Below are 144,179 nucleotides of genomic sequence, written 5' to 3'. Positions count from 1 at the left end.
TCTCCCTAAATTAAACTTTATTATAAATTTCAAAATTTTTATCTCATCACCCCCATTATATTCTTATTTTCTAGGTTAAAAGAATCTGATTTTGTTCTTATTGGGAGAAAAATTAAAAAATGCAACTATTCAATACCAGTAAATAAGAAAAAATACTTGTTTTTTAAATTTAAAACTAGTCATACTTTCAATTAACCACATTTTATAAAAATAATAATAATAATGAAAAATTTAAAAACAGGGTTACCAGATTGCAATTACATAGCAATTGATGGTATACATTGAAAAATTCTTGAAATTTACAATTAAATAAATTTAACACATACTCGTAGCCCGATTTTCTAATCTCAAACTGGAGCATGAATTAGAATTCAACTTTCTTTATAATTTTTGATCCTAATTACGAAGTCACGGAACCCGAACCGTAAACTTCGATCTAAAACTAACAACTTGAACTAATTCGATCTGAAATCTCATACTTCGGATTAATCTGGTATCAGAATTTATTTTATTTATTTAATTTTATTTTCTTACTTACCATTTAATTTAAAATATCCCTAAAAATATGCAATTTTTTAATTGAATTAACATTCTATTACTGTGTGTATTTTATAATAATTTTAATAGTTCTCTCACCAATCTGTTGCATTAAAACTTCTCTTATGTTTTCCACAATATTTGGCAGCCTTTGATGAATTTTTTAGTTATTAAGTAATTACACATACACACCAACACATGTAAAATGTGTGTAAGCCATGTAATTTTGTTTTTTTAACTTAAATTTTTATATAAAATTGCTGTTTAAACTTATTGATATTATAAACACACACAACACACAACCATATATCTTATATATTAAACATAAATACCACATAATTAAAAATAATAGAGAAAAAAAGAGAAGAAAAATTTTCTCTTCAAACAAAAAGTAAAAAAAAAATTATTTTTTAATTGTCCAAAAGCAAAGTTTGTTCTTTTCATAGAAAGTTAAAAACTATTATGGTAGTAAAAACAAAAAAAAAAAAAAAAAAACAAAGAAAAATTGTGTTTCTCTCAACTTTTCTCTTTTTTATTTTTTTTTTTCTCTTTTCTTTTTTATTTAATCCTTTTGGCCTCAAGTTGTTTAAACCAGTCGTTCGTTTTACTTTTTTATAAATTTCAAATATCTCTTTCCAATCACAACAATAATTTTTCAAAAAAAAAAAAAAACACAAAATAAAATAGAAGAATAAAAAATTTCAGTAGTTGATAACCGGATGGCAATGGTTACTAACCTGATGCAAAAAGAGAAAAAATAGGAAAACGACAGATCAATTGTCACTTTTTAAAAAAATATTTCAAGTGTAAAAAATGAACAAATTTTTGAAATTTTTTTCAAAAAATTATAAATGTAATTTTTTTTTTCATTCACACACTTTGACATTTTCAATCTTCTACAAAAATTCAGAGTTTTGTAACGCTGACATAGCACTATTAAGAGTCTTAGTGTGTAAAAGTGGAAAGATTGCAAAGACTGGAGTACTTTTGAGCGCATAACTGACTGGCGTAAAAATTTTTCAAATCGGCAAATACTAATTTTGTACTGTAATGTATTTTCGAATGGCGCATCACTTTTGGAGAGTAATTCCAAAAAAAATGGAGAGATTTCTCAGAAAATATATTCAGAAATGTGTCAGAAATTCTAGTGAAAAGATTCAACCTGGTATAACAATACCATTACAAAAAAATACGTAGTATATTGGCATTATTAAAAAAATATTATTAGGTTTCTGGGAAAGTGAGAATGGAAGGTGAGAATTAAAAGAAAATTAAATTTCTAGGGAATTTCAGTACACAAATGCAATCATTAAAACTTTTTTTCTTGAAATTTATTCTAAATCGGCTACCGAACGCAATGATGTTTTTGAAAATTGCTTATGAATCTCAAGAAAAGCAAAGGTGACCTATGCAGGTTTTATATGCCTGATGATCTAACAAGAATACGTGTACATATTTCAATCTCCAGATATTAGAAATATTTTTTAAAATTGCAATTAAAATAACTTTATTCCATATTAAATAGTTTTTCAAAAATGAAATTGACTAAAAAATTTTAACACTTCAAATTGATATTTTTAATTCCTTGATAGTTTTGTTACTGAATTTTAAATCCTCTTTTTTTATTTAAGTTTTAAACAAATGTGAATTTTCACTTTTTTGGGGAAACAACTTAAATTTTTATATTTATAAATTGAAAATTAATTTAAGTGAAAATTGTTTTTTAAAATTTTTTATTTTAAATTTAAATTTTAATATTAATTTTCATTAGAAATTTTTGTAATTAAATTTTGCTTATCAAGTCCTTTAATAATATTGAAAAAAGCAATTAATAAATTTTATGTGATCATATTTAAGTTGAATTTCAACGTTAGTAATTAACCAACTCAAATATTCATTGGCATGCATGAGTATTTCTAAGAAATGAATGAGAAATTAATTAAAATTTTCAAAATGATCAAAATCAATATTGAATGAAGCCCCTTATATGTGAACATCTCTAAATTCAAAACATTCATAATAATTTCCACATAAGACCCCACTAATCGCCGTGATGAGCCAAAGCTATTTCGTTCATTAATCATATTTGTTTAAGATTGTAAAAGCATACGAGTCGTTTTTAATTAATATCCTTTTTAAAAGGTTTTTCTTTTTCATTACCAGATAATACAAGAAATTTTCCTCGAAATTCCGTAGGTCATTCATAAAGAAACTTCTGTAAAAAGTTTCACTCCAATATATAAGATTAAAATTTTCAATGTAAACGATTAAATCACAAAATGAACTTTACAAAATCTTTTCAGTATAAAATCATTTTTTTGAAATCTTTATTGACTATTTACGATATTAACTAACATTTTTTATTACTATTTACATTCGCTCACACCCTTAAGATCAAAATATAAACCTAATAAATAATGCCTTAATAAATGAATGCCTTTTACTATGCAGATGAAATTTCATTCGAACCGAATGCCAAATTTTTAAAATTATGTATTATATTTGTATATGTAAGAACCCATAAAATATCTTTATAACGGTATAAAATTCAATATTTTAAACTATTTATGAGATTGCTCACATATACATATATATATACTTGAAAAGTATATAATAACAATAATAATTTGTTTTCACATTATATGACGTATAAATAGAATATTTTTTTTTTCGGATACGAGGGAAAACTTTAGAATATCAAGTAGGTACATAAATAAAATTAATAAATATGTGTATTAACTATATGTAATTTATTATTGCCGTGTAAAACATGTAAGTGAAAAAAAGACAAAAAAAAACAAAAACAAATTCTTAGTCTTTATCTTTGGATAATTTTCATTTTTCTTATTTATAATGTAGAAAAATTTATTCACAGTACCAGAAAAAATTTTTATGACAAAGCTACGAAAAAAATTGGAATTCGGGTAAGTCCATGAAACAAAAAAAAGAAAGATACAACGTGAATGAATGGGTAAATAACAAGTTCCAATTCCAACAAGTGATACCTAACCGGGCAATGGCCCGTGAAAAAATTCGCAATAGCGCGAACTCGGCTCCTGCTCATCCCTAACAGCTCCGCGGCGAACTACCCCGAGCATGTAGGAAGAAACATCTTCGCCTGACGGCACCTTTTCGTGTCCCGCCAGTGAAGGAGTTATTCTGCTGCGAGCAGGATGCACACCTAGTCCCCAAGGCGGAGGAAGGCAACCCACAGAAAGGCAGCGGCTGAACAAAGTCAGCTCCAAATCGCCTCCGTGCCAGCCCATTGGCAATTTCGTTGTCCGCATGTCCACTGTGGCCAGGTACGCAAGTAAGCGTTACTCTGTTTACCGATGCCAATTCCACAAGTGCAGCAAGGTAGCTCCAGATAACGGAGTAACAAATATATTTAACGGAGTAACAAAAAAAAACTTCTACTTTTTTCAATACCAACTGGAATAATTTCACCAGACCTTCTAAAGTTCAATAATTTTTAATTCTTAATAATATTGCGTATGCAAACTATATTTTCCCGTACTGTAGAAATGCATACATACGAACATATTATTACTTTTTATAACTGTAAACAAAATCTATTTTATCGGAACAAAAAAAAAATGATAATAAAAATATGTACGTACATAAAAATCTATCTATAAATATCTGAAGAGTCAGTTTGAGAGCTTTTCTCATTTTCATACCAAAGTTAGTCCTTTTAGTAACATTTACTTATTGTATACTTCATATACCCTATTATATATATACTATATTGAATTTACGCCATTTATAAGTGTACATTTAACGCGATACGTATAATAAGTGTGTGTATAAAAAACCAACGAAAAAACAAATCAAAATAAATATAGGGGGAAAAGTTATAGGCACATACACAGTGTTCAGTTTAAAACTCACCATGAAATTTGGTCTGATTTTTTGGTACCATACATCAACTGAGGGCTGAATTATGTGCTTGATCTTGTAAGGAAAAGAAAACTAAGACTTTGATGGAGTATAGCAGGGCTGATCTCAACACATTAATAGGGGTGCTGACACAGTGCATTGTCTTCGGAAAGATTTTCTGGAGACTGAAAGTTAATACAACGAATGTCTGTCAAGCGTGGCAGGATATTGTGGAAGTGGAGTTCTCGGAACATGTTCACTGTTCCCGCTCGTCTCTAATGTGGAAAAGGAAACGTATATTGAAACGGATCCCGAGATTCGGTAAGGAAGTTGATTGTTTGCGGTGGATAGTTTGGAAGATGGGCCATTTTGGTAGCCGACGGTTCCCTTATTACTACTCTTACTATTATCAATTCTTGCCATTTACTATGTTCCTATTACCCCAATTGAAACGAAGAATACCGGAAATTCTTTGAACTACAAGAGTTATGCATTCAACAATTATATACACCTACCTTTGTTAGCAGATTTACTCACGAAGGCAGGCGTAGGTGACACACTCTACATACCCATGTGTTTTTATTACTATTATTGTTATTGTTATTGTTGATGCCGTTTAAATGACATCCTCAAAATGACGAAAAAGTTTTAACACTTTTTTGTCGTACTTTAAAGGTTATTTATACAATGATACATTTTAATGTTATATTTTCCAATTTAAATAGCATAGATACTTACAGCATACTTATAAATATCATGAAAATGAGAAAAGTTTTGAAAAGAGAACAAAAATAAACAAAGAATTTTATATTTGTTCTAAAATATATTTAGTACATACATACATGCATGTGTATGTTTGTACATAGAACATTGAATGGGATACAGATGTGATTACATTTTGACTCCTTAAAAGTAATAGTCAAGATATTCATGATGCATATATAATGTATGTATTAATATATCTATATATATATGTTTGGCTACATATTTTTCTAACATATCGCACCCTCCATAAATAGACAAACCATGTAATGATTAAGTTTTTTTATGGTGGAATATCTCGTCTTAATATACAGCCCGCCTTTCCAAACAACGCAATAGATTTGAGTCATGGTCCAGGAGTCCACATGTTTCTGGATATGATGAGATTCAATTGATATCCATTTCCAATTAATACAAGTAAAACACTCCGCTACAATATATGGTATCATGCGTTTCTTTTGCTGACAGAGTAGACATGTTTATTTCCTGGGTAATTTCCAGGTTCCACGCGCATGATTTTTGACAAATTTTTAGTTTCCTGCCTTTTAACAGTGAAAGAAACTTCTGCATTTCAAAACTGTGCAGTATGAGTATGCAACTAGATTTGTTTCAACAGTTTTTAGTAAAAAGTTTCCAACAATTTCAAAATTTGATATTTCAGTCTTTTCTTAAAGATTTCTCATACTCTATTACATTAGGGGTGCAATACATGAACGCATATACACATAACACCATCATAAATATTTCACTTACAAGAATTTTAAAGTAGTTTTACTTCACTTACACCAAAAAAAAAAAAAACTGCTCCGCGGTAATAAAATCTCCACTTTAATACTTAATAGTCACGAGTACTTATGAAATCTAATATTTGTGTTCATATTCTTGTTTTTAAAGCATTCAAGCGAATATTATTATGTCGCAAAATAATTCTATTCATTTATGAATTTTTGAGAATTTTATATGTACAAGGTAAATAGAAGATATTGGTATAAATGAAAGTTTTATTTCAATTTTGGAATTGCTACCAAATTTCAAGTACTATTCAATTTATTTCAATTCCGAATGAAATACAAACGACAACACATAAATTCTTAGAAATTTTTTTGGCTAAATTTTACCTTGTATAATTCTAATTTATCCTCTTTTTACTTTTTTTTACTTTCATTCCTATTGTTGAAACATAGGGTTGAAGAAATAATCGACGAGAGAGAACACTAGCACGTATTAGCAAATTTTATGAATACAATTTCACGCCAAACGAACACACTTTCTGAAAAATCACTTCTAATTCATACAGGCCGCATTACATTGCGTATACAATAAGAATTGTGATTTGAATGAAAATTTCAATTGGAATGCTTTTCTCAGCTATTGAGAAATTTACATAAAATGTCATTATCGAGATCTCCGATTTGTAGACCGAAAAATGCAGGTTGGGGTCGGTTTTATGGAAATAACGACGCATTACACTGCTAATAACATATATTTATTTTTCCGGGGGTCACGTAAATATTTTAATAATTTGGACTTTTACGAATATTTCGAATTTTGAGCCATATGAGGTTCTCGAGCTCAAATTTTAATATAACGCTACTAATTAAAAAATGTTTGTGATAATTTCAATATATTCAAAATGATTTGTTATTTTTCAATTATTTTTAAAATCTTCATCCTTTAATTGTGCTTTAATGTACAAAATAAAATTTCCTAAAAATATAAAAAGGATGAAAAATTAGTCCAAAACAAAATGCATGTTTTTTTTTTTTAAATTGTACCATTGATATTTCATATTTTAAATTATTCCAAATAAAATTTCATCAGAAATTTTGTAAAACTATGGAAATCAGATAAATTACGGTATACACATATAGTTACACATATTATATACACATTAATGTTATCGCAGTGAAAATAAATTTTGTATAAAATTCTGTTTTCCGGTTTCCGTTGTCGTTTGTTTATATTGTACGAAAGCAAGGAAAAGCAGAAAACTCATTTAAGTTTTTAATGTCAAAAATATAAAATTGAGATAAAAATTAAATGCAATTATTATTCAATTTAGTTTGAAATTTTTCATATGCAAGAAATTTTCTCCCTTATATTTGTGTAATAAATGCATTTTTATATTGCCAATTTTTAGGAATGAAAATGCATATAGTCTATATTAAAATTCAGATTATATAAGACTACAGAATTTTGAATGAAATTTTATCACAAATAGAGTATCAAAAAATATTTTTATTTGAGAGAATTTAGGCGAGATTCTGGCAGTAAATAAATTAGAATGTATGCCAAGTTTCCTTCTATTTTAATTTTTATATTGGAAAGTTCAAAGATTTTACAATATTTTTTATACTTAAAATTTTAATTTTACAATGAAATTGTGAATTTTTCGAATTATTTGAAATTTACAATACAAACGTCGTATCTCTTTTGCTGCTTTTGTTTAAAAATTAACATAAAATAGAAATAAAATTAATTATTTTATAGTGGTAATTAAAATTAATATTGATCTTACATTAACATTTTGTCCTTAAATTACAATCTTACTTACTGACCATTTAGATTCACAACATACATCGCATTATAATATTCTAAATACTGGATGAATAGTTTGCCTAGTGGTAAAAAAATTATTACTGCAATTTTAATATTTTAACGATACTCCTACTAGAAAGAACACTTTTAAGGCTTAGTGTAAAATACTCTCTTAATTTTCTCTTTACAATTCTATTTCATTTTCTCTTTATAATCGTTAAAATAACAGAAACAAACTCTACAAAAAATAAAAACAAAATAAAAAAAGTTGCTCAATTTCAACATTATATTCTCTTAAAATTTTTTATTTTCTCTTTTGTAAAATATAGATCTTCGATTTCTCTTTAATCTTGTGTACGTCATTTTTTTTTTATTATTACTTCTTTTATACTCTCTCCCTATATAAATTATCAACCAAAGAGAAAACTTTTAACACCTACAATGCAATAACAATGCGATCATTTAAAAAAAACGTCATAAATTGTGTTTATATTTATGTAGGCATATACATAATATACACGTGAAAATTGCCGAACAAAAGCATACCGTTGGTAGAGTTATTTAAAATTATACAAAAAACATGAAAAATAAGATTTGACGAAACCAATTTGACATAAAATGAGTGAGTGAATATTAAAATAAACAAAACATGCTTCGAAATTTATTTTGTTTTTAAATTTTTTTTTTGTTTTCTTTTTGTTGCTCTGGTAGAATAAACGTCATTAAGTCAATAGCTTTTTTTTTATGAATATGTCAAATATTTGCTAAAAAAATTTTTATTCAACATTGTTCGTATGGTAATTATTTTCGGTATAAATTATGCAAAAAAATTAAATAAAATAAAAACATGAAAAACAATAATAACAAAAAAGTAAAGCTTTCTTAAGCTTTTTCGTTAAATTTCAGTGATCGCACACATTTATTATACTTTCGTTAAGTTTATTTTTCTGTTTTTGTTTTTCTTCTTTTTGTGTAGTATTTTTCACTATCAAACCGTTTGAGATTTTTTTTGTTATTTTTATGTTTTTATTTTTTCTTTTTTTGCGGTATTTTCTTATTATATACCTTTGCATATTTTTTTATAATTTCAGTCATATGAGTACTTTGAATAAGCGCAGTAATAAATTTTCAAAAAAATTGTTTGTGCATTTCGGTCGGGATCATCATTAATTGTTTTGTTCTTATTCTTTTAATGATTTTTTTTTGTTTTGTTCGAATTTCATTTAAAAATTTTTGCAAAACAAAAATTATTACGTGAATTTAATTTTTTTTTTTTTTTTCATATACATATAGTATTAAAAATAGAAGTGAGAAAGAAATATTATTTGCAAAATTAAAGAAAATCGTGTTAATATTTTTTGTTTAATTAATTTAATTAATTTAAAATAAATATTTAAATTTATTTTAACAATACTTAAAAAAAATTCGGCCTATTTAATAAAAGTTAAATGAATTAGAAAATTAATGAAACTCTAAAAAATATTTAAAAAAAAAAAAAATATTAATTAAATGGAAAAGAAATAGCATAAAAAAATCTAACAAAATTTTTTTTTGTGAAAAATTATTAAAAATTCTTTTTCCAAATTCGTTAACCAAAAAATAATTAATAAATTTTAAAATTAATAACATTTGAGCATTCGTATATCGTAAAATTTAGCGTAATATCGTAAAAAATTTTAAAATCAGAAAAAAAAGTAAAATTAAATTTACTTCAAGTAGAATTTGAAAAAATTAAACTTTTTTTTTAATAAGATTACAATTTTTTTTTTCTTAGAGATTAAAATAATAACAATTAACTATCTTGTATATTTCAATGATTTGTTGATTAAAAAAAGTATAAAAACAAAAATAAGAAAAAAATATACAAAAAAAAAATAATTTTCTGCTCGTATATTTTTTTTTTAAGAATGACATAATCGTTTACTTAACGATGTAGTGATAATTTTTGAAATATAAAAAGGCAAAAAAAACAAAAAGCGAAAACGAAATTTGAAAAACACGAAAAACAAAAAAAAAAAAAAATTATTTATTTTTTATTTTGAGTATTTAATGTTAAATTGTGCACACAATCCTACAATCATAATAAAAAAAAATTTTAACAAAAACTACGCAATTTTAATTTTTGGTGCTGCTGCTGACGCTTAACATTATCAATAGTTTTGTGATTTTTACTACAATTCTCTATTGTTGTTCTAATTTTTAAAGCGTAACCACCTTCATCGGTGATTTTATCGATTTATTATCGTTATACTGTTGTCGTAATAGTAAAACGAATTCGTATACGACAAAAATGTAAGTATACAAACAAAATATTAAAATGTAAATAAAAAAATTAGTGTTTTTTTATTTTTTTTTGATTTTTTTGGCGAAATAAAAAATAATTAAAAAAAAAAATTTAAAGAACTTGCAAAACAACGAGCAACAAAAAAACAAAATTTTATTTTTAATGTTTGCCAAAAAAAGAAAAAAAAAAACATGAGTAAGAGAAGAAAAAAAGAGCAAGCCGCACATACACAAACTTTAAATTTTTTTTTTTAGGAGAAAAAAATACATTTGTATATACATATAAATATGTATATACAAATGCGGGTACATATATTAATCATAATAATGAAAAAAACGAGTATACAGTAAATCTTCATTAATTCAAACAATATAAAAGTCAAGTGCCGCCCGATATAACGGCTTGTTTTCATTAATCGCGTTCTTTTTACATACATATATAAACCAATACAGTCAATAAATTAATTAAAAGTTATTGTGAATAAAAAATTATTGTGAATTAAGTGATTTTATAAATATGTTCATATATTTTTAGAAAAATTAATATTTTTTATAGTTCGTACCACTTTGTATATAATATTATTAGTACTATTTTGACATTATACATTTTAATGAAAGACAATATTCAAACTGACATTCTACTTTTGTTTTACCTACTTTCTTAAAAAATTTTACCATAAAATGTGCTTATTTCAACTGTTTTCATAGAACTTTGTCAGGAGTTAGAAAAACAGGATCATAGATAACAATACAGGAGTTAGGAATATCATAAATTTGATATTTCTAATTCCTGTATTGTTTTATGCTTCTTACAAAATTTAAAAGAACTATGGAAGCTCACTGTATATTCTAACATATGTTTTACATTATAGCATGTTGTCTACACAATATGACTGTATATTTTACCCTGTTCTGTATTCTATGACTGTATATTGTGTTTGTTGTTATGTACACCGTCTAATATTTTAATTCTTTTTGTTGTTTTTACAATAGGTGTATTTGGTATTGTAGAACGTTTTTGTTCTTCTTGTTGTTTTTGCTTTTTTGTTTTGTTAATTTTTCAATGTAGAAAAAAAAAAGCAACAAAATAAATATTAGTTCATTAATAATGTAAACTTTTTTTTTAGTGATAACAATCTTAAATATTTTGTATTTAAAAAAAAAAACTTTGATTAAGGTTTAAATTTTGGGTGAAAACTTTTGTAAATTTTTAAGTTTTTGGAAATATTTTAAGAATTTAAAATTGTTGTAAAATAAAAAATTTTTGTATAAATTTAGTTAAAAAACTAATAATTAAATGTCTACTGAAAAAACCTTAAATTATCCACAAAAAATAATTTACAATTCGAAAATTCATCAAATAACCTGCGTTCCTTCCCAAAATAAAAGCACAAATTAACAAAAAATCATTTAAGACACCGAAAATAAACTCATAAATAAAAATTTAGAAGAGTTTTTACGTAGTATTCCACATATGTGCTAAAAAAAACTTTCTGTTATACACTTTGTTATACTAAGTGCTATATATTTTGTTATATCGTATAAAAGCTCACTAAGTACATTTGCACTTAGTTTAATGTAAAGTAAAAAAGGTTTTATTTACATATTTGATTATTATTCCAGTTAAGTTCAATACAATTTTTACTAATTCTGTATTAAATATTTTAGAGTAAGGAATTGAGTGAGTGATTAACGAGTTTCTTCTAAATTATTTTTAATAAATAGCTATATTGAAGCTGTATACTTATTCAATAATTTTAGAAGACGGTCGAATTTCTAAAACTCTGAATTCAGAAATCTCCTTTATCTTCTGATCTTATTTCAGAATTTAAATCTACATATTTCGGGTGCTACTTGAATTGCTGGAGACAATAATTTTTTAGCAGTGTGCTTTTACACTGCACCTGTTAAAATTATTACTAACTTAAATTACAATAACTATATATTAAATGTTCTATTAGAAAACAATCAAATTCAATTATAATTGTTCGGTTGCGTGTTACAAAAATCCCTTAATTTCTAACCAGTTTGTTGTTATCAAGTACAATTACCCATATACACTTATTACTTATCTTTTTCTTATTCGGTCATAGACAAAAATTCTAAATATAATTTTAAAACTGTTTTGTTTTCTCATTTTTTTTTTAAATTTTTAAAATCTAATTCTACATTACATACAATTAAGAATTAACTGTATACAATATTTGAATGTTTATATTTACCAAATAAATATTAGAATTTTTGAAAACAATGACATTTTGACTTACAATTATAAAGTTTATTAATTTTATTTTATACTAAGTGTAGAATAATTTCATAATTTAAATCTTATGTACACACTATAATTCTAATCTATATTTAAAAAAATTTATTATAAACTGATAACAAAATAATTTTTATATACATATATATACTTATGATGACATCAATGTGTTTTGGGCAAAAAAAAAGAATTAATTAACAATAAGTACATTGTAAAAGTTCAAAAAGGAAATTAAAAATTTTCCCTTTCTTACCTCATCATCAATATTTTTAAAAAATTTGTGAAATTTTTAAATAAAATTATTCACAATAAATAAATTTTTTCAATAAATTGATCTTCAAAATAAAATTACAATTGAAATTTGACATATATGTATTAACAATGACAATTAAGTACCATCACAATTTACAATGACAATTATTATTACAACAAACATATTGATAACAATTCAGAGCAATTTCTGCTCAAATTCATCATATTTGTCATTTCAAACCGTTACATACTAATTTGACATAATATTTTTAGCACTGGAATACGAGTTACTTAACCTTTTTTTTGACAATCTTATTTAAATTAGTAGAAACTACTGTATTCATCACCTGAAATTCTTAAAATTATTTTATATTATTATTGTTGTTTCTTTTTCTTTTAAAGAAATTTTTTTAATTTGTATTTCATATACACTTACCATATACATACATATAAACGACAAACATATTGTAAATGATTATGGGGTCAAAGTTTCTTAACAAAATGTCACAGATGATCAATTTTTGAGTATTTTGAAATAAAATGAAACAAAACAAAAACCAAACAAACACTCATTTTATATTGAAAAATGAAGAAGAAGCAGGCAAGCAAATTGTATTTATTGATTCTGTTAAATAAAATGCCATTAATGGATGATATTTGAACTGCGACAGAAGAAGAAAAAAATTTCAAACTGGGAAATACTATGATAATTACAGTCAAATTACTTGTATATCTCAAATAAATAAAATTATCTAATGTGTACATAACTACATGCGCGTATGTTATAATGAGACCTTGAAGTTTTTTTTGTATATTTTGTGCTAAAAAATATTTTAAATTTTTTTTATATCATATTTATTTTTTTTCCTCTAAATATATATTTTTAGCAAAATGTAAAAATATTATAATGAACCTCCAAAAAACAAAAAAAAAACAAAAACGCCAAAGTCACTTAGCAAAAAATTTGTGTATGCCAAAGCATAATAAAAATATATATGTATGTATATTTTAGATATCCACACATACATGTGTAAATAAACAAGCATAACTCATATAAATTAAATTTTTGTATCCAATGATGACAGACTGTCTAATTTGCTCAGCTTTTCTACATCAGAAACTGTACATACATATGCCAAAAAGAGAACAAAATCTTGTTTCAGCATATTTTTAAATATTTACCTTAAGTATGTCTTTTCCAAAAAATACCTTACCTTCTAATTATATTGTCCGTACTTAATTGTGATGGGTGGTCTTTAAATCTCACAGTTTTGAAGTTAATGTATGTATGTATTAAATTCAATAATATTCATTGAAGTACATGATGACACAGGTCCGGCTGTAGTTAGTTTGCAAAGCATGTATTGAAACAAGTTCATAGTAATTTTTATGTTTCCTTTTTTGTCTTGTCATTTAATTTTATTGAATTAATACCTGAGCTCGTTTGCGTATTCTAGTTCAATATTGCCGGTCATAATGACAATATGGATTTAATCCTTAACGATGCTGGGTCTGAATAAATCAAAGTTTCCATTCCGGGTTTTAAAACTTTCAATGTACCATTCTCCATTCCAATGTAATGTAATGCGAATTTCGACATGATAGATTGAGTACTATGACGGTCATATTTTGTAGAATTATGAGGGCACTGCAAATGTCACAAATTCCTGAATGAAAATGCGATTCACATTATCTTTTTGGATACAATTCGTATTGTTTAAATATTTCTTTGTAAGTCGGAAATTATACCACAATAGAAACCCAAAATATTATTTTTATAGATATTAAGTATGATAAGATAGTGTTATTTTAATTAACTGCGGGCAGATCACATATCTTTAATACTTAATATAATTATAAATTGGCAATTTATAGCTGAAAAAGTTAAAAAAAACCAAATAAAAATTCAATAAAAATTTATGAATAATTTTTTGCAGAGACACCATCCAAAGCCAATAAACTAATGATCAGAAAACGCTTTTTTTCTATACAGTTTTCTTTTACTAAATTTAGAATTTAAAATTTTGAACTTTTCAGTGTGTATAAACTTATATAAACTTATAGGTACACGCTTTTTCACTTCTCATCAAGTCATCACTAATATCGAGAATTGATCTGCTGAACGTTTTATTATTTTCACAGGTATGTGCCATTGTTTTTATATAAATCTTTCTAAATTTACTACACATACTGTTGTATTCTGCTTTTATGGTATTTACGGTATACTTATGCGATGTCGATGTTTGATGTGATTTCCGTGCCTAAGTTAAGTTTAGTAAAAAAAAAATAACAAGAATAACACAAGCAGCACATCGTATAATGGTAAGCAGCACACGCTGAAATAAAAAACTTTGAATTTTTTTATTTTGTTGCTATAATTTATTCGCATTGACTATCGAAAGTTTTTGCTGACCACCGGCTGAAATTCTTCTTTTTTGATTTTTTTGTTGTTTAGCAAATTTGTTTTTATTGTTCGCTTTTATTCACAAAATCAAATTTTAAGTTTAGCTAGCGAATTTTTTTTTTGTTAGCGAATATTTTTAAATATTCCGCGTAATTATGTGAAGATGAATGTTCCAAAACGCGAAAAGATAAAGAAAAACAGAAAAAAAAACGCAATCATTAGCAAAATTAAAGACAAATCAAAAGCTAGTTTTAGTTTTGGTTTTTTTATTTTTGAATTTTTTTTTTATAAGTGTATAACTTTTTAAAGGTGTATTATGAGTATACTTATAGATATATGAGATTTAACACTGATAGTTAAGAATGATTATTTCAAAAAATACTTAATTTTTTAATATTAGGTTTAACGTACTTAAGTACTTATATAGTTTTTACAATAAAGGAACTTTTAATTACAAAAAAGACGTGAGTTACAAATTGTGAGACAATGAGAAACACACTGCGTATTTGTTTGTGTGAAATTTTTTGACAAAATGTCTTAGCTCAGTAAATTTGCATTCTGAAATGAATATATGAAGATTGTATGAAATATGAAAATCCTAATTACATAATTCTAAATATAACGAATAAAATTGACAAATTTGTTAATATTATGCAAAATTTTAAGTAACTAAGTAAAATATAGAATATTTTTTCTGTGTGTGTTAATTAAACATCATAATTTTTAACAATACTTTCAAAAACGTGGAATAGTTATAGAAGAAGGTGAAGAGAGATTATATTAAGAAAGTTAATTTAGCTTACTATAATGATCAATAATTTTCTGAATTAGTTACTAAACTCGGTTTAAAAATTTTTTACTTTAAATATACTTATACGAACAAATAAACACGTGACTTCAAAAACTGCGTATTCGATATACTTATGTACATATTTTAAAATAATGTGCAATGTCAAGAGCTTTTAGTATACGGTTAAGTTCATATTAGTACATCTTAAAACTTATTCTCTTTCTACTTCTGTCAGTGCTATTCTTAAGCACAAAATTAAAAAGCTGTAGAAAACAACTCTACTTTAAGAAACAGTTCATGCGTTCATAACTGACAATTGATGAAATAATAATAACACTGCGTTTTGCAGTGTTATCACAAAAACCGCTGCATTTTCAGATCGAGGTAAGATCTGTCAACACGAACCTAATCTACATTTCGGAATATGATACATTGTAAATTTTACGTTGTCACTGCGTTTTGGAAGTAACAGTATTTTAACAGATAAGTATACACAATTCTTAATAAAAGTACTTGAATCAATAAGAAGATCGTTTCATGTTTATTTTCTTGTTGAATTTATAATTAAATTTATAATTTTTCTGTAATTAAAAAAAATTATCATGGTATAATCGCGCCATGGCCGCTATAACTGTAGTCAATAGCGACGTTTGTTTTTTTTTAACTATAAGTATTTCATTTTTTCTTTTACATACTTAATTATACATGTTTACTTACTCAAATAAAAAGGTGGATTAAAATTAATTAAGTTGTATATAAAATAAAACTCTTCATATAAACAGGTACTTAACCGTTACCGTTAATATTTTATTTAATTTTTTATGATATTTACTTTATTATAGGTACTTACTTATGAATATATTTTTTTTTTTATTTTATTGTTAACATGTTAATTTGCACAATAACGCGAGCGATATTGGTGCAATGACCTAAAATTTTTTTTTTTTTTAAATTGTATGTAAGCATCAAAATCTAAAGAACACTTTCAACTCATTAATAAGCATACGTACATATGAACATACCTTTACGAAAAGGTATTTATTGTATAAAAATATAGTTTGTTTGTAATTGCTTCAAAATTGAAATGAAATTGAAAAAGCAATATCACTTCATATGGGTACATACTAGAGAGATAAGTAAGCTAAAAAATGCATTGCTTCATCGGACAATGGTCGTTAAGAGAGCACACAATCAGATTGAGATTACTTTTCAGCCAGTCTTGTACCAGTTACCTCTTCGGACAATGGTCGTTGAGAGAGCACACAATCAGATTGAAATTACCTTTCAGTCAGTCTTGTACCAGTTGCCTCTTCGGACAATGGCCGTTGAAAGCACTAAAATACAACATTGGGATATAAAACCACTCAAAAAATAACTTGAAAAAATCACTTAAAAAAGGCACTCAAAAAAGTTACTGAAATCTTCCCGGCGAAGAGTTGTGTCTAAAGGTCCAGACCCCGACTTTCTACGTTAAGTCATTTTTATGTTAGAGCCATTCAAAAATGTCATCACGAGTTTATAATAATAGACCCGTCAACAAACCTATGATCAATTGATTTTCACTCTTCTATCATTTTAATAATATTCCGGAATAACTTACCGCGCACATTCATTTGGATAATAGAATTTCAAATTTATATAGCATAATTAAACAAATTACAATAGAGCATATGAAAAATTTCCAAAACCTGATTTTTAATTTAATGAACTTAAATAAACGCTTACTTATACAAGATCAATCGTATAAAATTAACACAAACGTTCATATAGCCTCAATAATAAGACCATTTTATTTAGAGAAAGTTGAAAACTTTATCTTAATTTTATCCGTTTTATTATATCAAAATTCTCTTATACATTAAATACGATTACCGTTAAGACTTCCCTTTGTATTTGATTTTTTTTACTTATCGTTTTACCGGCAAAATGTAAATTTATATGCAAATCGAGATTACAAATAAGCCGATTATTGCAATTTTATATCATTTTACAATCATTTTCACTGTCGGATGCTTATTTTAATTTTTATATATTTTTTTTTGATTTAAATATAAAGCATTTATTTTCAATGGCAGGTGTTAACTTTAATGCTTGATTGTATCCTCCACGCATATAATTTTCTCATGTTATATATTATTGGTGTTAAGATGTGTACTGTATGTATACCTGTATATAAAATACTGTATATAAAATTCATTATTACATACTTTACTTGTACTTAAACACTCGTTTATTAAGTATATTGATACGCACTTTATAAGAAGCAAATAATGCAAGCACAAGCTTTAATATTAAAAATTAATTTTAGTGTATTTTCTTAGTAATGGTTATCATTAATTAAAATTATTTTGTGAATAAGCGCATTGTATGCACTTTTAGTTAATTTTCTGTTGTTTGGCACTTTCATTAGCTTTAAATTTCAAAAAAATCTGTGAGAATTTCTACATAATTATGCTTAACACTTTGAAAAACTTAACATGTATAATGTCATTCAATCACCACTTTTGTATGCACACACAGTATCTGCTGCTATAGCTTTAGAAAAATATTAATTAGGTCCACAATTTTAAAGAGAAACTTCCTCAGTCTACATAAATGATCTATTTCGAGTAATTTAACTTCAAAGTTTAAACATTTTGTCTAATTGTTTGTAAACTGTTACTGATTACATTTTAATACATAATTGCAGCAATCAAATTATAATAGAATGTAAATTAAACTATGTAGATTTTATACAATGGAACTAAGTATTAAGTTATTCAAAAAATATAACTATGCCCGTGATGACCTTGAACACACATATAAAATATAAACATAATATTCATATATTTCTATCATATTTATTTATAATTTTTTTTTGCTAATTTTATTCATATTTCTAATACCTCACAAATAAAATAAATATTTCATTCCTTAAAATTAAATAAATTTTTAATAAATTAATTTATAAATGCCGCCTTTTTAAATAATTAATTATACCGCCCTTTTCATACATAACACCAACACGGTCAATAAACTATTTTAATTAAAGTGTTGCCGCAGTTTTTTTTTATAAATATAAACATAAAAATTTATAGATAACTCTCTTTAACCCCTTTGCAACCGCACTGATATAACAATATAACAAAGGTCAAATTAATTTTTTTTTTTATAAATTTATTAATAAGATCAAAATAATATCATTAATTTCGCTATTTTCTCAAATAAAAGCTAGAAAAAAAAAGAGACAAAATTTTCCAACAAAATATGATTTGCTTAGTTCTTATCATTTTTGAAATAGAAAATTATTAAATTTTAAAGAAAATTATAAAACTTTTTTTTTTTTTTGTTATATTTTACCGCCCCTTGAGTCCATTTAGCTGTCAAAATAAATTTTCCCTTTTTATAAAAAAAAAAATTTCTTTCCATTTCATTTCATTTTTCATTCTTTTAAAATAAATCAAAAAAAAAAAATCATATTATTAAAAACATTGAATTTATAATATTATTTAGTGCAGAAAAAAAAAAAAACATAATTTTGTATTAAAAATAACTAAAGAACAGAAAAATTTTCGGAATAAATAAAATTTCTGAATAACTCCGTCATTTCTAAAAATAAAAATAATAAATAAAAATTAAATTTCCTTTCCGTTTGTTTAATATACGTTTTTCTTTCCCCCTTATTACTCTTTTCCATTCTATCTCTATATCTACCTTCTCTCTCTTCTATACGTTTACTATATATACACTTTCTTTTACTATAAATTATTACGATTGTTATTATTTTTCGGGTAACTATGTCAAAAAGTTAATTGGTTTGATTTTATACTTTCATACTATTCTAACATACGCGTACATAGATTGCTGCAAAACTATAATATAACATATAAAATTCATTATAAATGATTTAATTTCTAATTTTAATAAAATATTACTTTTGCACTACACACAACGACTACAATTTAATAATATTATAACAATATAATATACATAATATGTATATGATATAAAATTTGCGAAAGTTTACATATACTTATATATATTTATTAATGTATAAAATAAATATTAAAATATATTTACATAAGTACACACAATTTATATTTATTTATACATACAATTTGAACTTATAGCAAAAAAAAATTAGATCGTAAACCGAAAAATATCAATCGTTATCAATTTTTTTCATTAAAATGTTTTAATTTATTTGTATTTCAATTCATTTTTTTTTTTGTTTTTTTTTTTTTGTTCGGGAAAAACAAAGATGTTTTACCGAAACACTCAAATAAATTTGTGAATTCAATAAAAAAAAAAACAATAAAAAAAAGGGGGAATCAAAAAATCACAATAAGCTCAATAAATTATGAAGGTTTTGCAAGTGGATTTCGTGTGAGCTGTTGCAAGAGTGGTTCTGAAAAATTGCTGGAAAGTAAGGTATGATGCATGTCAGGTACAGAACAAATCAATCCCAAGATACTGTTGACTGTATAAAAAAATTTGTTACATGAAACTTATTGTGTGCTCCATGTGTTTGGAGCCGCAGGTAAACATTGGAGCCTCTCGATTTACAGAGTAAACGGTTAAGACAGAAAGACTGAATCAAACGTCAAAAGGATTGAGACAGCTTTTCTGTGCATTCTTTCACGGAATATAGAAACAAAAACATGCCAGAACAAAACTAGTGGTTAATCAGTTTCACTAATGGTTAATCAGTTTAGGAAGTTAAGACAAATCAGTTGCGTTTTAATTTGGGCCAAAGTTCCCCATTATTGGAAGGGGTATAGTCACTCCATCGTTGTCTCTTCGGGATATTTAATTCCTGGATTGAAAAAAGAAATTACCTACATATATATGTATATTTTATGTAAGCAATCCCAAAATCAAAATGTGGAATAGATCTTGAGCTGCAATTGGAACAGTAATTTTTCAGCAGTAATTTTTCGGACTAATTTTTTAGGAGAAAATAGACCCTTAATCGCCTTTCAAGGAAGAAGTTGAATTTGAAAAAAATTCGCAAATTTGATTTAGAACAAAATTTTAAAATTGTTTTCATACGCGATTCTATACTGTTATCAAGTAAAATATACAAAAAATAATTTTATAAATTTTTAATAAAAAAGAAATCAATTATTTATTCAAATAAACACGCTTATGATTTTCAATTTATAAAAATGAAAATAAAATGTAAATATGAATGTATGTACGTATGTATGTAGGTACAAGTACTGTGAATATGTTTGTGTTTTATTGAAAAATATTCCAAAGTTTCATCTTAATTGAATTTATATTTTGAATAACAAAAAAAATTGCTCTTTTTTTCGCGAAAATGAATATTAATAAATCAATGAACTTTTTTTTTTCCATTCTTTTTTGTGAAAATTGATTGATAAACTCAACCAAAAACCAAAAATATTGTTGATTATTTTTAAATAAGTAGATTGTCAATATTATGAAATATTATATTGTATTTTATTGTTATATGTACACAAGCAGTATAACATTTATGAAAATATGCTGTCTGGAAGTTCATTTTGTTTTTTATTTGCAAATCAATTATAAAAATATTTCTAAATCCTGTCAATTATAAGATCGTCAGTGAAAATATAATAAAACTAATTGATTGCACTCATATCGGTATATACTTGTAGTTTGTATACTTTTATGCGGTTTTATATGTAGAAAGTAGTTACTGTACAGCACAAGTATCCCAAAAAATATGTACATATGTATGCTGTGCTATACACAAGTCTTGCTGTATTATACGTAAGTATAGATAATTCGTTTTATGCGACGACGTCACCAACAAGAGAGCATTTTCAAGTTCCAGAGTGTTTATATTAATTGCTTGAAATAAAATCAGTTCTTCTAAGAATTAGTCTTTCTACCGCGAAATATTAAATTAATTGGTCACTGGAGACCGGAGAGAAACTTGTTTATTTAAATCCACATCAGTACTTATCATAAATAAGGAAAATCAGCCTATTTAAAAAGGGAGCTTGCCACATAAATGTGTAGAAGACGCCGGAGAAAACACAAAAGAAAATTTAGTAAATAAAAGGCGTTAGGTGATAGTCCTTAATAGATATACATTTAAGTATATAAATGTTGTGCAAAAACTTATTTGAACATTTGTTCTGCTGAGCCCCAAATTCCGAACAAATTCCTGATTGAGAAGAGTGTCAAATAAACACACTAATACGATCATGTAACATGTTGTTAAGGGTATCGAATTCTATATTGTTTATTCTTATTTAACACTTCAGTATTTAATATAAAAAACGGGACCACAATTATTACATAATATATTCTTTTCTCTTTTTCGTCTTGTTTTATGTGTAATATATTATATTCATATGTATGTATATACCTGTAATTACAATTAAATTAAAAAATTATCACAATCATTAGAAAATCAACCGCAATATTTCATTAATTTACAATGCATAACATTGATTAATGTCAACCAAAGATTTATTAACATGATGCCATTGTCAGTGAATTTCAAATTAATTAAAATTTTACCTACATATATAATTGTACTCGTATGGATGTATATTAACATATGCAATTGATAAAAAATTTGAATAAATTTAAAGATTTATACATAAAAATCATTTTGTTATTTAATTTGACGTATTCTCCTAATAATTATGTCTACATAGCGTTTTTTTATAATGTCATTATTATATTTTAATATTACTATTGTAATTTGACAATTTTGACATGACTTGACAGTTTTAATGCAAATTTGTAGTCAATTTAGGAATACATAATAATTCACCTTCACAAATATTTGGTAAATTTTTTAATCCGAAAATGTAATTTATCAATTCAATAAATAACTTTGTACATTTTTATTTAACATTTAAAATAAATTTTATTTTAAAAGCTTAAAAACAAAAATCTCTACAAAAACACTATTTCAATTATTTATTTTATTCACATTTTCATTAAAACAATATTCATTTTGCGTCGTTCAAATAATTTAAAAAAATTTTTCAAATATCTAGCAAAAATACTTTTATAAATTCTTTTATATAAAAGAAAATATTTGATTCCTGAAAAAATGTACGCAAAAACAACAAACTGTACTAAATTTTAGTTTTTTTTCAATTTCATATTTAATCACTTTTATTTATAAAAACGATATTATTTTTCTATTCTCCCGTAAAAGATAAGCGTCATATATGAAATTTAATTTTTTTTACGCAATATATCAAAATGATTTCCAGATGCCACTTTGAACGAACTCTATTAATCGATGCTGACATCATTTTTGTTTTGTAATTTAAGAAAAAAAAAAATTGTTATTATTGTTTATAGAATTTTTTCTATATAGCAAATAGATATTCTGCATAGGTTCGTGGTTGTTCCTCCATAATTACTTTTATAACGGAGGATGGAAACTATGTATGTATAAGAGAACCAAATATCGTAGGACACCAATAATTTTTAGAAATACTTTATAAGTAATAAGGCTTAAAAGTAATAAAATAATAAAAGTAAAATATAAGGCTAAAAATTAAGCCTAATAAGACAAAAAAGTCGAAACTTTTACATTTTATAGTAAAAATTCGAAATTTACAATAAAAAAAGTTCCAAAATCTTTTCTTTCAGAAAAATTGAAACGAAATTGGAATTTGCTGTTTTTGATTGCAAATGATAATATTTTCTATTTTGCGAAAAACTCTACAGTGCCATTTGTCATTTTCCGCGAGCTAAAACAAAAAGACTATATAATAATATTTCGCCAAACCGACGCCCAATTAAGTTGGTGCTACAAAATAAATTTGCTCTACTCCCAATGATTGCATCTGATAACATAAACATCAGGTATAACCATGTCGACATCAATTTTCCAGTCAAAATTTCGTTTGTTGTGACAAAAAGTGAGTAAGAGATCCAAATTTCGAACACATTTGATGCCAACACAATCGGGTTGATCTTTATTTCGGCTAAAACTAGTAAAATAACAAAATTAAATCTTACTCTAACCATTAAATTACTTTTTATTTACATTTTAATTTTATAAAAATTCTCTATGTGCTCATAAGACGACTGGTTAATTGAACCATAATGTTCTAATTTTTTTATTCGTAAGTATAACATACTTATTTTCCATCATATTCTGTTGCTGTAAAGCATATTCTGTCTGCCACGTTTTACTATTTTTAAAATATGCATAGTGTTTATATTTCCACTAGATAAAAAGTAACGATTAAAAAACAAATATATATAAAAATGATTTATGTCAAATTAGTACTTACTTCAAAATTTATCAAACTTTATTAACTAAATCGACAAATTTTATAATAGTATTGCTCATCAAAAAAACTTATTAATCGAAATTATATTGTTTAATTGGTTGTTATCCCGATTTTCTTTTTATTTTGAAGTTTCTTTGATTTATGTTTAATGGGAGTTTTATGTCGTTCAATTGTCAAACATATTTTACGCAAAATTCTAAACAGCTGATTTTTCCGTGCCGCTGTTGTTCTGTGGTAACAATGGAAATCGATCGTCGATTTCATTCATGGTTTCTATTTATACACTCATGTGGGAAGTATGTTAAGACTCTTAAAATCGCCATACCAAATATTGCGGAAAAATATGTTTCGTCTATTTAATTTTGCCATGTTAGATAATTTTCGGCAAATTCCTTCACAAACTATCAAACTATCAAATATTAATAATTTTAAAATTTTAAATTAAAAAATTCAAATTAGTTTTTTATTTATCTATACTTACATGCAAACGCACTCGCATAAATATAATATGTAGGTATACATATGTATATACATACATACTTAGTTCTTCTGCACTTACGGTACCCATGCCTTAAAAGTGTGTACAGTTCTCCCCGGTTAATTGAACCGAGAAAAGTTGCACACTTTTTGTATCAATTAAGCGGGTAAATCAATTAAAAAAATCCCGTTTAATTGAACAATTGGTGCAATAAAACGAATTTTTTTAACTGAATCGTTTACGCATGAAAACGAATACTCGCTATTGAAGATCAGGCGCAAAAACGAATTTGATCCTGCTACTGCATAAAATTAATAAAAACAATAGGAAGCATATCCTATTACATATACTTATCAAAATATCCTAGGTAAAAAGCTATATTTAAAATAGGGGATACACTAATGAAATACTAAAACTCAAATTTTTTTTTATTTCAAAATTTAAAAACTTAAATTTTTCATCATTTTAAATCCATCTAAGTAATGTAACTGTGAATTCAAATTCAAAATATGTAAACCATAATATTTTTATATCACATAACATAACAAAAATTAAAAATAAATATTTCATATCAAAAATAAAAACAAATTATTCCATATGTTAATTTTATAATTTTTCAATAAATTTAAAAACTTAAATGTTTCTTTACTTCAAAATTTTAAAACTTAAATTTTTCTTTATTTTAAATCCATCTAAGTAATGTAACTATGAATTCAAATTCAAAATATTTAAATCATAATATTTTTATATCACATAACATAACAAAAATTCAGGTCAATAAACAGGGGGATTTTTCACAGTTTTTATAAGGTAATACCAAAAAAAGAGATTCATTTAAGCGAGTTGTTCAATTAAACGGGACTCAATTAAACGATGTTATTCATGTATATTTTAATAGGGATTTAAAGTTGCCTTAGTTTTTCGTTCAATAAAAGGGGAAAATCAATTAAGCGTGGTGCATTTAACCGGGGAGAACTGTACATATAAGCGTCTACGCATAGTAATAAATTTTATTTAAATTAGAAAAACATTTTAGAATTTTAAAGAAAAATTCATTTTTAATTTATTTATTTGATTTTTCCTTAATATTTTTTATATTTTTTGTATTCTTATTCAACATTATTAGCCACATTATTAATAATTATTAGAGAAATGATATGAAAGAATCAAATTAATAACCTACGCTCGCTTTTGAAAACAAACACAAACGCTGTTACTAAAATGAGAAATTTTTAGAAATTTTGGCGACAAAATGTCTTCTACTAATTTAAAATACGAAAATAATTTATTAAAAATATAAAACCAAAAAAATACAAAAAAAAATAAAAAATACGATGAACTTGAAAAATTAATTTTACAATCTAAAAACAAGAAGAAAAAACCAAAAATTTTCAATAAAGAAAAATTCTATTAACAATAGCAACAACGAGTAATATACGTAAGACAAACAGAGAGAACTATATAGATACTCTCAAACATTTTAATTACATACATGATATTTACTCAATTTATTGGCATACTAATGACGTAAATACGTTAACATTAGATCATTTTATTATAAGCACAAACACCCACTCATACCTACATAATTAAATTGTACTAGAATAGTAAAGTTAGAAAAATATAAATAAAATAATTTTAATATCCAATACAATCATCTTCATATTTATGTTGTACAAGGAAACACTTACGTCATAAATTATATGCTCATTCTAGAGTATTTAGCGCTCATTTTTTTACGCTCACATAATGTATATAATACAATACGTAAGGTACGGTATTTTATTTATATTATAATCTTACAAAATATCATTCTTTAGCATTGAGAATCCAGTGTTGACAGAAATTTCAAATCAAAAATAATGCAAACAACTGAAAAGAGAAAACTAAATGAATGTCAAAATTTTAAAAAAAATGTCAAAAATTTTAACAAACTGCTATTTGCTTCTCGTATAATGTAAAAAATTAATAAAATATTTTTCACAAAATACATTCGGATAAATATTATAGTGAGATAATATTGTAGTAACCCCAAAAATTATTTAATTTTGAGTTTTTATTAATTAAAAGTTGTTATAAAAATGTTAATGTTAGAAGGTAGTTGGTTATTTAAAAACTGCAGACGTAAATATTAAGTAACTTTAGAGTAATTCGTTAAGTGTAGATACAGAAACAAAGCGTAAACGAAAACGGCTGACGGTTTTCTTTGTTAACGTAGAACAATAGCGAAGCAGCAAAGTCATCTGCTGAATTTTTGTATATAATCTTACACACATAAGCGAACAGATGATTTTAACTAAAATAAAATTTACACGCAAAAAACTTTTATTATAACACACTGCCTTCTGATATCTTTACGGCCTGGGCAACCTCCTTTAATTTGTATTTGCGGATAAGATGTTTTTATGGAATTTTTTTATGTTTTCTTCAGTAACTACCAAATTTGGGCGACCGGAGCGTTCAGCATTATCGGCGTTGGCGCGACCACGTTTAAAGTCAGCAAACCACTTTTAAACTATTTGCCTCGATGGAGCGGAGTCCGAAAATCAATTGTCAAGCCATTGGTCTGTACCGTGTTTTTCCCCATCAAAAAGCAATGCTTAATGAGCACACGAAATTCTAATTTTTCCCATTTTCATTTTACACTAACTTGGTAAATAATGGTCCGAATGTCATGAAACTTTGACAGATATCTTTTGAAGGTCGGTACTTTCTAAAAACCATACGAATTCGGTATTGGTATTGCCATCTATATGTCATCCTACGAACTTGTTGAGCGATGCGTCATGTGGGTATAACACACGAATACTGTTGGATTAATTATTTTTACATAATTTTTAGTATAAACAAATGTACTACAAAAGCATATATTCAGATCGGCAACACCAATTAAAAAATTATTTATGTTTTCTTTACCGAAACATTAAAAATTCTTCCATTAAATAAAACAAAACAGAAAAAAAATTTAAAAATTGAAAAAACAAAACCTATCGAATATTGGTTTTCATTATTTGCGAATAAATTTTTAATTTAGTTTAATAAAAACAATCACAAGAACGCACCATATAGGAGAACCCCTCTAAAAATTTCGAAATTTAATAAAAACTGTTTAATGTTACAAAAAAAAGCAAAATCGAGTAGAAAAGGCAAAATAATAAAAAGGAAAAAAGAGACAACATAAGAGAAAAGAAAATAAAATATTATTGAAATTTATGACATTTAAATTAAGTCATGTTATGTTACTATGCCCGCCCTGAAGCTAAAAGCGGAATATTATAAACAGAGAATATTTTCAATGTGAATTTCAATCAATGATGATAAGAAAAATGATAAAAATCATGAGAATATCAATTTCTAATAAAAACCATGACATGAAGTACTTTTTATTTTATAATACAAGCAATAATGTAGGGTAGTTTGTACCACCAAACTTTAAATTTAACAAATTTTCTGTCTAGTGTATCATTCAAATTGGTAGATGGTGTTCACAATTTTTATTATAGTGGAATAATTGATTTAAACGTAATCATGGATAAAAATTTATATTCATACTTAAGTAAGGGTATAATATGATATATTCCATTTGAGAGTGTATGCCATTCCAACTATGTCTAATAACACTCCGAACTAAGCTAGACTGTGTGATATGCGGTACACTATATGTTCTTTTAATGTAAACCATGATTAAATTTTCGCTCAGTACGCAATATTTCATTTAAAAATAAGATCCGCTTCTGTTTTTGAGGCAAAATAAATTGTTTAAGCATTAAATTAAAATTTATAACAATTTATATGAAAGCAAATCTTATTGATTTTCTTGTGGGTTGATTTTTTTTAATCAACATTTTTAAACAATTTATTCATGCTATATGCTCATGAGTATACGGATATTGATATTATATATACATTATGTATTCATAATTTAATTGCTGTAATAAAATTTTAGTCACCAAACCACTATAAATAATTTTCTGTTTTTTTTCTCATTAAATCCATAATTTATGAATTTAATTTTATGAACGTCTGTCTTGAAAATTGCATATTTATAGTAGTATAAAACGTCTGTCTACACGCAAATGTTTTATTCAAAAAATTTTCATAAATTTTTTTATTGTTAATGTAAATAGGTAATAAAACAATTCTAAGCAACATCAGTTTAAATTATCTAGTAAGTAGAAACTCAGTGTTTTAAATTCTTATAAAATTATGACGTAACAATAAATTTATTTTATGCAAAATTACTGAGACTATCACCCTATATTTTAACTCCTTTCATCGTCTTTAACGAAAAATATGAAAATTTTACTTTTATAAAATACTTAAAACTTAACTAAAAACTGTTTCACTCACCGTAGAATATCCCTACAAGCACAATAATTTTACTGAAATATCAACATTGACAATGTTTTAGCCTGTAAAAATTATAAATTAAAGCATATTAATTTAATATCAAATCACACGAATGTAATTTTTTGTAATTATAGTAAATCTTTTGTAAAATACACTCGTATATTATTATATATGTGTGTACATACCTTTAAAAATGCCCTAACAAACGTACCGCACCTCAGAACTATTATGCTAAACTCATAAATATTTTGCAACAATGTTTCACTAGGACAACAAAAGATGTCGTTATTCATACACATGCAATCTATTATCGCGTCAGTAATAATTTTTGTATAATAATATGTACATAGGTACTGAATATTCATAAACGTTGCAATTTAATAAAAAATACCGAAAAAAGCAGAAAAAAAAATTAAAAAGGAAAAAAAAAACATAACAAGTGAAAAGGGGGAGCTTTTTTTATGACCTTTTTTTTCTCTTTCTTTCTTTTTGTAAAAACAACAAAACAAAAAGTAATAGAAAAAAAATTAAAATATGGTTTTAATAATATGCAAATTAAAAAAAGTTGTTTTTTTTTTATTTTGAATATTACATAAAAAAAATTTCAATAGGGCATTCTAAAATTACAATTCAGTTTTCAACCGTTATTCAATTTTGAAATAAATATGTAAATGACTTTAATGACAGTTAAGGTTGCCTAAATGCCAGTTCCGATGCCAGTAAAAATGAAAACTGGTTATTGAACTGGATAACAGCGTATGGGAAATTAAATTTTTTGTAATTTCTAAGCAATATCGCAAAAATTTAAGCATGTTAATGAATTTTTGCAAGATTTGATGGATTCATTTAAATGAAGTTAAATCAGACTTGAAACAAATTAATTTAGATCATTAATCGTGTATTCCTAATCGCAGAAAAATTGTATATGCACTATTTACTCATTTAGATTTTATTTTGTTGATGTTGGACAGAAAATATGGTTTTTAAAATGTTTTGTGCTCCGAACAAAATTCTTCAATACTTTTTCTCTGCAGAATCTTACTCACGCTGGCACACTTTTGGTGTTTCCACCTCTTCTTTAATTGCAGTAGTTTTTTTTCAAATTTCAGTTTAGGAATAGAAATTGTGCACAACTTAATAAGTTTTTGGATTGGGAATAATCCTTAAATTCGTAATGGAAAAGACGACTCCATACAGTTTTTTATTATTACTAGCAAATGTTAGAAGCACACGTTCATTAATGTCCTAGTATTGCCTTCAGTAACCATTATTAAGGCAGTGCTTTTATTTAACGCTTCCTTATATTTTTTTAATGAAATTGAAATTTGAAGAATATGAAAACAAAAATTTTTAATTCTTTTAATTTTGATTTCCGCAAAAATGAAGAGTTCAGCGTTTTTTTTTTTTGCTTTATTATTATTCTACTTTATTTTTCATAATTTCAATTTTTTGCGCTTCTGAAAAGTTCTAGTTATTGTACAGAAACCTGCTTATTACGCAAAAGTATAATAATTAAGACAAAAAGAAAAAGCAATGGAGAAAAAAAAAATGCTGAAATAAAACTTTAACGGTATTTTTTTTTTATTGTTCATGCATTAGTTTTTTATTAGATAGCATTCCATTTTTTTTTGTTTTTGTTGTATTAATAAAAAAAAATTTATATGGATATTTAAGTAATTCTAGTTCCAGTTTCTATATAGTTGTCATTTTAATATTTTTGTAGCTTATCTTTGTGACAATAAAATTATTATATTTATTTGGAAGGTTAATGATTTTGCAACGATAATAAAAAATAATTGCTTTTGTTTTTTTCCTATAGCTTCCTTATTTAGGTCGGTTCAAGCATATGTAATTTTGGCAGTGACAATGATTCTTTTGAAACTGTGCTCTTTGGAAATAATTGTTAGTACTGGAGACTAAAAATCTTACAGTAACAATAAAGTATTGCAATATTGTTGTTACAATTTATTTCAACATCAAAATATTTTTGAATGTTTCATTAAGTACAAAATTATACTAAATAGAAAGAGAACATAAAAAGTAAAATCATAATAACAATGTAGCACATACATACATATGTATATAGATAGCATGTACAGACAAGTACAAGCATACAAATGTTTAAAATCTGACCTAAATATTGCAAAAATAAAATTTAAAAATAAATTTTGCTTGCAATATTTTTCTAAAAATTTACCTCCTTTTTTTTTAATTGGCCCCATTCTCTCTTTACATTCGAATTTTGAATTTGTTCATTTCTCATAGATTTATATTTTAAAAATGTTGAATACGAGTAAAAATAATTGTGAAATTTGAAGAGTATGTTCTCACTCAAGAAATAACCTATGACAGAAATAAAATTAAACTCATATTTCAAATAAATTTTGACATAATTTGCAATGCAAAGTACAAAAGGTTATAAAATAGTACAATTTCCACAAAAATAATCCTGCAAAATTCTCAAATATTACCGTTATTTTTTACTATTGTCACTATTTTGTCACTTATTACTAATTGTTACTCATTTCTTTAACTTATTTTTTATTTTAAAATCCAGTCGTATTTAATTAATCATTCAATCAAATCTTCTATTTTCAACGAGACCAGGATGTGTTTACACCTACTGTACTATAATAGGGTTCAAAAATTTAAAGACAGTGAATATTATCATTATTGGCAACTTTACTTTTAAGAAACATTTTATTTCGGTCATGACGTGATGTCTTATAAGCTTCATTCTTTTTAGCTGTCTAATTTAAATTTAAATGGTTTTTTTTTTGTTTTATTACAAGTTTTCCATTTTTACGATTTTTATTATTATTATTTTTTTTTCTTAATTTTTCTATTTTGCAAATTTATCTTTTTTATTTCTTTAATTTTTGTTTACTTTTGCAATAACATTTTTCTGTGACAATTTAATGATAATATCAAATTATAAAAGTTGTTTAATACTTTTGGCCCACTTTTGCTAAAAAAAAATTTTTTTAAAATTGAGTTCATTTTTGTTTCATTTTGGAGACAATTTATTCTCTTTGAATTTTTTAATTATTGCAAAATCTTAAATATGCTAATCGTGAATTGAATTCAAATAAAAAAAATGTAGTTTTTAAATTATTAATTTGTGTATGTGTGTGTTTAAATTTTGTTTTTCTTAATTTCTTGTTAACTGGCTCTCATTTGTATCCAAAATGTCTATTTTATTTTTTATTTTCATTATTTGATTTATGTACATAATACGTTTTAATTTTTTGAAATCTGAGCTCTAAAGTGAACTACATTTCTACAATATTTGTACTCGTATGTATGTATATATTTATGTAGCAAAACTTAAACACATTTTCACACCTACTTTAATACTAACAAAAATTGTGACAACATTCGTCGAGTCGTTCGTCGTTCAATTAAAAAACTTAATAAATGTAAACTTAAAAAGTTTTGTCAACCCTACTATCTGCATACTATATATACGGGATAATTAGATAATGGAAGCGGACGAGAAACCAGGTTCTAGACAAATTTATTTGAAAAATTTTTTTTTCAGGTCAACTCTGCAAAAAATATTTCCAAATTTGTTTTTTTTTTTCTATTTCATTTCATATTAGCGTACCAAAATTTTTCTCTTAAAAACAAAATTACACTTGATAGATCGAATGACATTTAAAAATGAAGAGGAAATAACTAGGTATAGGGAAGAATATTTAGGTTGGACGTCTTCAATACGCAATAGGCATTAAGTTGCCACTAGTATTGTTGACAAAATCAAAAAAAAACAAAATTAGAAACAATTGCCGCATTTGAAAAATTCACGGCAGACGAAATTTTAACTTTGACAATTTATATAGCAACAATAATAGTTGTGAGCCACCTCTAGTAAATTATTACTGTTATATAAAATTAATCAGCTTCATTTTTTTTTTATTCATTTTTTTTTTCGAATAATCAAAATAAACCTTGAAATTCCATATATGGAATTCAAATTGTTTCAAATTAAATTAGCTCATATTTAAAATATTTTATAATCAAATAAATTAAAATGAAAAATATTTAAAATTTTTTGCAATATTTAAATTAAAAAAAAAAAAACAAATAATGACAGGGAAAATAATAGTTTTATTTTTCTCTCTAACTTTTCAACACACATACCTACAATGAAAGTATTTGAACAGCTGCTGTCAAATGATCTTTTCTCTCTGCTATGCACTGTTTTTTTTAAATAATTCAAAATTTATTTAAAAAAGTTGACAAAAAACGTTCTTAAAATAACAATCTTTTATCTTTCTTTTCATAAACAAAGTAGTTTTTTTTTATTTAATAAAGAGAAAATATTTATTTATTTTTTTTTTTAAATTAAAAATTCAATATTTACGTTATAGAAAAGAAAACAAAATTCTTTCAACATTTTCAAAATATTTTCAAAAAATTTAAGTAAAAAAAAAACTAATTGAAAACATTGTTATATTGTGTACGTCAGAGCATATGGTCTCTAAATTCTTTTCTATTCTTTTTTTTTCATATAGAATATTATTAATATTATTTTTTAATCATTCTTTAATAATTTTTATTTCAGATTTCATCATTAAATCAACAAAAGGATCTACAATCAACAATACAATCTACAACTACAATATTTATTAGTGATCTTAGAGAGAAGAGAAGAGAAAAGAAATAGAATAATTCTCTTCTCTTATAAAAAGAGAAGAGAAAACAAAATTTAAATATTTTTTTATTTAAATATTAATGAATCACTTATAAAAATATTATATAAGAAGAAAATATGAAAATTATTTTCAAATAAAAAAAGTGAAAATAAAAATTAAATGAATATTTACGCAGCGCGCACAAAAAAGTATTAAATTCATTGATAAAAAATTTAAAGTGAAAAGAATTAATTAAAAAAAAAAGAAAATTATTACTAGTGCTTTAATTATAACAGAAAAATTTTAAAATAATCGAAAAAATTTTTGTCATTAATTATTTAGTTTTTTATTCAATAAAATCGATTTTTTTATTCAATAATTAAACGAATTTCTTATTATTATACTTAGAACTTTATCAATTTTATATTCTTTAATAATCCTCTTTTATTTTGTGTAATTTTTCAATTTTACAACAATTTAATTGTTATATTAATTGTATTACAAATTTTAATAATAATACTTTAATTATACATTTATTTAATTACATTTAATAATCACATATTTTTTGTTATACGATTAATAATTAATACTATCATAATCGCTTATTATATTATTAATGTTTTCATAAAAAAAAAATTTTCATTTTTCAAAAATTTAATTAGTTTTTTAATAATTTTATATACATATGTATACTTAATCAATATTATTTTACGATTAAAATTGATTCTAATCAAATATTGAATAATTATTTAAAAAAATAAATTGATAAAAATCATAATATATTAGTTTATAAATCACAATTCACAATCTCATTTAATTACAAAAAAAAAAATCTTAATAAAATATAACAATATATAGCTAAATAAAAATAAAATAATTTTACATACACATAAACATTTTAAAATTATCTCGTAAATTTACTGTAGTATAATAACATTATAATAACAGCACATTTTATAATAAATGTAAGCATTCTTATAATCTTGCTATTCGTAAATAATTATTATTATTATATAATCGTTCTCATATATCATAGATGAGCACAAAATACGCATATAAATGTATGCAATACATATATAACGCAAAATTGTACACACTAACTCACATCTATACATTTAATAATAACGAGCAAAATAATAAAAACAAAAAATAATAAGAAAACCGATTTTTATTTATTTTAACGGTTATTTAAATATTAATCGAAAATAAAAATATTGTTTTTTATATTTATTTTTATTATTCTTATGTATATTTTTTTTTATTGATAACAAATCAATATACAAATACAGTTGAACGTGGATAAAATAAACTCCATATAGGGATTTTAGTTCCATTTACATAATATATATAACAATTTTCATTTGAGGTATTAGGGTAATTCCGGGTTTTATCGGCGCGCCTTCACTATTTTATTTTAAAATTCAAGTTAAAGAGGTAATTCTAAGAATGTTGTGTGGATAAAAATTAACAAAATTCAAAACTTTATTTACATTTCTAGAGTAAAACAAAGTTGTACTCATATAGAAAATAAAATTTAAGGGATCAAAAAACTAATTTCAATAAAAGAGATATCCAGTTTTATGGAAGTACATTTTGTTCAGATTCGACTGTATACATTTAAGTTCATCATACTTCAACTTATATGTGTGAGCATACATACATATACATATATTTGTACGCAAAGGGTAATGTGAGTGCTTTCAAAAAAGCTGCTTCGAAATTTTGAATTTTATAAACTTTGTTTTCCGATCGATTAGAAAAGTTGGCATATAGTACTCGTATTTACATACATACTATATGCCAGCATATATTAACAAGTAAATTATTTAAAATTCTAATTCACCCTATGGATAAGTATGTTTTTCAATTTAATAAACATAAAAAAATTACCTTAAAATTTTCAATACACACATACATATTATATATATGTACATAATGTGCATACACATATAATAATTTTCTTAGATACTACTAGCGTTTATCATCGTTTTTCCCATTATGTTCTTCATTTTTATATGTTTATATATATATATGTTCTCAATTGTATAATAAAAATTTTACTATTCGTTTTCCGTTTTATTGATAATATGAAAGTACTATATTAAACAAGCGCACATATGTACATATATATCACATTGTACATATGTACATACAAAGATTTGTGAATACCAATATTCAATAAAGGTATATTATTGAAATTGCCATATTGTACGACCATATACCTGTTTTAATTTAAGATTTAATATATTTCAATTATAAAAAAAGTATTCAATATTTTCGATAATTTCCGTTGTATAATAAAAATTTCGATTAAAATTTTTCAATCAATTTTCACTTTCAAATTGTGTTTTATATAGTACTTAATACTCAAGTACATACATAGGTATGTACTTACTATATAGGAGCATATTATTGTTATACGTACTTATATGTAAGTATTATATAAGCGAAATGTTCCTAATAGAACGTTCGTAATTTTGATACGCAATAATATTGACAACAGTTTTTTTTTTGTTCACTGCTCTTTTCCGACGTTTAATAACGACCCGGCAACTCCGAATAACTATAACCCGGCAACTCCGAATATGTATGTTTGTAATTATAATGTATATAAATTTTTCTGCAAATTTAAATCTAATATTTCTTAATTAATTATAAAAATCAAAAAATTCAAAAAGAATTGATTCTCAAACAAAAGTAAGAGAAAAATTCCATATTTATTTTTTGTATTTAATCAACTGAATCGTCTATGTTATGCCGTTATTCTTAAATTCCAAAAATCATTTTTAAATTGAATTAAATTTAATTTTAATTTGTTTGCTTTTTTTGTTTTTAGTTTTCTCTTTATTTTAATGTTGGAATTTTCGGAATGTGAAAAATTCGCACATTCACAAAACAAAAACAAAACACAAAAGAATTCCTAAAAAAAATTTACACCATCATTCAAAATTTATAACAAAATTCTAATACAAAAATAAAGCAATTTAACAAAAAACAAAAAAATCATCATCACTCATAAGTCATCAGACCATTATTCTGTGCTTTATTATTTCATCAAAATTTAATTTTTAATCAAATAAAAAAAAAATAAAAATATTTTGCAAAAAATTTTCAGGATAGAAACAAGAATTTAAAAAAAAGAAGGGCTAAAATTTCAACAATTTTTTTTTTTTTTATTAAAATATCTTGAATAAATTAAATACAAACAAAATTTACATAAAATCAAACAAATAACGTTTATGCTATATTGAAACGCCATATTTTAAATTTTTAATGCAAGTGTATAAAAAATAATCCAGAATATAAATGTAATTAGTAAATATTTTAACACAAATACAAAATAAATAAAAATATACTACAATATAATTGGAAGACTTTATAAAATTTCGGAGCAAAATTGGAATTAAATTATTAATTATATAGTGATTTAATCATAAAATGTCTACAAAAATGGCAATGATAATAAAAACAACATCAATATTTCATATATTATTAGTTTTACCGTTATTATATTTAATATTAATCAACGGTAACAGTTTAGTGACTGCATCACGTAAGTAATATTTTTCTTGTTTTTATTTTGTACTAAAATTATGAAAATTAAATTTTATTTAGTATAAAAGAATTTAAGGAATTGTTTTATATAATTAAATGAAAAAATTATTCATAGTATGACAGAATGCAGTGTTACACTACAAATTATGACATTTCTGATAGTCAAATTGTCAAAATGTTGCTGGAATAATGCTAATGTCAAATATTTCTAATTTTTTTAAATCATATGTTTTTATGTATGGGAATTTAATATTATTAACACACCTTATTATATTCTTAATTTTTTATTAGAATTTGACGTTTTAAATGCTCCATTTTGGCAAGTGACATTATCGTCAACAGCTATCAATTAAAATTTTAGTGAAATTTCTTTAATTAATTGTAGTTTCTCACTATTTAGATTGAATTATAATTTTGTAATTTAAATATTAATGTATCATAAATTTCCGATTATAATTGTAGGTTACAATTAAGCGAATTAAGCGGCATCACTTTTCTTTTTATCTCACAGTCTCTTTGTATGAGTAGTTTCGATATCATTTTCAGATTAGATTTGGATTTTTTTTTTAGGGGGGATTTTAAAACATAATTTTCAAATATTTTTCTATTTATCATTCATAGTCAATCGAATTTAATTAACATGAATAATATTTAGACATTTTGTATAGTTATTGAAATCACCATATTAACATATGATTTAAAATCTGGTAACCCTTGAATTATAATAAAATACTCGTACATATGTATTTGTATTTAAATCGTCATACAATATATATTTAAATTTAGGGGGGATTAGCTTTTGATTTACAACAAAGATATTATTATATTTTATTTTAAATACGTCTGTGATATATGATACATACCATAATCATCATAAACTATTAATTAAATAAATGGACGCGTAATTTAAATATTTTTGAAAAAAAAATAAAAAAATGTAAATATTTCAAATTATAAATTTGTTGTAGCCATAAAAATCTCAAAACTATTAATTTTAATTAGAATGCATAAATTATTCGAAATTCCCTCCATTTTTTTTTTCCTCCATTAAACTTATGCTTAATCCAAATCTCCAGTAATATATATTTGAAATAAAAAAAAAAGTAAAATAAGAGAATTGTTATTAATTTTATTCTAATTTCTGAAATATTTTCTGGTATGTATTTGAAATTCATTGAATTTTTTTAAAAAATTATGCATATACTCACTAATATATATAAAAAATTTTTAATCGATTCAAACCAAGCTAAAAGTTCTATAATCTTATAATGAAAAAAAAATGTCATAAATCTTAATAAAAAATCATAAATTTACAATTTTTTTTGGAATAATTAAAATATTCGAAAACAGCAAGAAAATTTTGCTGCAAAATCTTTTTGGTGCTTAAACTATCAGGTCGTATTCAATTGGAACAGGTTGTTTATTAATTTATCAGACCGTATCCAAACATGGACTTCATTTCAAATTATATTTGCTTTTAAATACCATTAATTTTTGACATATTCATAAAAAAATTGCATAAAAGTTAGGCGTCTCAGGTGAACTACTCTCTGACGCTCAAGTGACGCTCTGAACGACCGCATAATACTTTCAAAATCTCTCGATCATTTTAATTATACGAAAAATTGACAGAAATTTCTAACTAGCTGAGTAGCTGAATATGTAAATTTTGGCAAATAAGAGTATCAAAAATATAAAATTTAATACTTTTTCTTGCTCCACTTTCTCTAACTTCAAAAATGCTCTCTCTTCAACTCATGTTTGACAGAAAGAATTATATTTTGTTCAATAGAATTAACGAAAACGAGGCAGCAAATTTCTTACATTCTCGAATTTTCACAATTTTTTTAAGAATTTCAAATAGCATCCGAGCATATTTTTTATACTAAACTGTGAAAGAAAATCTTCAAAACTTACAAAACAGGTAAAAATTTTTTTCGAAAATATGAAAAAATAAAAATTTATTTAAGAGATAAATTTTCAAGGTTCTTTCCGAGAATTTAGACCATTAATCGTAAAATAACCTTAAGCTCTTGAATATTTTAATAAGATAAAAAAAAATCTCTAAAATTATCACAAAAAAATTAAATTCATTTGGTCTATTTGCTTATATTAGAACACACAGAAAAAACAAAACAAGCGGTAAAGTCTTAAGTATTAAACAAAAAAATTGAGATAAGGTAAAAAACACTTCTACGTATTTTTGGTTGCTTTAAACTTAATGTTGTTCGTAATGTGTTACTAATTCCAACTAATTTAATTCTATACTTATACGAGGTATCACATTTATAAACGGGGTTTATTTAAATCCAAAATAAAACCTCTTTATCTTCTTTAAATAGATGTTAGAAGATAAACCATAAACGGGATCCGATGAAATTAAATCATTTATCAAAATGAAACTAACAAAATTAATTGGATTTTATTTAAGTAGAGAGGGTATAACCAATTTTGGATGACAAGAGTCAATAACTTAAGATTTTATTATTACAATATAAATTTGGGTATGCGTGTTTTGTTCTCTTTTTTTTAAACCAATTAAATTTAATATTTTTGATAAAAAAAAATATTATTTAGGCGGAATCATAAGTAGTTTTTTAGTAAGTATTTAGTTTTTTTGTTATTAAATTTATTTTACTATTTTTTTAAAAATGGTAGTTAAATTAAAAGGTGCTTTTAATATTGAAAAATTTCATATATGTATTTAATATATTGTTTATGGTTAATTAAAAATTTAATTATTCCTATATTCGATGACCAATTAAATTGTAATAAAATTTTTTAAATGGTTTTTATAACCGAGATTTTATAAGCTTTTGTAGTATAACAATTAAAAAAAGAATTTTTAATTTTATATTTCTTTTAAATGCTGGAATATTTTATCAAAATACTGCAAATATTTTGGCTTTAAAATTTAAAATTTATTTAATTAATTATTAATTAATGAAATAATAAATAGTTAAAAAAAAGTTATACAATTCAATTTTTAATATGTATACTATTTATACGAATTTAAATGGTATAACAGTAAATATACTTTTAGGTGCAAAAAGTATAATAGATAGGGCCCGCTACAATAACATAATTAACAAAATCAATAGCTAGTTATAATAAAAACCCTCTATAAATACAAATATTTTACAATTTCCGTGACTGATAGTTAATAAAATAGTTTAAACACCATTTTATTTTTAGAAGATACGTTCAAGATGTTTCACAATATTAACTGTAATACTGTTATACCAATATACATGTAATTTTACACGATAAAAGAATGTGCAAAATGTGTTATTCCTGAATTAATTGCAGCCTTGCCTTTTGAAAGCGCACTGTTATACTCATTTCTGATAAAAGCAATATAACACTTATTTAATAATAATTTTACGATAGCTATTGTACTATAACCTCTTGTAGTACAAAGATTTTGCAATTCCCGTTACTGAGAATTAATAAAGTAGTTTAAACACCATTTTATTTTTATAAGACACATTCAAGATGTTTAACGATAATAGCTGTAATACTGTTATACCAACACGTATAATTTTATACGATAACGGAATGTGCACAATGTGTTATTCCTGGATTCCTGGATTTTGCCTTGCTTTTTGAAATTATTGATAGCAGTAAATCACTTATTTAATAAGTGTTATATTGCTACTATTGATTAAAAAAATGAATAAGAGCAATATAACACTTATTTAACAATACTTTTACGATTACTATTATACATACATATATGAATTTTATTCAAAAACAAATCCAATATGTAATAAAAATGAACATTCTTAAAATATTATACAATTTTTGTCTTAAATCGATAATAAATTAAATACATTTATAGAAGTAAGTAGCTAATACAAGCTAATTTAAGTTACTATGTACATGCAAGTTTAAGCTACGCGTACTACATGCAACACTTATTGTATTTTTAAATTAAAATTTACGACAGTAATTAAACTAATTCCAAAAGTAATTTTCAATTACTTTTAAAATTGAAAATAATTGAAACGTGAAAATATTAAAATTATTTTTTTTTTTGTGCACGACATTGATATTACTTACAAATTAATGCTTGCATAATAACTACTGTTATAACATTAAAAATTATTATACCTAATATAAATATTGCCATAAAGGTTTAAACAAAAGAAACAGCAAAATTAAATTGAACATCTGGAAAATCAATTTTGTTTTAATAAATCTTTTGTTATTATTAAAATGATGTACGTTATATTAAATTTTTAAAAATAATTATTCAAAATAAAAATTTATATATTTTTTTTTTTATATTTTTATTTTCTATTATTATTTTCATAATATTTAATAATAATTAGAAGCAAGGTCAAAATATTGTAGGCGCATGACAGAAATTTTTAAAAAATTTGAAATTGGGGCACACGATCGCAATAATTATTATTGAAAGCAAATAAATAAAAGTTCAGAAAAAATATTGTATATATGTATATGAAATTGAAATAATAAAATGTAAATATAATGTCGATGGAAAAAAAAAATCTATATAACAATAAAACGTAAAAATAGAGAAAAATTAGTTTATTTTTTTCATGTTAGAATAGACAGAAAGACTTCAAAACACCTACACCTACATGCATCACCTAATTCAAGAAAAAAATTGTAAAAAATTTAAAAATGAACAGTGCTTTAAACAACAACGACAACGACGCGACATCAATATAAACTTATTAGATTTTTCTTATTCTGTTCTTATTCTTTTAATTTTTTTTTTTGGACATCTATTGTTAATTTTTAAAATGAAAAATTTTGTATAAAAATAACCCTAAAATTTGTTATAATTAAATTTTAAAAAAATATTTTTTTTTTAATTTTATATTTCATTCGAAATTTGGTCTAAGAACATTGTTTTGTCTCTTGAGAACTGCATGCGAACCGTTAACCGAAACATAATGTGATTCATTTTTATAATAATATTACAGTCTAAAAACAGCCTAAAGAAATTACCGTTTTTATACAAGAATATTAAAATTTTAGGATTTGCAGTCCATTTCACCTAAATTTTTTTATGATGCATGACTTTTGTATAACATATTATTATGAAAATAGAACAAGAATAAAATTGTAAATTTAACAATATATAAAAATATAAATTTTTTAAGAGACTAAATGTAAAACTAATCAAATTTTATAAAGCGTTTAAAATTCCATTTTTCACATTACATAAAAATGCAGCTGATCGAATTTTTTGTTTTTAAATACTCTTGATCGTATTAATCATGAATTTAAAGGAACGTATTATGAATGCTTTTAAACTAAAATTTTTCTTCATTGCAAAATATTAGATTAGGTATAGCGTATATTTATTTTGGATTATTTCTAATTCACCTCTGTATCTAACAAACAGAATATTAATTATAGAAAATTTTGAAGAAATATCAATAAAAACACAAAACTATTATAGCAAACACTGAAAAGTTAATGAACACTATTAATATTAAAATGAATTTCAGAATTGTTTTTGAAAAATTTTTCATATTTTTACGTTCAATTAAGAAACTCAGATGTAGATTTGTAGTTGAACTATTGAAATAATCACTATAAAAAATTTCCAGAACGGCAAATCTTAACATTTAAATTTTAAATGCTATCAAAATCACTATTGTAATCACTAGTAAGTGCTTGCCAACACATTACATACATACACACCTATTTTGACAACATTAAAATTCTAGATGTTGAATTAAAACATACGGCCATTAAATAATATTATGTTTTATTTGTGACATGAAATTCAATGTTAAAACATTAAAAGCATGGCATTCGAAAATTAAAAAAAAAAACAAAAATCTAAAAATGAATCTAATTTAATTTTTTTTTTTTGTATTATAAAATAAAATCATTTAAAATTTTTTTTTATTAGATATTAACAGAATTTTCTTCACTGCTGTGTTAATCTCCGTGATAAAAATTAAAATTCCATTTTAAAAATTTTTATTCACTCAGAAAAAATATATTGAAAATTCATATTGTATAACTAATGTATATATGTATGTGTTTGTATATAATTTTCTTAAATAATATTTTTTTTCCTCATTTTATGATACCATGACGCCGGTCATGATCACAAAATGCGATATAACAAAAATATTGCGACTTTTCAAAAATATTTTTTCCTATTTTATTTTTCTTCTTTCCATTTTTCCATTTATTTTTGGAAGTATTTTGAGATTTTCTTTTTCAAAATTATTATATTATAGTGGGAAAATACATATATAAAATTAATTTTCCTGAAATATTTACAAATTATAAATGTAGGTATATAAAAATTTAATGCAAAAATAAAAAAGAAAATTAGAAGAAAAAAAGAAAGCAATTTAGGTTTTTTCTTCTCTCAACGACTCGCCATATTAATTTATTGTGTTTTTATAAAGCCAATGTACATCCGAATAAATTCGGAATTAAATCACCCACGATAAAATTTGTTTGATATTTTCATTTCTATATGAAAAATAAAACTACATATACGTATATATTTTATATATGTATGTGTATATATACCGTATAATAATTTATAAGAGATGGCAAACTAGAAAAATTAAAAGGTAATAAATGTCATCAAAATAAAAGAAAAATCACGAGATTTAAAAACAGAGAAAAAAATTTATTCCATTTTTTTTTATTAAAAAAAAATTTTTTTTTTTAATTAGTAGTAGATGGGAAAATTTTTGCTTCAGGCTAATTTTCGTTTTCGTTTTAAATAGAATCCAAGTATAGTAAAAAGCAATAATAAAAATAATTTTTGACTTATACAACTCGAATAAATTAGAAAATAATATAAGAAAGCTCCGCGGATTTTATAAAATTGCATTAATGTAATTGTTAGTATTTTGCTTTATAGGAATAATGCTATAAGTCATGTGATGTATTAAATACAAATAACGTACATATAACAAATTTGGTCATCCCCTCAAATTTTCTAAATTAATTACACAAAATCCAAAAACAATTTCTTTAGGAAAACGAACAAAATCGCAAAAGAAAGAAATGGTATTTCGGTGATTAAATCGAAAATCACACTAAATATAGATGCTAAAGTGGCAGAATCTATGAATTCTCAGTAATCAGAAAAAACACTTAGAATCGCTCTTTGCTTCTAGTTTAACCAGAAAACGCGTTTAAATTTTTCTTATTGTTGAGGTCTCGGTAGAAAACTATTTAATTACAAAAACTATCCTACCTAAACTAGAACAGGGCCTATAGGATTTTTTGCTGTCTCTCCATATATGTAGACCAAATATTGCAGAGATCCCATATTCATAGAACAGAGCACTGTTATAGCTAACGAAAAACCGCTTCACCAAAAAATAAATTATTTGGAAGAATCTTTTAAATGTCCAAAAGCAATTTATTCTCTGTATGCAATATTATTAGGTCACCCTGTACAGTTTTATTGTTTTAAATTCTAATTATTTATACAAATTTTATTAAAAATATTCAAGAAAACACAATAATTTTCAAGAATATGATAATTAACTAATTTACTTATTTGTATTTTTAAGCATTTTTTGTCACTAATAAATACAAAAACACATTTACATATTAAGTTTAGCGTACCCAAGAAATTTTTAACAAAAATTTTATTTAATAAATTTTATAAACTTGTATAAACATTAAAAATAAGTGATATTTGTTTTTGAAACTTTCATACAATGTTAATTTATTTGTCATATGGGAATTTTTTTTCCCCGCTGTTGGGTTCAATAACCGCATTAATATTTTAATTTCATTTTTTTTTTTTTGCAAAAATTTCTTTCTCCTTGATTTTCAGTCTCAATTTTAATTGTATAAGAATGCATAATTTTAAAAATTTTTTGTCAATTAATCAACTTCTATTAAATTTGCAAGGCGAATAAATAAAGCAATGTGTGTATGTCCACTTGTATATAATTTAAACTCATGTATTCAATGTGGTAAATGCATTTTTAAAATTTTGAATACTTATTCTTAAAACGTTTATAAAAATAGAAATTATAAATTTATTTTAAATTGTTTCATTTTATCCAATAAAACAATTTTTCCCACTTAAATAACCTTAAAATACTTTAAGTGTTTCCGTTTTGGAAATTTTAAAATTTGTTTTTTTTTAAATATTTTTTCTCTTTTTACTCATGCCAAAATTTTTTTTTAGTGCTTATTTATTGATTTGTTTTTGTTTTTGCAAAAAATTTTTAAACTTATTTTAAGGAAAACGTAATTTTTTTGTAATTTATTTAAAATTTTTAAATGAAAATTATTTTTTAATGGGCAATATGAGTATATGAGTAATTAGTATTCATGTATAATTGCATATTTACAAATACTAATTTATACAGTGTAATTCATATATATATATAAATCTTTTGGATTTGGTTTGATGATTAAAAATGGGTAAAATTTTTTAATACAGAGATTTTACCAAGTTTTTTTTTACCGTCGTTGCTCTTTCTATGACCCTGTCCATATGAGTATTCCACGGCAGAGACGACCATCTAGTGTCACCTCGAAATATTTAACATAATGAGAACCAGTGCTTGCTGCTCCGTTTTGCGAAGGCAACCAATGTGCTCTTTTCAGGATTTATATTTAGTAGTACTTCTTTACACCTCCCTAAGATTCTGTTATAGAAGATCAGAGATCGTGCTCTTAAATTTTCCCCAGACGACAAAGGCTACGTCATCGTAGCACCCGTCCCCAGAAACCCTGATGACAACGATCAAGTCGTCCGTCACAATAGTCGACAGAATCGGCCAAAGAACTTAACCTAGACATTATCCTAGTGAGCGGATAACGAGCGGATCGTCAGCTATGGTAGACTTAATAATCCTATTCTGTAGCATACGATTAATCCGCTAACGCCTTTTCAAATCAACACCACATCGGCGCAGAGAGTCACAGATGTGACACCATATAGGGTATTGTCAATTGTTCCCTTAATATCAAAGAAACATCAAACTTCCACTTTCCTCGCATTCAGTGAATTCTCGATTACTCGCGCCAGACCCTGCAGGGAGGGTGCATATTTGTACAGCATCATTGAGAGCAATTAATGTTTTAGTATATATACGCATCTTGCACTGTAATTGATGTCCTTTCACTGCAAAAAATACTCATATAGAATTTATACAATAATATTAAAAAAAATAATATACCTTTAATAATATAGAAGCAAACAACGAACTTCTTGATTTCCACGATATTTTTCAACAAAAATTAACCAAATACCTAATTTGTGGTCAACCAACAAAATGAAAATAATTCAGTAAGTGGTCATATAAAAAACTTTCCTGTTTCCTTTTTTCTAAAGAAGAAGAAGTAAACACGTATACTCTTCTGATCGATTTAAAAAACTGTTCTAATGTACAACTATAGTGTTCAAAACAGATACTCCTGTACGTGAAGGTTACTTTCCTTGCGATATCCTTTCTCTTATTTAAAAATAAACACGTCATACACTCAGAAAAATAAGCAAGACTTTATTTATTTTTCTCTCTCTCTCTCTCTTAAGAGTGCAATTAAATTTTTCCGTTATAATTTTACTTTTATCACCTTTAGTTCATTTAGTATGTGACATTTTAAACACCGCGTTTAAATAATAGAACCAAAGTTGTAACATTTTGCGCAAATAAATACCATAATTACATTTTAAATAGTTAATTAAAAAATTTGCAAAGTAAAAAACAATTTTTTTTTATATTTTTAAGTAAATGTTTTAAATTAAGCAAAAACACAAGCCAAAAGCAAAAAGAGATTAATATTTAAATTTACCGCATAAATAACCATGTGTATAATTACTAAATAAATAATAAATGAAATTTCAACTTAATTTTTTATAATATTTTTTTTTTATTTGTTTTTTTTTACCAGTTTTGACTAATAGACTAGACTTATGCATAATTAGTTAACTGTCAGAATTTTTAATAATTTATTATTTCGAAAAATTTTTAAAAATATTAAATAAAATAGAGAGAAAAAAAGTAATGAGGAAAAAATAACAACTATAGAAAAGTTTTGACCCCATATATGGAGAACAACTTCGCATGCAGTGAATATCAATTTCAACAATTCCACACTTTTAAGCTATTTATCGTAAAATATACATGTACGTATATAAGTGTACATTCATAGCAAGTCTTAAAGATCTTAACGAGATTGAAAACATTGAAAATATTAAAAAAAATAAATTATACAAATTACTTATACTAAAACTGTTAAAGTCAACGCAGAGTTGAATCAAGTTACTGCAATAATTCATACAAACTACTTATTATTTAGGTCTGTAATTTAATCATACATTTTAAGTTTGTAACTACTGTTAAAATACAAGTATTTTAAATAAATATGATGATAATTGAAAATTCAATAGGTTTGGAGGGTCCGATGAAAATCTAGAAATAAAGTTATTAAACTCAAAAGATTTTTTTTTGTAAGTAAATGTTTCATTGATATTTTCGTATTTTTTGATTGTTACCACAAAGAGAGTTCACTACCAATTTGATTTCTTCCCTCATACTAATTAAATATCAGTGTTGTAACATAATGTATAATTTAGATCGTTCAATATCAAAAATTTTAAAATTTAGGCATGGAAATGGGACAGAGAGAGAGATAGCCAAATTAGAAAAAAGAAATGTTATATAATTTGTCGAACAGTTCAAAAACTTCATGACATTATTAAGTCCTTGAGAGCCGTTCTCTTCATTTAGAGCGATGGCTGCAAAACAGATAGTGGCTTGTTGAAATGGCGACTCTCTTCCCAAAAAATGCAATATAAATGCGCCGTTTTGATTTCGTACCTCTTTTAATTTGTCTTATATCTTAACTTTTATATTTTCCATTACCTTATAGTTGGCATTCTTAAAATAATATAAAATATTATTGAAATTGCTTATAGAAATTGCAATTTACGATTTGCGTCTAATTAATTATTATAAATTTGATTAACATATTTTTATAATCAACTTTTAACTTTTCCTCCACTAATCAGTTTTCACATAAAAAAAAATCAATGTACGCGTAAAATAAAGAGCGTGAGACGATTACAAGATTTTTTATAAAAAAAAAAAATAAAAAAATAATTAGATATGAATTGAAAATATAAGCAAAATAGACCTATATGGAGGTGTTAATTTAACATTTTTAATAATATCCATGAATTTTTAATTTATTCAATTTTACAATAAAATAAACATTAAAATTTATAGAAATCAAACAATGTTCGCATTAAAATTAGAAAAAAGAAATTTATTTTTTTCTATATTTTTGTCATAAAGAAAAAACTTCATCTAAATCTTAATGACATTAAACAAAAATACTCTAGAATGTGTGGGACAATCAGACAACATTTTAAATTCTACATTTTATGGATTTCTTTTACAAATTATTTATGATTTGTAGTATAATTTGTTAAAGATATTAAAATGCATTTATTAATCTTGACATTTTCTTCGTTTTAGCGCTGTTCTGCATTCACAAAAAAAACAGGAATTACGGATATTTTAATTAAATATTAAAGTATATAGATTATGTCAAAGTGACTAATATGGTTGTATTTACAGTTTTGTGTATGCACACATATAAAATATAAAATGATTTTGAAAACTGCATTTCAATATCCTACGCTTAAATTTAGCATTAATAATAAGTTAAAAGTTTGACCAAACTTTTAAATTAGTATTTTTATTATAATTTAAAAAAAAAAACTGAATAAATTATATTCGATCTTATCGACTTTTGCAATTAAGTTGTTGAATGAGTTTTTCGAATTGTATTCGCATTTCTTTACTATCTTGCATTTGTGGCATCCAAAGTCAATAAAATTTGAAATATTTTCCGGGTACACCTTAAAATTATTTGCATATGCCAAAGATATTTGTTTAATTGCCTACCACCTTATTTGTGATTTTTATTTAAGAATTTACATATTGAAAATTGTTCGCGAGCTATATGTTTGAGTTGAGCACAAGTTTGATACGAAAATGTTCGAAAATTTCGTTTAACAGAAAAAGTTAGACGGCTTTCAATTTTCATCAAACAACATCAAAGTTCAATTTTATTGATGCTTTAATCTTGTCCTACCATTAATGGTTTATTTTCCTGACAATATTTATTTAAGTATTACTGATAATTGATAAATTAAGATTAATTATTGTTTACGAACCGTTTGTTCGAATCGAACTTATTTGTAACTTCTGACAATCATACGTACGCCTTATATAACGGAAACATTTTACAATAACAGAATCTTTGAATTAATTTGAATAGAATTTTTTTAGTTTCAATGCTTTTTATGTTTAAGTTTTAAATGAATACGCTTAAAAAACAATTTTTCCAATAAATTTTTAATTTTAACTGTTCATTCTGATAAAAAATATTGTACACATAATTAAAACGTTGTTTTAAAAGGAAATAATTAAAATTATTTGAGTGGGAGAATTTTCTGATTAACAAGAAACATTATTTTTTAATTTCAATAATTTTAATATAGGCACTAAATGATTGAATTTATAACGAAAATTAAATTTTTTTTTTCAGTACAACCTATTCGTATTCATGGTTTTGCTCAATTAAATACAATAAGCAACCACTAATAATTATAATTCTACGAAGGTTAAATTATATTACGTTTTTATTTTGTAAACTATTATTACATTATGTATGTATGTACGTACACGAACAAAGATAAATTGACAGATTAATGGTGATTAGAAGCCAAGAGGAACAAGATTATTACTCTAATCGTAGCATAAAGATGCTAGAAATTAAAAGTTTATTCAATTCAAATTTTTGTAGAAAAACGCAATGCAGTCAAACTTCCGTATACAAGAACCTTTTGTTGTTTACAACTTGTAATATTTATGTATTAAGTCAAATCTAAATTTGACAATTCCATCAAACTCATTGATACAGAAATTCTATCAATTATTAGGTGTTACCAATTCCTAAATTTTATGGAAATTAATGGAAAATATTTTTCCCATAAGGTAAACAATATGAAAATACTTTTAACATTTAAGGTTTTTTTTCAGGAACAAATGTCTTAAGACTGAGATTGTCATACAAAATCTGTTGAGTAGAATGATGTACATAGTCAATTTTTTTTTGATGAACCTCACTCCAAATATAATTTTTTCATTCTATTTTCATTAGTTAAAATTTTATTAAATTAATTTCTAAATGAAATAATTTTAAAAGTGAGTACACATATTTTGTCAAAATGAAATATTCAGCATGTCATCTTCATTTCATGCAAAAAAAAAAAAATACTTATGGGTATTTAGCACAAATTTGTATGAATCAGAAAAATTCTAATGTTTCAAAAATATTTAAAGTATGTAATAAAATTACGTAAATTATTTTTAAATTTATTTTTTTCTTTGTCCTCTCTTACTCTCTCGTTACAATTAAATTCCATCTTGTTAAATCAAATTACAATTAAAATTTCATTGTATCATTAATTAGAATGACATGAGGAAAAAGCAAAAATAAAAACAAAAAAAATGTACGAAAAACGGTTTTTAATTAATTTTTTCTCCCAATTAGAAAAAAGAGAAAATTTTATTTTAAGAACTTTTAAAATTTTTGTCTCTTTCCTCTTTAGTTACACACTCGATTCAACGAAATTGAATAAATGTGAAAATCTGTTTTTTATTTAATTCATGTGCTAATTTTAGTCAATTTTAATTAATTCCCTGAAGTATAATATGACAATGAACACGTGCCAAATAAAAAGAGATAAAAACATGACAAGTAGTTAAAAAAAAACAAAAGCATAATAATTATTAAAATTTACTAGTTTTTTAAATTGAAATAACTTTTATATTTTAAAAAAATACACCATAACTATAAAATGGCAATATAAAAGCGAACAAATATTTATGCATGAATAACAAATGTGTAAGTATAGACAATTATTGTGATTTAAATTAACTCATTAATTCATTCAACACGATTATAAATTTTGTTTTTTATATAATTTTGTTAAATATAATTTTTAGTTTACTTTTAGTTTACGCACAACAATATTCTAAAATTAATGAAATTATTACAATAGAAAATCATTTAGAGGAATTATTCGTGGTTTTATTGCTTTTTTTAAATCGACGGTATACTTAACGCGCGCTACATAAAAGTAAAACTGCCAATACATGGAAAATGACCAAATATTCGGAATAGAAAATATTTTTTTCTCTTGTATTTTAAATTATTATTAAGTTTTTTGAGTTATTCGGTGGATAATCATTTAGTTTGGAAATTAATCGTCGAATCAACCGAGTTATTTTTCCTTAAACAGACTAAAAAGTAAAATTACCTCATATGAAGTCAATATAATCTGAACACTTTACGGACAGTAGACTACTCCCAAAATTAAAACCAGGTGAATTACTATTTAAAAATGCGAAAGTCGCGAATTTCGGTAAGTTGATTTGCGACTCGCACGCAAAATGTGAAGTGGCAGCATTTTTTAACATTTTTCCTATCCTGCAGTAATCTGCTTCCTTAGAGTATTAATAGGAAGGAGACGGAAAAGCACCTTGGGGGTATGTTAGGCACACCAAAGCCAACCTCTGGATTTTGCTCTTTAAATTAAGGTTAATGAACCTGCTTGAACCGCACCAGAGTACTTTACATAAGTACGGGTCCCACTACCGTAGTGTGAAGCCAATTAATCATTCGTATCTTGATGCCTCATCTCTTCCCGATGGCTCACCTGTACGAGTAAATCGTAGTGTTTGCTTTCCTCCTCCGCTTACCCAGCTTTAGCTTAAAGTACAAGTTTAATCACAAGACTCTAATCTCCGAAGAGACAGAAAGGAAATTAAGTTTGTTCAATTAAGTTTTTGTGGAACGATACTCGAGATTTTGCATTTTCCGCCGAAGATAATCAGCTCCGTCTTACGGTGGCTTATCTCCAACCCGCAGCCAGCGTTCCAGCCAGAGACGAAATTCACGTTCTCTAAAAGACATCAGGGACTAATGAACCGACGCATGTGCCAGCCTTACATCGATTGCTCGCGAAGTGACGTTATTAAAGACGCCTATTAAATATTCAATAATCCATCGTATATGCCTAACAACCTTTCCAGGATTATAAGCAGAAATTATGTTAGACTGATCAGTAGAAGATTCTTTGGGCAGCTATGAGAGTTTCTCCCAACATTAGATATTAGAGAACCACTTTTGCAACGTTCCCAGCTCTAGGAGTGTAAGTTAAGTCTATACAGCGCTCATAGATTTTTTTCAGCCAGAGAATTATAACCGCCGTTGGCTTTTGCAGTTCTACCAGCACTATGTCATCTGGGCCCGCCGACTTAAATGGCTGAAAACAGCGAATGGCCCAGACCATCCCATTTGCGAAATGAAGACACTCGAACATGATTCAGCTTGTAACATATAAACAACACAAATAATCTATTATAAAGTAAGCTTTCAAAACAAAACTATGAATCTTGTTTTATACTTATGTATACATAATACGATATTTAAAATTTATAGCACAAAACCGTAAATTTAGCATTGAAAATAAAGAATTCTAATTCTAAGTTTATTTACTCCATTATTTTTATACTGCCTACAATAAGATTTTCATTCAATTATTTCAATATTTTTCAATTCTATTGAATTTTTTGCTAAATAAATGTTCTTTATTACAGTGAGATACAAACGTTTTTCGTGTATACTTACTTATACATACATACATACATATATATGTACATATTCAAAATATTTTTAAATTTTCATAAATAATTCACAGTCTTATCTTAAATTTATTTCTTACAATATTATTATTTTTATTGCCACTTCACGCAAAACTATTATCTTTCAATACGAAAAGTAATAAAAATAAGTACGATTCTATAGACCTACCTACATAAAACATATTTTTCATACATGCTTGTATTCAGAAAAACTATGCTTATAAATAATATTTCAAGCTAAGCTGCTGGCGAACTTTGAACGTAAAACAAATTTATATTTTTTTACATATTTTTGTTTAACGTATGCATAATATTAAAATTTAACATTAACCGGTCGCTTATAATGAAACTATTATTCTCTCACCCTCTCTCATCTAAGCTTAAGATTTAAGTGTAAGATTTTGTGTTTTAATAGTAATAGTACAGTTTTTGGGCTTTATAAGACGCCACGTTTCATACACAACATAATAATAAATGTGTTCTTATCACATATTGTGAATATAGTTTTGTAGTAAGAGAAAATGTCAGTGTTTTAGTAAATAGCACGTGATATTTGATATTTTTTTTGTTTCTACTGTCTATACTCTATAGTGATGTGAAATGGAAACCCGTAACTTTATCAAGATAAAATTATTGTTAAATTTAAAATTATATTTTCGAAAAATAAAAATTTGTAAGCGTATTAAATTAATTATACATACGTATGCACATACATAATATACATGTATAAGATTTGCATGTAACTAAGTACAAAAAATCGCGAAATAGAAATGAAAAAAAATAAATAATAAAATAGTAAGCGAGATAGTAAATAAGTAGGGTTTGTTTTCATATTGTGGCGGGTGCTTTCAATTTCAATTTCAAGTAACGCGAGTTGTTGTTTTTTTATTACAAATTTTTTTTGTTCTTTTTCATATATAAAATCAATTGTAATTGCGCATATCTGTTCATTTTTTTTCAGATTTAAGACTGTCGCCAAAAGTCTATCGGTATTGATATGTAGATAAAGTGATTATGAAGGCAAAAAAAAATATTTCTTTCCTTTCATGTAGTAGGGAACATCTACTTTTCAATAACTGTTATATTTGTGCTATGTATTTAAAAAATCGAAAAAAATTTATAACCGTGACAACAACTGGACACAAAATTGGATCAAGTGAAAACTTCCGTATTAGTTTTTGAGTACTTCCCACAGGCGAATATTTCCCGCTGTTTTTGTCGATAAATTTATTTTACTTTCAAAGAAAAATTCTCCGAGTAAACTATGAATTAGTTTTGAACCAAATAAAACTTTTAAATATATCCACTTAAACATGATTCTTTCCTTTTCAATGCAGTTTTATTATAATCGGTTCAAATTGAAAGAAAAAATAAAACAGCGAGCTACTCCCCAACTAGTTTTTGAGCCCGAGATGCACGCCATTGAATTGTGCGTGCAATTCAGCCTTGAGAGGGATATCGGAGACAGGACATAGTATTGTGTCAGATACCCAAGCTGCCATCGGAGCACTGAATTCGTTTTCAGTATCCTTCGCGGAAGTATGCGGCTATCTTGAGAAACTCAATTAGTTGGGTAGGCACAACCGGGTTACTTTGTGCTGGGTGCCAGGCCATGTGGGAGTGGAAGAAGAAATGAGGAAGAAGATGCGCTGGCGAGAAGGGAGGCTAACACACTTCTCCTAGGACCGGAAGGGGGGGGGGTCCAATAGATTCTTTACGTGGTCGCAGTGCACCGTTACTTCATGTTTACAATCTACAATCTACTCCCAACCATATTTTTTGCAGAATGCAGACTTTTATCAGAAGAAGTGGTAATTACAGCCAATCACAATGATTTACGTAGTAGCACAATACTGAATGGAATTGTGAAAAGAGAGGTAAATTAGCGGGGTTTTGCATTCTGAATTCTGTAAACAGTATTTATAAAGACTAGTTTTAGCAGAATAATTCAAGTTCAGAGCTATAATTATATTGTAGTTTTTATTTAGGCAGCTTTGTTTCTGGATTTGTTTTTTTTTGAAAATCAAGATTATAACCGAGCCATTATGTTCGAAATTCCGCCACATTTTAATTTTTATACATTATCGAACTATGTTACGTATTTTCGAATTTTAAACAATCGCTTTGAATCAAAAATCCTTTCCTTGGAATATTTATAATGTATGTATGCATACGATAAGCAAGCTTGCCAAAATACATTACCCTCCATCAAACTCACAGTAGTTGTTTCCAATGATTCTCCTTTTAATATATTAACACTCAATATTTAAAAAAGAATAACCTTTTATATATTCGTACGAGTGTGTACGATTTAAAACCAGCCAATTCGTCGACAAGACGACTGACTAGACTTTTATTTTCTTTTCAATAAAAAGTTTAATTGTAACTAAGTTAAGTCATTGATTATCTTAAGCTTCGAACATACATGTAAGTATATGGGGACTTTATTAAATAAAAATCATCAAAATAAAATAAGAAAAATTCCAGTCGTTCGTTCATCAATTTCATCAGACCTCACAAAAAGTTTTTGGTTACGGTTTTAAATTTCAGTAATTTTTGCTTTTTGTTTTTGGTTTATTGCGAAGTAAAATGTCTGTTAAACTTAAAAAAGTCAAAAAAAGGAAAAAAATGAATTTAAGTCGCGATTTGACTTGCTATTTTGATTTTCTTTCGTTTCTTTCTTATTTTGATCGTTGTTTTACTTTTCATGAATATTTTATGAATTTCAAATTTTTAAGCTGTAACATACTCGTAACTCAATGTTAGTTTGATATTTTTTTTTTACCATAAATTTTGTTACCGGTTTTAAGTGCACCCGAGTGATTTACGAAGTTAAAAAAATAAAATCGATATTCAGTGTCTAAATAAGGAAAGGAGTCAATAATCAATTTGTATATGCTTATGTAGTAGGTATAGTTGTGGGATATATAACATATATATACGTAACATGTATTTTAAGGATGTGACGTTTTCGTATTTTTTGTGTAGCTTAATAAATGAGTAACAAAGTGGTATTATACTGTGAAAAACAGAATGTTCGAGTTCATTTAAAATATGAAATTTACATAGCTTCTTTAAAGTTTGAACAACATTGCACCGCATTCTCTATTCTGGTTTGTCGTGAATATGTATATATATTAGAGCAGAAGTGTTAACCTTCTAGAATTAAATGTTTGCCATATTACTATTATAGTCATAAAATTTTACTAGTGTTATTTTTGAATGTGTATATGTATAGCGAAGCTAGATGACTGGCTTTCTTGTCCGTATTGACATTCAAAAATTAGAATTCAATGAAGTAGTTCCTTGTGTTGAAAATGCAGAAGTATAAATGCGCTATTTAGGCAACTGCAATGGACACGAATGTAAGGTGTAGTTAAGACATCAAACTTGGGCAACAAGAATTGAGCAGCCTTTAAATATTCTTTTCTTTCTTAATCCAAATAAAAATCCTTGTTCCATAGAGGTTTACATACTAACTTTTCATTCAATTTTAATCAAATTAAGCATTATACATATTGTTTACCCGTAAATTCAAAAATCGAGCAGTTATTATAATAATCGAAATCTTCTAAGGCATGTAAGTCAGCAGAATGTGTGCAGTATAATTGTATGTAATTATTGTCTTGTGTCACCTCCTACTAAAAATACAATGAAAGTCACAACACTAATATTTTAAATTTTTACTACTTTTATAAATTTGTTTATACCATAAAGTTGAATGTTGACAGCAGTTATTCGAGATGGAATTTTTACACTCTTGCTCTTGTTTTCTTCCTTTTTTTCTCATTTTTTGGGTTAATGATTTCTGCACAAAGTTTCTTTTTTTTTTAAATGTTACAATTTTTTCGCTTTCTGTTCCATTATTTGTTATTTATTGAAAGAGGAGATTTTTTATTTATTTTCAATATGAAAATAATAACAAAACAAAAAGAAGAAAAAATAAAGAAAATCCGGCATTAAAAGCTACAGAAAAATTACCACATTTTGCACTGCAACATTTTGTAATTTGAGTTTTTTTTTTCAACTACTTGCTGTCTTTTGTTTTATTTTTTTTTTGTGTGTCTCTGCTCCGATTATAATTTAAAAAGGTCAGCATCAACAAGAGATATGAAAGTTCCTAAAAGCAACAATAAAATGAAAAATGGAAGTTATGTGGTGTATTAAATCGTAATTTTTACTGGACAATTTCAATGATACGCGCGATGATAATCGCGAAATGCATAAATTTTTTTATGATCGTTTACATTTCGTTTGTTATTTTTAACATTTTCTGTCACTCTTTTGAAATTGAAAAGTTTATTATTTCATGATTGGGTGAATTTTTTTTTTTTTATTTTTTGGTTTTTTCTTCTTTAAAATGATATGTGTGAAGTGGACTTTTCCTCTTTCAATTTTTTAATTTTTTTTTTCTTTTTGAAATTTATGAAGTTTATAAAGTGTTAAATTTATAACATTCATATTAGTTTTAACGCCAAATCGACACAACAATTTATTTCCAAAGAAAAAAAAAAAAAATTTTTTTTAAATAAAATGAATAAACAATGGAAAATCCGAGTACCTACCATACTCGTATAAATTTTGTAAAAGGAACTTTCGAAATTTTAAAAAAGTAAGTGTAATAAAACTTTTGATCACTGATATGTGTGAATTTTTACAATTGTGTATAAATGTACGTTATTTTCTTATGATGTGAAGGTGTGAATAATTTATATATTTTGTACATTAAAGGTGTAGAAAGATTGTAGCTACTTGATTCCAATGTCATTAAAATATTTCTTTTTTTTTAATGGAAATAAACATAAAATTCAGCGGGATATGCAATTAAAAATGAAATTAATTATTGTATGAATAACTTCAATTATTATCTGAAAATTACCATACATACATAATGTATAAATATAAATATATTTGCATGAACACATTATGAGAAAAGTATAATAGTACAATAAAATAAAATTTAAATTTTATTTTAAATTTTAAGCGATTTTTAACCATTTATTTTAAATAGGATTAAAGACTTTCTAAAATGAGTTCAGTTTTTATTAGATATTGTTTTTTAGATATTATGTATTACATGCATAATACAAACATACATGTATGATACTTATAGAGAACTGTTTGATTAGTAATTAAATAAGTTCAATTATTAAAAAAAGTTTAAAATAAAATTATTTTGGATAAATTCTACATAAGAATAAGAAATAGCAGATGATGTGAAGTAAAATACGAGAACAATATTTCAATACGTTTGTAATCAAACATGTTGTAATCATATTAAATCGTAATCAAACACGTTGTAAACAAACCCTTCCTATAAAGAAAGGCATAACAGTATTTTTTTATTTTACATATTTGTAAAACATTGAGATTGTTACCGCCATCTGATATGTGTTTGCAAAACCGGTAACTGATTATGGTTTTAAATGATACCTTTAATATTTTTCTCTACCATCTATAATAAATAATTTATAAAGCGACCCATTGGAATAAAGTATTTCTTACTGCTTCCGAAAATAATTTGGAATGTAAATTCACGAAAAATTAAAATAATTTTGTTTTTTTATTTATTTCAATTTTAACTTTACATTTTATTTATTTCTTTTTTTTGTAATATCTTCTCATTAAATTTTTATTTACCACTTAAACAAGTTCAACTTCTTTAACAATCGATGGTATTTGATTTTCTTATCGTTTTCTATATACATATAACAATTCTATTACCATTCCTATTATCTATTTTGTGAGTTCTTTCATAAGTCTTTTGTATAGTCTTTCATCATACATTGTTTTACTAAATTTCATGTCTTATTTACCTAAATAAATATGTATGTATGTAGTTTTATGTCTACAATTATAATTTAGGTATTATACATTATAACTAACTTTTTGTCTGTTATAACTAACCTTTTGTCCAAATATGAGAGATAGTGTGAAAGAAAATACAACACTAAAAATAATGTAAACAAAAAATGATGTTTCTGAAAGATTAAAAAAACACCATAGATACATAGAGAAATTATAAAATTGTTAAGTAAATGGCTACAAAGTCTAACCAGAATATGGTGACTTAATTAAAAATAAGAAAGAAATTTGAAAACTAAATGAAATATTTTGATTAATAGAAATACAAGAGTTCCAATTTTCTTAAAAGGTATAAACGAAAAGATTAGCCCTTGAACTCTAATTCAATTATTCAATACAGCGTCTTAAATTAATGTAAAAACTTAAAGTTCCTAAAAATATGAATAAGTGCACGTCTTATATTTTTTTAAAACGAAATTTGTTTGCACCGAAACAAACGATGTTAAAGCGCTCTCACACAAAGTGGATCTCTGTTTATTGAAGTTCATTTGTTCAATATTTTGATTTTATTACAAAATTTCTGATTAAATATTGAAAAATTAACAAGTAAAACAATTTACATTATAAGTACATATATACATATTTGTGTAGCTATATACTAATTAGGCTTGCCAGGTAACCTAATATAAATACAATCTAAAACCATCATAAACCTTTGTGGAAACCTTTTTTTCCAATGTGATAAACACTAAGCAAACATTCCAGTTGCTGATGAAGTTATTCGTTGAAGAAAATTAAATTACATACTCGGAATATTTGTAGTGCGACCCAATATGAAAACCTGTCCAAATTTGATATTGTAAACAGCTAAAAATTTTTCAAAGGTCAAAGCCCTATCAAAGGAATTATTTAAATTAATATTGAAATAATATATTTTTTTTTTTTTAATTTGAAAATTAAACTCAGAGATCCTATATCGGCAGTAAATCTATAGTAAATAGTAAACATACAAATTGATATCAAATTGTTAAATAAAAATCCAAACAATATAGACGGGAGAGCAGCAGAATAAAATGAACAAACATTAAAAATATTTCAAATCTGAAACCTTCTAAAAAAATAAAACGCTATCATATCAATTTTTAGTTAAACAAATAATTTTTTTTTTTATTTTGACACCGTATATTAAATGTCAATAACACTTAAAATAAATAAAAAAAAAACTTGATTATGCACGAAAAAGGAGAAATAATAGCCCTTGTATATGGCACTTATGCAATTTTCTATATAATTATTGCCTTATGCAGAAATTAAATACCAAATCAAAAATGCATAATCAGGAATTTAGAGTAAGTATAATTTGGTTTTTTTTTTTTTTGTATTAAATTTTTTTATGAGTGTAGTTAGAAATATTAAATAAGTAATAAATTAAAATTGACGTTACATAAAAAGCACTTTATAATAAAGAAACGATAGAATTTAGTTTTAAAATTTTATAGAAAATAAGAGATTTATTGAGAAATATTGAATTAAATTTTATTTCAATCAGAAATTTTATAGTGTTAAAGAAATAAATCATTGAAATTATGAAGGAGATATTGCCCTTTGACCTGGGAATATAGATTTATATACAAGTAAAAATGGCTGTATTTATATGAGCACTCCAAAACTACTGCTACAGTAGTACAATGTAGAGCAAAATGTAACCGTGTGAGGAAGAAAATAATACTATGTAAATGATATGGTTAAAACTAAACATGATAGAGATGGTGCGGTAGAGGATATAACATAACGCTTCCGTAACGCAGAATATACAAAGCAAATCGTAAACAGAGAAATGAAACAATGGGACTTATTCTGAGTATCGAATCATATCGATAGTGATATTTATCGATAAAGTTTCAAAAACTTATTATATAGACACGAATCATTTGTATAAATTGGTTTGTGTTTATAACAATAATATCGAATGAATTAGAATATTAGAACAGGATATTGGAAGAACAAAGAACAACATGGCCATCTTTAAGTTATGATCATCACTGTACAAACTTGATAAATAAACAACTAAGAAAACACAATATTCGGACATCGGAAACTTAGGAGTTTGTTAAATTCGGTTAAGGAGAAATTGAAGATGCATGAAAAATGCGGTGTGTACAAAATCAATTGTAATAATTGCGATAAATTTTACATAGGACAAACGAAGAGACCCGTTACAACAAGACTTAAGGAACATTTAAGTGAAATAAAACGTGCAAGGAGAGTAGGATTTAACCGGATTTGCGATTCTATGGTTGCAAAACACATTTATGAAACGGATCACACAATCACGGAAGATAACTTAAAGGTATTAAAAGAGGTAAAAGGAAAACACAGAAGAGAAGTTCATGAAAGCATGCAGATATATGTACAAATCAAACAAGTACTGCCTACTGAACACGGACGAAGGTAACGCGGCTACTTGGCTCTTTAAATTAATTATTTGACCAGCTTTAAGGTTTAAAACAGGTATAAATTTAGTTTGCAAATAATAACAAAAAAAAAATAAATAATCAAATTCTAGATTAAGTCAGGTAGATTATATTAAGTCAGGCATAATATTCCTAATTTTAATAGATTTAAATTTTTATTGTTCGTTGTCTTAATTAGAAGAAAATCAGCTTTGATAAAGTGCGTATGTAGCGCACGAAATATATTACCAAAAAATAAAAAAAAGTATTTTATTCCGAATAAAAGGAAGTTTTCTTTTCATACCAATAAAAAAAAAAGAATTATGTTTCGGGAAAATTATCAACCATTGAAAAAAAATTTTTTGAATAATATCGAACTTTTTTACGATATAATAATAAGCCGATTTTAATACGATCAGAATAAGCCTTAATATTAAACGTGACAAGAAAATTGTGGCTAACACTATATTTTAGTCATCCATGAAATATAATAACATCCCTCTGGTTGGGGAATATTGGTGATATTGTAGGGGTTATATATCATGATGTTGTAATTGAACTTCATTATGACTAAGTATGTGTTTGCTTTGCTTCATTAAGAAAAAATTTTATCTCAATTGAGCTTCCTTTAACAACTTAAAGCGTACTAATAAAATATCAATTTTATAAATCAAAATATAAATTATAATTGAATTTTAAATACTTTTCATTATTATAATTATTTTCGGCATATACTTTTTATAATTTGTTATACGTTAAGACAAAAAAAAAATGATTTTTATGTTATCATGCTCCAAAAATTAATTTAATTAAAAATATATTTTATATAATTGAATTTAAATTAGTTGTACTTGTAAATATATATATATATATATATATATATATAAAATTACAACTACAATATTTTTTAATAGATTTTTCATAATAATATGGAAATTGATTTTAATTTTTAATTAAAAATTCCAAACACGTCATAGTTCAAAAATATAATAGAATAAAATGAGTTGAATGGATCATGAACAAATATTACAAGAATAATAATAATCTATTATACATTTGATTATGCACACATACAGACGTACAATATGTTTGTATATCTACTTATAAAAAATTACTTCCCCAATTTTTTTTTTATTAATTTATTTAATGAGTTCAATTTTAATTAAATCTAATTTCAATAATTATAATTAATTTAAATAGACATATTGTTATTTAATTTAATATAATATTATGACAATATTATTACAAAATGAAATTCATTAAGTGACTTACTAATGAATTAAATCAATTAAACTTGATAAAATATATACTTATTACATATACGTATATAAATATAAGTGTTATACATATAACAATAATTGTATATAAAAGTTAAATTAATTTAATTTATTTTTAATTCTATTATATTTATTAAAATATTATATTTGATGGGTGAATATAATACGGAAATTAATTATTATTCTAAAGAAAAAAAATTTAATAACATTAAACATAGTGTGTGGGTATGAGTGTTAAATGTGACACTGGAATTTATTATGCTTAATACTTACTTGTGGTAGTTTTGTATTACACAATATTACATACTGTGCGAGTAATTGTTTTTGTATTAATCTAATTTTAAATGACAGCTTTTGATTTTGAAGCTATTGAAAATTCAGAATCATAATAGATTCTTAGTAAAATTTATGATTTAATATGACAATTCAATGCCTTTAAGTCTCTGAATTATAATAAAAATTATTCAAATCAAATTATCACTAGCAAAATTTTTTAATACTTTAGATTCTCAACTGACTCCTACTATCTCCTTTTCCCCCCTCCTCTCCCTAACACTGTCTTCCGTATCAAGAGTAATTTTAATAGAAATTTTGGTACATAAATTTCTTGTTGTGCCTCTTCTTGAATTCGAACTATAGCCGAGTAACGCACGCGGGAAAATCATAAATGAGACAAATGAGATTCCCTTAGTTAAAGAAGCTAATTTAGAGTTTAAAATAATTTACTTACATGTCACTACAAAATTCTTCTTTTCAATTTCATTAATTTTCTTTGCTGCCATGTTATTAAAATGGCAGTAAAAATATAACATTGTTTCTCTCGAATGACAAAATGCTCGCACAATGCTATATTCATTTAAAAAAGAGAAACGGGGTTTTCTGAAAGTAAAATAAAAAAAAAATTAATGTCGCACTTTTAACGCGCTTTTAACATTAGGTCAGTGTTGAAACAATTGTACTTTAATTTCACTCAATTCAATTACCCTTTATTATTTCCCCAATTTTTCTGTCTTTTCAACTGTTTGTACTCGTAATTAAAATTCAAGTCACGATATATGCAAAGTTTTTAAGTTTAAAACAAGACAACATCAATAACTTAAAATAAAATGAAAACGACAAATAAAATTAAAACTTAAAAAAAAAAAATCAACTTTTCTTTCATTTATTGTCTTTTGTTAATTTGGATTGTCAAATATTTGGCATTGCAGCAATTTTTTTCAAAAAGTTTTTAATTTGTAAACTTTTTGATTGTTTTAATTTTTCGCATTACTTTGATAATTTAAAAACAAAAGAAACTAAAATTAATTTCACGTTCTTCATATTGGGAAAAATTGAGGCTGTAATTTTTAGTCAGAGAATACAAAATAAGACACTATAATCTAGATTTTTAATGAAGAAATGAAAATAAAAATTTTTGTTTTTAACCAAAACTATTTATAAGAATTTCAAATATGAAATCTACTATGACCATTTTTGAGTATAATTTATATTATTAATAAAATAGGTAATTAAAGTGGAAGATGACTGTTTACAAACAAACCGATGAAGAAAAATATAATCCACATTTAATTCATACTTTAGAATTTGAACCCGTCCGCGCAACATAAACTTGAACCCGATTCAAGTACCCGGCCATCCCGATCTGTCACCTATCGATTAGAAAGCAGAATCCAATACCTGCAGTCGAAGTTGTACCGTGACAGATAAGACATGATTATTTGCAGAATCGGATCACTCTCAGTTAACATAAGTCTCTATGACTTGTGTTTCGGCAACTTTCTTTCTGCCATATACTCTTTTTTCACCATTATGAAGAATAATTGGTGACAGCCCAATAATCACTTCCATCATAGCGATAAGAGCAGTCCGCATTGCTCCGGCTACTTTCAGACAGGCCAACCTCAGAAGCAACTCAAAACGAGAAATACAGTTATTTTGCCATCTAAATCACTAATAATTTTAAGGAGGACTAAAATCCAAAAAAAATCAGTATTTTTTTCTAATTTTTTGTTTGAGTTATTTTATTTTTATATTGTACAAATTTTAAAATTTTCAAATCACACAATTAAAAATTGAAAACATTTCGTGCATTTCCCAATTAAGTACGGAAACTATTCATAAGTATTGCTCTTTTTTATTTTTCTTCTATTTTAGTTCACAGGCTTTCCCCCTCTGCAACCTTTTAAAATACAAAAAAAAAATAAATAAATAAATGCTGCCACGCTCCAAGATATTATTTTCATTTTGAATAAATTGCAATTTATACACCTTATCAGTTTCGTTTCAATTGAAAACTATTGCACAATAAAAATGAAAGAAAAAAAAACATTTCCCTATTTTGAAAAATTGTTTTCTTTTCACTTCAATGAATTTTTTTAATTAGAAAAGCTCAATTTACTCTCTATAAAAATAAAACAAAAAAAAAAACTTTTAGAACTAGATAAGCTATAAAATAGCTCATTGATCCACAAAAAAAAAATACTAAAAAATAAAATAAAGAAAAATTTAATTCGTAATCGAAAAGTAAATGAATCTCAATATTTCATGCATCATTTTTATTTAAGACCATACAAATCTTGGGCAGAGATTTGTAGAATTGGCATAAATATCATCGAGCCGAGATTGTAATAATATTTTCAGTGATTACGGATGGCTGGATGCTATGGAGTTCTAGACATTGTTATTATTGCAACAGTGAATATATGTAGTCTAATCAACTTGAAAAAATGCGAATGCTTTATGTGGCTCTTATTATAACAGCTCCCATGCCTTTTTTTGAGTACGCATTAGTCTAATATTTTTAAAATGAAGAGATTCAGCGTCAATTTAGGTGCAATACAATAATAAAGCAGAACAGACAAACCGACACTAATTTATTCATGGTTCGCTATATACTACGTTATAACGTTATTATATCTGAAAATATTATATAAACACGTTGTATAAGGAGGTTACGTATATTCATGAATAAATATTTTGTCAAAATAATTAAGCAAATTTAGTTCACTCTATGCAAATAATAAAATATAATATAAGAGATGGCAGTTGCAAATAATTTGATAGAAGAATTTTGCTTAAATTTTATTGGCATTATTATATTTGAAACAAAAAAAAATATAATTAAAAAGTTCATTGATTGTATTCAGCATGGCTAAATTATATAACAATTTGTTATTTAACAAGAAATCCACAATATTTTTTATCGATTTTATTTTGATATCATTAAACTGAAGCATATTAAACGGAATCTATTCAAAATATACAAAATATTAAAGAAATAATTCTAGAGAACGTTTTCGCAAAATGTCGTATTCATTACGATACACTCTCTATCGGCACTCATTTTCATAATTATTAAATAGTCCAGCAATTGTGGAATTAAAAAATTGGAAAAAAAAATTTAAGTACACACATACAAATGGGTAATGTAAATGTTAGTTGTTGACTAATGTTAGTTACACATTCAACATTTCATTATACACTGAAATTGTATTGTTCATATACAATACGACAAGATATCTGTGCATGATAAGTTATTATATTATGATTGTTGAAATTACAAACAAAATTTATTGAAGTAATTGAATTTACACTATATACTCTAAATGTAATATGTGTTTGTGTAGTGTATAATAATATATTTTATTCACAGAAATAATAATATCATAGGAATCATAACAAAAATCAAATTCTTGTTATAATCAAGTTTCAAAACAAAATTATTAACTTTACTAGAATATTTTTACACTCTTATGTGATCAGGCAAAATTATAATTAAATTCCAAATCAGTTCAGCTGAACTTCAGATAACATTAATTAAACCTACAGACATCTCGCCAAAAATAATTTTTCTGCACTGCTTTGGCACAGGTCAAAGCTTTCTTCGTGTAAAAAATCGTCTTAATTTCATTGTGCTGAGTAAAAGTGAAGTAATTTTCTTGTGCAAATAAAAATTTCAAGTTAAAAATACAAATTTTAAAATATAAAACTTATTATTGAAAATGATTTCATAATTTATCATGGAAGAAGAACAGCTTTCTGTATACTTACACCTAACAATTGCCATATAAAAACTTGAAGACTCTTTTAATACACAATTATTAAAAATTTTAAAATTTCAAAAACACAAAAACACAAATTCAATTTAAAATACAAAATTAAAATATATTGACACATACACACACACACAAGTACATCTATTTAAAATATCTTAACTTGAATCTTAAATCGTAAAGTAACAACTTATGACAAGATTTTTTTAAAAATATAAAAAATGATTTTTTTATTTTTTAAATTTTTTTGTATGAAAAAATATTCGCAAAATAATTTCCTTTCAAAATATTATGATATATTTGTCAAAATTTTTAACATCTTGTCCAATTTAAATGACATCTGAACAGCAAGACCTCAGAAACACAAGAAAATTATCAATTTCAAATATGATGAAATGAAAATAAAATATGATAAACAACAACAATAATAATAATAAAGACGAAAACAAAAAACAAATAACAAAAATGATTATTTCCTGTCAATTTAGTGTTATTTGTCATCGCACCTGTTTTATTACTTCAATGTTTTTGTTAATACCCTACACTTAAATATTGATGATAATTATGTGAATTGAAATTTTAATAGTATGTTGCCAGATGACGTTGAATGCGTTCATATATCAGTTGAAGTAAAATTCACATGAGTTCGAAAAATTTCAAAGTTTGGAAAGGATTAAGTTCAGTTAGATTATTGGAAGGTAGAGTTTACTAAATGAAGGACGTAGGACACATTTTCCGTTTCCCCGAACAGAAAACGTGAACTTGCGAACTAATATTCATAAGCTTGCTACCCTACTTATTCGAAATTTAACTTTTATAATCAAGTAAAAATGCAGAAATATTGATAAGAAGGCTTTTGTGAAAGATGTCGGATCCAGTCAAAATATCATTCTACTTTTTCATTTATTAACCTACTGCTCTTTTTTGCTTTGACAGTATGGTTTATGTAGAGTCTGGTAGGGTATAAATCAGTCAATAAAATCGATTAAAACGTTTTCGCTGTTTTATTTATTTTTCGTTGTCTTTCTCTTCCATAGACATATGTATGTATGTACGTACGCCATAGTACCATGTTCTTGAAGATATTAAAGAAAATTTCATTGTCTAAACACTTATTATATACTTACATACCAATATATCGTATTATTGTAGGTTTCATAATTCCGATATTTGTATATTAAATTAACGAAAAATTTCCGCTCAAATAATTTTTAGTAATAATTTAAATATTTAATTTTAAAAATTGTCCCAGCTTGACTTATAATATTGTGTCCATCTATGTACATAGATAATTTTACGTGATCTATTAAATAAATATTGAACAATTTTCATTATAATATTATTAGTCATTATTTACCTACTTCTATTAATTTTTGGAATAAATGTGTGTATATTGAAATTGAAATTGAAGATGAAAGTGGGAAAAATAACTTGAGGGTGTGAGCGATAAATTTTTTCTTTTGAAGAAACTTCAAGTTAGAATTATGTGTGAATGAGCGAAACCCGTTTCCAAGTAAATTAAACGTAGTAATATTAGAAGTACCTAGCAGTGATCCAAGCAGTCATTATCAAGTATAATTGATCAAAAAATGTTTGATCAAACTTTCGATATGATCAAAATTAACGATGCGGTCATAAACGCTCATGTTTGACCGTAATGTTTGAACCAAGTGATCAAATAATGCTCGTAAATCTTTTGAGACGTTTGATGTTTCTTTTTAGCAACGTTCCATAATAAAACTCTGTACCTTGGAAATCGGAAGTTGGACACACATTGTTCGAAGAAGATTGTCTCGGATTTCCGCCATATTCTAGAACTTTTTTTTATTTTTTTGCTTTGTTTCTACTATAAGTACACTGCAAAATTGATTAGTGCAAAAGGGCCCTGGTTCAACAATGTAACTTTTACCTACAATGTTGAAAACAACATTATTTAATTAAATTGATTTTTTTTCAAAATTTGAAATATAATGTCAAAGCTAATCTAATAATAAATTTCTTATTTTTTCATTTCAGGTAAGTTTTACAACTCCATAATTTGATGTTTGTTATGTTTAGTACGTACATATGTAAGTTAAAATAAAAATTTTGAATATAAATTAAGGGCCTTATGCCTTTAATTTTTAAAAGCCTCTTTTTCAGTTTTTTAGTATCTATTAAGTCTTTCGAACACACGGTTATGCTATTTATACGACCAGAGGTGAACGAATTTTCTGAGCCATCTCGGGCCGTATGACATTTTATGGTCTAGTACAAAAAAACTAGGGTGACAACATCGTTACTGTACATTTGCACGAATTGAAAATAATTATGAATCGTTTGTTCGTAGATTTTTACGCAACGAAGAGGGAGTTGTTGAAAATATTATATTGCAATACATTGAGCAGAACTTGACTGATGCTCCTGAAAGAGTATGTAGAATCCAAGATTTTATGAAAGATTTCAAAATTTTACATTTAGTGTGACATCACAATAATAAACCTCTAATGCTGTAATTGGCCCTTATCTAACGCAATAAAAGCTCAATATTCGGAAACTAATTAAGAAAACCTTATTTCTAATATAAAAAAATATTTTAAATTACATTCAATTAAATGTTGAGACAATAATGAAAATGCAATATGTTCCCAATTGATAATCAACGATGCAATGATGCAATTTTCATAGATAGAAAAAAAAATTATTGAAAAAGCCGTAGTTCTATCAAAGGCATTTTTTTTATAGAATTTTAATTATAACAGGGAACTATTCCAATGTAGAAGTTTTCTATACGTTCATAAATATTATGAATGCATGTATATAATAATATTTTAATAAACAGAGCTATTTATGTTAGTAATCTGGAACACATTAAAAGAATTTAAATTGAAATAAGAGCACTTTTTTATTGTACTAATTGCACTTCCAGACAAATTTAATTATGAGGAAATTTTATAGTTCTTTAAATTTGATCTATAAATTTAATATTGAGTTCTCTGAAATAAAGTTTACTTCCACATAGTGCGGGTTGTGACAACGATTGTAAAGGAAACCTTTATGTTAGAAAGCTTCATTTGAATGCAAAGTTTCTGAAATAAGTTAAGTTTTTAATTTTTTATTAAAATATTAGGAAATAATGCCCAGTGAGCACGTCAATTAGTTATTTCTAGTCTAGATAAAAGGACTATCATAATAAAGGTCGTAGTTACATCATTCATGGCCCTGTCTAACTAAACTCAATTAACAGGTTTGAAATTCATTGATTAATATAAATACATCTGAGTTGAACAATATATTTTAAATTCTTAAAAAATTTCGAAAAATGTAGCAATTTATACAGACATTCACATTTTATTTGCAACTGGCTCAATATGGCTCAAAACTTGAATATTGTCAATTAAACAAACTTTAACTCTTTTTTTCTGTAATTCTCAATTCTTCTGAAACTTATCGTAACTAACATAATATAAATTACTTTATCACAACATTATCTTCTCTCTGGAATTTGTAAATTAAATTTAAGTTTAACTTATTAGCCATGATATACCAAGAGCAAAAACCTTAAAAATTTCAAATTACTTTATTCTTTTAAAATAAAAAATATCTAAACAAGAAACCGATGATATTATCCTAGTATATACGTTACAACAAATTTTCTCGGTTTTCATTTTCTATACTATTTGCATTTTCAATTTACATATAAGGTAATCATTATACCAACATAAAAAAACCATATAAAAGAATTGTGAAAACTTACCCGTTTATGCAAATATTTGATATAACATGCACAATTGATTCATATACTTATTCTTCGTGTTCTTCTATTAATAATGCATATTTAAATTACTAATTTTTAAGAGAATTTTGTGACTCTTTCGTATATATACGTTATACGATAAAGTGAACACATTCCCAAATAGAAACTTTTAAATTGGGCGGAAAACATGAATACACCAAAAAAAATTTTGCAGCATTTTTATACACTTTCTTGTTCTACACTTTACATACCTTCATATACAGTATAAAACCATTAACAAATGCAGATTGACATACATACATAAAAATTCTAAACTAACTTTTTCCTTAATATTGCAAATCAGAATTTTTTTTTAGTATCAAAATTCCTGTTGAATTTTTATTGATTATTGAATAAATTTGCATACGCTAAATATTGCACACCAAAAAAAAAATAGCAAATAAAAACCTCGGTTACCTGTTGTAATAAAAACGTAAAATTTAACTTTATATCGTTTTATTTTCCCCCTAATAAATATTGGCATTACTATATATGTTTAGCATACATATAAATAACTAGGAATACTAAAAAATTTTAAAATTGAATCAAAAATATTTTTAATGGATGCTTCAATTTAAATTTCTATAAATATGAAAATAATAATCAAAACATTTTCGTGCGTACTCCAAAATTTCTTTCCGAACTCATTAAATTTCTGATTTAAAGCCTTAGCTTGGCTTGCAAATTGAAGAAGAAATTCGAATCAAACACAAAATTGCTTTTAAAGCGGAAAAAATGATACCGGCACCCGCCTCCCACCTATTGCTGTTAAATACATAACTACGGAATTCATTTTTTACCGGGAGTAATTGTATAAGCATTTATGCAATTACCAATCAAGAAGCTCATGACTTCATTTCTTCTTCTTTTTCAAATATTTTATGAATTTTCCTTTTACAATTCTGAAAAATATCAAATTAATTGTTTTTTAAATCAATTTAATTTGAGATTAGAAAGAAGAATAAAATTACGTATAACAGTTTTTACAAATATTGTATGATAAAATTCTCATTTTGACTCAAAATGGCCTTTTAAGAATTTTAGATTAATAAAAAGTAAACAATATTTTAGTTACCAATTTTGACTAAATATCAAGTTTCCTGTAATTAATTTCCGTTTTCTTTGTAATGTGTAAACTGTTATACACTATAGTTTCTACAGTGGCTATTAATAAAAAATGTATTTATTTTTTATTAAACTTTGCGAAAATTAAGAATTCAATTTGAATCACTCGTTATGGAACTTTTATTATCCCATTTATATAGAAAATTTACATCAATATCGAATTCTACCACAATCGTAAAATAATAATAATGTTAGGGAATCAACCAACCAATTGGTAAATTCACGTATCAATTTAACAAATTTTCGATGCTTTTTTATTTAGGTCCTTTTCTATTATTTTTTTGTTTTGTTTGTTTTTTTTCCAAAATAACAAAAAAAAAATTTTCATCAAAAAATTATTTTTTTCTTAGTTAAAACTTAAACAACAGTTAAAAAAGTAGACTACGAACCTTTTCTTTTATTTTTTACTCGACTATATCAGTGAATTTATTGTGTATGTTTGTGTATGCTAAATGCATAGGTACACAAATGTATGTACATATTGATTGTATAACAGATGTATGTGCATCTGTTATACAATCATTAAATGCAACATTTCCGCATTCTAAACAATTTTCGTTTTTTATTTTGTTGTGCTTATTTTTAAATTTTTCTCTTTTATTTTCGTGAAAATTCAAAATTAATAACAAGAAAAGAAAAAAAAAAAGGACGAAAAATTATATTCGATTTTTTGCCATTTATTTCGATGTCAATTTGTACAATTCACACAGTTTTGGAATTTTAATTTTGTATACATTGTTATACATACATATGTACATACATGATTATATAGGTGAATATGTAAGGATGTATAGTTCACAGAATTATTGCAAGGTAAATAATGAATTCGATGCTAACTAAATTTGCAAATTTGAAAACAATTTTTTATCGAATAAATAAATCAATTTGTTACCAATTTAGCTTTCAAAATGTAACTTGAAGCCAATGTTTGGCACGAGTATGTTTTAAGTGGTTTATTCAAGCAATCTATTTTCTATTACATTTATATATCAATATTTTCTATTACATTTCGACCGGAGACCGATCACACGTCAATTAATGACGAATGGTTGAACAAATCGCATATTTTCGGCTGGATATTGACGACTCCATACAAAGCCTGTAATTAAATGCTCATTTAAAATCCATTTATTAATAAGTTTTAGTGCTTTATGGCATGACACTATTTATTTCACATGAAAATCACTATTTATTTCACATGAAAATCACTATTTATTCTACAGTTGTTGAACCCCGTTTTCACTCTCTGTATGGTTTAAGTGTTACTTCATAAAAAATGAAAATTGTTGTTCAATTGTTCAAAAAGTGGAAAAAATTCTAAAAATTTAATTCAAAATGATTCCGTTAACATAATTCCTAATTCTATGCCTATAAGTACATTTTATTTCGTAATAGTTTTGAAAATATTGGGAAATTTTATTTAAAAAAAAACCATACATAACTGCGGTTGAATAACTTTTGTGGAAAGTAAAAATTGCTGATTGTATTTAAAATTTAATACAGAAGTTTAAGTGAATATGTCTTGTACATAATGTTTGTAACTATATGAATGTATATCGTATGTTAACATCAGTTTCATTTAACTGTAAATTAAGTGAAATTTTTTATCCATTGGAAAAAAAATTTTTTAATCGACCAAAAACTAAATTTCCTATATTTTTTACGATTTCCACATTTTTCCGTTATTTTTTGTTTTTTTTTTTCCTGTTCTTTTAGTTTTCAAGTAGTTTTTCCACTCACAATTTATTCAATAAATATGAAAAACTCTTATTTTTGTTAGTTTGAAGTGAGTTTGATTAGCAATTTATTCGATGCGCATTCAAACATGTATACTTATGCATACAAGTATGAATACATTTAATGTGTATAAATGTAGGTCTAATACGTATCAGTGTATGTACATATGTTATACGAGTTCGTGCATATGCACATAAGTGAATATTCATGAAATATTAGTAATTGAAACTTTTTGGAATCTATAAAAGTGAAAATGTATGTATAAAGTTTTCATAAAAAATGTATAGAAATTCTTTCTCTTAAAATCTCTAATTCTCGATTATTGATTGAAAAATTTATATGCAGCGATATTATATATTAAAAATTTACACAAAATCATTTATAAAATTATAAAGATAACCAAATCTAATCTGGAGTTGCTTCAACAATCTAGAAAAACTGGATGTGAATAACAAAGTCGTATGTTGGCTCCTGGCCATACGGGAATACCGCAATGAAGAGGCCGATTATATGGCGAAGTTGGCGACAAAAGCCTCCTTCTTTTGGTCCGGTCCGAGCGTAGGCCATTCTATGAGGTGTCTTGACCAGGTCGTGCGTGGCTGCCGCGGTCCAAAATTTTGTTTCGTCGACAGATCGCGGGTATTCCTGACATTGTAAGGCGAAGTCGCTCTTCACCGAGGTTTCTATCATGGTTCGTCACTGGGCTTGGGTCCTTTAATTCATATTTACAAAAAATTGGCAGATCAAATACGCAGAGATGTAGATTTTGCGCCCGGGACCCTGAATCTTCAGTTCTAAAGATCTGGAGCAGGGATGCACAAAAGACCTGCATGGTCGAAGTGCTGATTAAATTCGCCCCATACATATCATAACGTAACATAAGATAATCAAATCAACCCAATGTTAAAATTAATAAAATTTTGATAAGACTGTACAAAACTTCACCAAGACCTACTAATACTCGAAAATCTAATTAAATTAATGAAATTCATGATGCAATTCTTATATTTATGGGCACTAATAAACTTACTAAAATCGATTATTATTGGTAAATATAAGCACGATCGCAATACATTTTTAAGACTTATACTACTACAATATCGGCGTTCTTGCTACAAACATTTCATATCTCCAAAATAACACTACAATAGTATCACTTTTTTTTCAAAATGTCCGTCATGAAAAGTATTATATGGATTTATTGGGAAATTTCTTACAAAAAAAATCTCCAATTCATTTTTGATGTGATATACAGAGTCAATATTTCACATAAAACACCACCCGCCAATAACATAAAATTTTATGAGAAGAAAAAATGCAATAAAAAAAAACCGAAACGCCGATACGCTTTTACAGTTAAATTAAAAATGAAAAGTTGCACAAAAAAGAAAAATCATTCAATAAACAAAAACAAAAAGCAATTTAACGGGACGCTTATGAAAACGTGGCATATACAAATACATCCATATTCAGATTTGTTTGTATATTCTGTGGTAATGTGTAAAATGGTAATATTAACCAGAATTAGTGGTTTCCAGGAACTCAAATTGAAAATTTTAAGTTTTCTTCGAAATATTTTTGAGAGACCAAATCTACAGTATATTGTTTATTGCGTCAGAATTTTCTCAAATATACTAAATTTTTGCGTATTGCAGATTTTAATATACAGAATTCAAATTCTTCCAACATTGTACTAAGTCGACTTAGGTAGTTTTGTCTTATAACCACAGATTTCTGCAGCTAAATACAAAAATAGCAATAATTTCTCTTTTATTTCTTTTCGATTATTTCAGTAATTTTTTTTTGCAATATTTAAAAAAAATAAAGAGTAAAAATTAAATGAATGAGCAGTTTGACATTTTTGATAGACAAGTTGTGTCAAAAACGTAATTGGAGTATAAAAACTTTTATATATTGTATAATACCTATACATAAATACACACATTTATTTATTTTATATAAATCTTATGCTGACAGAGTAATCATGTTTGTGTGTGTACAATAAAATAACAATTTGCTAAAATAAATAATTATTAATCAATTTTATTCATTTTATTTATTTTAATTTATTTTCTTATTTCTTTTTGAAATTTAGAACAATTTTTTTCAAGTCAAGCGGATTCCTTTGATTTTTATTTGCTCTTTTATTAGAAGCATTATAGAAATTTCATTAATAAATTTATTTCTTTGTTTTTTTTTTTTGCATTAGAATTTTTTTTTTTATTATAATTTTACTATAATTTTAATCTTTAATAAATTGATTTTATTTTAAATTCATTCCGCTGCTATATATCGTGATTAATGACAATATGATTTGCGGTACTTTTGATTATTTGACAGATGACATATGAAAATGTTATGCATATAATTATTATTCAATTGTAATTGTGCCTGTGTGTGTTTTAATATGCAATAAGAGAAATAATTTATATACCTACACTTAAGAATGTACATACCTAACCTAATTATAACAAGTAAAAACGTTTCAGTCGGTATAAACCGATTGAATTATACCCTGCACCTTTCGTTATTGTGTAGCAATTACTCGAACCTGTGAGATCATTCTATAGAAACTTCACGGACATGTCTGACCTATAATTGGACATCCGACTGCCAAGTTTCATCAATCTGACCTTATAATTTTTCAAAATATTTAAAATTAGCTTTTGGAGTTGTATGGTAAGTACCTAAACCTGTCAAGCAATTCCGTCAAAACTTCACAAATATATCTGATCTATAATCGGACACACAACTGCCAAGTTTCATGAATCTGACTTTATTATTTTTCCAAATATTTAAAATTAGCTTATGGAGTTGTATGGCAGATACCCGAACCTGTCAAGCAATTCCTCCAAAACTTCGGAAATATATTTGACCTATAATTGGACACATGACTGCCAAGTTTCATGAATCTGACTTTATTATTTTGCAGAATATAAAAAATTTGCTGTTGGAGTTGTATGGCAGCCACCCGAACCCGTGCAGCTATCCCATTATAATTTTTAGAGCATGTGTAGAATATAATTGGACACATGTATACAAAATTTTATATTTATAGCTTTATTAGTTTTTGAAATATTTAAAATAAACTCTTGGAGTTGTATGGCAGCTACCCGAACCCGTTGTCCGACTTAGTCCAATAACAATAGGGTTCGTCCTTGGCACAAAAGAAAAAACTTGTGAAAGTTTGGTGTCGATTGCATTATTCGTTTTTGAGTTATCGTGCGATCGGACGGACGGACGGACGGACGGATATGTCTAAATCGACGCAGAATTTTACGCTGAGCAAGAATATATATATATGTCCATACCGCAGATGACTCCTTCAAGTAGTTACAAACTCCATACCAAAGTTAATATACCCTTCACGAAGTGCAGGGTATAAAAATGAGAGAGAAATTTAAATTTACTCTAATAAATAATAGCAAAATAATATTATTTTAATGACCGTCTAGTAGAGCATTACTTTAATGTGTAGCTATAATTATTATGCTGACAATTTTCGATCTCTTATCTCATGTTTTATATGAAATTTGTACATAATGGAGAATAATTAATCAATGTATAAGCAATTGTATTAAATAAAATAAATTTGATATTTTACCATATAATTTGATATTTTTAATCCTTTAAAATTTCAGTGTTATTGAATAATTTTATTAAAATGTACATACATATATAATGAAATTAATAATTAATGTAGTATTTCGATATGCCGATTCGCGGTCAATTGTGATTATTAAACTCCTAATTTGAATGACTTAATTATTGCTAATGCGGTCATAATACAAATTAAATGAATTCATGCAATCATTAGTAAGTAATAATAACATTTCATTACACCACATACCCTTTTATTGCATATGCCTAGGAGAAGAGCAAAAATTAAAAACAGCATTAACATAAAGGTCAATAATATGGATTTTAGAATTTCAACGGCCATTTCTAATAACTAATTTGAAAGACATTTTTGTTCACACTAGTCTCAGACCAATTTGTTTGAGACTTGTGTGGACAAAAATGCAGCTTTAATCATTCTTGATTATATTTCAGTTTTCTACAACTTTGACACAAAAAATTTAATTCACATGCAACTAACGTTGTTTTATACATTTAAGTTTCTATAATCAATCTTTTTTAATAGCTTATATTATATACACAATATTTTTACTGTTATACTGAAAGTTAAACTTAACAACAAAGATAATTTTTCTACCCGCAGTTCATAAGCTTAACACAAATTAATCATAATAGACTACATATTAGAGAAACTCATTAATAGTTTTTAAATATTTTGTAAGCTCGCACATAACATAAAAATATGAAATATGAGAAAATGTTGTCGCCTATAATTTCTTTTTTGTGTTTTCTATATATAAAATCTAATTTGTATGGGAGTGATAACTTGAACTATTCTACAACTTTTTTTTTAAATAAATTACCCATTCAATAGATTATGAAAAAATCTCAAAGATATATAACATTTGCATGAACGTATATGTTTTAATGTATGCAAACATAGATATTTTGTATAACATAAGTATTTATTATTTAAATTTTAAGAGAGTGATCAACTTGTATACAATTAACTATACGAATGTATATTTAATACGAATTAGAGACTTGAATACAAAAATATTAATTATTTATATATAGAATTGAAATAAAAATACCGTTTCGAAAATTATATATTGTTGTTAAAATATTTATACAATGTACATATAGCATAAGACATAATTATTATGAAAATGAATTTGATTAAGTCAAACAATTTCAAATATTTATAAATTTAAATTGCATACTTAATAGCTGAAACAATAAAAATTACAGAAAAAAATTCTATTATACTTGTAAATAAAAATTTAATTACTGAAATTAACCTCGAATATTTTTTCCAATATAATATGAAATTACAACAATAATATTTAAAAGTTTATATACATAGTTGATCAGTTCAACTATAGAGCATAAATCGCGAAAATATAATTAAGATTAAAAACGTTAGATCTTTTCTATTTACCCATAATTATACGATTTTTCCGATTTTGAATAGCTTGAGTATAAATTTTGACCCTCATATCCACAAAAAGAAATCTAATAGACTCAGAAGTTTCTCTCCGAGAAAACATTTGATCATCACATATCAAAAGGTAGATATTGACTGTATAACATATGGAATCTTTCTGTTAATATCACAAATTTTTAACATCAATATGATCCAATGAGTCAAAGAAAAAGTTAGTTATCCTTCGAAAATAAGCTCGATTTACAGTAATAGCCTGTACTGTTTCAAAGAAACATGGGCCAATACTAATACAGCTACTAATATTTAAGCTGTAATAGTATAATTTAGTATACAGCTGTTTTCGTATATTACTCGTCAATTTTTATCAATCTAAATTTCAAAATTTTCACATATTTCATAAATTCCATATTCCACGAATTTCAAAATTTGATTCATTAGTTATGATTGCTTTCCCAAAATATTCATGATTTTCTTCTGCTAGAGCTTAATTCCAATTGTCGTACATTGTAAAATAAGCGAAATTACACTAGCCTTTGAACAACATTCGTTCGAGAACAAAATTTATATTCTGTATCCTCTTAATCTAAGATTGTATTATTGAACTATGATTGGCACATTAACTACTTTGTTAAATTATGTAGTTATACATAAGATTTCAAAGTACAATTTAATAGAAATTATATACTTGTATTTAGAATATTCATTGGTATTTTAATAGATTCCAATAAAAACAAACAACTTAAGAAATTCAGTGGCAATTTCAAAATGCAAAAAAAAAAAAATAAAAATTAATTAATTCTATTCAAATATTCATTCGTCAAGATTTTTTTTCTTTTCAATTTTATTTTTATTTTTCGGTTTATTAATATTCTAAGTGTGTTCAATTTGATTAGCTTTAAGTATTGCGCGCATTCTTTACCTGTTTGGAATATGCAACTACCATACCATGTTCACCTATATGTCTATTTAAGTACTTAATAAATTTATTCTGGTATAGATTTTTTTCTTTTTGTTATTTTGTTATGAGACACTTAACGTAAATCAATAACGTAAACTATACATATATAACATTATCAATAACGTAAATGGTGTATGTACACAATTTAATAACAATCTTTATACAAAATGTAAGTACGTATAGAGAATGCGGAATTTAAATTAGTATTGTAAAAAATTTAAAAAAAAATCTAATCCGGGGGGTGAGCACATAATCAATTGCAATGAATATTTCCTGAGCGGTATTAATTGCAAATACCAAACCTCAATTAGTTTTATTCTTACAACTTTTACAAGATCGTAAAAATGTCTTTATTTGTGCTCTCAAACTAAAAGTGAATTATGGAGAATAATTCGAATTTTATTCGACGCGCCGCATTTGTCAAATTCTTTGATTAGTTTCATTGGTCAACAGAAACCGAATATAAGATTTTTTAATTGCTTTAATTATTTCCTCAAGAATGATCATAATTTTGAAATTGGCCTAAAAAAAATGGTTCAGGTTCGTTCTCAAAATAGTTTCAGCCCGATAAAAATAAAGAATTCTACAATTCGCTAAACCTACAGACATCTTGACTAAAATAGTTATTTTGTACTTTTGCTCTAGCACAGAGAAAATCATTGTCGCTGAACCGATTTTATTTGTGAAATTTGATGTGACTACAATTCCTTCCTTATTGTATGCAATGCGGCCAGTTAAAACACACATATGAGTTCAAGTACATATGTAAATACATAGTACGAATGCATGCACATTGCACATTATGTTTTACAATAATATACATTTTTTTAAATAATATTTATTACTCATATGTAGGTACATTAATGTATAGCTCAGTAGTTATAATATTATTGCATAATAACAATAGAAACAGAAAAAAAAATCTAGTTGAAATTGCTAGTCATATTGGCTGAAATACTTATAAAACGCTTATAATCTACGTTTTGTATGTACACTTTTGAATAATAATTTACAATAAAAATTTTGTTCAAAGTTTTCTGTCTCTCTACAATAGATTTTCTTCAAAATATTACAAATATGATTGTTTCAGTCATTCAAATATTATGCACTTTAGTTTCAATTATTAAATACGCATTTCTTAAAATTATACTTCAAAAGAATTTCCTTAATTTAAAATGCATATTCCATATAAGATAGAAAATATTATGTGACATTTTGTTATTGGATAGTTCACACCCATAAGATTTTGTATAATAATTCATAATAAAAACAATGTTTAATGCTATAATTATGGTCATGTACGTAATTGATAAAACTATTTTTGTTTTTATATTACTCAATTATAAATGAGGTGCTAAATTAAGGAAATCTAAATGCGATAAGTATACAATGTTCAAATGGTAATTTAAAGGGTTTCGTTGTTATTTTAATATTGTTGTTTCGTTTATTAGCTACATAATATATACTTTGTCGTCCGTATAAGTCCGTATGAACATACGTAATAAGTAGTAAAATTAATTTTATTGGCATATTAACGTCAATCATTTCAATCTCGCAGCTTGATGTGGCTGCCATACTACGGTTTGTCAGGGGTCTGGGAATAGAGCTAATGTAAGGGGGATGGGAATCACAAAAGATCCTATAGGTCGACGTGAGAGGGGCCTATCGGTCCCCGTGGAGGAAAAAAAAAGTTATAGTTATAGATTTCCAATAAATTGTTTTACGAAATCCCTGTCATCCAAATTGCAGTATAACAACGGTTCGTAAAATGTGTTCACATGCCTAAAATTTTGAGACATGGATTAATCGTACAATCATTAAAAATTGATTTCGGTTACAATAATTATTGCAATCGATTACAAACGATGATATTAAAACATAAGGTCCCTTAACGAGACAAAAATTAAAAAAAATTCAGTTGAAATTTAATGAATATTCAAGCCTTGAGGCTAATTTTAAAATGACTCGATTAGAAAAAAAAAATATAACATTTTTTGACAACGTCAAAGTACATATATGTCAAAATTAAGCTTATTGTTTTTAATAAGATACCTATGTTATAATTTAATACAATTTTGTGAAGGGTTTATAATATGAAATCTATTACGTCATAATGTCTACATAATTATATTAGTTTTCTACCTCAAATAATTAAAAAATTAAAACTTCAAAATCAAACTATCAAATAAACTTATCTCATTTAATTATAAATTTTTAAAATGTCATTGTGGTGAAAGTTATTTTTAATGAACAATTATCGTTAATATTGTAGTAACAAAAAAATCTACGTACATAGTTAGTTTTTATTGTCAAATTATTTTTGAATATATTAAAAAGGATAAAATCATAATTTTTTTTCTATTGAAATGTAGAGAAAAAAAATCTGATTATCTGACAAAAGCACTCAAAATAGTCAGAATATTAAATTTTTAACATAATGTATCTAATTTGAACCCAACCTCTGCAGTGCAAAAGATTGAAAACCTGTGATAATAATGTCAAAAAATTAAATTGATTGAATCGATTTATCATTTTAAATATTTCATTTTTCTTTTGCTTTTTTTTAATGTTTATTTTTTATTTTGCTTATTTGTTTGCTATTATTCTTGTTTTATGATCTGATTTCTGGAAATTACATTCAATTTTTTTTATTTTTTTTTTTTTATTTTTTATTATTTTTTTTTTATTATTATTATTGGTCTCGTAAATATAATCAACCAGCTGTTTCATTTTTCAATATGAATAGAAAAAATATTATAAAAGAAAGTGTTACCGTTTATTGTAATTTTGTCACCGTAAATATGTAATAACAAATTCGTTTAAAGTAAGTACTCATATAACGGAGCCTAGAAATATGTAATATAAAGCCTAGAAATATGCAATATCAAGCCTAAAAATATGCAATATCAAATTTTCTAATTTCATAATACATAATAGAGCTGTTATTTTTGGAAATCCCTAGTCCTTAGTTTAAAAATGTAACATAAGTAATAAAAGTCCTGGATATAAATTTAATATTGAAATGCTGTGCTTGTCTATAATAAAAGCCCATACCGTTTCATTGTGCGACACTTTTGAAAGCTTGACGGTACTTTTTGGGATGAAAAGTAGAGTACTTTCCAGGGTTGTGCTGAAAATATACTAAAAGTATTTGTTTGATATCTTGAAAATTTACTTATTAATCACAAAATTTTTAAACAATGCAGGCTCAATCATAATGAGTTTCTGAAAACCATATATCAGGAAATGCGTATTTCTTTCAATATGTTCAATTTGCTACTATATCGGCTGACAAAATATACTCTTGGAGGTTATTTCTGGAACAAAATTCTATATCATTGAAAATTCCTTATTGCAAATGTTCACATTCCCCTCAGGTCAGTTGTGAAAAATATTTTTATTACTTTTGGTGCAACTTCAGACGAATATCACTGTGTTTTTTCGTACGAGATTTTTCTCCTCTTCGGATCTATTTTTATTCTTAATGCCTCTTCGGATTTATTCGTATTTTCATGCCTAAATGCCTTAAAGAACTTAAAATGCCTGACCAATTGCAGAAATAATCATGAATTCAAATGAAGATTAATGTCACATTACAACTGTAGCAGCATTTATTTTGTACAAGCAAGCAGAATGAACAATTCCAACACAATACTTCTTGGATACTTACTTGTACTTTAAACTTCCTGGTTTAAATAGTATAAAATCTACATTTGAATGATAAATGTTAAGATTGATCAAAAATGAACTTTCAATCGGTAAATCAACCATTTATGGAATCTTTGATACTGTCGGATTTTAATTTTTATTTTTTCATTTCTACTTTGATTTGTAATGTTTTTATTCCTTTTTATTTACGTTTTTTTTTACCATTTAGAGAGGTTATTTAGAGCAGAATCGTAGGAAGTATTTAAGAAAAGATTTATGTATATTCATTCGCTTATATTTTAATATGCGTATTTATACACACATACATAGGTATATATACTTTATTGGAAGATATGGGAGATGATAGCGAAATGAAAACAGTAACAGAAAAGAATAAATAGCAAAAATGTATGTGTATATTTTCTTTCCGTAATAAAATTATGGTCTCATAGCTCAGGTATGATTTCGGGCATTATTTCACTTCTACAAGATAAAACCATATTTTATTATAATTGGAGCGATCCAAAATTATTATGGATCAATATTTTCAGTAAATAGAAATTTAGGTAGAATTTTTTTTATTTATTTGTTTATTTTTTTTGTGATTTGAAAAATAATAAAAAAGTAGTAAGAATTTTTTTTTATTAGTAAAAAAAAATATAATTTATTAGAATCTAAATATGAAGTGAACTGAGCAAAAAAAAAAAAAATAGAAAAGAAAAGGGATTGAATGATTTATGTATGAACACCAAATTTAATTCTTCTAGTTCAATAACCTAATAGACAATAATTGTAAATGTCTAATTCTTTAGGGATTTACATAAGTAATTCATAAAAATTTTAACAAGGCAGATAATTAAATATGAAAAAGATGTATGACTTAGGAATCTCGAATGGTAATCAAATACTTATGGGATCGTACAATTGTCATCAAGGGTTTCTAATGATTACACAATCATCTAACCTTTTAAAGCCTTAAATTGAGCATCTAAATTCTCTCAAGAATCAAATATTCATAAAATATTTTTAAATAAATTTTTAAATTTCTTTAATTTCCATGAAAGTATTTAAAAATTTATTTATTTTTAATTATTGAAGACCTAAAAACTATAGCCAACCCCAAAAAGCGGATCGTCAATTAATTTCATTTTATTATCCTTAAGGTAATCCGGAGTGTTTCTGCCTTAGATTTATTATGATTAGGAATTTCATTAACTACTATTTAAGAAAATAGTACAAATAATAATCAAACAAGTATTTGCTATCAAAAATGTCAATTTTCTGCTAACAAACCGTGACTATTTATAATAATTAGCACGACATGCACGTTATTCTTTGATTACAATTAGCAAAGAGTCTGAAAAACAAATTTATCTAGAGTGAATCTTCATTTTAAGAGATCATACGAGTACTAGAATAATTTCATGCAATATGCATTTATATCATTCCCATTTGTCATTTAATTGCTAAAATGCAAACTTATCTACAGCTCACGAAAAATGGTTGCAGAAAATTTTTGTAATAAATTTGCATATAATGATGACGCATATTTTTTAATACAATTAATTATTTTTTATTTTAGTTTTCTATAAAATGACTAACAAGAAATTTAAACTATAATTCACCTATTTTATATAATTATTGCATTTTTTATATCGCAATATTATTTTGTTTAACTTGTATGAGACATAAACAAATATTTGGCTAAAGATTTCAAAACAGACAGACAACAAAATTAAAATAAGGAAAAAAAAATGAAAATCATTTAAATTTTTCTATAGAATATTAAAAAAGTGTATATCGTCTGATCTTATTTAATTTAACTTAGTATAAGTATATTTAGTGCAAATATGTGAGGGTGAATAATATCCAAAAGAATTTAGAATACACTTGGAAAATATTTCCTGGTAATTTTCCTTTTTCTTATCTAAAATCTACAATAAAATAAAATTCAATAACAAAATAAAATGAAAAAAGTAAACGGTAAGCGGTCAATATCCAAACGGTATGTAAAAATAAAATTTCTTTTCAATTTTCTTTAATATCTAATTTCGAATTTTCATTAGCCTCAATTTTAATGTATATAGTGTCTTGTATATGTTATTGAAATACTTAAAGAAATCACAAAATATCAGAGGAAAAAGAAAAATTTCTTTTAGAAGGCGTCAGGTTTCAAAATTTCTTACAAATTCAACAAATAATCGACATACAAATGTACATATATATACTTACATACATAAAATTTTTTGTCGCATTCCATTTAAATAAGCGTGTCTATATCAGATGTAGTGACATTAATGGCCAATATCGTAAACAATATTAATTTGGTTTGAATTTAGCAGTGGATGTGAAGTAAATTCAGTGATTTGCTTTATCTTGTACATTTGTCAATTAGGTACACATATACCATTTAAGTCTGAGTATTACTCCTGTACTGTCTTTAGAGGCAAACATATTCTTTGTTTATCTAATTAGTTTCCCCGGATAGCAATATCCATAATAATAGAACACCTGTTTTCTTATACACTTGAGTATTCAAGAAAAGTTAAAGACTTGCTTATTATAGTGTCTTGAATGTCATAAATGCTGCAGCTACAGATTAAGTTCTAAAAATTTATAGAAAAAGCAATTATTATTCATTCAAATATAAAGCTTCAATTACCTGAGAACACGAAGGAACAGTCGTACAGCCATTACTGTTAGAGTTCCCAATGTCTTTAACTATCAATTTAATGTAATTTACTCCAAAAATTTTCTTTCAATTACAATCCATGGCGAGACTAATCCGTTACTGAAATTAATTTTAGGCTCAATTTATAAAAAAAATACCATTCTAATGTTGCATATCTCTGGTGGTTTTCAAATCAAGTTCTTTCTTATTCCATCTTACAAAATTTTATGACTGCATTCCTTTAGAATGAAAATATGAAAAAGTGAATGAGAAAAATTATAAAAGTAAAAGAAAAGATTTTCATTCTAATAAAAGCAATTTTCATTCGCTTAAATAAACAACAACTGACGTTCACAAATTGACCATTAATTGATGGTATCATTTCGTTTCTTTCTTTCCATATAGAAAAGGAGAAAAAACCTCATAATGAAATCAAAAAGAAGCATAGAAAATCGAAGAAAAACTTTTCTACACTTTCGAAAAAAAAAAAACTTCTCATCTTTATCCCATTTGAAAATCAATTGCAAAGCAATTAAAAGTAAGAAAAAATAAAAACAAAAGCGAAAAAAAAATATTTTTTTCATATTTCTTTCTCTTTCTTTTTAATATTTCGAAATGTAATTGAGATTGAGTATTTTATGAAGGCATTTTTGTTTTCTTATTTTTTTTTGTTTTAATTTTGTTTTTGTTGTTTTCTTTTACGTTTTCCTCTACTTTTGTTATGCTATGTCTACGTCTCTTTTTATCCCTACGTCTTTCTATGCTGGTTCTATTAGAAAGAATGTTAATTGAGTTAACAGAATTACTTTGATCTTAACACGTCGTTTTTTTTTTCATTATTTTCTTTTCTTCTTCTTCTTATTCTTACTCAGTGTTGCGACTTGCAATACTTTGATTTCTGATTTTCCCACAAAATAGACTGTTTAGTATAGATTTTTCCGCACAAAAATTTAAATATTCCGGCAAATATTCCCATTTTTATGAAACGTCAAAAACACAGAACAAAATTCGAAATTAAAATCACATGTGTCAAATTATAAAGCGGCCGTCCTAGACGAATTTAAATATCGAAGATAAAAATAGTTTCTATTCCAAATTAAGGGTAGAAAAATTTATTAAACATTTTGCTAATGAAATAGATCATGCGGAGAATCTTCACAAATTTAGTTTTGTATCGGTAATTTCGATTTTGCCCCTTTTTCTTCTAAAAATTTGATGTTGGGTCAGATTTCTGAACGGTGAACATATTGCGATTTACAAAAATATTCCCGTGTATTTTCGTTAAATTCCCTTTTCCAATATTTTTTCTATTTAAATTCCTACAATATAGGAAAAACTCCTGCATATTGCAACACTGTAATCTTACTACATTTCTAGCTCAATATCTATTCAATTTAAAAATCTTAAGACGAAAAAAAAAAAAAAAATTTTTTTTTCCTATTTTAATCTTATATACGCTCTTTAAAAGTGAATGAATTATATGATGAATCGAATTGAAACTACTTTTAAGATGCTCCATTGGTTAAAGTTGAAGTTTTCTATTATTTATTGTATAGTTGTATGTTTGCATATAATGTTTGAGTCGGTAAATATAGTAAACTATGTAATGTTCAACTCAAAAAATAGACTTTTTCAATAAATTTAACCTTTAGATGACCTTGATCTTTTAGTTTAATAATGTCACCACATGGATGTATGTATACCTATAAGTATGTACTGTATTATAATGTGAGATTGCATTTTAATAATTGACGGTATCTTTTATATTATTTTATTTAAATTAATCAAATTAAATCGTTCTCCATAGAGTATAAAATTTTTTTTGCCTTAGAGAATTAATTTAGAAAGTTATTTGACGAATTGTTGAAAAGTGACTTGGGTTTATTGCTCGTATCAGTATTAATTATTATTATTGCTATAAAATTTTCTACCTATATTTTATAATAATATAAGTAGTCTGGAAAATGTAGTGATTGACGTGTTTAAAGTGATTATGAAGGAATTTCGAATAATTAATGACAATATTTATTTTATTAAATTTAGATTAATTAATATTTTTAATTGTATTAAGTGGAAAATATTGTTTTTCCATAAATTTCTTTAATTCATACATAAAATCAAGTTCTAACAGTGTTTGAACACAAAATTTTTAGTACAAACTTGTTGCCTTTTGTATCATCGAACTTGTTGCTTTTGGTATTATCGACCTAGATGTAATGTGGAAGAAAGTATGTCATACCAAAAGTAGAACACAGAAATTTTTGTATACTAAAAGACTCCATATTTAGAGGCATATTTAAAAAAGTTTAACTTAGTCTATCATACATATGTAGCTAGTTTCATACTTGTATGAATACAAAATTAAGTTTTATACTTGTAAGAATACAAAAGGATTTAGTAAGAAAACAAGATCAAAGGATGATCAGTAGAATAGAAAATTTCCGATTTTTAAATCTCTACTATAAATTCAATTAATTTTGATTTATAACTATTTCATTTTAATTGAGCACTTACATATACGTACTAACGTACATATGTATTCATATTATGTACGCTACATTGTACAGACGTTCAAAGTTTATGGACCTGGAATTTTGTTTTTTCGTATTCTTTTTTTCTATTTTAACATTTTATTATAACTAAGTTCGCAATCGCTTGTAGAAAATTTGCTTTTAAATATAGTCATACATTATCCATATATGTACGACAAACACACTTCTATAACATATTATAATACAATACTGATATGCATATGTATAATGGTACCTATCGGCTCATGTACCAAGCATTTACGGAATATGGACATAGATTTCTACAATTCACATAAATTTCTACAAGTAATGTAGTAGAAAAACAAAAAAAAAAAAAATAGAAAAAATAGAAAAGATAAAAGTGAAAATTTTTGAAATTCCAATGGCTGGTCTCAGCGCGTCACATCATAATCATTTAAAACTAAACATAGATTCGGCTTTTTTTTTCATTTTAAATAAAGAAAAGAAGAAAGAGAATATTCAATAAAGAGAATATTCAAAATCGTGTATAAATAAAGTAATAATGAAATAAAAAGTACACATAATTTGGTTTAAAGACTTAGAAAGTAATAATTGAATAATTTTTCTTGCTTTTTAAACACTATTTTGTGTGTACATAAAAAACAAAATGTAGAAATTAATTATAGTATTAATGGAATGAGAGCCTGGCGTATAATGCAGTGACGAATCTATAATACTTTGTGGCAGGAAAATTACATATTCGTTAAGGTTATTCGTTCAAACGGCGCTCATACTAAAAACGCCGTATCGAAATTAATGTACAGTAACAGTGATTCGATTAGGTTATCATGAATACACTCACTTTTGTATTAAATGCTACTGGTACATCTGAACTTAACTTAGAAAATAAAAATAAGTCGCAAAAACGATTTTATTGAACAATGTATCTCATATTTGCCGTAATAGATTTATTATTCCGCAGTACATGATGAAACTGCCACGAATGAAGTACAATCGGTTTACTAAAGACAATATACGAACCAAATTACATTCACAATCCTGCAGCGTTTCTTCTTCATCATTAATAGAGATCATTAGCAGCTCATTATCAATAACATTTATTTTGAAAATATATAGATGGCATTGGTCGGAAAGAGATGTTGTTTGTACTAGATGGTGCTTCGGCCGTATGGTGTTTGCAACCGACGACTTATAATTATGGAAGATATTTTAGAAAAATTATACACAAATATATTTGTCATTATGGCAACCTTGAATATATTTTCTTAAATTCCTTTATAATCCTATCTTAATCCTAAAGAGAAAACCATTTGTTGACCAATTTTAAATACAATGCTACGTCTCTGGTATATTACCAATAAGCCAACGTACCTAAACAAAACAATTTATGCCCATTTAAGTATCAGTCTCGGCATTTAAATACTACTATGGTTCTAAAATATACAAAATAATGTAAAAATAATGAAAAAATTAAGAAGAAAAATATGTGGAGACAAAAATAAAGCAAATAAAGTTATGAAATTTTTTAAGTGAATTTTTTATTTAAGCGTAATCGAATGAATTAAAAAAACAAAAGCGATGCGAACAAAAGACTGTGTGTGTGTGTTTTATTTGAGTTATTCCAACAATTTGTCCTTGAGGAAAAAGTTGTATTAAAAAAAAATAATTGTTAAAAGTTTTTTTTTTGTGTTTTTTTAAATTTTCTATTATAGGAGTGAAAATATCTCACATTTTTTTCGTTGTTTTGAATTCCGAATACGAAAATTTGCTTAAAGAGAGAGAAGTTGAAGCAAAACCCAAAATTATTTAAATAAGTAATTGTACGCCACCCGCTATAAACGACCGCACATTATTTAATTTCATTTTATCAAAAAAATAACAAAACAGCGAAATTATGATGACAAACCGATGCCAAGAGCAATAAAAGCTGAAAACAACGAAAAAAAAACAGAGAAACAACAATAAAAACTGAAAATAATTAAAGCTCAGGTATTTACTTTTGTAACGGTTAATGCGCGAACAATATTTTCATTTTTGTTTTCCTTTTTTTTTTTTAATGACTTAACAAATAATTTAAGTGTTATCTAAAGCCCTGCCCTAATTATTATTTATGAGAAGATTACAATATCTTTTTATTTGTCGTGTCTGTTTCGGTTTTTTTTTTTTCTCTTATAAACCACCACATACTTATAAGTTGAAAAAATTCAGTTTTCACCATATATAAAAATAATGATAAAAAAAGCAGCACTATACACAAAATCGAAAAAAAAAATAAAAAAAAAAATTTGAGTACCACCTTGAAATTAAAATAATTTTACGCTGATATAAAGTACTGCATTTAAAAAATATATTGGAACTAAAAAACTGTATCCAAGGTTCATTATTTGGATTTCAAGTGCGGTGCGATATAAAAAATTTGTACTTTATTTTTTTTTTTTGAAAGAAGCGAAAATTCATTGTTGGAATGCATTGTTGTATGTTTGCAAAATTCAGTTATGTATTCGATGATTTATGGCACGTTTAAAATGATTCATAATTTTTTAATATCCGGAGATACAAAATAAAATAAAAGGTTATCCTATTCACAAACACAACCTTGTGTATGTTATGTAATCAATTCTAAGTACATTATGCAATGCAATGTAACAAATGGAAATGGTTGAAATATAACAGTCAAGTTTTCTCAATTAACAATTTAAGATTACGCTAATAATCACACGATTATTTAGAAATAACTACTAACTATGTGTTTGTCGAACGAAAGTTATTCAACAAAATTAATTACCAAAACTCTTTAATACATTTTCACCGGTAACCCACTCAACTATAATTGGCAGTGGTAATCAATTGAAAAGAACTTCAGAAGATATTTTTGCATTCCAAAAACTGCTAATATCGGAATAAGTTGGAACGTATTCCGTCTCTTTTATGTGAATTTTATAATTGGAGAAAATAAAAGAGAAAACAAAAGAAACTTGACTCATATTACCCTATTTACAACTATTTATACAACTATTTTACAACTATTTATCCATAACTTCTAAAATAGGAGCATCATATTAATCAAATTTTGATAAAAAATAATTAGTCTAACATTAGGTTTAGTAGTATTATCGGCATTTGGTTCGAATAAATTTCAGTCAACTGCGTGGTCATACAATTTCTACATTATGTACTAGGACGTACATATTTAAAGTGAGCTAAGAGTCGAAGAAAAGAATTTGCCTTCTCCAGCAAAATGCCTGATGATCACACAATAAGAAGTGTTAGACTTTTCTTTTTTCTGGTTGTTTTAAAGCTGTAATTGTAACTCCAGCGGGGAGGATCGTAATCTGTAAGCTTAAGCCCCCTTGAATGCGGCCGGGATGTATACCTGACAAAAAAATAGTGAATTCGAGGTTTTGCAAGAACTTTTTTTATTTTCTAATACCTAATAACTACTAATATTGTATCCTATTATAAAAAAGACACTATTTATTTACAATATTGTTATTTTAATAAAATAATTGTTTAAATTTTATTTATATTATGCAGTTACTGTAACTAAACAAGTATGTATAACAACAAACGAGTAACGTCATACATATTCATTAAGTTCGTATACTTATGCGCCACATATGTATGTGCTTATGCATCGTATATGGTGTTACAAATTATGTAAAACAAAACTTTTTTGTATTCACATGTGTATTTTTTTTTTAATAAAAAAAAATTAAACAAAATGTATTTTTAATGGAATTCAGTTTAGTATATTAATTGGTTTCTGGTCAAATTATTTCATTGTTTAAAACAAAAAAATTACAATGTTTGCATGCATTATACAAAAACAAGAAAAACAAAAACTCAATTTTATTGTATAATAAAATAATTACAAATTAATATCACCATTATGCTATACACATACACACATACACATGCTCGTAAAATAATACTAAATGTATACTAATTGGTTTAATTTGTTATAATTTTTTTTCTAAGTGTATCAAAAAAAAAAATATTTTCAATTATTATATAGAAGGCCTTCTCCTACAATTTACATAATTATTTTCAGTACAATAAAAGTATTTTACTTGTACATACACTTAAAATACAAAAAAAATTTTCGGTTCTATTTAATTAATTTAGAAGGTTGATCTAATATTACAATAAAAAAAAGCAATTCTATTGTTGACCAAAACATTCGTAATAAAAATTGGAAAAAAATTAAGAATAAAAACACCCAAAATAATGCTATAAAAACAAGCAATTAAATTAATAAAAATTGATTTTTACTGCATTATAGAAAGCTAAACAATAAAAAATTGATATAAAAAAAATTGATTATATTCAAATAAAATTTGATTACTTAATTTGAAAAAATGTTAGATATCGTTATAATGCCCAATACTCTCTACCGTTATAGTGGCCCCTACAGAAAATTTTATATACCTTTAATAACCAACCGTTCAGTTTTATTTTTGAATAAATATCACTTTTGAATGGCTGGGCTTTATAATGGCCCTTATTATTAAAATTGTTGATATTCAATAATTTTTGGTGGTTTTGATTTAAAATAATTTAATTCTAATTTTATTGTTATTTCTCTCTGTGTATAGGTATAAAAAATTATTGCAGATATTTAAGTATTTTAGATTTTTTTAAATCTCAGTCATTTTAATTTTTAAAGGGAATCGATTAACTTTTTATTTTATTATAGATTTAGATAATTTTGGAATACTTATGTAATACTTATGTAATTTTGTGTTCTTTTAATTGTTACTATTTAATTTAAAAATTTCACAAATTAATTTAATTTTAAATTAAATTAAAAACATTTTAATTAAAAAAAATTCATAAGAGTAATCTAGTTATCGTAGAAAGCATAATTAAATTGAAAATATTTTAAAATTAAAGTATTTTATTGTGCATATACTTGAAAATATCATTCTAAAACCTTAAGCGGCTTTAAATGAAATATTAAACATTTAAAAAAATAACTACACACCTATTACGCAACTTAATTATGACGGATTGTGTGACAGATATTCTGGAGTGACATAATAATATCAAAATTTTATAATTAAAATTTCAAAATTTAAAAACCTCTGAAAAAGTAAATTAAAATACTTTAATCATTAAAAAAACTTAAAATTTTAATTTTAAAAATCAAGTAATAAAATTCCACAATGTGACAAATTCATAGAGTTCTCGATACAAGGCATATATAAACTTGCTGTGACTGTAGCGAGAACTGCCATAAAAAATGCAAAAAAAAAAGTAGATTCAAGTCTAGGAATAACATTAAAAGCTTAAAAAAAATATAGTTCCGAGTGGACCGAATGAATCCTAGTACATGAAATATTCTATATAGTATTAAAAAATTTATCAATAGAGTTCAAAATAACTTGCTAGCACCTACATATAATCACTGGAAGCAGCGCTCAAATGAAGGGAAGTGTAGCAAACGAATAATGGGATGGAGCTTTGTTTTTGGCAGATATTGTAACTATACTAAAATATATATATTAAAAATATTCCCATACTTTTCTTACCCAAAGTATTGTAAAATCTATTAGCATAGTAATATACACTGTCAAAAATATTATGACAAAATCAAACATTCTACATTCATGTTAATTATGTTTTCAATGTTCTCATGTTGCGTTGTTAAAATCTTCTATTAAAAATTACTTATTCTCAATAGTAAGTTTTTCTTTCGAAATAGCTAGTTCCCATATCAGGCCATCTAAAAATCTATATAAGAAATTGTTAAATAATTAAAAAACACTGCTATAAAATTTTTATTTTTATTAAAAAAACATTTTAATTTTCCCAAAAAATATTTTTATTTGTAATTTCATTTTTATTTATCTTAAAGTACTGGGTATATACTCGTATTGTACTCGAAATTGTCCAAAAAAAAAATAATTTCTTCCAAACAAATTAAATCTTAATTTCTTTTCATCACCATCTGCAACATTCTATTCCTTATTTAGAACAAAATTTTCTAAGTAATTCAAAAATTTTTCTCAATAAAATGACAATAAATTTTCAAATTGTTAAAATCTTATTAAAAAAGAAAAGAAATTTTTTGCTTTTAACCAATTTAAATATTTTTAGAATCGGAAATAAAATTTTTTTTTTTAATTTTAATTTTACTATCATTTTTTTTTGGGGGAATTCTAAGGGAAACTATGACATAATTAATAGTTTATTACCAGCATTTCAATTTAATTTTAAAAAGCGTGTAATATGAAGAAAAAAATTTTTTCTGCTTGTTTTCCTTTCGTTTTAAGTTTTTTTTTATTGCCAAAACAATTTAAAAAGTGATCAATAAAAATAAAAAATTAAAGAAAAAAAAACTATAAAATTTCAAAATAATTTTCGTAATTTTTTTTGTTGTCTTTTTCTTAACTATCATAAAATATCACTTTAAATAGAATAAATCTCGAGTTTATTACACATGATAGCTATGGTTTTTATATAAGTATGCCCCCTATATTTTATTACTTATTATTAACAATAAAACTGATACAAAAAATTATTCTTCTTCTTTCCTCTATCCAAAAATTCTAAATAAACAAACCATCATTTTAAATTTATTGCCATTAGTGAGTATGAGTAGTGAGAGAAAGTATCTGAACAGAAGAGTGTATTTCTTGCATATGTATAGTGGTGGTATGTGACTAATACTAGGTATATACATAGATATAAAGTGCTAAAAACCTTAAAATATCAAAAATAAAACCAAAAATGAACCAATAAATAAAATTAAAGTTTAAGATTTAAATATAAAATTGATTTCATTGACTCTTTTTCTAAGTCATGAAAATCTATTTACTCGCACCATCATTCAATATACTTTCATACATATATCTAATCTAATCCATCATATGAATAAAATTGAATAAATGATTATTTTACACACATATTTTATGTACATGTGTATATTGTATTAAGGTTACCGTATGTATGAATGAAGAAAAAAAACAGCACTACTTATTTGAAAAACTAAGTTATTTAGTGAATTGCAGAAAATTTTTTTCAGTGTATGAGAACAACACTGAACTCTTTAAGATAGCAAGCTGGATTCTATGTAGAATGTATAGATATTTCCTCGAAAATTTATTTCGATTGAAGAAAATTTTTAACTGCCGACATCCTTCAAATAGTTAAAGCCACTCAAAAACCTAAAAATGCCATAGTTAGACTATTGTAACAAAACTACAAAAAAATTTAGAATTCTACAAAATGCAGAAAAATATTGGCTCACTTCTTTTACAACCGCAATAACACAGGTGAGCATGGAAATAGCAAAATGGCCGTATAAAATTAACCGTTATAAAAAAATTCGATACGTTGTAGTAGAAGTTTGAAATTTTAGCAGCTTCTAGTTATTAATAAGAAGTTTATTTCACTAGAATAAACTGTAAGCTTTTCCAAATTTTTATTAATGCAGAAAGATGTAAACTCTATTTTACCAAAAAACATAAATATTTATCTTAACTCACGCAGTTAATGATGCAATGGCTTGGCCAAACTTTATTTAACTCGCTGTGAGTTTAAGAATCACAAATCTAACACAACAAATCAGATTTTTTTATAATTTAGTTGTTCAATTAAATATCTCAGTCCTAAACGACTAGTACTCAGAATAATCGAAAAATTAGGAATTTTCTTAGTAGATTAACGGCAACTCTATCATTATTATATTATTTTAATTCCAAATTCCTAAACAGGCTTGTTGATCTCGATTAAAAACATGAAAATCCAAAAAAAAAAAAAAAAAAATTAAAATAACAATATTCGACATCAATAGATCAGTTTGTTGTGGGTCATTAACTATAAAACTATATGTACATAAAACCTATTTCATTCCGACCTCTTATCTTTTTCATCCTTATAAAACTTGAGGAAATTTAAATTACTTATTTAAACAACACAGAAAAAAAGACAAAAGAAATGAACAAAAAAAATTAGCATCATTAAAAAACGATATAAAAATTTTTTTTTGGCCCCATATAACGTAGTTGAAAAAACAAAGATTGTTATAGTGAGATTTTGATAGATTTTTCAGAGCGCAAAATTGTTTATTTCTCTTTGGATACACGTCCGTTCGCATTTTAAAAAGCACATATACCGACCGCCGCGTCAATATTTTGTGGCGAGTCACAAAAAAAAAAACTTATTTTTGATTTTATTTTTCCGTTATTTTGGGCAGTTTTTTTTTTATTAACTTTTTCACTCGTTTCGTAAAGTAATAAAAGAGAATTTTTTATTTCTTTTACAATACTTAAAAAATACACACTTTATACTTCACTTCACTCCACATTACCATTTCATATACTAATGTGTTAGCCAGTCCCATTATATTTTAACTTCATTTCACCATATGGTAAAAAATATTTGAAAATTTTACTACAATGGTATTTCAATAGAAAAAAAATTATTTTCACATCATTTCATATGCACTCATTATACATTATAGTTAAACTTGAATATTAGATTGAGTGGACCACCACCGTCACCAAAAAAAACGAAAAAAAAGACACAATATCACTGTCCAATGTCTATAAAACCTGTACTAATTTAAATGACTATATATTTTTTGTCTTTCCATTTGTAATCTCAATAGAAAATGAATATGCATTGACAATTTTCGGGTCGATATAAAATTGAATAAAATTTAAGAGTCATATAAATTTTCAAACAAATTTCAATTATTCTTACCCCCTCCTAGCCCGAACAACAAATAGAGTCGCGTTTAAATTTGCTGTGCAAAGCATTATAAATGTTGGTTCACATCTGCCTTGACCAATCCCATGAAACAGAATGTAAAACGATATTCCAGTTGACCTATTTTTGTCCTAAAAGCCTCAACAAAAGAAGTTTTATTCTCCTCACAGTTCTAATCGAAAAGAAGTTTTTAAAATAAATAACATTGGAAAAGATTTTTTTTTGTAATACACTTCGCTTAGCAATTGGAATTTTTATAACTTTATGTCATAAATTTTATTGGCACTTAAATTTTGATTTTATGATTATTATATAGACCTAAAGTTTTAATCCTTACGTTATCAATTAAATCTCAAAAAAATTTGTTTTCCAATTAAATAATCTCAAATTTTATTGTGCTTTTCTATTTTATAAAAGTTTTTGTAAGTGTGAATCCTATTAAATAAATGTGTTAATGTAAGCAATAGTTAAGTGTCTTATTAGTGATCACAATGGAATGCAAGCATTAATAAAGTTTTTTGAAAGATTGTACGTGTGTATATAAGTATTTGAAAAAATTATTCTAGTTATAAATTTTAACGGATTTCTTCATATTTATTATTTAAGAGCCTAATGATTTACGAACTTTGCTTTACCGCACAGGGCTAAATTCCCATACCTATGCAAACTTTCAAGGCTCTGGAGTCGAACAAACAAACTAAGTAAAGTACTTATTATGTGTAGCCTTTTTAGTAAATGTAAGTATACGCAATTACCAAATAATTAACAATACTCCACAGAGGTAAAAATATGTTATACACAACCAGTGCGATGTTCATCTTCACAGCTCGTACGACCACGTTTAGACTGTGCTACCCAATTTTTAATCATTGCATATGAGGGAGCAGACTCACCTAGTGTAGAATCTAGTTCACTTTTGATACTGGCTGGACTAAGACCTTTTAAATAAAAATATTGAATGACATAACGATGACCAATTTTATCCATATTAAAAATTTACTGAAAAGCTTCACTATTAATAGTCGGCAATCTGAAAAGAAAAAAAAATAAAATATAAGTGTGACAGTTAATCCTTAAAATGATACAGCTTTCTGCCAGGCTTATTTTTTTTTTCAAAATTTTTGTGTTTTCTTGGTTAGGCTACTTAATTCTGGGGCAGCCCTTCTGAAATACACTGAAAATATCAAAATTAATTTTTAATAACTCAACTAGAGGTTGGCACGGGAAGCTAAACTATTTGAATGAATTTTTACAACACGCTAAAAAACATTTTTTTTATTTTTTTTCGCACGCAACGAAAATTTTAATTTGATCAAATCAAGATCGCAAGGTTTCAAATTAAAATCATAATTTGACAATTCGTATTGACACTGTACATTTGGATGACAGTAGCACTTTCACGTCTGAACTTAACTTCAATTTTCATGTCTTTCGCCTGTGTCTATATATGTTTGTGTAGATGTCTCTATAAATGCTAAGCACACAATAATTTTTCTGTGATTTTCTCCTTTTTGGGCTTGTTACCTTTTATCTACACTCTTGTTATCTCCCAATTAGCATAAATATATAATTAATGACAAAATAAAGAATATTTTTTAACAATCAAATAAAATTTTAATTTATGTACATATATATGCAAGTATATTTATACGTATATGTATACAGAATGGACTAAATAGTTGGATTGGGTTCCTCATTTTTAAATGATATTTTGTTTACACTTACACAAATTAAGGATTGTTGTTTAACAATTAAGAAACAATTCATGTTAATTATTATAAAAATTAGACCGGCCGGTATATAAATTTATTATAATATGCGTATGTGTGTGTATTTATGCATGTAGAAGCTTTTGTTACTTAAATTTGAAATTCTATACAAAATGAAATTTTATTTTATTGTTCTCCGTGTATACGATGTTCGATTAACGAGAGAACAATGCAATAAAATGAAACAAAAAAAAACCCCAGCCATTTGTATAGGCATCGAGAGTATCATTTAAATCGAAATTCTATATCTGTATATGCTTACATGTATACCTACTATTATATATGTAGATGATATTATTATAGAAATTAATTAATTATTTTATTTATATTTTAGATAATGTTTGATTTTAATTAACTCTTTATTGTTATATTGTTGAATTAATTTTGTTGTTTTTTTGTTTTTTCTATGTCGTTTTGTTATTAAATATACCCAGACTTTTTTGAATATTAATTATTATTTAAATTGGAAAAATAGTATCGAAACAAGTGCCTAGCTTTTAAAATAAGCATATCATACTTAAAAAGCAGTTTAGTTAAATTTAATGAATGAATTCAAAAGTTTTTTTTTAATTAATTAAAATATACTTGTATATATACTTAAATATTTAAATTAATCGGGCGAAATACCATTCATATACGAATATTATGTCTTATTATGTATAAATATTTTAATTATATACTTTTAATATATGTTTGATTGTTTCAACACAAATAATATAATAGAGTTATGTAAGTTTTATAACATTTAATTATTTTAATATTTAAAAGTTAATAATGCACAATAATGATTGCCATTTATGGTTTTTCTACTAATAATCTGGTTAATAAGGAAAGTAAAAATTATTTTTTTTTTGATTTGGTAAAATATTAAGAAAATTTATGGGTTAATAGAAAATTTATGAATACGCGTATTTAAATTCATTAAATATTTTATTTTGTATAGTAAGATTTGCTATAAATGGAATTCATTTAGTTATTTTAAATACATTGTTTTTGTATTATTTAACATAATATTATTAAAAGGGTATAGATATCTTACATACATATGTATGTAAATGATATTTGGGCAGAATAATTGCTTCCAGGCATAGGATATTTATCGAATAAGTTCGGAAGCAGAATGCTAGGTCCGTTATTAAAACCGTTGTATAAACAATAAACTTAAACGGAAATACATCACCCGGCAGTATAAATTTACTGCTCTGAGAAACTTCAATCATTGATATATGTCAAAATAATGAGAAAACAACGAAATTAATTTTTTGTTCCGAACGCTGGAAATTCTGAATTCCAGTACGGTTGCCAGAGTATTAAATTTCTATACTAACTCGCTTAGTTACCAAAGTTTGACTGTAATAATTGTACTTATGATATAAAGAGCTACTATTTTGGGACCTTAAATTTTAAATTAGGATGGCCTATAACGTGCATATAGAAGATAAATTGTCGAATTATTCAGTTAAATAAATTTTGCCATGTCTAAAATGATAAGTGAAAAATTATTTGCACCGCAAAAAATGCAAAGAATTTGTAACAATTTTATTATAGTACTTAAAAATACAAATATTTTTTCACAAATTTCCTCGGATAACATGTCTAGTACGTATACGAGTACATAAACGAATATGTAGGTACTTTTATATAATAAAAATTTTACGTAAATGTTTAAAAATTTTATCAAATCATTTCTTATCGCTATAATTAAAATTCTTTCTGAAAAAGTTATTTTAGGAACGAAAAATAAAACTGATTCTTTTTTTTGTATTTCATTTCACTTATCTTGATTTTATAATTAAAAATTCCAGTTAATGAAATAAAAATATCTTATTGTTGTTATTGCTGTTGTTATTCACTTTTTTGTATTTTTTTTTTTTTTGCACGAATTGAAATACTCAATAGAATTTTTAAAAGGAGAAAATGATGATCACTTTTTTTTTATATTTTTTTTGTTTTTGTAAGAAAAAGAAGTTTAAGATCATCGTAAGAAAGTAAAAATCACTCTTATTAGTCACTTATTTATTCTTTTATTCAAGAATTTAATTTTTGACAGAATCATTGGATCGTGTCATAATCATAATAACCAATGACAATGTACAATAATTACTTACAGTCTATTGTGAATTTCTGTGTAATAATAAAATAAATGTTTAGCGATTTTTATTGTAGTCATCGTATTGATAATTACATTAAAATTAATACTCGTAATTTTATTTCTTTTTTTACTGTTCTGTCAAATAAAATACATATAATAGTGTACAGTGGTTTCACAAAATGTGCGAATAATTTTGAAAGTACTCTATACCACTATTGAACTTTCCATGGTTGAGAATAATATTTGACTTTCCATATGGTGTAAATGTTCTTATGCATTATGTGAACGTAAAATGTGTGTGTAGTTAGCTGTAAGAGACTCAATATGTAAGAGGTAAATCATAAATAACTAGTCTATAGACCACGGTCGAACGTTCACACCTCTGTGGCCATAACAAAAAAAATGCCTTAGTCGATTTCATTGGAAAATTCTTCGTACCTCTTCGAATAATACATAATAAACAGAAAAAATTCAATTCAAATACGGACAGTTTTAAAGTACTCAAAAAATTAGTGTCAGGAAGAAAGCTCTTTTATAGATGAATTCCAAAAATCAAAAGTTTAAATTTTTACCAAAAACTTTTGACTCTACTAATTCTATTTTGGATAGTTTTAATAGATTACAATCAATTTACTCTTATTTTTCAGTATAATATTGAAAATTTAAAATCTCTAAGTTAAGTAAATTGAATTTGAACAGGTGTACATATGTATATCGATTTTAGAATACTAAATTTATTATAAAAACTCAAAGGGTTCTAAAATTCATTTAGGTAATTTCTAAACTGACTGTGTTAAACTTTAAATAAAAAACTATTTATAAAAATTTTTAATTTTGATCATTTGTGTAATTGCAGACATTTATGGCATAATTTACGATATAAATCACTTCTAATTTAATTTTAAAAGAATTTTATATTATATACATGTGTTTGTGTGAATATTTTGTAATTTAATTTAAAAAAAAAACAACAAACTTAAATAATAAAGAAAATAAATTAATTAAAAAATGATATCATTCACAATTGTTCGATATAAATTTTGTAGGTTTGGAATTTTAATTTAATTTTATTAATACATTACAAAGCATACATACATTTTTTACTGCTTTCTTTAAAAAAGTTATTTAAATGGCCCCTATACCTATATGTATATGCGAATTGCATTTGCTACTTTAAAGTAAAAGTAGAATATTTCTTTTCAGATTCTAGCAATAAACACTATTGGTAGAATCTGATACTTTAGGTCTATACATAGATATAAGTATGTATAACAGAAATAATTTTCTGTTCACTACCCCTCTCCCCATTCAGCAAGAGTCACATATTATTAACATTAATCTTTTATATTAATCATTACTGTTATATTGATCATAACTGCTATACAATCAAAACCGTTATATTAATCATAACTGTTATACCAATTATAACTGTTATATCAACCAAAATTTTCTTAAATTTTCAACATAATTTTATATTTAAGTGTTACAATAAAGTGTTAAATATGTAAAGCTATATTTGTGTCTAACCACAGCCTAATTATTAATCTAGTTCGTCATTATTACAAAAACCTACATCCATATCTATTTTTAAGTGAGTATGAAATCACATAATTTTTCATCGTAAATTTTCATAATTCTATTTTTATAAATTATTAGGTAGTTATCGTAAAGAGTAACTCGTAGTAGTCACCGGCTTCTTAATACTTCCTACATTATTTCAAGTTATTAAAAGTCTTATACATAAGATGTAATTCTATGTAATAAAAATATGCTGATTGCTAACGTTCAACAATAATTTCTTAAATTCAATTAGCATATTATAGAATTGAGATGTATAGAATACCGCAAAAATAATAAAAATATAAAAAACTCAATTGTAAGTAAATAAAAAAAAATTCTTAATAAATAATAAGAGAACAATTGTAAATTTACAAGAAAATAAATTTGTGTTTATACATTTATACGTACAGTATGGTATATATATATGTATGTAAATATATATAATAATTATTGTGAATCATGCAATTCAAATTTCTTTAGTATTTATTTTTTGTTTTCCATTTTTAGCTTCTATTTCTTTTTGTTTTTTTTTGGATTACCTCTTCACATTGTGAGCCAAAAGTTAAAAGTTATATGTGGTTTTATAATAACCGTGAAGTTCAATGATTCATTAAGTGTTATCGCCTAAAGGAAAATCAAATATTGTACACATATATGTATACATAAATACACACATATATATTTTGTTTGGATAATAAGCATAACTATACATGTATGTATACAAATGTATGCCTTATGATTAAAGTTATGAAAACAGTGAAAAATAAGAAGCAAAGCAAGCAATCAACAGATGATGTTTAATGATGATGAAAATTATGTGCTTTTAAGTTCATTTAAAAAAATTTGCTAATTAGTTTAACTTTGTCGCTGTATCGGTCTGTTTCTCTTAATCTGTACGCGTCTTCTCTCAAAACTTCAGTATTCAAAATGAATTGTTTGAAATTTTACTAATAAAACGAACTCAATAAAATCTTTTAAACGCTCCCATTATATCTCTCCCACTTCTCCTGCTCCCTCTTACCATTCTATACATATGTATACATACATATATTTTACCCAATCGCGTTACACGTTTTGATTCCAGTGTAAAAGCTTGTAAAGATCTTTGCAATAGTTAATTAGGCGATATTTATCGTAATTTAAAATAAGTAATTATTATTTATAATTCATACTTTTTCTACAATATATGTACAATTAGAAATTCTTATAAAAAATGCAACTCTCACAGAATCGCAATTTATTAGATAAATTTTTAACCATACTGTACTATTACAATCCGAAATAATATGTACATAAGTATATGTTTAGTTATACGTATAGTTTTACTGCTTACATATAACGAGTACTTTATAACGTATAAAATATGTATACAATGCAGAGACAATGTGAGAATTAAAGAATCGCAGAATAAGATGTCAATCAGAAATTTATGAAATTTTTTTTTTTAAAGTGAAATGTTTAATATTGGTTTTCTTGTTATTATTGCCTTTCTATTTTGTTTCTTAAGAAAAAGAGGAAAAAAAAATCGAAAAGATAAAGAATTCCACTTTCAATTTATTGTAATCATGATAGAGAAATTCACTTTAAAGTTTGCTCAATTAGCGATGATGACGATGATGTAATACATATAAAAAAATTCTTTACATTGCAATTTTTTTCTTCTTTCCTTTTGATTTATAAATATTTTTCTTGTATGTATATGCACACCTAACCCCAAATTACGAACAATAAATTAGCTCAATAAATTGAGATTATGTTCCAAGTTGCGAATCTGTAAAAAATTTTTTAAGAACTGAGCTTGAAATTGGATCAGAGAAAGTGTTATTGGGAAAAATGTTTTCCTGTTTCGATTTCAGAACAGCAAAATTAGCTTTGTGGTCTATTCAAAAGAATTTCTTGTTGCCTCTTCATCATAAGTCATTTCATTACCAATTCTTAATCTTAGCGTTGACAGTAATTATGCGATTAAAAACTTGCTTCCGCATGAAATAAAATTGTTTTGGCTTGTAAAAAAATAGAGAACAAGGTGTCTGTTTTTTTTATTATTTAAAAATAATTGAAATATTTCTAAGAAGTTTTACAAAATTGAAAGAATGCAATAATTTATTGATTTTTAGAATTGGATTGACATTATTAGCACTTAATAATAAATGAGAAACTGCATTATTTCAATTAAATTTTATAAATTTTCTTATATAATAATTAAAAAGAAAAAAATATTGACAAAGAAAAGGAAAATTCTTTTAAATATTAAAAAAACATAAATATCTGGAAAGATTCGGATTTAAAAGCTAGAAAAATTAAAAAATTAATTTAAAATTCAATTATATTGTGTAAAACAAGTTAAACTAACAAATAATGTGGCGGATACTAAGGGTGGATTATCAAAAAATGAAAGTGTACAATGCGTCCAATATGGTATTTTTTGTAATAAGTATTGTGGTTGATTTTAACCTGCCTTAAGTACATAACATAAGTATTATGTACACGTACATTATAAACCTGATGAAGCTATGATGTACATTATATGAGCATAAAATACTTATGAGGGCATTTAAAATACAAAATTGACAATTCATTAACTTAACATGAATTAAACTTAACATGAGTAAGCCATTATAAAATCTTTATCATAAATTATATGCATATCGATTTTAGATTAATTACTTTCCTAATTTCCATTTCATCTTCCTATATTGAAATAATTCTGTTGAACTTCCTAAAATTAAAATATTAGTATGCATTATGTGGTTTCTTAACAATTTTTCTAAATATTGTACATAAATTTTTCAAATAATACTACCTACATACTTATATGAATTTTACAATAAATCATTTTAGAATAAAATTGTAAGTAGTTCTATATGCATCATAAATAAAATTAACATTTAAAATTATAGCTTATTGTTAAGAACATGTTATTATTATTAGGAATACACATATTTACATACATACGCACATTTTACGGATAGATGCAGTACTATTTCCTTTCTTATATTTCATTGAATCTAAAATTATTTTGTAATTATTTAATAATGCCATTTCAATATTAGTCCAGAAGCATTTCAAAATTACATACATATCCACATTTAATTTTTGCGTTACATGACGATAAATTATTCATAAATACAATAAATTTTAATAAAAACGCAAAATCTAGAAATTTGACTGTAAGTTCTACATTGTAGCAAGAATAATTAATAATTATTATGTATTATTTTACAATATTACAATATTACACATACATTTACCTATACTTACGTAAAAAAAATGTTTAGAAATTTATTGTCACCTCATTAATAATTTCCAATTACAAATAAATTATAATGGAAATTCAGTATTTCAAATAATAGTACCTACTGTACTAATTATCTCTTGCGGTGAAATTTTGAAATACATAATGATTTTTAATGATTTCTATGTTTAACCGCATTGCAATGACAAATTAGGTCAAATTGTAACTATAAATTAGTTGTGTATGTTATATACATAAGTGTATATATGTACATATTATATACCAAATATTTACATAATTTTTTTTTTCAATTTTTTTTTTTGTAGCAATAAAAATGGAAAGTAAATTATAAAAGATTTGTAAATGAAGAATATTTGCACAAAGTCTTTAAGTTTTTTAATTTTTTTTCTTAATTTCATTGCTTTTCTATTGGTCTTCAGATCGAATTCTATATTCTTAAAAATAAAGTACATAATATTATGATTAAAATTGAGCCTTAACCCGAAAATCGAGAATATTTGACAGTCAGGCAGATGCCGTTTGACAAATGTTTGTTAAAAATATTTTTTCCTAAAGGTAACTATCATAAGCAAAACTTATTGGTACGTCGCGTTAACACTGTCTACATTTAATGACGCTTTATCGCCACGCGCGAAAATGCTGGAATTATTTCATTCCATTTGAAAATTTTAATTATTTTTATAACATAACATTTTCAAAAACCTCTGAAGTTGATTCAACTTTTTCAAAAAAAAATGTGAGAAATAAGATAAATTCATATGTTCAAATAAAATACATGAACGCACATTATTTCGGTGCATGTTAGATATTTAACGCTTGTAAAAACAATGAATTGACATTTGACGCTTGTAAAAACAAAATATCTTCAATTTGATCGCATCTACAATTTTTGTTAATACACACTAGTTTAATTGTGTAGTACTGCTAGAGCCAAACGAAATTGATGCGGGGAATAGCATAATTAATTTCAGCTATATTTGTAAGGAAAAATAATATCAACTAGACCAAATGTTTCATATTTAGTAATAGCGTAATTAAAACTTTACACATAATGAAGTCTAGAAATTAAAACAGCCTTAAAAGGCTTTTTAATAATTTCAAAATAAAAAAAAACACCTTCTCAAAAGTTGTTATTTAAAAGTACATAACTTTTGTGATTAATGTTGGGAGTAATTTGCAAGTCTAACAATTTAGAACAAGGTTCCTCTGTATTTCTTTTCTCTCTTTTATATAAATTGCAATTGACGTTTATAATTTTTTTTCTCTATTAAATACAAAACAATACTCAGTTTTTCATTTTATTTTAGCTGCACATTTTTAACCTTTTTCACTTCCATAAAATTAAAACTTCTATGCAACAAAATAGCTATCAGCTAAGTATACAAATAAAAAAAGACAATAAAGAAAAACAAGGAAAAAAAACGTTTTTCCTCATTTCTCACCTTTTAATTAATATTTCTTGTGTACTACTGTCATCACAATGTCATCAAGATTAGATATGGGGTTTTAATTATCATTTCAATGGTGTCGCCGCCATCATCATCGTCGTTGTCGTCGTTGTTGTCTTCGCCGACACAAAAGCGTTGAACATTTACAATAACATAGAAAAACAAATGAAAAACTTTAAAAAAATTAAAAAGCGAAATAAATGAGAAATGAAAACGCATTCATTAATTTTCTTTTTTTTTTTTTGTTTATTTTTTTTTTCTTAATTCTATTTTTGTTGCTTTGTAATTTATGAGAAAAACATTAGTTCCATCTTATAACATCTTAATTCCAACAACCTTTTTTCCCCTTTTTCTTTCATTTCTTCAAAGCTTAAATAATTGCAACACGTTGTTTAACTAGTTATTTATCAAGACTTTAACAATCCATCCAAAAAGATATTAAGAAAACGAACAACAAACAACAACAAAAAAGCATAAACTTTAAAACAAAAGAATTTATTTTAGTTGAATTTCTAAAATGTTAAGATTATGATTGTTTATGTAGATTTTGTTTGTAGAGATTGCTACATATGTAGATAGTTGAGTTCACTATATTGAGGTGCAGTTTTAGAGTAGTTGTAAAAAATAGAAGTTATTTTTTGCTTTGAACTTTAATTTCGTGTTTTATGAAGTTTTTGTCTTGTTGAAATGAAATAGAAATTCTGAAACTGAAATATTATTTTGCGGGACACTATTCCTAAAGGAGGACATGACACATAATTTCAAAAAAAAAGTTATTAAGTATGTGGGTACATACATTGAATATAAGCAATTTATTTCATACAGAATGCACTAAATGAAAGTATAATAACTTTAGAAATTGAGATGCTAGTTTTCACAATAAATTTGATATGAGCAAATTATTGGCAAAAAAATTGCAATATACATAAATTTTAAAAAAAAAAATTTACTAAAATCTTGGCCGTTCATTTTTTGCTCATCTGGCAAAATACAGCAATTTTTAAATTTTCTATTTTGAAAAATCAATCGGCTACGACCTTATATCGAGTAGTTTGACATTTCGAGAACATATTTCTCACTGATTTGCCTATGTAAACGTTAGGTTAGACCACCAGTATTATACAAACTTTCTTGTCAATAATTTGCGTAAATAAACACTTGGTAAAAGTGAGGAAATTTTGTCACGTGATTCGTTTTTCATTGTCAGTTTTCATGTCATATCAATTTTTTGAAATTAGCGGTTTATAAATTTAATATGAACAATATATATAACCCGAGTGGCGGCATAATTGAATTAAAAAAACAAAAGCGAGTCATATTGATTTTTGAAAAAATAAAATAATTTAACATACTTAATCAATACTCTAAACTAAAATAACAGTCGAATTTTTGTGAGATAACATGCAGAAATTCTTAATAATTAATAGAATATGGATGGATGATTAATTAATATGGATGGATGGGTAACGTGTTTGTTTAACCGGCAAAACACGAAAACTGGAAGAAATAGGAGCAATGGAGATAGAAATCTCAAATTTTTATAATTTCATTAGGTAATTTTTTTTTTCAAAAATCGATACTAAATTCAAATATATTGGTGCTCATATCATATTGAACAATTGGATCCTAATGTTGACTGCGAAAGGGCTTTTTTTTCCAGTATTTGAAATTTAAATTTTATATTCGATACCTAAATATTAAAAAGAGTACAATAATTGCCAAGAATTAAAATTGATGAAGTAACAAACTAAAATTTTTTTAAAAATTCTGTATAATTTGGTGATAATTAGAATTCAGTGTTTATTTAAATCTATTTATTTTTTCAAGCTATAAGATAACTATGGAATTTTTATTATCTTTATCTTTTACTAGATAAACTTTGATTGCGGATGTACGATAATAATAAGATAAAGAATTTAAGTTTTTATGTGAATTATTCTTTAAGAATGTAGAGTTTTAAAAAGAACCAAATGTGCTTATAAAATTATTATATTTAATATTTTCTAGAAATTAAAATTTCAATGGATATTCTATTTAGGATACGTATATATCCAATCCACTAATGTTCTGATGTTGCATAACCGAAACTAATGAAAAAAATAATTGGATTGAGTAGTTCTTCTGACTAGAAATACAAATTTTTTCACATCGCACATCAAAACCATATATTTTTTAATTAATCCTCCTGATTGATAAATGAATTTTAATTTCATATAAAAACAATTGTAATCCATTACTTATTCGAAACACTTCATCAGGTGTAATTGCATATTGTAACGCATATGTGCACATATCTACACATTCATATGTATATATGAAAGATTGATATTATACTATTTTCCCATGTCCTAAGAATTATCAAGTTTCCAGATAGACATTATAAATTTTTAAAGTTTAATATAAGGTGTAGGTGCTCCAATTATTCATTCAGTTCCTTTGTGTGTATATATTAAATAAACAAGCAATATATAATGTACAATATTATAACATGCAAAAATACAAATTTTAAATAACTGTTTATTCTGCTCTGGCGTCATTAATTACTATTTTATTAAAAGTACTTAAATTCAAAAGAATTCTTTAAAATGAATTCATGTATAATTTTTATTCGTATATTTATTTATGTATGTAGATCCGGAACAAATTATTTGAAAACATTCGAAAATAATTTCTTACTTCGTTAGGTAATTTGAATTGTTGATTTTGAAGATACGAATAATTCCGTGGGAATTTTGCCAAAATTGTTTTTCACAATTTTTTTTTTGCATTTTTGCTTCGCATACGAAGTGCTCAAGTATAGTCTAATCGAATTTGGCCACAACAAAGATTTCATATTTTGCAATCAATTTCCATGTATCACTGAAATTGGCCAAGAATAAGATTGAATGCAGATTTCCAATGGCTGATTATAAGATCTAGTGTGGTAAGTTGATTTTCCATAAGTTCTTCATATAAATAGCCCTGCACTCCAATTTTGTATTAATTTATATTAAATATGTATTGATATTTTACGAATGATTTTGTAAAGTGTTAACAATGTCTCCTTTAATTTCTAAGAATTTTTCATAGAAAATTCATGAAACTTCAATTTATCTGGAAAATATGAATGAAACCACATAATCTATATTGTCTGCTGAGTTCTCAATGAATAGAACAAATTTCCTATTAAATTTTGAATATTGTACAGAAGTCAATAAAGAAAATGGTCTTATCAGAAAATTAAATAACTTGTGTTCGAGTTATCAATAATTCAAGTATTGCATAAATCTTAATAGGTTGATTGGAAAAAATTTCCTAATTTTTAGTTTACGTTCGCTTTTTGTATTTTTAAATCTATTGTAATTAGTCTATTGATTTTTAACATCAAATTTGTTGGATAAAATTGAATTGATCCATCATTTTTAAGTCGATTCCCACTTATTCTATATGGATTTCTCTTTACAATATATTTAGTTACTCTATATACAAACCTACTACATGTAAATAAAAACCTATGAAATAACATCCTACAATTTATCCTACAATATCCATTAAAACACATATTTATTTTTCATCTTTAATTGAAGAGATTGTTGTAGTTGGTTTTCAAAGTTCGGTAAATCCAAAGGTAAAACATAACATAAGTTTTGATAACCATGCATTTATGTATGTATATTTTTTGTATATATATTCAAATGCAAAATGTTAAATAAATAGACATTTAAAATGTGGTTTTCTCTTTCCTCTTCGTTTGTTATGGTCTTCTATAGTATATACATAGATATTGTTCAAGGAATTTTTGCCATATTTTTGAAAAGAAAAATTTATTTGTTTTAAGTTTTATCCTGAATACAATAGATGATATTAGGATATAGATTCCAGATTTTCTCTCCTATAAGATTTATATTTTCATAAGGTAATGAAAAAGTATAAGACATTATATGAAATCGAAATATACCTATTTTGTTATCATTGCATACGTTATATAGGATCTTCCAATAAAACACAAAAATTAATGAAAACGTCTGCTTGAAATGAAAGGAATGTTATCACTGTGATATCGTAAATGGATGTGTAAATAATAAAATCACGCCATCTGTTTCATACGACACAAGTCTCTGTGAAGGAAATTGACCTACTAAAAGAACCCAAATATTGTGGAAAAACAGTTTTCGATGCAGTTCATTCTACATTCTAATGCCCAGACACCGCGACGAATTGTTTCTATCACATGAAATATTTAGATTAATCAGTCAGGTCTTAAGAGTATGGTGTAGACTGTACGACATGACGTTAAGGTGAAGGTGGTTCAATATCTGGTTAATTCTATAGTTCAATATACTTAAATTTAGATTTATTCTTATGAAAACTTAACTGCAAGCCTTGTAATCGGAGCGCTATGTGAATTCAAAAACCACTTTAGTTCACCCTATATCAATGATTATTATTTGTTTGTTAAAATGTGTAATGTTTGAATTTTATTTATTTGTTTTCCTTACTTTTTTTTGTTTTGTTTTTACTTGCCTTAAAACATTTTTCTGCTTGGATATTGATCAGTTCAAGTATAATACTTAACATGGACGGAAATTTACCCTCAAGCAGGATACAAAAAAAAATATTAAAAAGAAAATGTTCATAGCTATATTTGTAGTTTTTGTATTTTCTTGCATCCTTTTTAAAATAATTTTTTGTTTTTGGAAAATCTACGCAAATAGTCCATAGTCGTATAACAAACTACATATTTGTAGAATTGCATGTGAGGAAAAATAATAGTTTTTTATATGTACAATAATTTAATAAATAAAGGATTAGGTCACTAGCCATAACACATAACATTTACATATGTGCGTGAGTGTTTGTGTATAGTATGAATGTATATGAATATTTTCATTTACTTAAATATTATTTTATATTCGTATACCTTCTACATTGTAATTATACTGAAGTTTTTGAATATACTTAAGCAGGATTAACATTGAGTTTTCATTTGAAAAATTTTAAAATTTGTTTTTCTCTTTACAAAATTCTGTTGGAATAAAAGTTTAATTACAGCATTGTGTCTTGTATTTTTTAAAGTATTATGAATCAAATATTGTAAATATTATGAATCAAGTGCTTTTTCATTTTTGTAATTAACAGAATTTATTTATAAAAAAGTTTTTGATTCTAAACAAAATTTTGTAATTTAAGTTTATTTTATTAATTAACATACCAAATTGTTACGAAGATAATCTGGGTTCCTGTTGCATTAGGTATTTCGATATTCTGCTGTTACTTGATTATGCCAATTATTAATAGTAATGGCTGCATTGTGTTGTACGTAGCCCTATCCAGCTGAAATATTTTCTGTATTTTCAAACAGGAACTCAATGGTCGGTAACGCCACAAGTGTTTCCAGTTGTGATTCTATTTTGAGTAGAAATTGGCCAACTGTAAAAGCTGGTTAAAAATTTTACCGTAACAAAATGTGGAGACATTGCTCATAGTAGTAGTAGTACTGGTAGTAGGAAGACAGGAGCACTCCGCCTGACCACCCATGAACTAGGCCAGCAAGAAAAATCATTCACAAATTAACATTCACAGTGCTTCATGTAATATAAACCAGGAAAACCATCAACTGGAACAAGGCAACCTCCTTACTGCATCTCAAGAGCCGCTCCAAAGATTCCCCTGACAGGTTCCTCAGGCCATTGTAAAATAAGGCCCCAGGATGCGCTTTCACTTCCATATCCGATGCTGTGATCAACTATACCGGAACTCAACAATTTGCTTTTCATTCATACAAGGTAACAGAGCTCTGGTCATCTCGAGCATCATTGCATTGCTTATAAGCCACAATTTTGTTTTAATTTCGTTTTCTATTTCGAATTCTTTAATAACTACTTATGCAAAATACCTCTACACCTGCAATACTTCTAGAACTGAAAATGTAAATTTCAAACACCAAAAATGATAAACGACACCGTACACGCATATAAACTAGTTACTTATAACACAACATGAAAGTTCCATATTTTAAATCTACCTTTCTTTTTCTTCTTCATTTTTATGATTACGTGTCATTTCATATTTGATTAACATCCTTCTATCTATGAAATATTAATAATAGTGTTATTGAAAGATAGACGATCCCCTATAAAATATTATTTTTCCACATATTTAAAATTCATTCAACGTTATTATATAATAATCACTACTATCGTTATCATATCTCACTCTTTTGTCATATTTAAGACATTATCAATATTTTTATATCAAGATCAACTAGCTAAAAGACTAGTTAAGATATATGTATGTATATGAACTAAACGAGACAACTAAATTTTACCAAATAATAATCTATAATTTTAGGATTTTAAAGAGCTTTTTATTTGAAGTAGGTGGTACGTGTAAAGAGAGTGTATGTTGAAGATTGATGTATGAAATCAAATGTCATAGTTTTATTAAATTAGCTTTGTTTCCACTTTCGTTTGGTCACGTTGTAAATTTATTTTTTATATTATAAGAACTTGTTAAAAGTTTTATAACTTACAATTTAATTTAGCAATTTCACCTTAAATGTCTTGTTGAATTATTTTATAGATTGGAAAAGTAAATATAGAAAGTAATATTATTTTTTAAATAATTTATAATGTAATTGGGTTTTCGTTAAAAAATTTTAAATTTATCATTATAGTTATAGTATGCATATAGTTTACAGTATAGTTAAAATACAGAGATCCAGGGATTATTCTAATTATTTTATCAAACAAAAATATTGTTCGTGAAATTCAGATATTCAATTCAAAGCCACGGAAACAACTTTTAGTTTCCAATAATCTAATAAATGAATATTAGACAGCTGCATAATATATAACACAAATTAATACAATAAATTTATATTTCTGTCATATTAAAGGAATTAATATTGAATTTATCACTATTAAATGTTATTTAAGTTAATTAAATTGACCAACAATACTTCAAAATAATCATAATACTTATACAATAATAATCGGATTAACTGGTGTGGGTATTCTCTAGCTATGTAGTATTGTTATTTTCAATATTCAAAATTATCTATCAAAATTTATAACATTAATTTAATTCATTTTATTCATAAAATATTCAAAGACTATATTTTCTAAATAAATTATGATTTAAGCTAAAATTGTCACACAGAGAAAAAAAAATTCTAATGAAATTTGTTTGCTTCGGCTCATTTTAATTCCTCTTTTTGCTTTATTTTCATTGATTTGATTATATAATTAATATTATAAAATCAATTGTATGAAAATTTATAAATTTAATTTTTGAATAATTTTCATATTTTCAATCAATATTATTTTAATTGTAGATGTTTGATATGGAAAATTAAGCAGCGGACTATTATATGGAAATTCAAATAATATAATACATGGAAAATCACAAACACACATGTTTTGATAGAATTTAATATATTAAAAAAAGCACATAAGCGACCGCAATGTAAATTGCTTAGTTTAGTGCAAGTGATACAGATTAATTTTAAAAAAATTAGTAAGCTTTTAATTAACATACGTAGAAAAATGTATTGTCATTCGAATTCTCTAAAAGTTTACCCAGCTAGTTTCGACAACAATCAGAACTCAATTATTCAATTTCAAGAAATTCTAATTGATGGAAATTTTAATTCGTATAATTCCGTAGATATGGCAAAAAAATATAAAACAAGCATCCGAAATTTGGTTCTATCATATAACCTCCCTTATTGTATGCAATTAAATTCATTATGAAAATTTTCAATATTTAATTTTAATAGTATTAATTAAAATAAGCATAAAATTTGTGTTATATTATATTGTCATATAGGGATGTATAACAGTTATAGTTGGCATATAACAGTCATACCATTATAATAGCAAAATTGGAATACATGTAATTGTTTCCGGAACAAAGTCAGGAATTATTACAATGAAAAAGTTTTTAGTTGTTTATGTATGAATTATAAATTTTAGCAAATATTTGATTTTACTGTAAAATCTATTTATATTTAAAGATTTTGTAGGAAAGTCTACCTTTTATTCTATTTCATTTTTTTCTAATCAAATTTAACTTTATTTAAAACTTAATGAAAAAATCCAATTAGTACAGTTAAATAAGTATGAAAAATACAAAATTAATTGAAGAAGTTAATTTATAAAACTGTTTCTCTTTAAGCATTTTCAACTTACAATACAATCTAACAAGTAACAAGAACGTATATACACATATAAGTTCATACTAAGAATCTTACTATTCTTATAAATTCTTACTTCAATTAATTGGAAATGCACCTTAGGATTTTTAATTCAATAATTGAAACAAAACAATCTTATGCTTTGGCTATTTTTTTACAAATTATATATATGTACATAAATAACTACATACTTTCACATAAATACGAAGAAAATATCTTCTTTGATCTAGAAAAAAATATTTAGCCTTATAATTCTAAAACTTAATCCTTATTTACTGAAAACTTAATATTATACGGTTAAGAAAAACGAAAATTTATTTAACCAAAGTAATATTACTACTCACTTATATAATATTATGTAAGTATATTTATTTCAAAGTATATGCAATTGTAAACGTGACCCATAATACTTTCAATATAATGCAGACATGATATCCTTTTTAAATTTCTATATAATATGAAATTCAATTAGAATAGAACAGTCAAAATAACAAATCTGTATAACAATAATAGCATAAAAGTCCATTTAATATTGTAAAAATGAAATTTTCTTAAAAATATAAGAATCCTTTTTTTTCTATATAATATTTTTAAAACAAAAAAAGGAAATCTGTTATTTTATTTTTCTATACCAAAAATTATTTTATATTATGTAGGAAAACGTACATTTTAATGTTTTTCAAAATACAATTGCAAGTATAAGGAGAGTACAAACAAGACACCAAAAATTATCCTTAATCTATATATACAGAAAATATTATTCTACTATTATTCTAAATCAAACACATACATACATATTCATTATATATTTATTTATATTATTAGTAAATAGTATTTTCTAGTTTGTAATAAAAAATACTAAAATAAAGGATATGAAAATAGATGCAGAGAAGCAAAATGAGAGTTTTCACGTTTCCTGTTTTCTTTTCACCAACTAAAATTGAATCTTATGCTTATAATTTTAAAGGAAATGCTGATATTGCACAAAAATTTCATTTTATTTTATTATTATATAAGGCCGTTGATTGGGGTGAATTAGAATTTGGAAAAAATATAAAGTAATTTTTCAATACAAATTTGCAAGTAATCATTAATAAGTATTTGAGAAACAGGGCAATACCCAATTAAATATAAAATTTGGCAGTCCATGCATTAAGGTGCGTTACTATTAATAGTACATATACAATAGTAATATACAAAACAGCTTTTGTATATTACGAGTACTGCTTATTCATATACGACAAAATCTAAAATTAAATTTATGACAAAGTCTAGCGGCCGTTTTCAAACTGAAATTATTGCAGATTTATGCAAAACTTAACAATTTAACGAAAATGTTCGTTAAAAATTAACTTTCGGCATTTTATTTTTAAAACATCTGACGATAGATTTGTTAAGAATAGAGTTTGACACAAATTTAAAAGAATAACGTAATACTCGTATATATCGTATTTGTATAATATTCTTTCCATGTTTATCTTATCCCCATTTCATTGCACTGTTCAATTCGTGTAGTAAGGATGTAAAAATAAATATTTGAAGACAAAAAAATAATAGAATCTACGAAAATATTTTTTTTTATTTCTTAATAGTTTTGCAGTTAACCTACATAATATGACTGTATATACAAGAAAATATGTTTGACTCTAAGATAGAAACAAAGAATGCGACTAATTTGACTGGAAATTTAAAATATTTTGCTTGGAAAATATTGTGTCTAAAATAAAAATATAATGATAAAAAATTAAAAAACATGTTTAACATAAAATTGAAATTTAAATTTAATTTATTTTTTATTATTTTATGTAGAACTCTGAATTCTAAGTTGAATGACTTGAAAAAAATATTAGTGTAATACAAGAAATATGAGGAGAATTTCAAAAGGATTGAATAAAATAAGAAAGTTGGCCACATACCCCATCTATAAGCTAGTTTGTATATGTTGCGTAGATGAGAATCAAAGGCCAATCAGTGACTTTTAGAAAATTCATCCATTACTATAGAAGTATTCTAAATTTATATGTACATTGTGTATTTAATGGATGGTCTCATAAGTGACATCACATAAATGATAACTGTCATATTTTCTCATTTGAAAGTCATTCGTTAATTTGAAGAAGGGTCGTGTTGTATATGATTACGTACTAATCAAAAATATCTAGTATGATTCTTAATATTTTCCCTTTAAGACACGAATTTTACTTAAGGCTATTTATTGTATCCTTACATCAGAGCTTACTGAACTTTCAAACAATTATTTGTAATTCTATAGAATTTAAGATTTAAGAAACTTAAACAATAAAACAAAATTTTTGCCAATTTTTATCCATTAATTTTTTTTGAAATTGTAAAAAGCGAAACGTTCTTCTTGGAAATCGAACAATTCAGAACCGGATCTAGATACAATATTCAAAAGTATTAAGTTGCTCGTTTTAGTCTTGTAAAATTCCTGAAGAAATTCGCAAGGCCATCACAGTGTTAATGATATGGTTAACTCTTTTTCCCCAAATTATTTTTGGATCATAATGCTGCCTTTAATTGCGGAATAATATTTATATGAATATAGTAGACGTGTACATGTATATGTACTTAATATATTATGTATTACAATTTCAAATTAAACTTAAAAAGTTGAACTCGAAATGCAATAAAATTTATTTTTTACAGTAATTTGTGCAAATATTAAAATGTTGTCGGTATTATTTATAAGTGTTATTAAGTGCCTTGTCTTGTAAAAGTAAATCCCAAAAGTTATTTTAACTATGTAACTGTTATATGAAAATATTACACTTCCGTCAATTTTATTTGAAAAAATCCTCTGAGATTTCATACGCACATATAGACACATACATACAAATATTTTCATTAGTAAGTAAAATGACTCATTCAACTAAAAAATTTTCTTCATTTATAATAAAAACTTTAAAAAATAAACTTAATCCTAAATAATTTAATAATTTTCAAAAAAATTTTAAATTAATTTCCTGTACAGCCACTAAACTTTTCATAATTGGTTCATTACGTATATAAAATATAACAGATAATAATTTTTATTTTAAACCCACCATTTAGATTGCTGCCTTTGCAAATATTGGTTTACATGCAAATAGTAATTTGAACTTTATTAGTATTGAGATTGTAATGCAATTTCCCAGAATGCGTAAGTGAATTAAATATTTTAATATTGTATTAAGTATAGTATAATTGAAAAATCATGTTTTTAAATTTCGACCTTGCGTTCCACTATGTCGACGTAATCTTTTATTGCTATTATTATTGTTTATGTTCAATATTTTCTAATTAGAATATTGAATTAATTTCCAATTATAGCACATAACACCGTCTTTATTTTTTATATGAGCTATAATAAAAAGTGTTAATTGATTAGAATAAAAATTTAAATTATTTTAAAAGTTAAAATTTTTTTCTTTGAAAACCAGTTTAATGATTTTTAATTGATCTTTTTTACAAAACCATGAGCATGTAATTAAAGATTTAAATTATTTAATTATAGCGTGATTGATCTTTAATGTTTAAAAAATTCTTTAGATTATTGTGGGAGATGTAGGTACTGTAAACATATGAATCACTCATTAAATCTTAATCAATGACTCATGCTTAATCTGATTAAGGTAGATTAAGCAATTTAATCTGAATTAAGAAATAAAAATTCAACTAAGAAGAAATATTTTAAGTGAAAAGTTGAAATAGGAAAAAAGTGAATTTTGGTTTTTATTTAAGTTGAAATATCATTCAATTCTAAATGCTTGTAAAATTAAAGACTTGAAAAATGAAGAATTCAAAACATTATACGCGAAAACTAAGATTTCATGAGATTAAACCATGTCACTGGATAAAGTTGTTAAGATATTTGCGAAACCTTTTCATCAATATATTTTGCATATATTTTGCATATTGAATTAAATTTTTTGAAAGCTCCTTTCATCAAGATCATTTTCAAAATTTGGGACATTGTAAATTAGATTTTTTAAAAAGCCTTACACTATTTTGCTTTTTTCAATATAGCAGTCACCTCCAACCGTAACATTTTCATCAGGCTCTCAAAGCATCTTCCGCACCGTCTCAGTTGCAGTAAGTGTTTCAGCAATTCGCCCTCAGTTGTTCAATTTTTTCAGTTCGCTGCTTATTTATACAACCGATTTGTAGAACTAGATCGGTGTACAGGAAACATGGTCATTTGCAAATATACAAATACGGACTACCAGAAATTTGTAACTATTAATTGAGAATTTTTTTTCTAAGTATGAATTTTAAAATTTTAAAAGTTTTTAATATTATTTTTATAAATGTAATTTTTATTTTTATAAATGTATATTTCAGACTTTAAGGTTGATTTTAGAGCGAATGCTAAGCTGCTATTTATTTTCTCTCAGTTAAACCACTCTATAGGATCCGTGATTAATAAATTGACGCAAACTATTCATTGCATATATTGATTTTTTTTTTGTAAATAATTTTAATTCAAAGGGGATCGATAACAAAATTCAAACTTAAATTAACAATGTACTTCATTATAATTTTCTTTAAATAATTTCACTTTAAATTTGAATTAAAAAAATATTATGAACTATTTCCTGGAATTTTCTTTGTATAATATACTAAATTATTAAACATATTCCATTAACCACATATTTATGTAAATAGGTACTTGTAATTTACATTGTAATTTGCATATATACGATTAAAATGTGTGCTTTTTTGTGATTTAATTAAAATTATAAAATCAATTTTTAATAATTAAATTACGATAATGTACCCGCATATGAACTTATGTGTGTATGTAAGAATGAGTCCCTGGCTGCAAAAACCATTGCTTTAAATATAATAGCTTTCAGACTTTTTATTTTTTCTTGTAAATTTTATTCCAGAGAAATTAATCACTGCATTTTACCATACAAGCATTTTTAATATTTTTATGAATCATTCACCGATTTTATTCTATAATATAATTTTTATTGAAAATTATTTTTATACCATAAAATTTTTGTTTTTTCTTATTGTTATTATTTCGTATATAGCTAGTATATGTATTGAAAATTGACCTAAAAAGATATTACATTTTATCTTAAATACTCTTGAGATTTAATTTTACAAAATTTATTTTTGATTTTTTTTATTTTTATTTAAATGGAATAATGTGTGATTGAAATTTTGTATCGCGTTTATATCGGCTGAATCGCTAATTCATTTCTGGGTATTATGCGCACATATATAAAATTAAATATTAAAAGTATTTAAAATGCGCGAATAAATTGTTTTAAAAATAAATTTTATTTTTATTATAATAATATTATGTGGTATTCAATATTGTATAATTGAAATGAAAATATTGTAATTTAATTCACACCATGGAGAAATTGTAACACTTAATACATTTTAAAAAATATTAACTGATTTATTGGAAAATTGAATGAATTTGCGAATTTATCATGTCAAGTGTGTGTGTGTGTGTGTATTTAATATTGGCGATTTGCTTCTTTTGTGGTTTAAATTTTAAATTGTTTTTATATTTTGTTTTTGGGTATTCTCTTGAAGCTTATTTATGATGTTTCTGAGATGAGATGATTGCAGACTTCTTAAAATAATTTTTATAAAAATAGACTGGAAAATTATTAAATTAGTCTGACTAATTTCAAGATTTTTATGTTTTATAGCCTTAGATTTTTTATTAAAATTCATTAAATAAATTTATTGAATACATGGATGGGGAACATGGAATTTAACATATCACCTTGCATATGGAAAATTTCACGTAATCATTTGATTCCTTTTACATGCCGTTGTACTATATTATTTCCTTAGTAGGCTATTTATCTGTGTTTAAATAAAACATGTTGAAATTATATAAAATAGTGTCATCTAATTGCAAAACATTTTCCGTGTAATATCCATTTAAATTAGCCTATTGGACTGTTCCTCGTGTGACTTTGTTAATGCAAAGAATCTAGTGTAAAAATACTTTCCAGGTTTTTAAAGAGAAATTGTATTCGAAAATGGTATTTCAAGTAAATGAAACAATTTCTTATTGGTGTACTAATATGATGTGTAGAAAAAAAACTACCAAACTCAATTTACACAGTTACTACTTGTAACCACAGAAATATTTTTATTGATGGCATTATCACGATTTTTGCTTAATACTCGTAGTAGGAGCAACTTTAAGTAATTTAAAAAATTTTTACTAAAACTAAAATTACATTTAAAAAATTGCATTTTTTGCATTTTAATATTGCACACAATATTGTCAGTAGCTCAAAATCTTAAAAATTTAAAGTATATGTCAATCACTTAACATTATGAATCATTTTGCATGAAAGTAAAGGTAAAGGTGTGTTTATTACGTGTACGTGGTATACAATAGTCTTTTATAAAATAATGTCCCAAGTAAAAAAAAACATTTATCATAAATTTTCACTTCACTTTCGAATTAATTAACATTATAAAAGAAATAAAAGAAGAAACAAAAAATGTCTGCCACATACAATGCATTTATTCAGAAATACTACTTGCGAATTTGAATTCGTTCAGTATCATCTAATCGGAAAATCTAATTTTTTGTTATATATCCTGACCCCATGATCAGAGCCTCCTATAAATTGAACTGCAGTTCCCTTATTTTCGTTTCTATTACAAATCAATATTTCTGAAATTTATATAACAATTGGAGTTTATTTATGCATAAATTTGTATACAAACTTGAAAATTCTGTGAAAATAATCACATAATCACATACAGGCACATATAATTATGTAAATTAATACATTTAAAATAATTATTTCATTCATAAACTATAAATTATTTAACTTTATAGTTTTAGTCTACTTTAAATAAATTTTCATTTTATTATTACAATATTGAATTAAGTACGTATAGTCATACGATTCTTTGAAAAGATGTGGCGCTAACAATGATCTATTTTCTTAATACAACAATGTCTTGAATTAATTGATTATTCTATATATTGATTGTGTCTCCATTTCAAATAAACATAATTAATTTATTATTTAATTTTAGACGGTATATTAAGGAAATTACAATGAAATGAACAACAATATGTCAATGTACATAATATATTTAATATTTATATACTGAGCAAGTTAAACAATTTACAAAATTATATTCCTATCACATTTAGTCGTTAAAGTGAAATTAAATTAGACGTGATTAAATGTCAATCATTTTTTATTGAATTTTATCACCTTATTAGTTACTCGTTACTCGTTTTATTCACATGAAATACATATGTATGTACATGATATACATATAAACATAATATATGTACTTACGATAAAAAATAAATTACAAAAAAAAAATAAAATAAAGAAAATAAATTTTTTCTCTCTTCTTTTTTTCCAATTACAGAAGCAACAAATTGCAGTCAAGTTAATTGTCCACCACTATCAGAAATCACATGTCCTGATGACAGTTTTGTACGGGAAACAAATGAAGAAACAAATGTTATTGCATCACCTGATGATTATAAAATTGTTAAAGAAGTTTTTATACAATGTTGTGTTACACAAAAATGCGCCTGTCGCACCTGTCACATACCATCATGTGATAATTCATCTTTAATTATAATGGAATTACAACCAGAAACCGAAATACCAGGAAAATGTTGTGGAAAATATGATTGTCAAATTGAACCGAATTGTTCTGAAATAAATAATACAGAAAATTATTGGTTAACAGATTGTAAACGTTGTAAATGTAATAATGGTAAAAAAGAATGTATTGCTGTATGTGATGAATCAATTAATCAAATAATACCTCGTATACCAAATCTTAATGATACTGATATTGATAATGATGATAATAATAGTAATTTAGGTGCATGTTATTCAAAAAAATTAAATCAATTCTTTATGAATGGTGAAAAATGGAAAGAAGATAATGATTGTACACAATGTGAATGTTTTGGTGAACATGCTAAATGTGAAGAAATTTGTAATATAATACCACCACAACCATCATTATTACCTGTTAACGGAATTATGAATAATGAAATTTCAACAATACCAACATGTATATCAAGTCAATTAAATAAAATCTTTAGTAATGGTGCTAAATGGGAAGAAGATAATTGTACACGTTGTGAATGTGTTAGTGGTGTAAAAATATGTCATGATTCTTGCCAAAATCCATTATTAGAAAGATTCGGTCCGATTAATTGCATTTCAACATATTTACAACGTTCATTCGGTAATGATGAAACATGGCATGAAGATGACGGTTGCTCATTTTGTAAATGTGAAAATGGTGAAAAACATTGTCAAACAAGTTGGTGTAAAGCACCAAATTGTAAAAATCAAGTTAAAATACCTGGTGAATGTTGTTCACGTTGTCTTGAAGATGAAAATATTAATATAACATCAATACCATCAATAACAACCGAATCAGAAGAAACTGAAAGTCCAGCTGAAATAAATATTGTAACACCAATCATTTTAATACCAAATAATAATTCAACAACAACAACAATATCATCCGGAATAGTTGAAGAAGAAACTGATGAAAAAATTCCAAATATAATTTATACAACAACAACAACATATCAAATAAGTGAAACAACAACACAACCACCACAACAAGTATTACCATCATCATGTACAAATAATAATGAAATGCATAACAGTGAACATGATAATGAAGTTGATGTTACATATTATTATTGGATAATAACTGTTTTATCAGTAATTTTGATAGTATTTATTGTGCTTTATTTATATGAAGTAAGAAGAAGATCAGTGAATTCAAGATCATATGATCCTGTTTCACATACTGATGATAATTTTAATAGAATTTTAGCAATTAAACCAATTACAACATATACATATGCATATGAAAATGAAAAAGAGAAAATAAATCAAAATGGTGGAATTAAAGAAAATGAAAAATAGTCAAAAATGAATTTTTAATTTTAGAAGAAAAATTAAAAGAAAAATTTAAACATAATTTCGAACTGATTTTTTTTTTTTATATATATATTAAATTCGAAAAGAAATTTATTTTAAATTATATATGTAAATTTTTCGATTTAAGAATTTAAATTCAAAGTTACTGATTATAATATAAATTAAGCGCTTCTTATATAATTAAAATTTCTCCAATATTATAAAACAAGAAAAGAAAACATGTATTTTTTAGCACGTTTACAAAAAAGAAATTGGAACAATGCTCATTAAAAGCATGTCTGGATCTAATTTTTAATATAAATATAATTAAATGACCATCAAAAAAGTGCATGTAGCTATAAAATGTACAGAAGATTTTAAATTTCCACATTCAATATAAAAGCTATATAAATATTTATATTTAATAAAATAATAAAATTTGAAAACTTAATTTTGAATACAAACACATTTCCTAAAAATTTCATGTAAGAACAAGTTTTGCTTGTTAAGAACAAAATCAAATTAAGAAAACTCGTTTAAGAATTCGAACTTAGACAAACTCATTTGGACGCAATAACTATTTGGGCCTCTTAACCATACAATATTTTATTAAAATTTTCATAATGAACTCTTAAACTGTTTCGATTCTAAGCTTCGTATTTCACCCTGTACAAGCTTGCACTTTTTATATTTATATAAAATTAAATAAAATTTATATGGGCATTTATTGAAAAAGTCCAGTGAAAATATTTAAGTATTGTTAGCATAAGTTTTCCATATATAAATAACACACTATTATTTTTTAATATTATTAAAAATAAAAATTTAAATGAAAACATGAAAAATAAAAAAATTCTTTTATTCTAAAATTAATTAATCATAAATATTAGTAAGGATAAAATTTAAAAAAGTTTATAAAAAAAAAATAATAAGCAGAAAAAAAAAAATTAATTTTTTTTTAAATATTTAATTTTTAATGTGAATATTAATTATAGAGTTACCAATATATCGTATTTATTGAAATAAATTTAAAATATAATATTAATTATAATTAATAATAATATTTAAGTAAATTTAATAGCTGAACTATACGGCATATATACGCACGTACATACACAAGTTTTATGTATGTGAAGACGGACTTTATAATTATTTAAAAAATTTTAATTTTTTTATTCATTTTTGACTATTTTTTTTTCCCAGTCATTTCTTTTGATTGAAAATTATTTTTAAGTTTTCATTACATTGCTTTATAAAATCATGTATATGTATGTATATACTTATATATTATGTGTATACTTATATATTATTTTAAAATTTTTATACATAATATTTACATAGAGCATGCGGTAGACTCCTAATTAGATGAACGAATTAAAATTTCAAAAAAAATAGACAGGTTTCACTATGATGGCTTGAATCATATAGACAACAGTAGAAATTACTGTATACTAAATGTAGTTGTTGAAGTATGTAGTACAGAAATGAATGTATATACTCCTAATATACACCTACGTATGTATTCAATAATATCTCTGGTAAAAATCTCAATATTCTTTCATATTTCACAAATTTCAAGTTTTCTTACTTTCTTAGTTTACATTATCAGAAATTGTTCGTGAATTTAGTTTGATTTGATCAAATTTCGACATTTAAAGCTCCACAAAAATGCTGTTTATTGGATAATATAAATTGGCCTCCAATTTATGTATTTTCGGTGTTTGAAATCTTGTTAGAATAACAATGTTGAGCTACTCGTTATAAATTTTGTTCTAAATAATTGATATTTCAATTAACTTTTTGATAAATTTGACATTTATTTAAATTTCAAGCATGTTCACATAATTCTGAGTCTACTGTAATTGAAATTATTATGCATACATATGTACATTGTATAATACAGATGCACACATATAATATTTTGATTTATTTTAATTTAATTACCATTTTCTACTGTATTTTTATTTTAATTCTTGAACTTTTGATTTGGATAAATTTTATTTTCTCTTTATATATATAAAACTACATAATATTTATATGTAAATTATGTAATTATGTATATATGCTATACAAATGCAAATTATATTGTAATTAACATAATTCATTTTAATGAGGCTTATTTGCTCTGATTTTTAAAATTTTTATATTTCAATATCTTTTGTTAATGACATATGAAATAAAATGTAGAGCTATTTTAATCGAGGAAGAAAAAATTAATTCATATTCATGTATATGTATGTTAATAATGTGATTAATGGTAAAGAAGAATTGCATAAGAAGAGAAAATATTTTTAAATAAATATAACAAAAATTATATTTTTATTCAATATAATTGTTTGCAAATGGCTGTACAAGTATGCATATAATATAAGGGATTTGTAACATTTTAATATCACTTGTAGCATCCATCAATATTGAGTATGAAGATGATAGGTTCACATTATGTGTATGACTTGTTGATTTCGAACATTAATACATGGTATATTTTCAGTAAATTCCCTTAACAATATGCAATTTTAAATGAAATTCCTAATTAACAAGTAAAATGAAATTTCATATGGTCTTTAACATTTGTGTTGAAAAAATTCCTACTCTGTTTGTATTTTTACCATTGAAATATAAAGAAAATTAAAATAATTTTCCTTAAATTCCTCCTTTTCTGGTTTTTAATTTAATTTTAAAATTTTATTTTAGTTTAGCAAACAAAAAAAAAAACAATTTTTTTTTATATATCTCATTATATATGCCATTATTATTTAGTAAAAAATTTAAAATAAAAATAATTAAAGGTCTCCGAAATTTTTATTATAAAATATTTTGTATTCACATCTACATGTACTATATTATATAAAATAAGTAAAAAATTAAAATATTATGAATTAGTACTTATTTTTAAATAAAAAAAATTATATTTAATCGATAAATTAATTAAAATTATAGACTAATATAAAAAAATATTTTATTCTATTTAAATACCATACATAATAATTAATTATGAAAAACAAATTTTGTTTTCAATCGCAAATTAATTTTAAGTATTTGTAAATTTTGTTAAATAGCAAAACGATGAATTTTATAATGGCGAACATGATTTTATTCCTTACAATTTACAATAGACATTTAAAATTTAAGAATTTTATAAAACTGCTACATACTAAAAATAATTTATAAAGTGTGCTATAGGCATTTTAAATATTTTCAAATTTATTATAGAATTAAATGGTTTTTTTGTTATTTTTTTAAATACCTAATCATGGGTGCAATTAAATTGTAAAAATTCAAATTGGAGAATACAAAAATGCTGAAGAGAGTATAATATTTTAATGCATTTATTTCAAGAGCGTGCTAAATTATTAATAACATCAAATTATTTAAGTAATTTACAATATTTTTTTTTTATTATATTTTATTGAACTTACAAAAATCAATTATTTTGTTTGAAACAACTTATATATTATTTTTACGCCATCTTCAGGAATTTATCTAAATTTATTTTTGGACTTCTTATTTCGGTACATACATGCAATTTTTAATTTTGCAATTACTGCACTAATTGTGAATTCATTATGCAAATTTTTTTCCCTTTTTCACACCTAGGCTATTGTATGGCATTATAATAGAATCACACTTCAGTTTCGTTAGTGGGTAACTAGATGGTAACTAGCCTACCGTAGTTTAGTCATAATATTAATGGATTGTTATTAATATTAACCTCACAACATGTTGTATTGTGGCATTGAATTATCTACTCTTTTATTATGTTCAATAATTAAAAATTCACAATTTCATTTAAGATTTGTTTACAAATTTTCGATTGCAATTAAAATTTCTTTTTATTAAAATTTTTTAATATTGATTTTCATTTTTATAAACATAAAATCACTCGACAAGTACATATTAAATTCCCACCATGATTTCTCATTCTAATTATGTAATGAACTTTTTTTTATATTCACAATATTTTGTTTTTTAATTAATTGTGGCTACACAAATAAATAATTTTTTTTTATATATTTAAATCCTCTATATTGATTTAATTGTTCGCCAATATTTAAAAGCAAAAATTGAATTAAAAAAAAATCAACTATTTTATGCGATTATTAATTATTATTATTAATAAAATAATGTAAATTATTATATGATAAATTAAAAAACAAAAATAAAATTTTAAATATTACAAATACAAAAAGAAAAACAAGAAAAAAAATAAATTTTTTTTTAATAATAAATTTATACAATTAATCATTAAAATATTTCAATTACGCATTCATAATTAAAAAAAAAAAAAAGAAAAAAATGAAAAATAAAAATGAAAAAAAAATTATGATAATTTTGTTTGTATTTTTTGTGATATTTGCTTGTAAGTGTTTTTTAGGTTTTTAGTTAATAAAACAAAACAAAAAAAATAAAGCAAAAAAAAAAGAATTGATTAATTAGAAAATAAAAAAAAACGAGTAATTAAAAATAGAAAATAGAAAAATTAAATAAAAATTTTCATTATAATTTTTCATAAATTAATTGTAAATGAGAAATATATTTACAAATAAATAAATAAAAAGAAAAAAAAATTATATAATTATGATATTTTGTAAATACATTCACGTAAGCATATGTTAAATAAAAAATTTTCGATTGTAAAAGACGATCCCAAATGCAAATCACAATTTGAACTTTAATTAAATTTTCCAATTTAATAATATTAAGGAAATATGAAGCATAATATTAATTTGTTAATGAAATGAAATCCGGAGTCCATAATATAAAAATGACTTCGGGGTCTTCTACATTTAAAAATATGCAAAAGGTTAATTTCTATATGCAATAAATGAATAAATTTAAATATAAAAATTTTCACAATTCTGAATGTTACTAAACAAAATATTTTGTTCTGAATTCAAAAACACATAATATGTATATAGATTCGACTACATGCAACTATAACAAATAATTACGAATGATTTAATTTTAATATAAACTTATAAATCTTAATAAATCATTTAAAAAAAATTTGCTATTGTTTTCGTAGCGAACTCTTATAACATTTTTTCGATTTTATCACCAGTGATTTCTTGGGCTACCAAATAAATTTCTCGATCGCAATTATGTTTTGATTTTCCGTAACAAATTATATTGTTTAATTTATTAAGACAAAAAGCACTATAAAATTCTATTAGAATGTACAAAAAAATATAATTAACCTGCACATTCTCGATAAAATATAAGGAAAAGTAAAGAATTCTTCTCAAATTTCTCTTAAGAAAATTAATATTAATTTGAAATTTGAATTTAAACACAATGCAATGAATTCGCATATGGGACTCGTCATTCATATTAAAAACAAATAATGAAAATAAAATAAAATAAATCAATTAAATAATTGCAGGAATTTTTTAATAGAATAAAATTTTTATTTTGTTTTTTTTTATTTAAAATGAAGCATTTTTTTTTTCTAAAGAAAACTAAAATTTATTTATTACAAAAAAAAAAACAAAAAGATAAATAAATAATTGCATATGTTTTACAAAATATACGATTTATTTAAATATTAATAAATAAATAAAATATAGATTAAAAAAAACAATTATACGATTAAATTTTAGGAATTTATAAATTATAAATTGCAAAAGTGAATTAAAATTATAAAAAAAAAAGTATAATAATAACGATAACTATAAATTTAATAAAACAATAAATTAATGTAAATATATTCCAAAAAAAAAAAAAATAATATTCCGTTTGGTTTTTTCTTTTATTTTTGATCCCTTCATTCCTGGTAGCCAACTATGTAAAATGCGAAAGTCGCAAATTTTTTGCGTAAGTTGATTTGCGATACACAAGTGGTTTATTTGGCGTAATTACCCTGAGATTAAGAGATACCCTGATTATAAGTAATTTTTCACGATAAATTTAGATAAAATTCACTGATTCACAAAAAAAAAAAATGTTCAAGAATTCAGAATTTTTCCTTATCTTATAAAACTTATTGTCCTTAAATTACTCTTAACAATTTTTTAACATTGTTTCAAAATTCTGATTTTATTTTATTACGTACTCATTCTTTCTGTCCAAACAACCAAAACAACGTGCAACATGTATAAATTAAAAAATCAGTAGACAGTCAAAACTTACTTAGGCAAAAAATAAGAAAAAAACTAAAATAAAATTAAATGATAATTGAACTTTAACTATAACCTTGGTCAATGAATATAAAGGCAATATTTTCGTGACTGATCAGGGCCATTAATTATATTATTTATTCTTAAGTCTGGTTAACATAAATCTTTTATCCCCGAAAAAAAAAAATAACAAAAAAGAAACAATAATAAATCGTGAAAACAATTTATTATCAATTTACGAACATTTTACGATAGTTAAATACAAGTTGTGATGGTTTTGAAGAAAACTTAAAAAGAATAATTAAATAAAAATTTACCATACTTTAGGATAACCTGACATTGTATATATGTATGTACTTTCAATGGTTTGAATTATAGGTTGGTCAACATCAATGTAACTTCTGGACAAAGTAAAATGGTGTAAGTAAGATCGTATGTTTCGGATATAAGCTTCAATCAGTAACTTCATCAACTATGTATTATTAATTACCGCTAATCAACTATACATACACATCATAGCCCTCTTTAATTATAAAGTAACTGAACAGGTAATGAATATAATTATGAAGTATTTATTGGTGTTTAGAGCTTCGAAATCTTATAATTACTAAATTATTATATTGATTTATTAATATAAAACGGAAAGTAAAGTTTAGAATATACCATATATTCTTGGCAAACTCAAAAATTATTGTGGAAAAACTTCATTCACAATAATCGATAATTATAAGTTTCTTAAAGATTATTAACGTATTATTTACAAAATAACAAGAAAAAAATTAAAATCTTCTTAAATAGTCTGTAATTTGTATAAGACATTAATTGATTAAGAAAATTATAGAACATTTTATTCTATATACTCATAAATTATAAAAGCATTCAATTTATAAAATTTAAAATAAATAATAATTTACAAAGGACTGCGAACGACTAAACAATATATTGGATGCCAATGAATTAAAGGAAATATGAGAAGAAGCAGAGGACTAACTTTAGAAAATGATGTGTCATAATCTCTTATATTGAATATCTGCAACAATAACATAATATTTTAAAATGTTTCAATTGAAAAGCAGTTTGTTGAAGATTACATCTCCCACTATATTAGAACTTTGGAGCATGCTGCACATCGAATACAAAATTTTAAAATAATTAAGCAAACTTATCTACATACACACCATTGTTCATGCTGTGAATTTTGTAAAATCCATTATTTTAGTATTTCGATAATTCGGCACATATCCTCTCTTGGATGATTCTAATCACTATATCGCTATAAGCTCCAGATAAAATTATTTTCGACCAGTCCCAAATTATGACAAATAATATTAAATAATATTATATTAATAATATTTTTTGCTTTACACAAATCATATCCACAATTTTACATCCACATAGCGGGAGCTCTGCGATTTGATTTTAATCAACTAGACTGAATTAGAAAATATCAGCTTTGCACCTTATCTATCCCATTGAGCTGGGACTAAAGGTGAGGCGGTTTATTATTCTCAAACCTGAACGACAAATTTATTTCAAATTATTTCTAAAAATAATTGACAATTTTTCATGTAACATTTAAGTTCTAATTTTTCAAATAATTTATGATTTACCTAGTTTTATATTTTGCAGGTATAAGTATTTTAATAAATTCATGGGTGTGAATTTTAGTTCAATTAACATGATTTATGCTTGCATTCTATTACACATAGTAAACGTTTAAATTGTGTTATTAAATAATTTTTATTTGGAATTTGAATTGATACTCAAAGAATATTAAATTTAATTTTTCTCTTAAAACTTGGAAAATATTTGTAATCACGATTACAAATTATACATATATTACCAAATTACAATTTTTTTTGAGTAAGAAAAATGAAAAATTAGAAAAAATAAAAATTTATATTGAAAAGAGTTGTCGTTTTCATGGAAAAATTTGAAATTAAAAGGTAGACTGTTAAGTTCAACGGCGATATTGAAATTAAATCTCAAAACGATAGCAATAAGATTTTGACGTTAAACAATGTTGATGACCGTACCTAAATAATATTTGTCAAATGGAATAATTACTTAGTGACTAATGGCACAACCACAACATTTTTAATACATTCATTTATACAGAGTTGTTCAGTTCTGGTGATAAAGCTCTCGGGGATTGATTTCTTGGAGCTTTTTAGGAAAAAAGTCATATGAATGGGAGGAAGAGGGTGGCTCATACTTGTATTAATAAGAAAATCAGATGTTTCTGTTAAAGAAAATTAGATTCTGTCTTTCAAATATCCGTAACCGTTTCGAAGCTTTTGAAGCTAGAGCATTGCATTGTGCACAACATTTTTTCAAAAAAATTCGCTATTTTTATCTTTTTTCGAAGCGCATAATCATCTTCTATAATTTTGCCATACATAATTTTCGTATCAGACTTGTCTTTTTTTAGGTAAAGGGTGAAGCCCCAAATTATAAAAATTTTTTACAGAATAGATGGAAAATCCCATCAACAAGAAAGGGAGAGATGGATTCTACTGCCAATTTATTTAACTAGTAAATCTAATACCTTTCGCCAATCGAAAATACGATTGTCATCTACCAGAAAAAATTTCATAACCGCATGTACACAAAAATTTGTTTGAGATGGTATTGACCTACTCGTGTTTAGTTCTGCACATTCATAAGTAATTGGCACACCTAAATGGAATTTACATAATTGACCTCGCTATATGGGCCCTTTCTAAAAAATTTCTTTAAACTGGATTTTGACAACAACCAATGAACTAAACTTGCAAATGAAATTGAATTTTGTGACGAATGCCAATATTTACGTTAAAAAGACACCTTTTTTGAAGCTGATGTGCGGTAAAACAAATTAAAATTAAAAAAGTATGTTTGATTAAAAATTTTATATTAGAAAAAGTTTCGATTTAACAACTCATCCTAACCACAATTTATCAACACAATATTAATAACACTTATTGAAAGTTATCACTGCAATGTTACTTTGTTCCTAAAATTTTATGATTTTGAACTTTAAATGAACACTTGTATTAAAATGAACTGTTTTATAAGAGAGTTCATAAAAATTCTAATAAAAAAATAGAATAAAATTATTTTTCAACAAAATCCTCAAGTTATAAATTCTTTTGAAAACTATCCTTACATCGGGAGTCTGTAAAGTCTCGATTTGTGAATTATTTACAAGATTTGTTTTTTTATTTTTCTTCTTGATGGTTTTTAATATCTTCATAGTAAATTTGCAATGATAACTAAAACAACAAAAAAATTGGAAAAATACGGTTTTATATCGTTAAAACTGGCGGTTCTAAGGATTGGAGTTATAATTCACAAAAATTAAAATAATTTCGTTTGTGCCGCCTTAAATAGTGTATTAACCGCATATTTGTCTTGTTTTTCGTACAATGCCAGAGCAATGTGGGCTTGTAGTGATGAGAAGAAGGCGAAGGCGTTGTATTGATACATAATAGATCTGATCCCTGCCTATACTGATGGCGGTACTGACAGGGTATTGGTTCTTGGGAAAAATCGCTACGACAGGGCATTGCTTGGAGTCGCTACGACGGACGTCTCTGGCCAGGTTTAGCAGGGGTGAACAGGTGGAACCTCCTCCTCCCAGACTACTACCACTACTTTTATTGCTACTGCATATTGGAATTGCCATTTCGAACAATATAGGAAAGGATGGTAAACTGCTATACGTAAAATTAAAAAATTTACTTCAGGCGGTGAAAGCTTTTGAGATCACGAAATAAATAAATCTCACCTCGATTTAAATATTATCAAAGCAGTTGTACGTATTGCAAATTATAATAGAACAAACAATTTAATAACACTTCATTGTTTTCAAAATGAGAACAAACAAGTAAAAAGACAAAACATCATCAAGAGACCACAAAAACGAAAATATAAAATCTAAGGTTATGTTAGTTATATAAAGTGCAACTTATGACTTTCACGAAAATGTGGTTTTACAAACAAGTAAAAAGAAAAGAAAAAATGAAGGAAACAAAAAACAAAATTGATTCCAAAATTAATATTGATCAAATGGGGGTTTCAAATTGCATTTAGCTTGCAGCTTTAGCTGTTCAAAAATAATATTGGATTTAAATATAAATTTAAGATTTCGGGTGGTTATCTTTCAACAATTGCATTTTATATTGTTGGATGTGTTAGTATACGGAGCTACAGAGTGTATTACCGGATTTGTTCAAATGTGGGTAAGTAATATTTTATAATTTCATAGTGAGCATAGGTATGTTTGCATTAGTACACGATGTTCTAAAGAGATCGTCTATTATTCGCAAGAAATTTTATCTGTTTCGCGCACTCGGGTGAAATTAATTGATTACTATGATAATGATTTGGACAATTAAATTCAGTCTGTGTTTGAATATAAGACCCGAGCAGAATCAAATGATTTACCGAAGAACAGGTTTAATAACAGCTTTTCCACTGATCAGAATCATATTCAAAATTGAAGTCTTGTAAATCTTGCATTTTGTATTATTAAAACAACTCTTTTCTTAATATTCTCCGTTAAACACCAAGCTCAATTATGAGCTACAAAGCCAGATAGTTCTTTCATCTGCAGTTCTAACGACAAAATTTCAATAAATCTATGCGAAACAGTAAATTTCTTTGCAATAATTGCAAGTGCAGCACAATAAAATGTGTGGGTTTCACTCTGTATACTTTATAGTGTCAGTATTTTTTTCTCTTTTGGTTATTGAAGAAACCAACAAACGACCTCGGGACTTTCATAAAATTTATCTTACCGACTTCTTTTCTGGTTTGTTTTTTCTTTTCTTTTTTCATTTTAAATTTGATATTTATTTGAAGAAAATCATTTTACTTATATTTTTAATAAAAATTTTCACTCAGCAGATTCAAAAAAAAAATGAACTTGAATACGAGTAACAAATACTCTGCGGTGCTAGTGTCGAAATTTTTATTATTTCAAGTACTTGTGTACTTGTTTTTATTTACTGTAACTGTAAATGTGAATGTGAAAAATAAAAATTTGCAAGTGTGAAATAAATTAATTTTTTTTTATTTTTCATAAACTTTGAACAAATTCCAATACTACCTGGTATAGACATCGGAACATCTTCTTAGCGAATATGCAGAGGGAGCTGAAAATTTTGGAAAATATTTAAAAAATTTCATAAATTTTGTGTTGCAAGAGAGTGTATGAATCCGTTTAGTAATCTTAACTTTATATTTTTATAAGAAAGTAGATTTCGTTTCTGATAACATATAGGGTCTGATCGTCTATCTCGCTATTTTACTCAAAAAGTGAGAAGAAAGTGAGTAACTATCACAAAAATGTATAAAGTAATTATCGAGTGAGAAGATTTATTTAGTATACAGAAAATTTATTCACTTTGTTTTTGAAAGTTCGACGTTCAGTCGATAATTTGAGAAAAAAAATGTAAAAATCCAATTGAATAATCTTGTTGCAAAAGTGACACATCCATTAGAAAGTACTGAGAATTGTGATTTGAAAGTGAGTAAAAAGTGAGTAAAAAAGCGAGATACACGAACATACTGATAAAATCTACCTCACACGTTATGACTTCAAGAAACAACTTAGGCGAATAAGTTTCTATAGTTTGTTGTGGCAGTCTTGTTATGTTTATGTAATTAAGACCATATATTACACAGAAAATTAAATATTATTCGAAAATATCAGAGCAAAGTAAATCCAATATTGTATATAGTTTAATATCCATTAGGTTTTGGATTTTTACCACCCTGTCGTCAGAAGTAAGCATAGCTGTTTAGATTCGCATCGACATGATTTGCAAGAAAAGGATTGCTATACAGTAAGTATTAAGTTGGTGTCTAATTATAGATGGAAAAGTTATTTTATTTACATTTATAATCCGTAACCAGTTCAATATACAATCATAGAAGATATGTTAGAAGTATTGCTGGTTTTTTTACTACTTCCATTAAATTTTTAATAATATTAATAATAATTATTTACTTACAACTGGCATATACGAGTAATTATTCCGAATATTTCTAATTTACTTTACAAATCATGAATAATCCAAGTAAATAATATACAATATAAAATGGAATAATAAGGAATTATTATTTAAAATAAAATTCAATTTAATATTGTAATTGCATGTTTCCTGTAATTATTATTATTCTGATGAATAAGACACATTGAATAGGAGTGAATCGCCTAGTGCATTAAATGTGTCTATTACAATTTTTTATATGAATTTTATTGTTGGTAAGTATACCAGTGTTTTTCATCTATATTTATGTAGGTATCTACATACAATGTGTGTGTTCCTTTTTATACTATGCAATAATAATACAAATAACATGAAAATTTCCTATACACACACCAATAATTATTTATGTTTAGCCTTAAGCAATTAATTGATCCCTACATTTTATATTCTTATATATGCATATTAATTTCTATATGTCCTATACGTACTTATTATACTTGTATATGTGTATTATAAATATTTTATTTTCATTGACATATACCTATTAAATTACTGGCTAAGGGCAGTTAAATAACTAAAATAAGAGTAATTCTTTATACTAAGTATAAAATAAATAAATAAATTCAAGTGAAACGCTTAATATAATTACATGTTTTCAAAGACATATAGAGACGAAATATCAGAGCATCTGGAAAAATGTTTAAGAATAATGCAATTTAAAATGATGTTATACATATACATGTAATAAATATGTAGGGTTTCTTTATATTTACATAGCTGTAATGATGAACTTAGGTATGTAATTATTATAAAACATAAAAAAGGAAGTCAACATCTTTGCTCAATTAAACGGAAATATAATTACATATATGCTGGTTATTATTCTCAAATTTAATGCATGGTAATTTTAAACAAGTAAAAACGTTTCAGTCGGTATAAACCGATTGAATTATACCCTGCACCTGTCGTTATTGAGTAGCAATTACTCGAACCTGTGAGATCATTCTATAGAAACTTCACGGACATGTCTGACCTAAAATTGGACATCCGACTGCCAAGTTTCATCAATCTGACCTTATAATTTTTCAAAATATTTAAAATTAGCTTTTGGAGTTGTATGGTAAGTACCTAAACCTGTCAAGCAATTCCATCAAAACTTCACAAATATATCTGATCTATAATCGGACATACAACTGCCAAGTTTCATGAATCTGACTTTATTATTTTTCCAAATATTAAGAATAAGCTTTTAGACTTGTATGGGATCTACTCGAACCTGTTAAGCAATTCCACCACAACTTCAGAAATATGTCTGACCCATAATTGGACACATGACTGCCAAGTTTCATGAATCTGACTTTATTATTTTTCCAAATATTAAGAATAAGCTTTTAGACTTGTATGGGAGCTACTCGAACCTGTCAAGCAATCGCACCAAAACTTTAGAAATATGTCTGACCCATAATTGGACACACGACTGCCAAGTCTCATGAATTTGACTTTATTATTTTTCCAAATATTTAAAATAAGCTTTTGGGGTTGTATGGCAAGTACCCGAACCTGTGAAGCAATTAAACTAAAACTTCACAAATATATCTGATCTATAATCGGACACACAACTGCCAAGTTTCATGAATCTGACTTTATTCTTTTTCCAAATATTTAAAATTAGCTTATGGAGTTGTGTGGCAGGTACCCGAACCTGTCAAGCAATTCCTCCAAAACTTCGGAAATATGTCTGACCCATAATTGGACACATGACTGCCAAGTTTCATGAATCTGACTTTATTATTTTTCCAAATATTAAGAATAAGCTTTTAGACTTGTATGGGAGCTACTCGAACCTGTCAAGCAATCGCACCAAAACTTTAGAAATATGTCTGACCCATAATTGGACACACGACTGCCAAGTCTCATGAATTTGACTTTATTATTTTTCCAAATATTTAAAATAAGCTTTTTGGGTTGTATGGCAAGTACCCGAACCTGTCAAGCAATTCCACTAAAACTTCACAAATATATCTGATCTATAATCGGACACACAACTGCCAAGTTTCATGAATCTGACTTTATTCTTTTTCCAAATATTTAAAATTAGCTTATGGAGTTGTATAACAGGTACCCGAACCTGTCAAGCAATTCCTCCAAAACTTCGGAAATATATTTGACCTATAATTGGACACATGACTGCCAAGTTTCATGAATCTGACTTTATTATTTTGCCGAATATAAAAAATTTGCTGTTGGAGTTGTATGGCAGCCACCCGAACCGGTGCAGCTATCCCATTATAATTTTTAGAGCATGTGTAGAATATAATTGGACACATGTATACAAAATTTTATATTTATAGCTTTATTAGTTTTTGAAATATTTAAAATAAACTCTTGGAGTTGTATGGCAGCTACCCGAACCCGTTGTCCGACTTAGTCCAATAACAATAGGGTTCGTCCTTGGCACAAAAGAAAAAACTTGTGAAAGTTTGGTGTCGATTGCATTATTGGTTTTTGAGTTATCGTGCGATCGGACGGACGGACGGACGGACGGACGGACGGACGGACGGACATGTCTAAATCGACGCAGAATTTTACGCTGAGCAAGAATATATATATATGTCCATACCGCAGATGACTCCTTCAAGTAGTTACAAACTCCATACCAAAGTTAATATACCCTTCACGAAGTGCAGGGTATAAAAATGCTTCAATTCAGAACTTTCAATTAAACTTACATGCATATATTTTAATCTTTACATTCTAATAATTACATATCTAGGTATGTATATCATCCAACTATTTGTAATAATTATTAAGTATGAATGAAATTGTAAATGAAATTCTCGAAATTATAATCCATAAAGAAAATTTTGAACCAATACAAATATTTATAAATCTTATTTTTGTTCATCATTTCAAGTTTAATTACAATTTCCATTTTCAATATTTATAAAGCAGGTGAGGGAAGTATACAAAATTATTGGTTGATTCAGCTCTTATTTTTTGCTTTGTCAGTACTTTACAATTCCTTGGTTTCAAGGTTAAAGTAACTGTCATGTATTCAGATGCCTTGGTGGTTGTTTTTAGTGATATCGAAAATAGGTTTAAGTCCACAATTAATCGAAATTCGGATAAAATTAAAAATTGAATGAAAATATTATACAATGCGCTTCAAACGGTAATGCTGCAAAAGCAAGAAGAGTACCGGGTATTTTCAGAAAAATTGGGCGTGCTGTACCATCATCTTACAAATCAACGGTATATTATACCCTCTTTAGCAGTGTAGTTACGCTAGGGTATTGCAGTTTGGGGTAATACCTTCGAGAAGAATTTACAGGATCACAAGGACATGCTGGAAGCAGTAAACACCTACAACATCACAAATGAAACCATAAAATCAGACTTGGAAACTGAAAAAAAAATTGGATTTATTTTGGATTTCCTGACCACGTTCTTTTCAATTGAACTATTCCGATCAATGCGTTTTTCATTGTACCACAAGCAACAGAAAGCAAACATTTAACATAAAATTGTAATCTATTCTCTTTATCTTCCATTTCCACTCCATTATGTTGGTCTCATATAAAATAAATAATATGACGAAGTGCTAAAAATTGTTAATCATTAACATTAAGGAAATATTATTTTCCCAAATCTGCTTTTAACTTTGTTTTGTATTGTGATTTTCGGCTCTTGTTATAGTATGGGAGGCAAACTTACATATAACCTATATGTACGGTTATTTCCCATAATGTTTCGCACATTAGAATTTAAAATAAAATTTTCTTATGATTTAAACCGACTTGAAGAAAGCTAAAAGTTCACGTAATGTGAACACCTTTTTGAATTGATTGAAAATTCATCAGTTTTTTGAGTTCCCAAGAGCTGTTTACATTTTATTTCTAATCGATACTTTTCTTCAAAACTTCATAATTAATGTTTGTATGCATATGTGCTGAAAATGCAAAAAAAAAATATGAAATATGACATAAAATAATTTTAACAATTTCAAATGTGTGAGAAAAAAATTTCTTTTGTTGTTTCCTATAGAATTGCTGGATCATAAGGTCAAGTTCAACATAGCACAATATTAGAAATCATAAAAACAATTGTTTTTTTTAATAACAACACTTTAACATTGTATCAAAACATACGGAGGATTTATAATTGCAAATTTATTTCAAGGAATCAAATAAGGAAATTTTAAATTAAATTTCTTTTGTGTCTCCAGAATTGCGAGTAATTTTAGTTACACAGAATAAATAATTTCTAATTGTGTGTTTCAGTTAATAATAGAGTTAAAATTATACGTTATTACTGTGAACGTAAAATTATACGATATACTACGTTACGTGATAAAATAAGGTTGCGATAAAATTTTTTCAAGTATCGTTTGCTTCCCCTTTCCAGAGGTTCTAGATGACCTAGAGACTTGGAGCAAAATGAATACGGTCGTTTTAATTGAACAGAGTTCAATTTTACGGATTTAAAATAAGGTCCCCAAATCATTTCTGGTCCCAGTCGAAGGTTGTACCGGCAAAGAGCTGCTCAAGTCTCTCAGAAACTTCAAGAAAATATTGGAAATAAATGTAGGGAACAACATTCGTTCGGAAACATTTCTAGAAGGAGATTCTGTCAAGCCTCGGACTGCGAGAATTGTGCCAATAAACTTTTGCTTGTCCAAATTATAGGCTTGTATTTTGTCAGCTTCTCGGTTGGGTCTGAGAATTGCAGATTAAATTTGTCTAGTTAAGATTATTATAAACTTCCAATCATATTTAAAAAACAACAATTTAATTTTCAATTACAAAATTAAATGCACTCCATAGTCGGAAGTACAACTGGAATAAACAACAATGTAAAAGAAATGTTCACACTTATTTTTTCTCATTTCAATTTCAAAACTAAAAGAAAAACGCTTCTTAATACTACAAATTTATATAAGTGTATTTATATAATCATTAAAAAAGCGCATATAAAATGAGTAGAAAATAAAAAAAAAGCATTCATTAAAATAAATTTAAAAAAGTTCAAATATTCAGGAAGAACAACAAATTAGAGTCTAATTCTAACATCAAACGCATCATCAGACATTAATGCAAATGCACATTTATACATACTTAATTTATGCATTCCTATGTACAATATTCATTCATACAAACACGATGATAATGTTAATTAATATGACTACAAGTATATAGTGCTGACGACAATGTTCGCATATAATAAATGAGTTTCCAAATAGATATTGTGCTTTAACATAAATTTTCTCGTGTTTAGCCTAATTAATTAAGAATGCGGAACGATATCATGTTAACATTTAATAAATTAATGTTAAAATTTCTAAAATTTCGAGTAGGTTTTCTGTTTGTATTTTTTTTTCATGTTCCTATATTTATCCTATATGTATACTCTTGTAGTTTTATTGTGATTTGAGTTTGAGCATTTGTAAAATTCAAGATTGATGAAAAATCAACATATTATAGACTTTTGAAAAAAAAAACAGTAAAATAAAATGAAAATTTAGAAATCCTAGTTGATAAGTTATTTGCTATAGCAATAGTTTTTGATTTTAAATCACTTTGATAACGTTAAATTGGGTACTATATAACAAAACAAATGGCTCTATTTTAAGAATGATTTGAAATCGGGAACGGATCAGTATTTTACATTGTGATTTTAGAAGTGGAATATGTAATTGTTGGTATTATTCTTATACAGTTGAACTTGGATAAGGAGAATTTCAAGGGTTTGACCATTTTGTTCCACTTATAAAGGTTTCTCACTTCCCTGGTTAAGTGATATTTAAAACTCACAGAAATTATTAAAAGTCACGAACATTTTTCGGAAGCAATTTTTAACCAAATAGAAATAAGCCAAAATAAAAATTGCAATTAAAGAGGTAATCATAAATGTATTCCTCTTATGGAGGTTAAAAATTTACTAAGATAGTCTGCAAAATTCACAAAATTCATTCCATTTGTAGAGTACATAGGAATTCTTCTTAGAGGGAGATTTTCTATATAAGAAAATTTTGTTACAAAACTCAAGGAACCAGAAAAAATTCACTTAGAAAGATTTTCCTGTAATCAACGTTTTTCTTAACCAGGTTCTATTGTATTATGCTTTGATATTAGAAAAACGTGCAACGTCTTTAATAAAGTTATGCAGAAAAAGCAATTCTTTTTGGATTTTCTTAATTGGCCGGCAATCCACTATTGAAATTAATTTCTTTGACAAATTATGTTCAATAGTGAACAAAACAAGTTCAAACTACAATTTCCCTTATATAATTTTTAAATACTTTTTGTTATACTCATTGGGAAATTTGATCCTCAATAAAGTTCGTGGCATCTTCTTTGCTTATTAAAATTGAGAGCTCTTTATAGAAATGCAGCACATTTTTATCAAAACTAATTTTTTAAAGAACACTAAATTCTATTGCTCAACACTAAAATTTGTTTACTTTCATCTTAAATTACGGTATATTAATAAATTTAAAATTACACAATCCTGATATTTTTCAAATGAGTTCTACATTTCTGCATGTTATCAATTTAATTCTATTGTTAGGAGAATATCTCTTAAAATTACACTAACAACTCAAATATTCTCCATAAATATTCTTTTTACTGCAAAGCTATACTACGAGTATACACAAAACTACAGTAGTACGACATCAGCAATAATTGAATACACGTCGCATTGCATTGTATTGTGTTGGTTTTCAGGAACATTAGAGAGGTTGTTGAGAATGTTGTTCAAATGTATAGGTACAAAAAAATTTTGCAAAATTTTATTTTATTTTTCAATAATTGTTTATTTGCAATGCAATGATTGTAAATTTCAAGTGAAGGGGCGTTTAATATTTTTTGTTTTTTATGGTTTTATGGAATTATTATCTTTGTATGTTTGCAATAATTTAGTTAGATTTTGGTTTAAGAATAGTAGGAAATAGTTATTTCTGTACTAAAAGAATATTTTAAAATAAATATGAAATTTTATGCAATAATTAGAGATAAATAGCATGAACTATTTTTATTCTGTCGAACTAGTTTTCTATCAAAAAGAGGTGGATATATGTAGTTGTGCACAAATTAAATATGTTAGTTTTCACTTTGTCTCTTTGTTTGAGTAATACTATCAAGGTTACGTGTCTGATTACAAAATTTGTGCGTAATTTAAAATCGAACATTGGAATTTATTCATTATATGTGTTAAGAAAGCTTTAAGGTGTAGTGTGACAATGAAATGAGAAAAAGTTTGTTCCACCAGAAAAAAATCAGCTGCAATCATTTTAAATATTACGACACATCTTAGTTTAGAAACTTTGGATATTCATTCTTTTAAGGAGAGCGTAAAATTTTAAACAAATTATTTAATTTGAACCCCAAGCCCCCACTACACATTTTGTTAAATCGAATATTAATTCCAAAACCACAAACATTTTTTAAATATTACAAACGTCGAAATATGTTGGTTGGCTTCTTTCACCGTGGCATAGAAAAGTTGAGAATGGAAATGACAAAACGGTCATCGAAATTAATCGTTATCAGAAACCGGTTTTTTTTTTCAAATTTTCGACGTCGTGTTTCTCAAATTTCAAAAATTCAAGGGTCTCAAATTTTAGGTATTAGTAAAGATATAGACAGTTTATTTTTTAAGAAAAAAATTTTTTTTACCAGTAAATGCCGTGCATAAATATTTTTATGCACGGCATTTACTGGTAAAAAAACATAAATATTTTTCTTAACACTAAACATACCATAACGGGTCAAATGACCCATTTTGAACTTTTGGATTGAAAATGCACGTATAATTTTATTGCGTTTGCACATTTGACTTCATGACTTTTTCTAAGTACTTTAATGTACAGTTGTAACAATTTTTTTTTGTTTGTTTTGTTTTGTTTATTCTGAGTAATTCTTGTTGTATACCGATATCTACCACAACGGGTCATTTGACCCTCTATGGTAGAAATAGGTATATATTAAGTCTTGGTATGATTAGTGTTAACTCACGCAATTAACCTTTGAATGGTCGAACATTATGTTGAACCACATTTCAAAATTTTTTGTCTCATCCTAAATATATGCAATCGTTTCAAATATTTGTGCTTATAAATAAAAGTATTTTGAAATTTAATAGATTTTTTTTAATATCAGTATTGTCACTTGCATTGCAAGGAAAAGTGTTATACTTGTAAATACTTTACAAGAAGAACACCTTCAGGTTTCTTCTTCCTCAAATTTCTAAATAACTTGGAATATTAAAAGTTTTAAGTAAATTAAGTTCGGGTATTAACCGCTTATATTTAAATTTTACACTTTTAAATTGTTAAAGCGAATCTTCAATACAATTTAATATTATTTGAATTTCAACTTTATTTCTTGTCGAATATAACATAAAATAGGCTCCAATTATTTTCCAGAACTTGGT

At 25.3% G+C, this 144,179-nt stretch overlaps 1 protein-coding gene across 1 annotated transcript; it reads left to right on the top strand.

Moving 5' to 3' along the window:
- Nucleotides 1-36,514: 36,514 nt before the first annotated feature.
- LOC129613479 (cysteine-rich motor neuron 1 protein-like) lies at nucleotides 36,515-124,053 on the top strand. Its single transcript, XM_055527569.1, has 2 exons — nucleotides 36,515-36,969; nucleotides 122,121-124,053. The coding sequence occupies exons 1-2, from the start codon at nucleotides 36,855-36,857 to the stop codon at nucleotides 123,656-123,658; spliced, it is 1,653 nt and encodes a 550-aa protein (XP_055383544.1). The 5' UTR covers nucleotides 36,515-36,854; the 3' UTR covers nucleotides 123,659-124,053.
- The last annotated feature ends 20,126 nt before the right edge of the window (nucleotides 124,054-144,179 follow it).

The sequence above is a fragment of the Condylostylus longicornis genome, unplaced genomic scaffold (assembly GCF_029603195.1).
Source record: "Condylostylus longicornis isolate FDR11 unplaced genomic scaffold, ASM2960319v2 ptg000084l, whole genome shotgun sequence".
Classification (NCBI taxonomy): domain Eukaryota; kingdom Metazoa; phylum Arthropoda; class Insecta; order Diptera; family Dolichopodidae; genus Condylostylus; species Condylostylus longicornis.
This window is presented reverse-complemented; position numbering and strand designations above follow the sequence as displayed.

What these genes read in the sequence shown, in the direction of transcription:
- LOC129613479 (XM_055527569.1), top strand. Translation starts at nt 36,855, where the DNA reads ATGTCTACAAAAATGGCAATGATAATAAAAACAACATCAATATTTCAT. An exon ending in CAGTTTAGTGACTGCATCAC is followed by an intron (nt 36,970 to 122,120) that starts GTAAGTAATATT and finishes TTCCAATTACAG; the next exon opens with AAGCAACAAATTGCAGTCAA.